This window comes from Artemia franciscana, chromosome 16, assembly GCF_032884065.1.
Source record: "Artemia franciscana chromosome 16, ASM3288406v1, whole genome shotgun sequence".
Lineage (NCBI taxonomy): Eukaryota > Metazoa > Arthropoda > Branchiopoda > Anostraca > Artemiidae > Artemia > Artemia franciscana.
The window spans coordinates 22,744,215-22,888,393 of record NC_088878.1 but is presented as its reverse complement, the minus strand read 5'-3'; the positions used below and the strand labels follow the sequence as shown (position 1 = coordinate 22,888,393).

The following is a 144,179-nucleotide window of genomic DNA, read 5'->3' as shown; positions in this document are numbered from 1 at the left end:
GACTCGAATGACAGCTAGGGGCAATCCAGCATGGATTAAAGCGAGCAGTGCAGATGCATGAGAAATGTTATCAAAGGCACCTTTGATATCAATCAAGAGGGCGTATAGCGGCTGACCAGCGATTCTCGCTTCTTCAATAACTTTGCTGAAAGATGCATGGGCGTGGTCACATCCCAAACTTCTCTAGAAACCAACTTGATTAGAACCAGCGTCAAGAATTTCAAGAAGATCCTTTAAACACAACTCAAACACTTTCCCAATCATAGAACCCCTAGTAATTGGGCTCCAGGAACTAAAAGATGACAAGTCTTTTTTTCGCTCTTAGGAATAGGCGTAACTATGCCAATATAGAATGACGAAGGTACTAAACCAGCAATAAGTAAAAGGTTGAAAAATGCCATTAGAGTAATAAGAAAAGAAGAAGGAGCAAGTTTAAGGTGATTAGCAAATACGCCATCATGATCCTTAGCCGACTGCGCCTTTAACGTTTTGATTGCTCTACGTAACATATCCTCAGAAATCCCGTAATCAGTTGAAAAATTCTTCAACCTTTCATCTAATTGCAACACAACACTGTTAGAATCGTGCGAAGTCGACAATTTAGAAGAATAATTTTCCCACTCTTTTAGCGATGGTGTGGAATTAGTATCAGGCATGTTAGTCCGTCTATTGCCTCGGAGAATATTCCAAAGGAGATTCTTGTCCTTGTCGTTATCAATGTTTGAAGAAGCTTCTTCTATGATCAGGTTATTATGAGGACTAATTAAATTAAATTAATTAGTCCATGTTGTCTTTTGTTAGTTTGTTTTTTTTCTTCGCTGTTTATTGTTTATTTATAATACTCCGTACTTTGTGTTTTTTATACTTTTACGGGTAATAAAGTTCATTCATTCATTCATAATCCGTTCATACAGTTATATAAATTTAGTCACACTAAAGTAGACCGGTTTTACTCACAGTTCATAAATATCCAATTCAAACCAAATACTTTTACTTTGAACTCTGAACCAATATAATCCAGTAATTTGAGATGTTCTCACTTCGAAAGCTAGTTCAGTACTAGTTCAGTAATTGTATGGGTGAACTAGCAGTTGTAAGTTAGCATTTTGAATATTCTTTTATTTACGAAAGTCAAAGTTTTAACTGGAAGGCCCTAAATAACAAATTTACTAATTTTATATTACATTTGAACCTAAAAGGAAGAATGAAATAATCATTTTGTTTCAAATTATATCGAAATTTAGGTCTATTTTGAATAATTAATTAGCCAGGTTTGTCTAGAAAGAGCCTAAGATTTGTCTGGTTTCTGTATAGTTTTATGATAAAACCGACTTTCCCTTTCACAGAAATTGTAATAATTTAAAGAATAGTAATAATTTGCAATTATAATTAAAGGGTAATTATAATTAAAGAATAGTAATAATTTCCCTTTTAAAGAATAGTAATAATTTAGCGGTTAGTTTGAATGGTTGTCCTTAACTGGAGTTTCATCATTTGTTGCATATTTAAGATATTTTTATGGACGGCCTTACCTGTAGTCATAACCAAAGAGTATGGGTAGCTTATAAGAGCAAAAATTAGTGCTAGTTTCAACAAAAAAACTACCTAGGCTGTCTAGCGTTTAGTGACATGGTATTTTTCAATCTTTGTGGGTTTTTTATTATTATTATTATTTTTTGTCGGGAACTGAGCTCAGATACTTACTGCTACCCTAATTTTACCAATTATATTAATTAAATAAATTTTATTATAATGGATATAATTAAAAGTTTAACTAAATGTTATATGGTGTTGATAGTATCTTTTTGCTGACGCTAGAGCCAGTTCCCATTCTTATAATTTATCCTTACTCTTTGGTCATAAGGGTAAAAAAAAAGTTTGAGCTTAAAAAGATTTTTTTTTAATTTGTTACGGTAAATGAATGAACGGATGAAAATGGATAAATGTTTTATGAATAAGTTTGTAACGGCATTATGTTTTCAATCCTGTCAACGTGGCTGAATCAAAAGACGAAAAAGTTCAAGCATACCAAGTGCAAATTTTACACTTTGGGATGGCTTCATTGTGCCTGGGTCGGAGAACTATTTTACTGTCATTGGCTGAATTCTGTCACACTAGTTTATGAACCTCATTTATTCCTTCATTTATGATTATATCATATATATCCATTACATCTATGTATATATTATATATTAATTATTAGTTTTGTATTTAAAAAAGAAAATGTGCTATTCTTTGGTAGGAGCGTGAAGAAAAGCCACCAAGAGACACGACAAATCATTAAACAAAATATTTAACCCATGGAGTCAAGGCCATGTCCAGGGGGATCCAGGTTCAACCCTCCCCCCTCGAATTTTTGTCTGACTGGTAAAAATGCATAGAAAGAAATTTTTGATACGTTTTTTATTTTTTGTTGTTTAACATCCAAAGCACAAATCCTGGATACGTCCTTGCATGTGGCTCTAGAAGGTTGCCTAAACTGAGCCGCACTGGTTTACATTTCCAAAAACCTATTTTAAGTTTTCTTATATAAACGGTTTGGAATTAAGGAACTTAGCCTTATTAATAATATCGATATCCTTATTAATATGGCCTTCTTCCGTTATAGAGATGTTTTTCGTTAGTTTTGTGTTTTAGCTTGGGGTAGAAAAACATATGTGAAATTATATTTAATATTTAGTTTTTGAATCTTTGAGTTTTTTTAAGTTGTGGTTCCTTATCAATCATTGATTTTAAAGTGGAAAATATGTTCCTCTGTTCAGGTGATAGTGATTTTAATATCTAATGTGAATAAAGTGTTGCTGTAAATATACTATAAAAAATGTACATGTTAATAAAATGTATATCCATAAATAAAAAAAGTTGCTTTATATTAAATTACAATTATTGTAATTAAGTCTTGAAAAAAATCAGTCTTGGAAAAATCTGTCCTCAAAAAGAAATAAAAGATCATAAAATTTATAGCTTTCAATTATTAGAAAGTTTCAATTTCAAAAATCATATTTTGAAATGCAATTTTTTTTTGGAAGGGATTTTTGAAGGAAATTTTTAAATGTTCAGAATCGAAAATAAATCGGATTTTCCTCAGGGAGTTAGTCTTAGAAACCTCTCGAAAGCCTTGTTTGTGCACTCAATAGGTTTGAATATTGCTCTTTACTTTCCCTTGGAGGTTTAAGCTCATGATAATCTACGGATTTAATTCGCAATTCATTCCCAGTCCTACTCCCGAAAGTTCAATCTCGATAACCCCAATCAATGCTAGGATATTAATTATCGACTTTTCCTAATATCTATAATCCTTCTTGACCTGGGGGGGGGGAATATAATCCTTTTGACCTGGGAATCGTGAATATATGGTTCAAGTGAGAGTTCATTGATTTTTTCTTCAGAATGTCCTTGGAAAGGTGCCAATTATGAGGTGACATAGAAGTATATCTCTTTATACTGTTAACGTCTTCGGAAAAAATGCAAATTTTTACCTGAATATCGTTATCTCATTTATAAAATATCATTAATGTCATTTGACAGCCTTCATTATGCCTTATAACTATCGTCATCACACTGCTTTAAGATCATGAACGTCATCACTCTTTAAGATCATGAACGTCATCACTCTTAAAGATCATGGACCGGCATTTGCTTCAGTCAATCAATGCACTTCAGCAAAGGAGCTATCCTAGTATATGAGATGAGTATATTAAAGTGATTAGCGCCTGTATGCGAGAACAAAATTGCTGCAATTAAGGTAGTTGTGCAGGGTTATGTCGTTTCCCCGACTGTGTAAATTATTTCGATGGTCATTCCTCTAAGGAACACGCTAAAGGCTATGGGAAAGTAACTAAATGGGGAGATAAAATCCTCCTAGACTTAGAGGGTTTTAGATTATTCATATTATGCGAGAAGATCGATCAAATGGACTTCACATCAAATGGACCTCTCGATCAAATGGACATTTTCCTCGGCGGTTTGTGGATGTAGTGAAGATGTAAAAGTAGAATAGCAGGGCCATGGGTTTTTTTCTGAGTTGAAAAGGCTTTGGAACAAGGGAAAGATAAGCCTGCGAACCAAAACTGGATGGCTAGAATCTGATGTAATGGTAGTGGTAATTATCTGAAGTATGGGGCTTCAAAATGCAGAGGAATGATTTTTATTTTCCATGGGTGTTGTCTACGAGTAGTTTTAAATACAAGTTTACCTATCTTTATCTCAGAAATAAGCTGTACTAAAAATGTATTTTTATCTTACTTTCTAGAGCTGTAATGAAAGAAAGGTTGAAATAATTAGGACAAGTTTTGCTACTGAGAATGACATATTGCCAAACATCATTCTTCTTGACCATCCATCTGATGTTAATTACCTGAATGTTAATCGGTATATATACCAAAAGAGTAATACCCCTCATTTTCTACCATTTCTACCAAAAATCCTGAATATTTAGCCCAAACAATAATCTACAAAAGTTTCGAGTTAATCGAAACTTTGTAAATAATTTTGGTAGAAATGGTTGGAATCTGGTAAAAATTACCAATATCCATAGACACGGGTAATTTCTACACAGAATCTACAGTACATGTAATCTGTATAGTTATCTATAGGTAATTGTTCTTCTTGGTCATCCATCTGGTGTCTAACAAAAAGCAGGTCCTCCTCAAATGGGAAGGAGAGGTCATAATGAAAGATTTTAAGGGAATTGGCAAAGGGGAAGCCTTGAATAGATTGGGGTGGAGGAGAAGCGTGCACAGTAAAGCCCACATTTTTTGTAAAGCGGCCACCAGTAGCCGCTGCAACTAAGACCGCGGTAGCTGCCCAAGGGTAGTGTGAATATTACGGATATTGCTGAAATTATATATTTAACATTTTCATAAGAAAAATACTTTCATTCTTTAGTGTTTGATGAATTTATTCCCAAAATATTTTTCTCAAATTAAATGGAGTAGGGCTAACGCCCCTAAGCTTTTTGAGTGGCATTTGTAAACAATTTGTAAAAATTTTTTTGTTGAGTAGTGTGTTCACATTTGTGCAAACATCAACAAAAAAGAAACAAAATCACCATAAGACAAGATTAAAGTAAAGAACCAATGACAGTAGACTGATTCTTTAATATACAATGGTAGATTTTATTAATATTATTGTAGAAAAACGTTTAAAATGTGTATTCTTTAAAATTAAATTGTAATATGACAATTTTTGACCAAAGTTAAATGTTTTGGCTGCACAGTCACTATTTGGCTTACTGGTTCCCTCTTTACTAGGTTGCAGCTTTTTTTCCGGGATATTGTTGATAGGCATCAATGGTTCAGTGGTAAAATACTCGCCTACCATATGGGTGGCCCTAATTCTATTTGCGGTCAATTTAATCGTTCTGCTAGTTATAAAATATTGTGGTGATCATGTGGAAATTCTAGGTCATATTGCACGATATTGCATAACAGTTTTTGCTTTGTTGAGTACCTCAGCTCAGTATATAGGATACTGAGCTATGATACTTTGTAGGATGAAAACGTAGTACCAAAAGGCATGCCGTGGAATTTTTGTCTAAATATGATGTTCCCAAAAACAGATATATCCTTCTGTCCGCCATAGTCAGATTGATTCCAAATCACTAATTAATTCCTATGTTTTTCAATCCAGATGCCCAGAAACACCATATTCAATTAATAAATCGAAAACAAAGGCTAATTTTTCAAACTATGGGTGTTTTTGGCCCCTCCTTCTATCTATATTTTAAGGGTTGCAGAACAATTCACGTAAGGTCAATTCGCATATAAAAAAAATAAGTAAAAAGTAGGTATGAAGGCACTAGACCCTCATGGTCCAAACCGGTGGTGCTGATCTCCGTTTCCTGGCCCTTTAGCCAGGAAGTGCGTGGGGGGTTGGGGGCAAGCCATCCTGAGCAAATCGCATATTCTTGACCTGATATTTATTTAACTACAGAAATACCATTTCTTATCTATTTTTTATTATTATTATTATTATTATTATTATTATTAACATCAATCCATCTCTAGAATATTGGTTAAAACAAATATAATGCAAAGAAGCATGGAATTCTTCAACAGTCTACTTTTACTTCTGCTGAAAGTCTGTTCCAGACTTCACGGCCTGTATACCTAATGGAAAACTTAAACTTGGTATTAATAGGAACAAATGTTCCAATCAATTCAACATTTCTAGTTTTATAGCTACTAGCTACGTTCCATTTTCTTATAATAGGTCCAAAAAACATACTGATAATTGAAAAGAATTTATGTATAAACAGATTTACACAAAATTTATACAGAGTGAAAAACGGTAGAATTTTGGTTTTCCACATTGAATGGTTTTCGACAACAAGACTGAACTTGTTTTCTTCTTTTGTTTTCTTCTTCTTTTTCATCGACACATTTTCTTTTTGCTTTTATATTTCCTTTTAGGTGTCCACACACGTTTGTCTTTTTCCTTGTTGGGATTAGAAGCAGCAAAAGTATTCGAATTTTCTGAAACATTTTTCTCGATTTCTTCTTCGTCTTTTTTGACTTGAGAAGTTTCTATCGTTTTGCAAAGATCTGGTCTTCTTTTTATGTCGTTTTCTCCTTTTTTCGAAGCTTGAGTTACAGTGCCACTTTGAGAAATAGGTCTTTCTTCCTTCTCAGTAGCCTTCTGAGGCTTCTCTCCGTCCTCTTTCTTCTTCAACTCTTCGTTACTTAATTCGACAGTACTCTTCATGCCAGAATGAGAAATCGACTCTCCTTCCCTCTCATCAGGAACCTCTTTTACTGGAATCAACTTTTCTTTACTAGTCTCAGTCTTAATTGCTGTTTCACTCCTTGTACTTGACTGAGCGTTACGCTCTTCTTTATCTTGTCCTAGGCATTCCTCCGTTTCAGGTTGTCTATATTTCTTTACGACCCACCAGAGTGATATTGCGGCACAGGAAACTGGGATTACAATGGCAAGGCCTCTGAATATGATGCTCATTGTACACTTTATACTTCGTTACTGTATAAGATTCACTGAGTTAATGATGACTACAGCGTGAAAAATCCGAAATATATGGGCAAAATGATGTCATCATTTTTACACTGCCATGTTTACATAATGTCGTCATCTACAAATACAAAAGACTTCATGCAGATAAACAACCATAGTGACGTTAAATTAAAAATCACATCTTAACATTTTGATGACGTCATGTAATAATCATAGGCCTAGGTAAACAGCGAAGTTGGTGCTATGTATTATTTCTTTTATTTTTTATTTTTTAAGGCACATCCTATAACTAAAATAAAGTTCAATTCTTATTGCTTTATATATTCAGTTCCAGGGGAGGGTAATACACCTATTTGGATCCAGCCTTTCTTTCTCTTATACATAATATTGACTTCTGGCTTTCTAGTGTGACCTTTTCAGAGTAAATATCCGTCTTGTATCTTGTAATACCTGGAGGAACTACCAAGCTAAGTACATTATTTGAAAATAGCTTACAGCTTTCCTTTTTTAAGATGCTTTAAAATATTTCGGGTTGCAAAGTTAGCTAGCTGCTGCCCCGAATTTAAATCCAAACATACCTTGTGCAGTAAAGAGCCGATTCTAGCTTTACCAACCATTTTTTCTTAATCCTTTGGAGCCATCTTTGGTCAATTAATACCTGAAAACCCTGACTTTCTTACATTTTTTTCCCTTTGTTTCATAACTTTGAAGCTTTTAGGGAAGTACGATACGTCCGTAAGTGCTGCCACAATGAACCTCGGCCATAAATAAGAAAGCTTAACCAATGAAATTTACCAGCATTTATCAGTCCTTAAAAATTTTCGCCTTTTCTCGACTTCTAATTGGTGTTTGCACCCAACTAATCATATCATCAAAGCTTTGACTCTTCTCTGACTTTTAAGGTATTGTTTTTATAGCCGACCAATTGTAGAATTTAAAACTTTTGACTATTTCTTTCTAATCATCGATGTGAACGACCTTCAGCCTCTCTGCAGCAAGTATGAGCCAAAATGTTTGGATGTGCGAAAATGGATTTTACTGACTTCCTGGCTATTTTTACAGACCGGTTCGAGTAATATTACTATTGATATTCCCTCATTTTTTGTTTTAACGCAATAGATTCGTCTTTCATCTGTTTAACCTCAATTATTTCCATCGGCCTATTTACCTAATAAAAAGAAGATTTGTGCCAGATAAATAGTGGTGATTCGTGCGACTATTTTACCGACTGGCTGTAAACATTAGGAGCGCCCTTCCTACCCCCTTATGTGACGCCCACGCACTGAGAAGCCTTCTCATTTTCAAAAATCTATTCTTGAAGCATAATGAAAAACTGTAGAGCAACGTGGAATGGACAGCTTCTATGGTGTCAATAAGGTAAATGCAACTGTCCATAATGTTAATAAACCGGCTTTCCCATAATGTTAATAAACTGGCTTTCTTTATTGCATTCAGAAAAAGTTCAAAAAAATAAGATTAAGAAAGTCAGCTAATTTTTGGCTAGAATATTATATATATAGAATATTGGTTAGAATTTTGCAGCTAATTTTGTCCAATCGCGCAAGTAGCTAATATTTGGCAGCTAATATTGTCCAATCGCACAAGTAGCATAAATCTTCTGAGACAGACTGGTAAAAATAGTTGTGAATCAGATGAATTTTATTTACAGTTACAGGATCAAATGTAAAGGATCCGAGGTAAATATGTGGTATTTTTGTTACTGTATTATATTGCCAGGACAGAAATAATAGGTGTAAGTGACATTCTAGCTTAGAAAAAAATTTAGTGTAGTACAGGAAAATAGCAACGATAACTGCTGCAATATTATAAGCATAACAATCTGGTCATTACCAATACAGCATTGTCGCGTAAAGGCCGATAAGCTAAGATGGTACTCACATGCTGATAAAAACAGCCAACTGGCTTGCTTTTTATTGAAACTGAAGATTAGCAGAATCGGCACAGAATACTAGGGCATATAGGCTTGCTTTTACTGATATTGAAAGCAAAGATTTCATTACTTTACAGAACTAATAGAGTTTCGAGTCTTTTCAAAGCAGAAAGTTATAAGGGGTATCTATCTTTCAGGAAGTTATAGCGTTGGCAGACTCCATAATGATAATTTCCAGGACCATGCGAATATTTTTTTTCATTAAGGAATACTTTTTTTGAATTGCAAATATTTGATATTCTTTTTCTTCTTGGAGAATTCTTTTTCTTGCATTCAATCTTCTTGATGTATTCATTGCTATCTAAATTCCGTTTTTTAGAGTTTTAATTATTATTGAGTTGATTCATTGCTTACTTACAAGATTATTACAATATACAGTTGAATCTAGCTTTCTAAATTAGCTAGAATTTTTTAGTCTTATAGCTAGTTAAGGTGTGGGGTAGCTGCTGATGAAAATCTTCCAAAGCATTAATTAGATTGAGAAAGCTTTCCTAAAATTTTTAATCACCGATACAACTAGATCTGATATGTTGTTGTACCTTTGAAATTGCTGTAACTCAGAGGAGTTATCTAACATTAAGATTAAATTGGATGTTACTTACGTCTGGAGGTGCATGTCCAAATGGATGAATATGGATGTGAAATAAAACAGTGAAAATAATGACATTCAAATTAAAATTAGACTATTTAAATCGGTAATTTAGTAACAATGTGTCTTAAAAATTAAACAATTTAGGGATTAAATTTTTATTTTAAAAAATCTTAAAAAAAGGTTTGAAAAATCCGCAAAAATTTATTGGCACTAGGTGGCTTAAGAAACCATAGGTTTATTTTGAAAGTTTAGTCGGCTTTGGTAGTCAAGAGAAAGTTAACATTTAAATTTTTACAGACAAAAACCACTTCTAAATTTAATTAATCACTGTGGGTCCGTGACAGCACCTGCAGAAATCTAGTGCTGAAATTTAGAAATCTAGCGAAAATCCTATGAAATCGTGAGTTTCAGGTTTTGAATAGACTATTAAAAAGCTTATATCAGCCTACTTTTAAAAAGATCACACACTAAATACATCCTCCATAGAAGCCTATTATGAAGCCTATTATATTTTTAGCTTCGCAGCTCAAGAATCATATCATCGATCTCATCTTCAAATCCAAGGACATAAGAGAAAAACTCAAATTCTTAAACAACGCGTTGGATAATACCAGTCATTTGCAGCAAAAGAGATAAAGACTGTCTATTTAATGTTCTGCTTGTCCCTGACTTACAATAAAGATGCTAATTAGACCGAAGAAAAGTAAATGTGACAGAAAATCAAAGAAAACCAAAAAAAAAATATAAGGGAAATAATACAAAGAAATTACTATAGGAAACCATGTCTATCTTAGAGGGGAAATAGACACCTGCATTCTTTTTCCTGATTAAATAAAAAAACAAGTTTTTTTTTAACTGAAAGTAAGGAGCGACATTAAAACTTAAAACGCACAGAAATTACTTCGTATATGAAAGAGGCTGCTTCCTCATCAGCGCCCCGTTCTTTACGCTAAAGTTTGACTCTTTCTCTCAATTCTTCTTTTTAAAACAGTAAACAACTTTAGCGTAAAGAGCGGGCCGTTGATGAGGAAGCAGCCTCTTTCATATACGAAGTAATTTCTGTGCGTTTTAAGTTTTAATGTCGCTCCTTACTTTCAGTTAAAAAAGCTTGTTTTTTTATTTAATTTCTGAACGTTTTTGAATCAATGCATGTTTTGATTTTGGCTCTCCGCAGAGGAATAATCAAAACGAAATTTGCATATTTTATTTTTTTTTTTGGCTAAATGGCTAAAGAGCGGGGGACGAAGCCTAGTTGCCCTCCGATTTTTTGGTTAATTAAAAAGGCAACTAGAACTTTTAATTTTTTACGAATCTTTTTATTGGTAAAAGATTTACGTAACTTATAAATTAGCTTACGTAAAGAACTTTTGTATTCTCATGTTTTTATTACATATATGAGGGGATTCGCCCCATCGTCAGTACCTCGCTCTTTACACTAAAGCTTAAATTTTATCCCAGTTCATTAAGAATGACCCCTGAATCACAAAAGCCGTAGAATAGATAGTTGAAATTACTAAAATACTTTAGCGTAAAGAGCGAGGTATTAGAAGGAGGTGAGCCCCTCATATGGGTAATAATTTCTGTTTGTTTTAAGTTTTATTGCTGTTCCTTACTTCCAGCTGAAAAAGCTTTTTCACATTTATTTTTTAATTGTTTTTTTTAAATAATGCTAGTAAATCCTACTCTCCCTTCACAGAAATTTTCTTCTCCCATGACAAATTCTCGATGGAAAGTTCCCCCAGCATATCTCCCTCTTCTTAACCCTTCCTCCCAACCAAAAAAATCCTCCTGAAAACGCCTGTATACTTCCCAATAACCATTACTATATGTAAGCACAGGTCAAAGTTTGTAACTTGTTGCCCTCCCACGGGGACTGTGGGGGAGTAAGTCGTCCCCAAAGACATGGTTATAAGGTTTTTCGACTACGTTGAATAAAATGGCTATCTCAGAATTTTGATCCGTTGACTTTGGGAAAATAATTAGCGTGGGAGGGGGCCTAGGTGCCCTCCAATTTTTTTGGTCACTTAAAAAGGGCACTAGAACTTTTCATTTCCGTTAGAATGAGCCCTCGTGCAATATTCTAGGACAACTGGGTCGATACGATCACCCCTGGGGAAAAAAACAAAAAAATCAAAAAAACAAAAAAAAACAAATAAACACGCATCCGTGATCTGCCTTCTGGCAAAAAATGCAAAATTCCACATTTTTGTAGATAGGAGCTTGAAACTTCTACAGTAGGGTTCTCTGATACGCTGAATCAGATGGTGTGATTTTTGTTAAGATTCTATGACTTTTAGGGGGTGTTTCCCCCTATTTTCCAAAATAACACAAATTTTCTCAGGCTCGTAACTTTTGATGGGTAAGACTAAACTTGATGAAACTTATATATTTAAAACCAGCATTAAAATGCGATTCTTATGATGTAGCTATTGGTATCAAAATTCCATTTTTTAGAGTTTTGGTTACTATTGAGCCGGGTCGCTCCTTACTACAGTTCGTTACCACGAACTGTTTGAAAGAAAAAATTAGATAGGTTACAAATTAGGGAAAATTCATTTAGAGTCTTAATTTAAGATAATAATATTTCGTACCAATGTAGTAACATTTATATGCATTTAATGATCAACTTTCATCATTTTTGCCAGGGATGAGCGTATCGTGTTTGGTATCTATGGTGGACGCAAAATTATATACAATAACTAATGAAGTCCAACATCGAAAGCAAATAACATTGAAAAAATGCCTGAAGTAATAATAAATTAAAATTTAAAAAACTGTTGCCAGAGAATGAGTCACGACAAGGACTGCAACTAATCACAAATGAGATCGCAAGGAAGAAATCTGCGGCTCGAATACAAGCGAGAATCACAATTAAGCGCAAACAAAACGATGCACAAAGACATCTGCTGTTGTGTTAGAACACAACAGCGAGAATCACAGCAACTTGCAAACAAAATAATTCACAACAAAAATTGCACTTAGAAGACTTATGACAACGAGTGTCACAACGAATCAGGAACAAAATGATGCTTAACGAATTCTATGGTTAGAAGAGAGGCTACATCTCTAATAATACCGGATTGCAAGCGAAAATGAGCCAAAGCAAAATCTCGGGTAAAACAAAATTGCAGCAGCGAACAATGATCGATCAAATTGGAAGCACTCACATAGTAATCAAAATTACAACGGAGGGAAGAAACAGATTATTCTAGTGCAGCTCCAAAAAACTGCATGTAATAATTTTATATTTCACTGTCAATAAAAAGGAATCATCCCTATTTTGAACTGTTTTACTTACTGCATGTAAAACTAACGTTTTAAATTTCAATTATCTCCCAGGATAATACAAATCTTATAGAAGTTATAATTCTCTGAATGATAAACAGGAATGATTGAATTTGCGCAATAATTTCTTAATTTTATTGAAATTGCTGATTTGCTATCTCAAGACTAAAAACTAAAGAATAATACGATTAGTAAGCTAAAGGGTAATTTGAAAATCACATATATATATATATATATATATATATATATATATATATATATATATATATATATATATATATATATATATATATATATATATATATATATATATATATATAACCCTGCCGCATACCATATACTATACATATACTACTATACATATATGGTAAAAACTCTAAGGGTGCGAAAGCTACCATATTGCTGGCTCATTTTTGATTTTAGTTGTCATTTTTGGGGGGATGGTAGATCTGTTAGGTTTTTCTAGTAGATCTCTTGGATTTAAAGTAATAGTGTTGAGGTTTACTTCTATTTGAATAACTATTTTGTATTTAATGGTATCAATGAATCAATGATTATTTTATTTTTGGATCCTCAATCGGATAAACCTTTTTCCTTCAACAGCAATACCAAATAAGTAGTTAAAATAGCTCCAACAGACAGGAACTAAAAATTGTATGAAAACTTTTACCTAGAATGTTTTAAGATGAAAAGATAGAAAGACACGTCAATGGCAAAATATGAGCTACTTTTTGGATTTTGAAGCCAAGTTTGGAGTTATTATTTTTTTTTTTTTAGTATGTGTTACAGGGAAAAATATTTACAATTTATTGCAATTAATTATAACTCATAAATCGAAATTCTGAACTGAAAACTCTTTACCAAAATATTATTCTATTTGACTAATTAGTTTCCTAAAAATCTAATAAGACCAACTATAAAATTTCCGTCAGTTAAAGCCGTGTTCAGCGTTGCCACGGGTTACACCTTCGTGCCACTTTTGGAATATTTTTAAAGAGGCACTTTTCAAGAAAGGTGATACTATTGTGACACTTCTTAACAAAATTTTCATTTTTTTTCAAACTAGCACTGTTTCACAAAGAAGAAAGTTTTTCAAAAAGAAAATGGAAAGGAAAAGTGTCAATGTAGAAAAGGATCGATACCCTTTTTCCTCTCAATTTTTCTTCCTTCTGTTTTCAGCTTCAGAAATGCAAGTTCCGAATCGAGTTCCCAAATGATTAGTGTCTGTTCGGCTTTTAGTTGTATCAAACCCGTTCGTGGTAACGAACTGTAGTAAGGAGTGACCCGGCTCAATAGTAACCAAAACTCTAAAAAACGGAATGTTGTTAGCAATAGCTACATCAAAAGAATCGCATTTTAATGCTGATTTTAAATATATAAGTTTAATCAAGTTTAGTCTTACCCATCAAAAGTTACGAGCCTGAGAAAATTTACCTTATTCTAGAAAATAGAGAACACCCCCTAAAAGTCATAGAATCTTAACGAAAATCACACCATCAGATTCAGCGTATCAGAGAACCATACTGTAGAAGTTTCAAGCTCCTATCTACAAAAATGTGGAATTTTGTATTTTTTGCCAGAAGGCAGATCACGGATGCGTGTTTATTTGTTTGTTTGTTTTTTTTTTTCCCAGGGGTGATCGTATAGACCCAGTGGTCCTAGAATGTTGCAAGGGGGCTCACTCTAACGGAAATAAAAAGTTCTAGAGCCCTTTTTAAGTGACCAAAAAATTGGAGGGCACCTAGGCCCCCTCCCACGCTAAATATTTTCCCAAAGTCATCGGATCAAAATTCTGAGATAGCCATTTTATTCAGCATAGTTGAACAACCTTATAACTATGTCTTTGAGGACGACTTACTCCCCCACAGTCCCTGTGGGTGGGGATACAAGCTAAAAACTTTGACCTGTGCTTACATATAGTAATGGTTATTGGGAAGTGTACAGACGTTTTCAGGGGGATTTTTTTTTTGGTTTGGAGGTGGGGTTAACTTTTTGGGGGCTATGTGGGAGGATCTTTCCTTGGAGGAATACGTCATGGGGGACGAGAAATTCAATGAAAAGAGCGTGGGGTTTTCTAGCATTACTATAAAAAAAAACAATTAAAAAATAAACATGAAAAAGTTTTTTAATTGAAAGTAAGGAGTAGCATTAAAATTTAAAACGAACAGAGATTATTACGCATATGAGGGGTTCTAAAAATACTTTAGCATAAAGAGCGAGGTATTTAGGAGGAGATAAATACCTCGCTCTTTATGCTAAAGTATTTTTAGTAATTTCAACTATTTATTCTACGGCCTTTCTGATTCAGGGGTCATTCTTAAGGAATTGGGACAAAACTTACGATTTAGTGTAAAGAGCGAGGTATTAACGAGGGGACAAACCCCCTCATATACATAATAAAAAATAAGAATATAAAAGTTTGTTACGCAAGTTAATTCTTAAGTTACGTATATTTTTTACTAATAAAAACGTTCGCTAAAAATTAAAAGTTCTAGTTGCCTTTTTAAGTAACCGAAAAATTTGAGGGCAACTAGGCCTCCTCCCCCACCCCTTATGTCTCAAAATCGTCTGATCAAAACTAAGAGAAAGCCATTTAGCCAAAAAAAGAATTAATATGCAAATTTCATTTTTCATATTCAAAGATGCATTTTGAATATGCAAAATAAAATCATGCATTAATTCAAAAACGTTCAGAAATTAAATAAAAAAACTAGTTTTTTTAACTGAAAGTAAGGAGCGACATTAAAACTTAAAACGAACAGAAATTACTCCGTATATGAAATGGATTGTCCCCTCCGTAATCCCTCGCTCTTTACAATAAAGTTTGGCTCTTTGCCACAATTCTACTTTTTAAAACAATTAAAAACTTTAGCGTAAACAGCGATGAAAAACTGGATGAAAAACTCTCAATGTAGACGAGCATTGCTGCTCCTTTCTTCCGTTTTCTCAAAAGAAAAAATGTTTGGATGGGGGTTTCTCTTTTCTTTTGTCGTTCCTTTTTTCGCTCTATGAGCAAAGACTACTCAGAAGAAAACTAGAAAAGAGTACTCTGTGGGAAGAATTCCCATTTTATAAACTAAGTGCCATTTGCGTTTTAGTTGGTTATAAAAGGGGGGAGGTTGACAAGAGTAGAAGTGCTGCGCAAAGCGGAGAATCAACACCATCTAAGTAAGATCAATACTACTTTTTATTGCTTACAATTTTATTACAGTATTCTTTACAGTTGATGAATGGGATTGGAGCCTTCCTTTCATGTTGGAAAATTTAAAGATGCGGAAAACCACGTGGAGGTCATCCCAAGCGGATTGGTCCATATTTTCATGGTTCATTTACAGATTGTGGAAATTCATGCAGGAATCGGTACGTATCTTTTCGAACGATGGGCCAGAAAACACTACGTTTTAATGCAAAGCTTTCAAATAAATGACTCAGCGTGACCTAAGTTTTCAAGATGAGGACAAGTTCTAAGAGAAGAATATTGGCTAATTGGCTAAAATTGATTGGAATTAGCAGCACTGCCTGTGGCTATCATCAAAACATCAAAAGAGATATAATGTTCTTACTCTCCCCCTTCCTTGAAGGCTGTTGAGCAATAGAGAGCCAAATGACACCATTTTTCAGGGTTTTCTTATAGCCTGGAAGAGTAGTAGTATGCAAGCTGGGGTAGCCTTGAACCAATGTCATAAGATCATGAAGTTTTTCACGATATGTAGTCATGGTTTGATATATTTAAAAACCTTGCCAAGAATCTGTCCTGATTTAACCAATCGTTGCGGAAAGTAAGAGAGTTTTTCAAGCAAGAAAACGGGCAGAATATTCGCACGGATTGCTAAATCTGGACGGATTTTCGCAATTTGTGAATGCATTATCAATTTGAAAAGCATGTTGGTACCAGCGCGAGTGACACAAAGCGTTCCCAGTGGCATATTTTTGGAATATGACACTCTTTATAGGAAAGTGATACTATTTTCCCACCTAAAGTGGTACCAAATAAACCTGCCAAATGGCAACGCTGCCTGCATTGCCACACTTAATAAAAATTTACTAAATGTGGTAAAAATGGGCCCAAATTAGTAAATTTAGTGAATCGAGGTCGAATTTAGCATATTTTTAAATTTAGTAAATTTTAGTAAATTTGCCAGAAATATGAGAAAAATATTTAATGATTTTTATGCCAAGTTTCATTCTGTTGAACCAAATTTGAACATTTCATCTCTTTATCAACATCAGTATATCGTGTGAAGCTTTGAAAACCTGAAGTGGTGATACAACCAACAAATTTTGTTTTTACTGAGGAATCAATTATTCAGTTAGCAATTTATTTTTAATGACATTTTTGAATACAATGATATGTGTTTTCAAAGCACAAGTATAAGTGGTCAGTTTTTGCTCAAAATTGGAGAAAAACTGAACAAAAAAGGATATACATCACCCATTGGTGTGGTAAGTCCTCATGGGGGAGGAAAAACTGACCCATGAAGTGTTTTGTGTTTTTACTGGGTTGACAGAAACCGCAAACTATTGAGTCCTCCAGAAAAATTTTGACTGATTTTTCTAATGGCTATTTTCTTCCAATGTATATAAAACATACACTAGGCATGTTATTGTGATGTGCATGAATTTTTTTAAAAAAAAATAGGGAATCAAGATACCCTATAGTCCAGGTACCAATTGACAGAAATACGCTTATTTTCAGGTCCCCTGTCGTCAGGAAACGTCTGTTTTATGCAATCTGAAAACAGTTTCCAGTCATATTAAACCTGCTGATTGCGATTATACCCAGGAATAGGTAGCTCTAAGGGGTGCTTAACCCGTAAAAATGACTTGAAAGGCTAGAAAATACTGCCTGGAGAGTTTTCTATACAGTTTTTTTCAAGCTTGCAGCGCTACCTGTTACATGGCTCCTGTAAGGCATGCAATTTTAAGAAGAAAAAGAAATTATTGGCAATGAACAATAAGTTTTTAACTTATTGCCGAAAATTCGTATTGGAAACAATTATTATATACAAAAAGAAGAGGCGCCTTACCTATTTACCTTAGGCTGTTCTAGTCACTCATTGGCACTGTGCTCTTCTCGCGCTTCAAAACTCTTACCTGAAAGCGAGGAAAATTTTATTAGAGACCTAGTCAACTATATTGGTTTTAGTCCAGCACCACTGAAGGAGTATGAACAGTTTTGAGAATTTACAAATATTGCCAAACATCAGCAGTTCACAGAATTTTCGAACAGAGTAGTGCCTTGGTTCTGTTCCCGAGTGATCAATCTAACAACACCGACACTGATAGGGCTAGTCGGTAGAAGTCAAAGCTGAATTACGGTTTCATGAACGATCGCTTCTACAAAGCATATCTATATTTTCTATTTTTCAAAGACATTCAATGTGCTCAATCTGGATTTTCAGAAGAGAGCAGTTCGCGTTCACAATATTCTTAATAGCATCAGAACTACATTTACCTCGATTTTGAAGTGCTTTGTGAAGCCCATTGTGATATAAAGGCTGCACATGAGGAAATTTTGAAACTCTCCCTGGAGGATCAGACATTCCAGACTGTAATTCTTCCTCTGAGTGAATTGAACCATGGGCCAAGTACTGGGTGTCATTTGTTACAGTCGTTTTCTGCTTAAGCTTACAGAATTCCAAAAAAAAACTGCAGGTAATATTATGTAGAACCTCGAGTGCATCGATCCCGCCACTGCTTTGAGTAGTTCAGTCAGAAAACTAGTACCACTCATGGTTTGGTTTCTACATTGATTGGGGAATGCTGACCGGGAAATAGAGGGATAAAGAGACATCCTTGATGTACAGTAGTGGAGTCTAGGACAGACTTTTCGAAAAATAGACTTAGTGAAATTTTTAAACCTGATACGTTCTGGAAAAATCATCAGTTGGTGAAAGATGGTTGGGAGGAACCGATGACTGATGATCTAAGCAAATTTATCTTGCAGCTGCGGAGTCTCCCCCATTCGTCTGTTGATTCATAACGGTAGTTTTCAGCTTTGTCAAACATAAAGACAAAGCTTCAGAATAGGCTAAAGACGGAACATGTTGCTGCAATGATGCACGCGAAACAAATGATGTGCAGAAAAAATAAAAATGACGGAGTAGCGACTTGGTTTATACGTCCGCAGTTGGTGTCGAGAATCGCAATGTGAAGACAAGTTTTGTCTTGACGGCAATTATTTGTCAAGCACCAAAAAGTGCCAATAGCAATTATCAAAAGGCTACTCAGATTGTAGTTTACTATATAATTTACAGAGCTGCACAAAACAACAGAAGGATCGATGCATTCGAAGATCTTGAGTGCTTCTTTGGTGCCAGGACAGTATCCCGTAAAGAGGTGGCAAGAAAAAGCAGTCATGTACAGACAAGAATTACTAGGCGGGATGTTGCTCACAATCCATTTCCGGTAGAATATTTTTTCTCAACAAGATGCAGTAAGAGTGGTGAGTCAACTGTTGCCCTTTTGAATTCACTTCTTGCAGGCGCAAACGGACGACTGTTGTTCGACTTGGTCAAGTCTGCAAAAAGTGATTTAAACAAACAAGACAGAAGTTTACCGACTGGTGAAAATTCGATGCAGGTTGTTGTTTCCCCTTCTCCAACTGTCGTGACCAATCCCAATCAAACGAAAATATTCCAGTAATAGACTTATGAAGGAGTCATAAAAAACAGACCCTTAAAGGTGGAGTTTGCTTCTGTACTATGCAAACCTGGTCCTACCCTCAACCAATCAGAAGTAGCTCCACGCTTTTCAGGGAAAAGAAATATTAACTGAGTTAAACAAACGTTCAGATATGTTTTGAATGCATTTTCAATTCTTGAAGGGCTTAATCTCTTCACTGAACCCTTAAATTAAGTAACAAACAAATACTCAGTGTTACCACCACGAATTGCAATGTTACCATAAACAAACTATAAAAAGGGTAGCTTTGGCCCCTCAGGATTCCTACTGAGAGGTATTTCTTTAATTTGTAGCTAGTATTTCTTTAAGTTTCTTTAAGTTTTGTGGCCCATGTATCTCAGCAGAAGGACATCCTGCAGTTTTGTCAAATGAACTATTTGAAAAAGTATCTGATCAACTATTAGTTGTAGTTATCATAGGTTCGTCAATAGTTGCAACTAACGTTTGCGACATTCTGTTCAGTAATTTCAGAGAAAAGAAAACTTACAAGTATCTGAACATACTGTAATAATCCGGACAGTTTATTTTATGGAACAACTCAAAGAAAGACTCTCGATGCAGATGAGCAGTGATGTCCCTTTTTTCCTTTTTCTAAAAAAAAAAAGTCAAGCTTGGACGGCTTTTTCTATTTTCGTCTCTTTTTGGCGCAAGATTAAAATGCTATGTGGGGCGAATTTCCATTTTATATGGTAAGCGCCATTTGCATTTTATCGAGTTTTAAAGGGGAATCTGGAAAGTTGTCAAGAGGCGGAAGTGCTGCACAAAGCCATGTATCATTACTGCCTAAGAAAAATAAAAACTACATTTTCACAGTTTTCAGTACATTTTCACGCGTTGGTAAATTTAAGATACGAAAATCAGTGCGGAGGAAATCCCACACTTTCCATTACGGATTGGACAATATATTCAATTTGAAAAGCATGTTGGTACCATCGTGAGTGACGCGAAACGTTGTGAGTGGCAAATTTTTGGAAAGTAGCAATTTTTATGCGAAAGTACCACTATTTTGCCACCCATAGGAGCACTAAAAACATGCCATGTGGTAATGCTGATTCGCTTGCATTGAAACAATCTTGAATGTGTTTTGTTAAGCCCTAAGGTTTTGTGACACTCCTGTTCCCTTTATTAATTAGCTTGCTAAAAGAATATTTTTTAAGCAATTGATAATATAGTATTAGTATAAAACTCCTTGAGAACCGAATGGTAAAAATATTAATGAATCTAACGAATTCTATTTACAATTATGGGAATAGAGAGAGAGGACCTCAGGTAAATATATGGTATTTTTGTTAGGGTATTCTAATTCCTAGATCAGTAGTGATTAGTGTTGGGGGATAATTTGATTAACCAATGTTTCGGATCCGGTTTTGGCATAGATTAACTCTTAGTAACAATAAGAATTATAATTAAAAAGTATTTTGAGCAATTTTTTTCGAAATTTTAGTAATCTAAAATAAAGAAATAAACCAATAAAAGAAAAGCAATAGCAGGAGTGACAACGAGTTGCAAAGAAAATAACTTGAACCTAAAATTATGCTTAGAATACTTACAACAACGAGTATAACAACGAATCGCAAACAAAATCGCATATTTATTTATTTATACATATATATATATATATATATATATATATATATATATATATATATATATATATAACCTGCCACATGCCGAGATGATCAGTCTCCTGATCATCTCAGGAATGATCCTGATACATATATGGAAAAACTCTCAGTGAAAATTCTGATGGGGCGAAAGCTACCCTCTTACTAGTTCACTGTTTCTTTTAGTTGTCTATTTTTAAGGGGATGGTAGATCTATTAGTATCTCTTCGATGAAATCTGTGAGCCATATTTTACGCAGAAATGTTAGTCGTAAACATACTATAGATGTGCACAAAAGTTATGCGTAAAAGCTTTTTTTGATTTTTTAAATATTATGCAAAATCAAAGAAGGTTCTATGAGCTACAGTTTGATTGACATTGAGCCATATTTTGTACACAACTGTTAGGGGTAAGAGCTACGGTAGTGCACAAAAGTTATTAACAAAAGCTTCATTTTGAATTTGAAATATTATAGCCCTTTGAAAAAGCTCTACAGCAATAATATTGAGCTATATTTTATGCAGAAATATTAGTCGCAAAAATACTATAGTTGGGCATGAAAGTTCTGCGTAAACCTTTTTCATTTTTTTGAATATTATGCCCATTCAAAGAAGGTTCTATGAGCTACAGTTTGAATACCATTGAGACTTATTTTGTGCAGACCTGTTAGGCGTAAAACCTATAGTTGTGTATAGAAGTTATTCACAAAAGCTTTTTTTATTATTTTTTGAAATATTATGTCCCTTCACAAAAGGTTCTATAGGATACAGTTTGAATTACATTGAGCCATATTTTGTGCAAACCTATGCCCCTTCACAAAAGGTTCTACAGGCTAGAGTCAAAACGACATTGAACCACGTTATATGCAGGCCTATTAGGCGCAAAAGCTATAGCTGTGCACGAAAGTTATACGCAAAAGCTTCATTTAAATTTGAAATATTATATCCCTTCACGAAAATCTCTACAAGAATAACATTGAGCCATATTATTTGCAGAAATGTTAGTCACAAAATCTATAGTTATGCACAAAAGCTTCTTTTTTAATATTATGTCCCTTCACAAAAGGTTCTATAGACTACAGTTTGATTAACATTGAGCCATATTCTGTGCAGATCTGTTGGGCGTAAAAACTATAGTTGTGCATAAAAGTTATGCACAAAAGTTTCATTTTATAATTCCTTTGTAACTTTTTTTTGCTCAAATACAATTAGTCAAAAATGGTTTGACTAGGCTGACGTCACAATGACACAGCGCTGATACAATGACGCTTCACTGACACGCTTGATGCCTGATATTTTGATACAGGGATAGAATATCCCTGTCCGCCATGCTTCCACCTATCTTCGTCACAGCATTTAGGATGCATGGTCTCGGAGCATTATTGCCTACGTTGTGACTCGGCCTTCGTCACAGCATTCACTTTTCAAAATATTATGCTCCTTTACAAATGGCTCTACGGGCTACAGTGGAAATGACAGTATACAACATTTTATGCAAACCTGTTCAAAAACTATAGTAGAAATATTTAAACAAAAATGTAATCAACGTTAAAATACAGCTATATTTAACATTTCACCAATATAACAAGTGTTCGACATATATTTAAATCACGCAAAAAAGAAGAAAACAAAAAATTGAGCAGAGCAGTAAAATCACACAATAAGATTGTCATAAATAAAAAGTTCAAATACTTTAAAGTCGCTTTAAAAAAAAGACAAAATAAAACGTATAATCATATTCACAGTTTTCATCCTAGGCCTAAGCTTCGAATTTTTTTTCCATCTCGATAGAGGGAGATACAAAGTCTAAGGTTTATGGAATGATCAGATTATGTAATGTAATTAGTTTCGAAGAAAGATAAACCCTAAATATATCAGTCCCCCAGTTAAAACATATTTAATTTTAAACAAACAGCGCAATGTTTGTGACCACTTAATATACAACAACGTCTATCTTATAATAAACTCAATTTGAACTAGACTTGTGGTAAAATATCGGCTATAACGCCAAAGTATAACTCACATATAATATGCTTGACTTCTCAAGCTATGTCAGCAACAATGATATAGGCAGATAAAAAAAGATGTTCCAAATAAAATTTTGAAAATACAATTTTAAGACTGAAATTTGCCATATAGAATTCCACAATGGCAAGTTTAGATGCACTGGAAAAGCAATCTCGGAGCCTATGAGCAAAATCGGATTTAAGGCCTGGAAAAATATTAATGCATCCCTTTTTTCAAGTAGAAAATCTGACAATTTTACATCCTGATATCATATGAATCCGGACGATCCTCATTTGTCAATGAATTCTATTGTCTACAGACCAACCCAAGTACCAGTTTATTATCGAACAGACTGAAAACCACAATTAAACTGTAAGCACTACGCAGGAGGTCCGTGTTAACAAGTGTGCTTTGATTTCACTGATATTATTACGTATTTTCCTAATAAATATGAACTTAGTTTTAATAAAAATAATATACAAATTACTGTGGTATACGCTATTTTCGAACCTTGATTACATGTCAAATACTGATTCATTTGAAACAACGCATGACATGATTGGTTCTTTTGTATGAAATGTTAAGCCAATAGACAGGGTTTTCAGATCGCTAGATTTCTACAAGTAATATTTATTTCTTTGTGGCTGAACATTATATTCTTTTGCAAGGGTGCCATTTGCATTTCAAATATCCAATCATTATAGTGCGAATACAACAGGGTTTTACAGACTGAGATTGTCTTATCCACATGTCTTAGGGTACGCTCCTGAAGATATTTATAATTAACAATATTTGTCATTATTTCCATTCTAATGACCGATTAAAATCTATCTTGTTAATTCTTAGTATTATAATCACAGAAAGAGGTAAAGAGCCACTATTGCTTATTATGAGCATATAATGGGTTGAATTTGATGGTTCCAGTCGTTTTAGGACGAAGGTAATAACGAATGATTAATTACCATTAATGATAATTGGCTTCTGGAACACAACCAAAACTTATTATAAAACGTCATATTAGCTATTTCTGTTCGTCATATCTACTATCTGTACTTAATATCTTATTTGTCATAAGTGGTCTATTAGAAGACAAACCTACATAAATTATAACAAGGGAGATTTGAAACTGATAATAAAAAGACATAAATAACAGTAAAATTGGCGAATTTCTTCTTAAAACTTAAATAGAGCACCATTGCTTCAAAGTAAAGAGAGACGCCAAGAAATATATACTTCAATTAAACGAAAGTTGATCACGTTTGCGAATCAATTTCTGTACATTTCATACATTCTGCATGTCCGTCATATTCGTAAGGTACTAAAAATATTTTTAATCTAAATAATAATAATTTTTATTTAATCTGCATCAATGGACAATTGTTTATAGTTTGTTCTTTTAAAGATCGCGGAAAATGGAATGTATCGCTTACTGATTTTTAGACAGATGTTTATCACTAAGACAGATTTTATCACTAAGATTTTATCACAGACTTTCGCATAATCAGCAGCAGGTTTCCGAATACACTTATCTCGATAAAATCTTTAAAGGAAAAATCGACGAGAGCTCAGAAAACAATAGATTCTTATGCAGGGTTGTATCCAGGATTTTTGTACTGGGGGAGAAGGGTATTTTTTCAGAGATGGGTTACAATTATTTTTAGAGCATTGTCGTTTTTTTATTATCTATTTTATCATTATTTTATATGCATTGTCGTTACGTTTTTACAAGTTGGACAAACATTTCGTGGGGGGAGGGCAAATACCCTACGGCTGGCTTAGCATACTTTATTCCATGTGTTGAATTTGAATAAATGAATGAATTTTGCTCGAACGTTATTTCAATTTCAACGAACCTCAACGTAAAGGCTTTATACCCATTAAATGTTCCATTCATGATGATCTGAAGCATGAACTCGTAACAGCTATGCAATATCAAAAGACATATATTCCATAGTTCTGATTTTGATACGCATTTAAAACATTTATGGTTTGAGACTCGGTTGATGCTTAGAAGGGAAATATATACGAGTGAGGATGTTTATTAAATTCGAATTACAAAATTCAAAGTATCCTCTTAGCTCTCATTCTCAGAAAAAGAAACCAAGTCTGATAAAGATTCGATAATATTGAATCTTTTATTTACGATTATAATTATTTATAATTATAATTAAATTATAATTTCTAATTAGAAATTAGCTTTATTATTTTTAAATTTTGGACAGTTGATAGGAACTTCCTCACCAAGCGCTGCTGTCTCTGCGGAATTATGGTCTGTTTTGTGAACTAGCCCCTCCCCCTAATGTCAAATTACGAAGACTTTAAGGAATAGCACTAAATTGTTTTTAACAAATGTAATTTAAAGTCACTAAATTGAAAATAAATAAATAATAAATCTTTTTCATTTAGCGGCTGCAAGCTATCTACCACAAATGAGTATCTATATTAACTAAAGTATATATTCTATTAAACCGGGATCGTTCTACGAGAAGTGCATTACTTTAAATACTTAAAATCGAAATCCTTAAGCTTTTAATATTAAATCATAAATCGGTACATTTAAAATACGCTCGTATGCAACGGACGGACTTCTTTGCAATAGCTGAACATCAGTTGACTATTGTCAAGACAGTTATGGCGTAATTAATCCTTTGAAACTAACAATACTTGGGCTGTATACATCTGGAGGTTCTATAATACATTAAAAAATTCGCAAATTATATTCTGACTATGTTTTAACCCTCTATCTCCCTGTTACGACTTCATTTCTACTTAAATTAGGTTTTAATTGAGGGACTGTTACATATAAACAAGAGTCAGATTTAAGCCATTTTCTGTTGTCGTAAGAAAAACTGCTGCCTAACGGTCTTTCTAAAAATAGCGTTTCTGCGAGCTAATAAGAGATTGTTAAATACCACTGTTAGCAAATTGTGCTAACGAATCAAGTCAACGCTGGAGAATTTAAAGCACAATATTTAAAAACTGATCATGCAGCAAAGCAGTTTCTATGCTAAAAACATTGGTAAAATCCATTACTGAAAATATTTCTTACAGTTACAATTTTTTTAATTGATTTCCTAAAAATATTTTCAAAAGATAGACTAGCTTAATAGCCTACGCTGAATTTTTTCACAAGATTGCATTTTTTTTAATTCACCCAGTCCCCCCCCCTCACCAAATAATACGTTTTTTAAAAGTTTTTAGAAAACACTTTGATTTCCAGAGATTACAGACAAAATGTCAGGCAAATGGACGGCAAAACAAGACCATTAAAAAATGTCGAATGGATAGCCTGCTTTGAAAACACTCGGACGATTATCGAAAAAAAAAGAGAAAAATCATAGAAGGCAAGGTAACCTGAGATATATCTGCAAAAAAAAACTGAAACTGAAAAATTGGAGATTCACTGAATAACATATGGTAGCTACAATATAAAACCGAAAATCTCTGTTCTGATTTCCCGTATCTTTTGACAGTCGCGGTGACCAATCAACTGCCTTAGTCCAATTAACAGTCCAAATGTTTGTCTCCGTGATCCCCCAAGACACTGGAGTCCCTGGTGTCATATAGAAAATGTATCCTGTCCTTCAGGGACACCAGACACCGAAATCAAACGTCAAGCTTAAAGCAAGAACATAAACTTCCACATGATTTTAAGCTTTTTTCACTAAGAGAGCTGGGACTCGACCTTGTCCTGCACTAAAAAATTTCAGCGACTTATGTTAACCTAGTTATTGAAATTAGTTAGAACAATCATCAAAGCCCTTTGGTGTCAGAAAAGGCAAAATAAGGTGTAATGAATTCTGGCAAGTTTGGCTGTATCATCTAGCAAATCTATGCAAGAAGGCTTTTTTTTAATTTTGTCATTTTTTCCCCATTAGCGGGCTCTGGAGCTATGATTTCATCTTTTCTGGCGCCAGAGGTATTTTTGGTGGTCGATAAAGTACCAAAACCCTTTGGTGTCAGAAAATCAAGTCCCATAATTTCTGCGCAATTAGTTTTCTTTTTCTTTCTAACTGAATGTTTCTCCTATACAAATCTTGTACAACTATAGATTTACCCTGGACTTCAAGACAAAGATCACTGGAAAACCATGGAGAATCACCTTATACAAAACAATAATGTAAAATAAGCAAAAAAACTTCACGGTTTTACCTAGATATAGCTACAACTAACACTTAATAGTAAAAACACTTTACGGTTTATTAGCACTTAACCTTAAGTAGTTCACGCATTGGACGGATTACGTCTAGTCACAGTTCGTTCATTAAAGGCACTACAAAAGAGCACATTCTTATTTTTGAAATAAAAAATTATTACTTTCACAAACTTTTATCGATAACTGAAGTCTTCAGTGCTGATGTGCACTAGACCGAAAAATTGGTTGAGGAGGAAGGAGCTCTCAAAGCTAAATAATTATAGTTGATTACAGGACCATATGCGGGATTTTTTTTTTTGGTAGAGAGGGGGGAGTTTGGTGTTACAAAAAAACTTTTAAAAAACGCATCAAAATTTCTTTATATGGGATTTAGTTACGTTTTTACGAGTCGGACAGAAATTTGACGGGGGGGGGGGGGGGGAGGGGTCAAACCCCATCCCCCCGGATATGGTCTCTGTTGAGTAGTTCAAAAGCTAAACCATATAAGTCCACTTCTTTAGATTTTTGTGCCAAAGCACTTATAAACTCAAATTTTTTGTCTTCATAGTGAGGCAATATTTCCAAAAATATAAGGATTAATACCGAAAAGGGATATTTAATAAACATAGATATATTAAAGAGCAAAATACGCAAAGATTAATAGAGCTCATTTCTATCCTTTCAGACACCCAATAATTTCAGCAATCAACAACTTAGTTAACAGTATCGATACCTGAAAATTCTTTGATGTCAGAAATGATGACATTAAGTTCCAAAACCCGCTAACGAGGAAAAGTAAGTTCTGGCCCACTGCTTATTTAATATCTTTATGATTCAATATTAGATAATCTTTTAAAGGTAAATTTAACCAAGTTGTTACTAAAATAAACTTAAGCCCGTTTAGTACACTCATAGGACTTATGGGAACACCCAACCGCTTAAAAAAGTTATTCTATCAGATTATCAAAACTTCCGTTTTACTTTTTACCTTTTTACTTTTACTATTTGTTAAATGGACTTCATCAATTTTGCTTCTCAGTTAAAAAAGTACATCAATTTGGCTTCTCAGTAAATCAATTTGGCTTCTACCGCTTAAAAAAGCTATTCTACCAGATTATCAAAATCTCCGTTTTACTTTTTACCATTGTTTGTTACAAGGACTTCGTCAATTTGGCTTCTCAGTTAAAGCTCCTACTACTTATATCATTTACAAACACTTTGACAGAACTCTGGCCTTATATTAAAATCTACATTAATATTAAATAAAAATCTTCATACTAAAGACTTCTGTAGTAAAAAAAAACCTGACTTGACAGGCTAAAATACTGAGCCTTTAGCGGTCAATTATCTTTTAAAAGAAAAAGAAAACAAAAGATAAAGGTGAAATAACTAAATTCGAAGAAATATTAGAACTTTCCAAATACTGTCCAAAATTTATGAAGAACTCAGACAAGCTCGAAAAGCAGTTTCATGGTCTATAAAATCTATAATAGTTCCTTTGCGAGTAAAACCCTTTGTTCTTTTTTTCTTTTATTTCCTTTTTTTATCCATTAAAAAAATAGTTTCTCCTTAAAATCTACACAATCATATTAACCATTCTATAATCTTTTTCACTGTACCTCCCCCTTACTAACCCCGGCAGGAGAGCCCCGCTTGCATAGCTTCAAAACGGGTCATTTATGAGTTTGCCTAAACAAAATCGTAGCAGCGAACAGTCCTGCACGATGACCTTGAAGAGAGGCACTCATCGAGGAGATTATAGCCCAGTGAACTAAATAGCTGTTACTTTTTTTTGAGTGGCCTCGCACGGCTTGATGGTGCATGCCTTCTTAGTAGTAGTTTTTAAAAGCTGAGAGACGATTTTACCGTTATACCATTACGATTTGTGCCGTTATAAACAAAATCGTTATCTGGCAAATTACTAATTATGGAAGATGGGTTCATGAAAGAACAAAATAAAAAGAGCTGCCGCATATTACACCTAACAAAAATAAAGAAAGTCTAATTTTTCTTTAAAAATCTTCTGTATCTGATTTACTTCAAATTGGCAGTGAATCTAGATTTAAAAAAAAAGTTCGAAATATAATTATCAAACCGCCCTAAACAATCATCATTGCCTCGCTAAAATAAGAGAGAAAAAAACGAGTAACTTTAAGAAGGTGTCATTAAATATGACAAGCTTTAGGGTGGTAACCAGAAGACAATTATCATTAATTTAACTTTATAATTTTAATTCTTTTAAAATATATAATAAGGACATATTTTGATCTGTTCTTTATTTTAAACACTTAAGAGATTTCAATTGAACGTAAACATGACTGTATTTTTTGGCTATCTACCATATTAGGAATAAGGAAAATAAAACAAAATCAATAATCATTAATGATAGTTGACTTCTGGAACGCTTCACTAGTTTAAAAAAAATATTTCGTTTCTTTCTTCAAAGTATCTTCTATGTCATTCCAATTCAAGTCATGATTTACCATTTCAAATAGCCTTGAACATTACTATCTCTTATAGTCTACGGTTACAAAACGAAAATATTTGCATAAACCTAAAACACACTCTCCACAAGAGACAATTCATAGCTTAATTTCAAACTCTTCACACATACTACTTTCAACAGTGCTAATACCTGTTACATTCGATTTCATCTCAACACTTTCACCGTCTTTGTCTTCAGAGTATCCACTTTCATCACTAACACTATCAGTCTCATCCCGAACTCGAAACCCGTATTTCGGTGTTCTCTCAGGGCTGGCAGACACTGAACCAGTCATGGAATAGTTGTCAAAATCATTCACCGCCTGTCTTCTGGCAAATTCAGGCTCTTCTGCTATTCTGTGAAAGCTTTTCGTTCGGCGCCATTTAACAGGACTGTTCAGTCCACTTGATCCATATGCACTGTCGTTGAAGTTCTTCAACGAGAAGCGATCAGCAGCCGACAATGACATAGACCGATTTCTAGAAAATACAATAATAGTATAAAAATATAGGACATAAAACTTATTTTTATTCCAAAGGTAGCGCAATAGTGCTGCCTAAGTAGGGAGCGATGTGGCCACTTTTTTGTTCTGTTTTAGACCAGGACACTTCGTATCGAAGGAATTGTCATAAAAACTTCGAAAAGAGCTTATTTGATTGCTAACTGAAAAGGATAAAGCCCTTTATAATAGTTGAAAGTGATTAGAGGGCAACTAATCCCTTTTCCTACGTCCACCATTTCCCAAACCCAACCAGTCAAAATTTTGATAGCTATTTCGTTCAAAGTAGTTGAAAGGTCAGGCTAATATGTCTTTGAGGTTGACAACTCTCCACAGTTCTCAGGGCCAAGAGTTGCAAGTTATGCATATATATATATATATATATATATATATATATATATATATATATATATATATATATATATATATATATATATATATATATATGCTCCCACGGCATTAATTGCAACTCTTGGTCCTGAGCACTGTGGAGGGTTATTACCCTGCACAGTGTGACAATATATAGGCTTAGGTCTTTCTCAAGACCAGGACATAATTTGCGCTTTACTGAAAACAAAATATATTTTTAAATGTTTTTACTTTTCTTACTTTCATAAATAAAAAAATTATCCAAACCTTTAGGAATAAATATTAGCATATATTAAAGAAACTGACAATCCATGATTGTTTTGTTTTTTTAGTAAAGCATAAATTATGTTCTGATCTTGAGAGGGCATAGGGGATATCACCCCTACTCATGTTAATTATTGCTCGTTTAAATTTGAATCGGCTATTTATTTTAATTTCTGGCGGTTTTGCGTTTCATTCATTTATTGATAGTGATATGAGGTAGTTTTACGCTTGGAACATTATTTGACTTTATTTTCGCTCATTCTTGGCTTAATAGAGCTCTTTACTGTTTTTTGAAAAACTTTTTTTGTGGAAAAAGTTTTTTTAAACTGATCTTTTAATAATGCAAAAAGTTTCATGACTGAAGATGGAAGAATTTAGGATTTTTTTTTTTTCACTTACAGCTGTTGCAACTATCAGTAGCAAAGCCCAGCAATTTTTTTACCTTGTCTGCTAAGGACCAATGTGAAAAAACCTTCTTATATTTGTTTTTTTTTTTCTTCAATATGCTTAAGCGCAATTATTTAGACTTAGCTATTGACTTGCAGTAACTTGTAAAAACTATGTAGAGAGGAGCTGGCCTACGCTAAGTTAGCTAAATGAGAAAGTATTACTCTGCCAGATACTGGGAGGCTTAAATAGAGATCCTTGTATTAAATAAAACAAAAAATTCACATACATTATCATAAAATAATACGAATTAGTCTTTGTTTTCCCAGCTAGTTAGTGTATTATCTTGTTGTTTCAATTAGATCTCAATTAACTCCTTAAAAAGGAAGTGAAGAAGAAACTCAAAAAGGAAGTGAAGAAGAAGGAAGTGAAGGAAGTGAAATATTTTGAAATTGTCATGGTTGCAGAAGGCTGCAGTCTATTAACTGACGAACTCTAACCCCGTAGTAGCCGAAAATTTAAAAGCACGTTTTCAAAAACCTGTTTAGTGAGAAAGAATTGTCAATTGACTTTGATTTCAGAATGGCAACAGTTATTTTGATTAATCTTGGCGGAAAAGTTTATTAACAAAACAAGTTTACGGGAATTTCGGAAAACCCCTAGAAAAATGAAGTCGGATTGAAATGAAAATTGTACCATTGGAATCAAAATAGCTGCCAGCTTTTCCTCCCTACCCCCCCCCCCAAAAAAAAAAAATATCAACAGCTGTCCCCTGTCTTGAGCAGAAGGAAAAATCGTTTTCGTATGGGAAGCAGTGATAAGTGCTGTTTTTGTCACTGCTAGTGGGGCTCTTGAAAACCATAGATGTTTGAGGACTCATTTGAAAGTTAATTCTTTATAGCGACGTACAATTTGTAAGTAATAAAACATTACATTAAAATTAAATGTATTTTTGACAAAAATCAAATAAAAGCTCGAGACACTTTGCCACTTCATTGCATCAAAAATAATATTAGTTATAAATTGGACCAAAATAACTTTTTTTTTTCCTTGCATTCACTTATTTTTCCAAATGAAATCTCAATATTACCTAACTGCGTGCGGCCAATGCTTTTGAGTTTTATATTATGTAATCAAGTACTATCATGCAAACTGTACAAATGATAACATCAGTTTTTTTCATTAACGAGCTTACTGACAAATTTTGGTGTAAATTCCATTCAGATCAGTATATTGCGAGAAAATTTCGTAAATTCAATACCGAGGCCATAATTTTTGCCTTACTAAGGATTAAATGCAAATTATCCTATCTGACTTTATTTGTTAGTTTTCTCAGAAGTGGAAAACCCATGAAATGAATATAGACAACTTCCTGATGATAAGAAGCATACGCAAAAGCCAGATTAGACAATGCATAGAGTTAGACAATGGAGATAGTTAATATATCCCCGTAGATCCATCGGCATAGAAACACATCCACAATCCGGTGGTATTACAGGTCAATTCCATTATATAATAAAACACTGAACTATATTCAAAATTAAATGGATAAACACAACTGGATTCTTTCCTCTTTTTTTTTTTTTTTTTTTTTTTTTTTTTTTTTTTTTTTTTTTTTTTTTTTTTTTTTTTTTTTTTTTAATATAAAATTCCTAAAGAGAATTGAGACAAGATATTGCAAAACTTTTTGTGAGATTTTTCCCTTACCCCCGAATTAGAGTGAAATGAGGGGTAGGAAAAAGAGATTATACTGCAATCTCGTTGACTGGAGTTAACCAGCTTCAAAAGTAAAAAAAAATATATATATATTTTATATATAAAATATATTTCATATATTTTATATAATAAAAATATAAATATAAAATATATATATATATATATATATATATATATATATATATATATATATATATATATATATATATATATATACAGTTCAATGTTTGTAAGAAGATTAACTTAAATTAATTCTCAGAAAATCTTTTAGATTCTATTGCTCATTTCCGGAATAAAAGGAGAGAAAAAAAAAGGCGTGTTACAAATTTATTTTTCGTCTTCCGGCAAGCTGTCCTCTCTATTTTGAGGTCAATTTCTTTTTTCTTTGCACAATGATTTATCAATTATATCCAAAGAGCAGTTGCTATCGAACAAAACGCTTCATATAAAATCCCGTTCCTTATTAATTGAAGTCAGTAGAACAACGCAGTGTTAAATCTTTTTCTTACATCTTTAAAAACTTTTCCCTTCGTTCATCCTAATTCTCAGTCCTGGTTAAACAGGCTTCTGTAGATATAAGAAGAAATGGACGTACCTTTTTGTAATTGGTTTTATTTCCCGTGTATACGCGATGGTGCTACCGAGATTTAGACTTTCCAGCATTATATCAAGAAGACTTGTCGCATGATCACCCAATTTCTCCTGTGAAGAATAGGGAGAAAGATTCTCGCCAGCTAAACTTAATTTGTCTGATTCTACCGTCGAAAAAGCATCAGATGTATCCCCTAAAATTAAATAATGAAAAATGTGAACATATCCCTCTAACCAAACGTATGCGCCTCAGAATTGGGGAAACATCCTTTGGTTCAATTCAAGAGCTCCTGCTCAAAAGAATTTGGTTCTAATCTGTTTCTTTATGTTAATAATAATTTAAAGTAATAACTTTAAAATGATAGCTAACTACATTAATTATAAACAATAATTAATAGCTAATAATAACATGATAACTAATAATAATAGCTAATTAATAAATAATGAGAGCTAAGAGCTCATATAGCACTTGTGACGAGGCTGGAAGAGCCAAGAGCAGAGAGCTCATATGGTATGAGCTCTAGCAAGATTCTAAGAATCAATAGATTGATTTAAAAGGAAAATCAGAGGCTTAATGCCGGTCGAGATTTAAAATAAGAGCTCTGAGTCCTGAGGTCCTTCTAAATATCAAAATTCATTAAGATCCGATCACCCACTCGTAAGTTAAAAATACCTCATTTTTCTAATTTTTCCTCTCCCTTCAGCCTCCCAGATGGTCGGATCGGGGAAAATGACTTTATCAAGTCAATCTGTGCAGCTCCCTGACACCCCTACCAATTTTCAACGTCCTAGCACGTCCAGAAGCACCAAACTCGCCAAAGCACTGAACCCCATCCCCTAGCTTCCCCAAAGAGAGCAGATCCAGCCCGGTTACGTCAATCACGTATCTACAACATTTGCTTATTCTACACACCAAGTTTCATCCCGATCTCTCCACTCTAAGCGTTTTCCAAGATTTCCGGTTTCCCCCTCCAACTCCCTCACATGTCAACAGATCTGGTTGTGATTTGAAATAAGAGCTCTGAGACATGAGTTCCTTCTAAATATCAAATTTCATTAAGATCCAGTCACCCGTTCTTAAGTTAAAAATACCTCAATTTTTGTAATTTTTCCAAATTAACACTCCCCAGCTCCCCCAAAGAGAACGGATCCATTCCAATTATGTCAATCACGTGTTTGTAACTTTTGCTTATTCTTCCCATCAAGTTTCATCCTGATCTCTCCACTCTAAGCGTTTTCCAAGATTTCCGGTTTCCACGATTTTTGTTTCCCCCCTCCAACTCCCTATGTCCGCGGATCCGATTCAAATTGAAAATGAAGCATCTGAGACATAAGCTCCTTCTATATATATTAACTTTCATTAAGATCCGATCATCCATTCGTAAGATAAAGATATCTCAATTTTCACGTTTTCCAAGAATTCCTGTTTCCCCCTCCAGCTCCCTCAATGTCACCAGATCCGGTCGGGATTTAAAATGAGAGCTCTAAAGCACAAGATATTTTAAATATCAAATTTCATTAAAATACGATCACCCGTTCGTCAGGTACAAATACCTCATTTTTTTTTCTAATTTTTCCGAATTACTCCCCCCCCCCTAACTCCACCAAAGAGAGAAGATCTGTTCCGGTTATATCAGTCACGTATCTTGGACTTGTGCTTATTCTTCCCACCACGTTGCATCCTAATCTCTCCGCTTTAAGCTTTTTCCAAGATTTCCGGTTCCCCCCAACTCCCCCCCCCCAAATGACATTGGATCCGGTCAGGATTTAAAATAGGAGATCTGAGTTACGAGGTCCTTCTAAATATGAAATTTCATTGGGATCCGATCACTCCGTCGTAAGTCAAAAATACCTAATTTTTTCTAATTTTTCCGAATTACTCCCCCCCCCCCAACTCCACCAAAGAGAACGGATCCATTCCAATTGTGTCAATCACGTGTTTATAACTTTTGCTTATTCTTCCCATCAAGTTTCATCCTGATCTCTCCACTCTAAGCGTTTTCCAAGATTTCCGGTTTCCAAGATTTCTGTTTCCCCCTCCAACTCCCTATGTCCGTGGATCCGATTCAAATTGAAAATGAAGCATCTGAGACATAAGCTCCTTCTATATATATTAACTTTCATTAAGATCCGATCATCCATTCGTAAGATAAAGATACCTCAATTTTCACGTTTTCCAAGAATTCCGGTTTCCCCCTCCAGCTCCCCCAATGTCACCAGATCCGGTCGGGATTTAAAATGAGAGCTCTAAAGCACAAGATATTTTAAATATCAAATTTCATTAAAATACTATCACCCGTTCGTCAGGTACAAATACCTCATTTTTTTCTAATTTTTCCGAATTACCCCCCCCCCTAACTCCACCAAAGAGAGAAGATCTGTTCCGGTTATATCAGTCACGTATCTTGGACTTGTGCTTATTCTTCCCACCACGTTGCATCCTAATCTCTCCGCTTTAAGCTTTTTCCAAGATTTCCGGTTCCCCCCAACTCCCCCCCCCCAAATGACATTGGATCCGGTCAGGATTTAAAATAAGAGATCTGAGTTACGAGATCCTTCTAAATATGAAATTTCATTGGGATCCGATCACTCCGTCGTAAGTCAAAAATACCTAATTTTTTCTAATTTTTCCGAATTACTCCCCCCCCCCAACTCCACCAAAGAGAGCGGATCCGGTCCGGTTATGTCAGTCACGTATCTTGGACTTGTGCTTATTCTTCCCACCAAGTTTCATCCTGATCTCTCCACTTTAAGCGTTTTCCAAGATTTTAGGTTCCCCCCCTCAACTCCCCCAATGTCACCGGATTCAGTCGGGATTTAAAATAAGAGCTCTGAGACACGATATTCTTCCAAATATCAAATTTCATTCAGATCCGATAACCCGTTCGTGAGTTAAAAATACCTCATTTTTTCTAATTTTTCCGATTTAACCGTCCCCCACGACAATTTCTAATTTAACCTGGTCTGGTTCCTGATACGCCTGCCAAATTTCATCTTCCTAGCTTACCTAGAAGTGCTTAAACTAGCAAAACCGGGACAGACAGACAGACCCACAGAATATGCGATCGCTATATGTCACTTGGTAGATACCAAGTGCCATAAAAAATAATATCCTGATAACATTAAAATAATTTAAAGTATCAAGTTCTTCATATTTGTGAATTTTTCCGGTTCCCCTAAAGGTTGAAACTTGTCTATGGTGAAACTACAAGTCGTTATTGCGGAATATTAATTTTCAGAAAAATCCACCGATGGGTTTTGGTTTTCAGATAGCGATTGGTGACACAATTATCTTTAAAGGGATCTTTTTGTTCTGTTAGTTTGTTTAATTTTCTTCCAAGATGTAACGAAACAAAATTTTGAAAAGAAAAACTTCAATATCCAAATCTTTCTAAGAGCGATAAAACGAACGATCTTGGAATACTTTAAAATACTAGCATATAATATTTAGATTAGATTAACTACGGAGTTTATTCAAAAACAACAACAAAATAGAACACTTGATTCTCCTCGAGCTTTTTCTTGTTCGGAGTATATCAACCAATTAAACATTATAATATCACTAATTAAGAGGAAAAAATTAGGAAAGAAAAAAGAATGAAAGAGAAAAATAGTGTATTTACCCGGTCGCAACAACCCTTCCTACCAACATATCATTCCGTTTACCAGCACACCCCAAACCCTTGGTTCCACCCGACAACAAAAAGGAAGCTATTCTTTCATTTTGCATGGAAAACTTGAGAGTAAATTAATTTTAGGTTAAATACATTTGAAAAAATCATAAAACCGGAGACAAATTGTTTTTTTAAGCATCTCTACAGAAATCACACACACACGTTGACTTTTTTTAAAGATTCAGGCAAATTATTCCGAACATTTAGCCCAAATTGACATATTGAAAATAAAGATCTAGTATTACCAACCTGACGTGCTATTAGCCACTGAGGCAAGTTGAAAACTAAATAGTCCAGGGGAACTAAGATTCAACCTGTCGACCAAGCAAGGTGGATTCATTCTGATAGACTATTAGATAAAAAAAAGTTTTTTTTAACGGAAAATAAGGAGCAACATTAAAACTTGGAATGAACAGAAAATATTCCGTATATGAAAGGGACTGTCCCCTCCTCAACGCCCCGAATTTTTTTATTGTTTTAAAAAGTAGATTTAAGAGAAAGAGGGGGGGGGGGGGAGAGAACGGTTCATTAAACAACTTTCGTAGCTCTTGGCTAATTTGCAGTTGCAAAAACATTAAAAACAAGTTATGCATTGTTATACATTGACGCAAAAAAGGGCAGAGTCAAACTTTAGCGTAAAGAGCGGAGCATGGAGGACGGGAGAGTCCCTTTCATATACAGAATGATTTCTGTTCGTTTTAAGTTTTAATGTCGCTCCCTACCTTTAGTTAAAAAAAACTTGTTTTTTTACTTAATTTATAAACGTTTGTCAACTAATGCAGGTGTTGATATTACATCATCGTACATGAATAATTCAAGTTTCAGATTTTTTTTTTATTGCAATTACAGGGATTTGTGATTTTTAAGACTCGAAGAAAAGAACATATCTCTAACCATGCGTATGCAAATCGGAACCAAGAAAATCCTCTTTGATTGAACCCAAGAACTCCTACCCAAAAGAATTTGGGTCTTCCTAATAATTTTAGATGATCAAGTTCTTCATGTATGTGAATTTTTTCAGTCCCCTTAAAGGTTGCAATTTGTCTATGATGAGTTCAAAAGTCGTTAGTACGCGAAATTCATTTTTGCAGAAAAATCAACCAATAGGTTTCGGGTTTTCAGATAGCGATTGGTGGCACAATATTTTTTGAAAGGATCTCTTTTGTTTGATTAGTTTGTTTATTATTCTTCCAAGATGCAACGAAACAAATTTGATGAGAAAATCTTTTATTTCCAAATCTCTCTAAGAGCGAGAAACAACTATTTTGGAATACTTCATTAATACTTCATTAATATTAAATACGGGGCTTATTCCTAAACAATAACAAAATAAAACACTTCAATCTCGTTCATATTCAGTTTCCTATTCAATCTTGTGCACATCAGCAGTTTAACAGGCAGATTCGTCTAAGAAAAATTCACCTTGAATTTTCTAAGTAGTTGGTATCACAATTTGCTAGAAAATAGGGCCATATAACCCGACGGACTTATCTCAAGAAATGTACAATGTCTGGATGTGATAAATTCAAGACTGATACAAGACTTCTAAGACACAAGCTGTGGCCGAATTCCCACAAAAAAGGGGAACGATGAAAATACGTCAGCTGAAAAGAACTAGTGACACATGTTAAATCTGAATAATAGAGCTGGAAATTGTTTTGGCTGGTCCAGTGGATTGTTTTTTGTTTTTTTTTAGAGAAAGATGGGTTTATTAATATAAATAACAAAACAAAACAAGCAAATGGCCCGAAGCAAAGCTTGTTTGGGCTTACAACCCCAATACACATACAAATAAAACAATACGAAAAAGAAGAAAAAATAAAAAGAAAAGAAAAGGAAAAGAAAAAAGAAAGAAAGAAGAAGAAAAAATCAATTACCCTGCATTTCAATCGAAACGGATTTACACTTCAAAAGAGACAAAACAAAAAGAAACTAAAACCACTTTACCAGTATCGCCAAAATCAAAACCAACATCTTGGCTCCACTTGAGGTCCACTCAACTATCAAAACCATAAATATTAAGGCAAAATAGCTTTAATTCCCGCCGAAATTCAAAAAAAACTATCCATGTTTCTCAAAGTCGTAGGTAAACAATTCCATGCATGGGGTCCTAGATGCCGAATAGAAAATTGAGATCTACGGGTAATAGCAAGCGGACGACGAATTATATCGGACTGTTTGACATTCTGCAGTATTGTTTGACATGCTGTCCAGGTATTGCTGTCCAGTATTGTTTGTCATGCTGTCATTTTTTATGACAAAAAAACCAACCATCACAACTGGCCTGAGAAGCTAACAGCAGCTGAAAGTTGGGGTGTAACAACGCAATGAAGAGAGCCAGTACCAGAAATATATTCACAAAATTTGAGGTCCAAAATTGCAGAAAACTCTAAAGCTCGTAAAGGTCCATGCTATCTTAGACAAAGCAGTTTTACAGATGTCCCAATACGATTTATGTTTTCAAGATTTATGGAGAGTTGTTCATACATAAAAATCAATTGGAACTTTCCACCTTTAGCAAACCTCTGAAAAACAGCTGCCATTTTTTTAAGCCCTAGAAGTATCATCAAGAAGAAGAATACACGTAAATGGCATTCAAAATACAAAGTTAAGGACCTTAGAATACCTTAGATACCAGAAAATGCAATATTTAGCGATCTCTATACGTATTTTCTTTCTAGGCAGACTGTGCCTTGTCCTATTATACCAAGAGGCATGCACTTTGAAAGACAAAGCTCTAATTATAGCAGGTGACAAACCTTTTCTTTCGTATAGGTATCTCTCCAGCTGTTTGGAAGAAAGCTTACGTTAGAGTAATTCCAAAGGTTACCAGCCCTAAGAGCTGTGACGAACTTAGACCTATTTCGCAAACAGCATGCCTGGCAAAAGTGGCCGAGACCTTTATCATGAGGGTCTTACTTGATCAAATCAAGGAATCTATCGACCAGAGACAATACGGCGGACTGAAAGACTGTAATACCTCAGTGTACCTAGTGCGGATGTACGATAGTCTCCTCAAGTGGATCGACAAGGGTCACAGTTTTGTCAACCTTGGTGCCCTAGACTTCCGAAAGGCATTTAATCACTCACACGGTAGCTGCCCTTAATCTGAAGCTAATAGGGGCTAAGAAAAAGACTCTTACGCTCTTGTTGGACTTTCTTAGTCAGAGGATGCAGCGTGTGTTTGCTCTCTATGAAGGTGATAGTAATTCCGAATGGTCTTCATCCACCTGTGGAGCCCCTCAAGGCACAGAGCTTGTAGCTATTGTATTCTTGTCTGTAATTAACTTCCTCATAGCTGACTATGACGACCGCTACAAGTTCGTGAACGACCTGTCATTTATCCTGAAATATTTAGTACAAAACTGAGTTGTGACGCCAAAATTCAGTTCAAATTTTTTCAGTGTTTTCATAAAAGAGTGCGCGGAGCTAAATCTTGAGATTAATAGGAACAAGTCGAAGATATTACGCTTCAACCCGCTAAAAAGCGATATTATGGAGCCAAATGTTCCATTTCCTCTAACAAACAGTATCGAGATCCTTGGAGCTACTTTCTTTAATGACTGCTAGGAATACCGTCACTCCAAAACCGGTGCGAAAATTTGATAATGAGTTTTGGAAACTTCTTGATTTCTAAATCTCAGTACCGTGACAATCTACCTGATCAAGCACTATCATCAAGAACAAGAAAGTAAGATAAATTAGTTCCCGTTAGAGCAAGAACAAACCAATATGGTAATTCTTTCGTCGCGGTTTTCGTCGATATTTACAATAAGATTTAATGTTTATAGTTTGATTTATATTTACAAGTGTAGTTTGATTTTGAATATGTTGTAAAGAAATACAAATCAGCGATAGCTATAAAGGTTTTGCTATTAAACCTGTCTACTGCTGCTACTATTACAACTACTCAAGGGGCCTTGTCGGCTGTCAAAGTTGTTAAGCGTATTTACATTTAGCCCAGGACAAATCCAATTTAACGCAATTTTTTCAACATGATTTTATTGAAATTTGTAGTCTAGTTAATAAAATGTCTTTGGCTTTAATAGACCAAACATGAACTTATGTCTACATTTTATTACATTGTCGTTTCACATTAATACTTAAGTTAATCACCTTGCGTTACAGACCATGTAACGAATAATAACCAATCGGAACTAGGTGAAAATTCATTTAGGCCTAACGTAAACCAGCGCGATAAGCCTATGAAGCCTAAATATCTATCGACCCAAAAATACACAAATGTATAGATGTCGTTGAGAAGGGTATGACAAAAACTGTCATCTAGGTAAGTCGGTTTTTCGGTATAGTTTAAAGCTCTTAATTTGGCTGAACTACAACTTAATTTCCCTTTAATTGTATTTAAGATATATGGAGAAATGTTTCATTTGTTTCGGGCAAAATTACGGACTTGCAGTCATGTTTAGTATGGAACCGCATAGCCCATGGCATTTCCTTAAAAATCATTCTAATATTTATGCTCTTAGAAGCACCAATTCTTCATCAGGTAAATATCGCACAGACCGTGGATTACACACTATCCCGGATTTATGGAAATCCTAACTTTTATTGAATGCATCTTTATTCAATGCATATTTCAAGAGAAGCGTTCAAGTAATACAACCCTTTGTGCTTATGTAATTTTCGGAATAGGCACGGTCACCTGAATCAGAATTTAAGTCTAAAGGAGAGGAGCTAGATTTGAAAGGAAATCCTGTTGACGACAGTCCTTATGATTGTGAAAGTGACTGAATGTTCCGCTCTTACGATAAAGGGCTTAGTTAATCAAAGTCATCAAAGTGTTACAAACTCTTTTTTTTTACTCTTTTTCATTGTATTCGGTGCTTTTATAAATTAATGAAAAATAATTATGGTACGAGGAAAAATTCAGCCTTCGAAAACCGATCTGTCCTTGCCTTCTTTCTCCTTTTCGGTCTCAAGGTATTTAATTGACCCTTGAAGTTATATAGCCAAAGAATTGCAGCATCTCCTAAAAACTTTTGCACAAAAAAAAAGAAAAATCTTATCTTACATTTGGAACTTACCTGAGGGAGATAAGGTGACTAGATTCTCTCCAATTTCAACAACTGATTCTGTGTCAATTGCATCTGCCGTTTCTGGTAATCGAGGCAGAGGTACCCAGTCAAAACTCCTAGGTGGCTCTTCAATCTCCAGAGCGTCTGATTGCACTTCACCGTCTTCTGCAATAGATGTCAATTTCGGTGCGGCCTTTGATTTTTCTAAAGGTGGTTTGTAACTGAACAATTCTAAACGTGACAAAGCCGGATCTTGAGTCGTTCCATCAACTGGCTGACCTAAACGAATTTGCTGATTCCGAAGTTTTTGAGCACGAAAGGCAGAAAACGCTATTTCTAACCGAATGCGTAACTGCTCAGCTAAGTACTTAGCCTGGAAAAAATAAATAAATAATCAGTCCTTTATATCCTCAGGTCATATAACATGGTTTTGTATAAGCTGGGAAAATTGAAAAATAACGTTCAGATGAACAAAGACTATTAATTAAAAAGCAAGCTTAAAAAACATTAAGAAAGTAACTACCTCCAGATTCTAATTCTGCGATGCATTCTAACTTTATCGCTGAGTAGCTTTTTAGTCTTCAATGGATAAAAGTTAACAGGCGACTAAACAGCCCTCGGACAGTATACCAGGCAAAGTAAGAAAAAACAAAAAAAAAACTTTATAACATTCTAACCAATGGTCTGCGTAGCACAGTTATCGATATCCTGAATTGCTGCATTTGGCCAGGATCGCAATGCGTGGTTGGGGACAAATCATTTCCCCCAATCCAGGCCAAGTAGACGCAAATAAACTGATAAGCATATTTATCATGCATCCTATCATGACCATCCTGTCTTAAAAAAAAACTTGGATGTTAGAATTTCTTCCATTTTAAACTCTTTCTATAGTGTAATCTATAGAACGATAGATAGAAGGATATATCTATGGGATATATCCCATAAGAACATAGATCTATAAGATATAGTGCAATCTATACTCCGTCCTAAAGTGCAATCTGGTTGCTTGAAGTTTTTTGACCCAAGAGTTGTCTTATTCTCATCCCCTTTTGTTTTACCTCAAGTTTCTTTAAGTCAAGTTCCAAAATTCTATGTTCTTTTAAATTAGGGCACATCCACAATGAGATGTTACTAATGTCAAGATTTAGTAAGCGCCAATTTGGATCAATCTGATTTTTCACAGAATTTCCTGATTGGCTGAAAAATTACATGGACTATTTTGACTGTGGCCACAGTAGTGAGTGTACTACTGAGGTTAGAGAAACATTCACGCGTCCATAAGCCCCCTTTTCGAGAGCGAGGTCAACTAACATACCTAATTAGTATTTATTCCATTAGTAATTCTCAATCTTTCCAAGCTAAGGAGCGGCTGAAAACACATCTCAAAAACCACAGCTTATTTTAAAACCATCTGTGAAAGATCTTCATGAAGTAGTTTATTCAAGACGGTCGCTCTGCAAACTTAACGATTTGCCACAGTTGACTTGTAATCATTTAAGATCGATCAATTTCTTTTTTTAATACGTGCTATAAATGTAAGGTTTTTGAATACTAAATCCATGATTTAGAATCCATCCACAGTTACCTTCAAATGATACTGATAGCATTGGAAAGTCTGTAAGTTATAATTCTATTGTTAAGTTGTAGCTGATATTGTTTCCCTAAGAGCAACTAGTTTTCACTTTTTAAATTAGTTTTGATTTTTTACTTCGTATTAGTAAGTCTATAATTTATAACCCCATTGTTAAGTTGTAGCAGATATTGTGTCCTTAAGAGCAATTAGTTTTCACTTTTTTACTTAGTTTTGATTTTTTACTTCATATTGATAGGTCTGTAAGTTATAACATTTTGGTTTCTTCAACCACATTGGTATGTTTCTGTCGTTTACTACATAGGGGTAATTATGACCTGCAAAAAGTACAGCGAGGTGGCTCAAGCTCCCAAGGTCTATCACAGATCGACCACGCGATGAAGATCTTGCACATAATAGTTCTCATCCGCTTCAAAGACTCCCTAAATAAATTTAAAAGACCAGAACAAGCAGATTTCAGGCTTGGTAGAGGTTGCCGAAATATATTATGCACATAATTTATATAAGGTGTTCAATTTTCATCGAAGCTGGTAGAGTCCGTGTTCCGCATAATATGTGCGCTTTGTCGCGGTAAATACTACTTAGATAACTTAGTTAACAGTGTGAAGTGTCACGATGAAAATTGGTAGGCGTGTCAGGGAGCTGCACAAATTGACTTGATGAAGTCGTTTTCACCGATTCGACCATCTGGGGGGCTGAAGGGAGAGAAAAAGTTTGAAAAATTGAGGTATTTTTAACTTACGAGTGGGTGATCGGATATTAATGAGTTTTTATATTTAGAAGGACCTTGTGTCTCAGAGCTCTTATTTTAAATCCCGACCGGCATTAAGCTTCTGATTTTCCTTTTAAATCAATCTATTGATTCTTAGATTTTTGCTAGAGCTCATGCCATATGAGCTCTCGGCTGTTCGCTCTTCCAACCTCATCACAATTGCTCTGAGCTCTTGTCTATTTATGAAATGTTTGTATTCGGACAGAAAGTAGATAATTCAATAGCCCTTACAAACCGTGACTTAGCAAACGATCGAAGAGAGCTTCATTGCTCCAATGGCACTCGTTTCGGGCGTTAAAAATAAATGTCCCGATCTTTTCCCTTGATTTTTGAATGATCGACTTCATGAAAGTGATGAAAGATTTGAGAGCCAAGCCATGGCTAATTAGAGTCAAGCCAACACAGATAGTCTCTGTGAGAGGCAAAGCTGACATCGCTTTTTCAAAGTTGAATAAAAATGATAATTTCACTTCTTGATGATCACGTCTATCATCCATCCTAAACTCCACACGGGTGTGGGGGGGGGGGGGGCAAAGCTATCAATAGTATGGTGTAGCTCTACTACCTCGGCTCTATCCTAACTCCAAATAGCGATGCATATACTGAATATGCAGCAAGAATAGCAAAAGAGTGCACATTCACAATTATGAAGAGGTCTTTCGGAAGAAGGCGCGAGGTCAGCTTAATAACTAAGATGAACGTATATAAGGCAACCGTTCGACCAATCCTGTTGACTGCACATCCATGGAACTCAGCTACTAAAGGAAAAGAAACTCGCTCCCTAGAAGTATTCGGTTATCGTTGCATAATACATATTCTGCGTTTCAGTTGAAGATCTAGCTATCAAACAATGAAGTTCCACGCCCCCTCTGCCTTGACAAATAAAAAAAACACCTGATATTCCTTGACATACGCTAAAACAGACAACTGCACCATACTCGGTAAACCCCCTTCAACCTTTTCCAACTTAGAAACGGGGAAGTGGCGGACAGGGAAAGGATCTCTGGCAGACATTCAACAATGACCTGAATCCTTAGGCTGGCTTCCTGCAACACGGGCATCACAGAGATAAGTTATTGCTGGACATCAGAGAAGAGGCTGTAGCTGACGGATCATTTTTGGACATCAGTGATCCCGTCGGTCATTGGTGCCAGGCAGAATGGATATTCGTTTGATTCCTGCCAAAAGAGTTGTTGTCTATTCCACAAAGGTAACCGCTGGTTCATTCAGTGTTCTTTATCAGTTTGAGTGATTCATCGTACCTCTGTGTCAGTAGCTTCCAGTCATTTTGGCAGGTTCTTTTACTGACCAGTTAGGACGTTTTTTCAAGGCATTCTAGTTTTTAAATGAACTTTTTAAGCTCAAAAGATAAGAAAACTATAATTCATACTCCTTGCAAAAGAAAAAAGCCAAATATTCCAGTGAAAAACTACAGAAAAAAGAAAGTTTATTTTGTTGTTTCGAAGAAAAAACTAAACTGAAGACATTAATTTTGTGTTTGACCTTTTATTTTGTCCTCTAGACACATTTTTGGATGATTTTTTGAGTCATTTCTTTTTTTAGACAATTACCAGCTCTGGTCCAGCACGTCTGGTTGCACCACTTTCCCTAGTGATCTAGTAAATCCCTAAACATTTTATATTAGTCTAGTTCTTTACCCCTTGCTTATGTTTATTATATAACTGTTTGTTTTTATTTTACACATGTAGTTCAAGAAATTTTATATATAACTTAATGGTTCCCAAATTTTTATAATCACTTTTACTGGCAAAAGTATTTTCCAGACAAAACAGAAGTGTCCAATTTCCGCTATTAAATCGAAATTTTTTTATTATTTTATTGTGTTTAAATGGTAAGTAGTTCATGTAGGAACGATAAAACACTAGGATAGTGCAATATAATAACTAAAACGCAATTAGTAATACAAATTCACTAACCATATCGAGATAAACCAACGATTTTCCATTTTACCTCAATGTTTTATCGGCTATTTACTTTATGAAAATGAAGAAAAACAAACTTAGTAGACTTGCAAACTACGAAATTTCCAAATATACATCACAGGATTTAGCAATTCGATTTCATTTCCAAATGTCATGGAATCCCAATTTCCTAAGTGTTCTTTTAAATCACTCTTACTTGAATTAGGATTGTCATAAAAAACAATGAATAAGTCGAATAAGGTCAATCAATGAATGAGGTCGCGCTGTACTTCCGAACAATTTAATATTTCAAATATTTTTTTAAATTTTACTTTTCAGGCATCTTAGTCGACAATACATAAAATTTCATCCGTAGCCTGGACTACATTCTTAGAAACTGCACTTTTAGAGGCGAAATATAACGTGCTACAGAAATTTTTTCCAAAAATTTAAAAATGTAGGGAGTGGTCTACAAACTCTTGAGAAATATTTAAAGAAGATATCTGAAAGCTCTTAACCATCCCTTACTTGATCAAATAATGATAAATAAATATTTATAAATAAAGCTTCTAACGGACGTTTTTTAAGGCCACTCTCCTTTAGAAAATTCAACATTTGAAAACATTTCAGGCACCAATTGTGATCGCAAGTAGAGAGCAATATGCATTTTAATAGTGTTTGGACACAGGGTGATTTAAATATCTCATATGAAAGAGAGATGTCATTCAATTTGTTTAAGATGTGAGAGATTTCAAATTTTTTGAGGGGAGGACAAGGTTGAAAATAAATCCTTATCCAGCCTCAATAACTGATAAAGAAGGTGTTAATAATAGATAGGCAGAACTTTTTGAGAATAAACTAAACCGTGATAAAATTGTAGGACATGATTTAAAAAAGAATATTGTGCTTGAAAGGATGTCTTTGAATATCTTGAAAGTTGCGTTTAAAAGCATGGTCTTGGGGCCTGCTACATCAGTATATGACGGCTATGAAATCGCTAGATGTCTCCTTTTTGAATTACTTTTCCTCAAAGAATTACCAAGTAACTTCAAAATTAATTTCCCAAAATTATTTTTTGGAAGGGAATGTATTTTGGTCGGTCAAGCGCTCTTCCTAGATCATTTGGATACTGCATATTATATAAGCACAAACACTTCAGTTTCCGACGGATATTAAAAAAAAGTTACACAAAATGAAAATTTATAGTTCATCATGACGAACTGATTAAACAAAGACATAGGTCTTTAAATGATTATTTATTCCATGTCCACTCGCTATTTTAGTTAACTCTTTTTATTTACTAAACTGAAGGATATTTAGCTGAAAGGTGTGTAGCCCCCACATCTGCAATACTATCGCCAATTAGAAATTTCGTTAGCTCTTTTTTTCTTAATATAAGGCAATCATTTAAGGGCCTTATTTAAGTGCATGTGTGTTTTGAGATGAATAAAACAAACAATTCTCTTTTTTGGGGGGGTTTTTCTTCCAAAAAATAAAAAGAAATAGTAGGTTGACTGCACGTCGTATCTTTTGAGTCACTATATATAAAAAAAAGTCATTTACTACAGCATCAACTACCTTTCTTAAAGTATATAAGCTTTGCCCTATACCAAGAAATCATGCCTAACAACTTTACGGTCTTTTACAATTCGGGTCAGATTTTGGCAGAATTAGACGCTTGTTAATTCTGGAATTTGTTTTAACAGCCAATAAAGTAAGGTTTTCTCTTATTTCATTTCATTGATTTTTTCTACTTAATTATTCTTATTAGTTTTATATCATTTTTAAATTCATAAAACCTAACAGATTTATCACATATGCATATTTACCCTATACAACCTTAATTCATTTCCCAGCAAGAAATTTCTTATCTATATTACTTGAAACCACTAATCTTTGAAATCTGACATAAAATGGAATAAGCATATTTCAAGTTCAAATGCCATCAGAAAACGGATTAAAAGGTCAACAAGGTCAGCTTTACCCATCAAAGCCATGTTCTTCCTACTGTATGGGAGTCCCTTCCTTATGATATAGGTCAAGATACTGATAGGCTGACTTTTCGTGGGTTGCTCAGGGACCATTGTTTTGGTATTTACTATTTATGATATTATTTTTTTTTTTATATAGATAAAGTAGGGAAATAGTGAATAATAGTGGTGTTATATTAGGTTTGTGTAGTACAGAGTCTCAAGTGGTGACTTTTCTTGCTTGTTTTGTTTGTTTTTTTGGTTTTTAGGGGAATCCATTGATAAGCGATTTGTTTTATAGTTTCGAGAATGGCCGCAGAAGTCATAAGGCTTTTTGGCAAATTTTTCTTTTTTTGTATTTTTTGAGTTTTTAAAGAAATAAATTGTCTCTTTCTCTCTCTCTCATCTAAATCTCTTTAAAAAGCTTCTCATAAGCTATATCTCACCTGGGCATTGCTCCTACATAAAACAGCATGACATCGAAGTTCCTGTTTTAATCGAGTAGTTTCGTGTCGATAAACCCAAGCAAATATATGAGGATAATGAGAAGGAGCCGAGCAAGTAGTCACTCTATGGCCCCAGTATTCTGTGAGTCCATGCTCCTTGGTAGTTGCTTTTAAGCCACCAGGAGACAGTCTTAGAACCATTTTTACGTCTAGGCGATTACTTTGGACATAATTTCTCCATAAGGTGGATAAAGGTTTTTCTAAACAACCCTCGCCTATAATTAAAATAAAGTGGTTAATTAATTCCTTAATAGCTTTCAGAATCCCCTTTGCAAGTTTATGGGGACGTGTTTTTCTGCAGCCCTGCAGCTTTAAAGTTTCAATCCTAGATGAAAATTCATACTATCATATTTGAAATTCAGCTTTATCCATCACAGAATTGCATTTTTTTTTAAACGACTATATTAAAAGATGTTTCTGTTTTTTAAACAAATTTAAATCACTCTCTGGTGAAAAATTGTAAATCATACCAATATTCGGCCTGTCTTTACTCGATGATGATATATTTTTCTTCAGCCCTACGGCTTTAATGTTTCAAAGCTAGATGACAATTTATACTATCATATCTGAAATTCAGCTTCATCCATCACAGAAATACATTTTTTTTTAATGATTATATTAAAAAGATATTGTTATTCTTTAACGAAATTTAAGTCATTCTCTGATGAAAAATTGTAAATCATGCCAATATTCTGGCCCATCTTTTAATATCCCCTGTGCAAGTCTATGGTGACGTATTTTTCTGCAGCCCAACTGCTTTAATGGTTCAAAGCTAGACGACAATTTATTCTACCATATCTGAAATTCAGCTTTATCCATCACAGAATTGCATTTTTTTTTTTTTTAAGACTATATTAAAAGATATTTCTATTTTTTAAACAAATTTAAATCACTCTCTGATGAAAAATTGCAAATCATACCAATATTCTGGCCTATCTTTAATCGATGATGGCATATTTTTCTGCAGCCCTACGGTTTTAATGTTTCAAAGCTAGGCGACAATTTATACTATCATTTAAAAAAATTCAGCTTTATCCATCAGAATTGTATTTTTTTTTTTAATGACTATATTAAAAAGATATTTCTATTTTTTAAACAAATTTAAATCATTCTCTGATGAAAAATTGTAAATCATACCAATATTCTGGCCTATCTTTAGTCGATGATGAGATATTTTTCTGCAGCCCTACGGCATTAATGTTTCAAAGCTAGGCGACAATTTTTACTTTCATTTTAAAAAAATAGGCTTTATCCATCACAGAATTACATTTTTTTTAGACTATTTAAATCACTAATTTAAACCATTCTCTGATGAAAAATTCTAAATCATACCATAATTCTTGCCCATCTTTTAATATCCCCTGTGCAACTTGATTATGACATATATCTCTATAGCCCTGCGGCTTTAATATTTCAAAGCTAGGCGACAATTTACCCCATCATATCTGAAATTCAGCTTTCGAAAATTACTATAATTTCATTTTTCGTTTTAGGTAAACCTAAAGAGCTACTGAAATACAAAAAGGAAAAAACCTAATAATTTGGGTAAAAAATTATTACCAAAAAGGGGTTCGTTTGTGGTTCGCAAAAAAACAAGAGGTTGTTTCTGTCATCTAGAAGCATGCATCAGACATCCTCATTAATAATGATATTAGATTGATCAGTCAAAGCGATGCCCTATAATTTTGGCAATAACCGATTTTTAACGTCACTACTAGAAGCGATAATATGCTGAGTTTAAAACAGGATCCCAGCAGCCACTAATTAAATTTAAACTTCCATTCCTGGTTTCCTAAGGATGTGTCCAAGACAAGATTTCATTTTTTACGTGGATTTAAAAATACGCAAGATTTATCAAAATCAGAATTACAAGTTTTTGTTGTTTTTTTTAAGGTTTTTTTTAGCAAGAACATCAAAAGTAACCTATATGCGACCAGTGAGTAAGTCTTTTACTCAGTCTCAAAACCAGGTTTTTTACAGCTGTCAAAATAAAAAATTAACATGACAACTGAACATTCCCCTCGGGAAGACGATTCAAGATAGGTGTGTACGGCTGAACAAGGCTATTTTTAAGCACTCTTTCTTGGACATTTCCAATCAGAACGAGTGGAGGCATTCTAACTGCCTAGTAGAATTAAAAAATGGTACCCCAGTCAAAGAGAGCTCTTCAGGAGGGTATGATTCAGTTTACTAGTCCGCCGCATTAAAATATGTATTATGTTATCTGGATATAATGAAAAAAAAATCAGGAACAGCAGACATACATTTCATTGCTCATTTAAAAACCTCTCACCGTGTTACTCTTGACTCGCAACTTCTATATCTGATCGGTGATTATTACTAGTCCAGCCAAGTATTCAAAGCTCTGGTAGAGTTTTCCATAGCACCATTAGTTCAAAAGCCGCTTAGATAAAGAAAGAAAAAGAGCAGGAGAGAGAGAGAGAGAGAGAGAGAAAGGAGGGGAAGGGTGTATATAAATAGAAAGGGATGGATGGGAGAGGTACAGAAAGCACTAAAGAGAGTGAAAAAAAAAATACCTCTGGCAAACCCGGTTAGGACATTTCCAAGGTAGATTACTTTGAAGTGAGCATCTTCACTATCTTGAGATTTTCTTCTGAATAATCTTCTAAATAGAGAAGTTTCTACAGGCATAACGCAAGACCTTTACTTCATTGTATCACAGTTGAGTTACTTAAACTTATCAAAATCAAACTGATCTGAAATTACAAAGAAAAGTTAGAGCCAAAAATTTTCAGTCACTTGTTACTGGTACCCTTGTTGAAGAAATTCAATAATAAAAACTTCACTGGAAGGGTCATGCCCTTTCGAAAATCTTGTCACACACCAGGTGACAAGTACCCAGTGTCACACAAAGACTGCAATGTTTATTGCGGAGAGCCGGAAGTGCGTCACGTGGGGCGGAACTAGTATTATTACGAGATGATACTATCTGGCAGAGTGGGCAACTCCACGCATTCTCCACTTTTAATTTGAAGACAAGAAAATTGTTTATATAGCACTCAAGGTAGATAACTTGACCCAGGCAACTGGACATACCAATAATTCAATCCATCTTATTTAACAAAGTGCAGATCAAAACATAGAAAGCTTTACACATCAAAAAGTCCATCCAGTCAGCTCAGTACTTAGAACTCGATACAGCACAACTCAACACTCCAAAGCAACTCAATTCGCCAAAAAATTAATCAAGGTAACTCAACCAAGAACAACTATACGCAAGTACAATCTGAAACATACGGGTCTCTCCCATCATCTAAGAAGCAAATATGCGTCTTCAAATCCATCAAGTGGATGAAGATCTACTCAGGAAATTTCACTCACTCTATCACACTACATAGAACACTTGAAATTAGTTGATAATAAAGTCAGAGCCTGAAGCTCCGATTTTTAAATTTTTCAATGTTTCAGAAAGCTCAGAAGCATTGATTGGCTTCAAATATGCTGAAACATCACTTGTATTTGATAAATATTTCTTAAAACTACCTTCATGCTCAGAAATAACTATACTTCGAACCAAATGCTTCCCCACATCAGCAAAATGAACGCACATTCTATCAGCAATTGTATTATCATCATGTATACCGTCAGGTAATATACCATCATTATTAGGACTTACGGCGGATTTTATAATTTGCCATGTTTTTCTAGGGTTACCTTCACAAGATTTAAATTTATTACGATAGTAATCAGCTTTGGCTTTAAGAAGTAGTGGATTTAACTTGGAAGGCTCCAAAGCCTTCCAAAGTTGGTTGGAACGACCAAGTGAGTTTTATTGAAAGCCAGACAAAATTTACAATATGCTATTATTGAAGCAACATAGTCCAATGTTCTAAATTGTGAAATCACAGTCATTGCTTGGACTACTAATAGGAAAAAACTAAACCAAAACAACACGTTGCAACACACAGAAACACAAGAGAAAAAGAAGAAATTCAAGTTACTTGAATAATTAAGCAAAACATTACTTGCAAGATGCGTAAAAGCTTAAATATACAAGTTTTTTAATTCTTAATATGTTTCGGAGTAATACACAATGTTTTCGTAATATTTTTTTCTTGTTTGTTATAACCACTTGCACAGAAACGGTAAGCAATTAAAAACCGGAACACTTTCCAGAAATGGGAACAGGGAACGGAGATGAAAAGTTCCTCCGAAATTTTCAGTTTCCAGAGATTTTCCACAAAAGAAACCTTTTTTCTAGCCAACTAATAGAATAAAGGAACCAACACGAAACTGTTCTAGCTCTGAAAGCAAACATCTTAGGGATTATATAATACCGGACACTTTAGAATATGGCACTATTCCATCTAGAACATATAATCATAAATCTGTATCACTTCCATATTTCCCAGAAATAATTCTAGAAAAGTCGGCCTCAAAATCCCGTATTCTGTTATGAAACGTTCTACTCGGATTAATTTTTCTTAAATTCCGCAGGCACATAAAGCTTTGGCCTTGACCGGGCAGAAACAAGTCTGTCTACGACTTGTCCCAGAGATGGGGAGGCAGGGGGGTGGTCAGAAATCATATCATCAGCGCGTGTATCAGAAGATGTTGTTGAGCCTCAGCTAAACTTGATGGGAGGTATCTACATACAAGAGCTAAAACTAGATACAATCAGATATCCACAGGAGGAGGTTGAGGGTTCAGGATTAGTTGAAAAATCTAAAAATCAAATATGATGGATGCTAGTGATCCATCTAAAGCCACAGATAGTGTCTTAGTTACACCGTTTGAAGTTCAGCATTCGACCAGAATTCGATGGGGGAGGAAAATCCGAAGTTCATAGAGATGTCCTTAAATTGTTGTGTCAGGACATTTACCAGGATAATTTTTCGGATCTCAAAACAAACCTGTTCAGACGTTACAAAAAACTGTTACTGTTCCTCTTGGGTACCAACAATTCAACCTCAGAGCGAGAAGTAAGTCTCCTCGTCAAAAACATCTACTAAACTGTTCGTCCAATATACCCCAAATTTAATCAAACGTAACGGTTAGATGAGGTAAGATTTATTCTACGAATTGAACTAATAAACAGACCCTAGATATCACATAGGCCCTAGTTGTCAGATTCTATCTTTTTTAGTCTAAGAAAAGGCTACAAAATTATATATGGCAACGTCAAATTAGATAATAACGATATAAAACAAAAATTATACAAATATAATTAGGCAAAAATAAATAGCCCAAGCCCAGGCAGAGTGAAATCAGACTTTTGGAAATAACCAGTATTGAAAGAAAAATTAAAACCAGACCACAAGTAAAAAAAAAAAAAAGAAAGGTCAAAGTGGCAACGTCAAATCTGACAAAAAGGATATAGAACAAGAATTATAACAACAAATTCATTAACGTCAAAAAATAAATAAATAATGCATAAAATTTCAAGAATAAACACGGAAAGTGGAAGGAGAACAAGAAACATTTGGTGACGGGCGATTAGTCTTTTCAATTATGAAGGGAATAAATGTTTTTCGTTTCTTGATGTAAACCTAAAGCAACATATGGGTACAAAAACGAAGCCTGAGAAACACAGGAGGGGCAGGTATTGAGGAGGGAGAGACCATCTTTAGGAGACGATATTTTTGGAGCGAGGGTTCAGCACTAGATTTTTTATTGCAAAACAGAGACACGACCTAATATTTTTGCACTCCTGTTTCTAACCTGAGTTGTTGTTTTTTAGGAGGAAGTACGAGACATTGCCCTCTTTAAACACGATTCAAAGGGTTTTTTTGGATGGATTAAATATCATCCAAGTGCTCACTTGAAATGCCGGGACAGCCATATTCAAGTAGAAGTCGAGCAAAGGAGATATAAACATTTAAATAAAGAGAAGGGTGACAGCCAGGCCAAGATTTACCAATAGGCCCACTAGGCCCGGGCCTAGGGGCGCACAATAGATTTTCACTGAGCAATTTATCGTCACAGTGGCAGGTGTACTCAGCCGCCGCGCTGCGTATTTATAGAAAGGCGATTTTAAAGCAACACATCAACTTTGTGGCCGCTTATAAACTGCCAGATGTCTCCCAAGAATGGCAGCTGAGAGTTCGGTATCACCTCTCTGTTTCATTACTTTTGGCTCATCAGTTGCGTTCTGTTCAGTGCTTCCACTATCCCCATATTTTCGGGGATTTCCCCGAAAACCTCGCCAAAACGGAGCACCAAAACTCTTGAGCCTAGAAGCATCAAAGCTTTAAATCCGGCCCTTGTGACAGCTAAACTCAATAAGGACCTTTAGGAAAAGGAATAGATTTGAGGAAAATATTCTTGAAATGGATTTACAACATCTGATAAGTAAAAATTGCGACACACAGTAGTTTCAAGGAAACTGCAGAAATATTAGGAGAGAAAAATGAAGGAGGGTTTAAAGGAATCAATTGTAATTATTGTGGTTTTGTTCAAGTGTCATTTGGTGTGGTTTTTAGGATGGTCACAGGGTTGTTTAATAAGTTTATGCAACATGTTTCTAGTACCAATAAGTTATCGATAAATTTCTATTTAATGGTAAAATCTTTGGGAATGATGTCAATCACGGAGTTGCCACTCGTTTGGTATCATTAGAAGTATGTTATAGAATATCTTGTTAATAACCAAGTTTTCCCCGGTTTTCCTCGGAGTTGACACCGGATTCGATTTGTTGTTTATTTAATTTGGTGGATTCATATACTACTCCCCTGCCTAGCTTATGATTTGTGGGATTGTTTTGGTTGGCGAAGTGAATGCACAATGTTAAACATGTTTATTGGATGTATTTGCTTCAATTATGTTTCCCCTTGTTTTTTCTTGACCACAGAGCCTTATGGGGGAGACCAAGCTGAAGTGTTTCTTGTAACTTAATCATGAATAAAACTCCGAAAACTGTGAAACTCAGTGAAAAAAGTTCAGACCTATTGAAGTTCCTTGGGGATGTTCTGGCCGACTTCATCGACAGTCAGCGAGAATGGAATTATCCGGGGAGTTTTTTGGTGTGTATGTGTGTAGGGGAAGAGGGGGGACTACGTGGGACGAACCTTCTATGGAGGAATTTTTCGTTGGAGGAGGAAATTTTCCATAGAGGAACCGGTTTTCCCGGCAGAATTTAAAAAACGATCAGAAATTAAACAAAAAAAAACGAGTTTTTTCAACTGAAAATAAGGAGCAACAATAAAACTTAAAATTAACAGAATATTTTACGTATATGTGGGGGTTGCCCCTTCCTCAATACCTCGCTGTTTACGCTAAAGTTTTTTTTAGTACTTTTAAAAAAGCTTCTTATTGTTCTAATTGAACGGGCCATGATTTTCAGGAGTCGTTCTTAAACAGTTGGGACAAAAAGTCAACGAGGGGACAATCTCACTCGTATACGTAATAATTTACGTTCGTTCTAAGTTTTAAGGTTGCTCCTTTCTTTCAGTAGAAAAAACTTGGTTTTTAGGTTAATTTCTTATCGTTTTTAAATAACGTAGGAAATCCGGCTCCCGCTCTATGGATAATTCCCTTCTCCCACGAAAAATTCCCCCTAGACAATTCCATTCTCGCTATATTCCCCGGAAAATTCCGCCTGAAAAATTCTTCTAAGCAGACTTTCATTTAAAAGACTTTATTTTCCGATTGTTTTCCAAATCATGCCAGAGATCCCCTCGTGGAAAACGTTCCCCCACCCCCCAAATGAAAAGTAGCTCCCGTAGAAAATTCCGCATAGAGAATTTTCCCGAAGAAAATGTCTCCCATGGAAGACCCCCCCCCCGGAAAAATTCTCTAGACATTTCTAACCAGGTGAAAATTTGGAATCATTGGTTTGATATAATCACCCCTGGGAAAAAATAAATAATAAACAAAAACGCATCCATGATCTTTCTTCTGGCAAAAATAAAAATAAAAATCCCACATTTTGTTGATGGGAGCTTGAAACCTTCACAGTGGGGTTCTCTGATACGCTCAATCTGATGGTGTGATTTTCATTAAGATTCTGTGACTTTCAGGGGATGTTTTCCCCTTTTTTCGAAAATAAGGCAAGTTTTCTGAGGCTCGTAGCTTTTGATGGGTAACACTAAACTTAATGAATCTTATATTTTTAGAATCAGCATAATAAGCCAATTCTTTTGATGTATCTACTGGTATCAAAGAGTTTCAGAATTTCAGATTTTTTAGAGTTTCAGTTACTATTGAGGCGAGTAGCTCCTTACTTACAGTTCGTTGCCACGAGCTGACTGATAGAGCATTTTCTGCAAGAAACAAGCGCCATATGAGCCTTATTCTCTTTTTTTAACCTGTCTTCACACCCACAAGTCAGATATTTTACGAGCTGAATTAAACGGAGGAAAGTGCGTATTCGCATGCACAAGCAAATCTTTTTACGGACAGACCATAGCCGCAGGAAATTTTCCAGGGTTCGCCACACAGGTAATTGTGGATACAGAAAATGCATAAAACGCAGTGCGGTGTTTCCGTTTGGATTACATTTGTTACTCCATGACTGTGACAGACGAGGCACAGTTGCTTCAACACTTCAAAAAGTCTTCTCCCAGGAGGTCTAGCTTCGGCCGGTGTTAGGAACTAACCAATAAAAGCCGTAAGAACTTAGCCTTAGGGGTAGTTAAAATAATGTAATATGATCATGTAAGTTACATTACAGCAAGGTAAAGTGAAAATACTATTCGTTTTATGATGATAGCCGCTTACCCTTGTCTTGTCCATTCAAACTCGACAAACTTTCTTCAATTTACTGTTCCTATATCCTATGCCTCGCAAAAACTCAAACGAAAATAAAAATAATTTTTTTTATTCTCGAACATAAGTATTATCTTTATTTTTTCATTGTAGTCCATAAACTAATAAGCTCGGCAAACTATACTGAAAAATTTACACAATTCATTCTAGATCATTATCACTTGGTTATGCGATGCATAATAATTGTTTTCCTACTTGGCATTATATTGGCATCAAATAAACCTTAAAAACGATGCAAGTATCCATTTTTCTTACAAAACTAGCAATAAAAAAAAATCCCAGCAGTCACTAAAATTAAGACCATTAAGATAATAATAATAAAAAATAATTTTAGAAGTCTGATGCTAGAAAAAAAAGAAAAAAGTTTTTAGCGCCGATTTTTTGTGTTTTTCATTATTTTAGCGTGTTCTTCGCAAAAAATAAAATAAATAAATCCGGAATTCCCTCGAAAAAAGTTAAGTGGACTATTTCCATGGTCTACCCCAGGTATAGAAATGATTGCAGGCATAAGCATGAACAATCTGATCTTCCGAGGGACTAGAAAAATTTTTCTCGTTGATACCTCACAATGAGTGTTAAAAAGCCAGAATTTCTAGTTGCCCCTGCAAAACAGTTTGACATAACAGGACGACAGATATCTTCAATCTATCGTCCCCTTAAATGTAGGTATGCTGTCATCGTATTTCTACGCCTACGAAATTGAAACAAACAAAAAAAAAACGGACTTTTTGTCGTTTTTTAGATCAGCTATGAATTACTTTTCAAAAAAAATTGCATTTACTTCATAAAAGAATATCCTGTTGCTTAAATTGTACTTTCAGAAACATAAATCAATAATACTAAATCAAACGGTTGGTGGTAACGAATTGTAAGTAAGGAGCAACGCGGCTCAATAGTAACCGAAACTCTAAAAAACGGGATTTTAATACCTATAGATATGTGAAAAAAAATGGTTTATTATGTTGATTCCAAATATTTAAGTTTAGTATAACTCATCAAAGGCTAAGAGCCTGAGAAAATTTTCCTTTTTTTCGAAAAAGGGCAAAAGACTTAAAAGTCAAAGAATCTTGATGAAAATAACACCACCAGATTCAGCGAATCTACGCCTTTTCTTTTTTTCTATGCCTACGAAATTGAAACAAACAAAAAAAACAGATGTTTTGTCGTTTTTTTAGATAAGCTATGAATTAATTTTCAAAAGAAAAATTGCATTTACTTTATAAAAGAATATCCTGTTGCTTAAATTGTACTTTCAGAAACATAAATCAATAATACCAAATCCAACAGTTAGTGGTAACGAATTGTAAGTAAGGAGCAACGCGGCTCAGTAGTAACCGAAACTCTAAAAAATGGGATTTTAATGCCTATAGATTTATGAAAAAAAATTATTATGTTGATTCCAAATATATAAGTTTAGTATAACTCATCAAAGGCTACGAACCTGAGAAAATTTTCCTTGTTTTCGAAAAAGGGCGAAAGACTTAAAAGTCAAAGAATCTTAATGTAAATAACATCATCAGATTCAGTGAATCAGCGAATCTTATTGCAGAGATTTCAACCTCCTATCTGCAAAAATGTGAAATTTCCTTTTTTCCACAAGAAAGATCAAGAGTGGGTGTTTATTAGCTGTTTTTTTTTTCCAGGGGTGATCGTATCGACCCAGTGGCCCTAAAATATTTGGAGAGGGCTCATTAGAACATAAATTATAAGTTCTAGTACCCTTTTTAAGTGACCAAAAAGATCCGACGGAAACTGGGCCCCTCCCCCACTCATTTCCCCCCAAAACCGTCCAATCAAAATTGTGAGATAGCAATTTTGTGTACCATAGTTGAAAGTCCCAATAACTATGCCTTTGGATAAAACATGACCTCCCAGGCACCAGGGGAAAGGTCCTGAAGTTATAAAGTTTGTCCATAGTTTACGTTCAGTATTTCTCATTGGGAAGTATGCATACATTTCGAGGGGGGGACAGATTTTCTTCTGGAGGGTCTTACGGGGTAATTTTTCACAGGGAAGGAAGTTTCCAGGGAGTGAACTTTTCAAGGGAAATTTTCCAGTGGGGGAATTTGCCATATTTCCTATACAAAATTGTTTTTGTCTTGCTTTCTCTTTTCGGTCTCAATTTTACGTGTGGAGATGTTAAGGGTAAAGGTCCGGGATAAATTTTCACTGGGATTGAATTGTCTGGAGGATAATTCAATAGAGAGGGGTATTTCTCCATGGACGCGAATAGTATCCCCATAGGCACTTTAAGAAGGCCCAAAGTCGCTACTCTTTTCTTCTAGAGAGTTAATCATGAATAAGTTTAACGGCGATCCCCTCGAGGAACATGTGCTATTATTTATTTATTAATATATAAACGGTAAGCAATAATGCTTGTCGCTAATATTATATAGGTATTATATAGTCATATTATATAGAAGTTTATATTACAGATATTTCTTTAAGATGCAAATGTTACGTAATAGTTTCTTTAGTGGTTCAAAAACCCAAGGAAGTCAGAAAAAACCCTCAGGGTCCCACCAATTCATAATTTCTTTGGCGTTACATCATAGGGAGTGTTTTCTTCAAGACATTTTCAAGACGTTTCAAGACATTTCAAGACATTTCAAGGCATTCTTAAGGCATTTTTCTTCGAGGCGTTTTTCAGGACATTTTTCTTCAAGGCGTTTCAAGACATTTCAAGACGTTTTTAAGACATTTTTCTTCAAGGCGTGTTTCAGAACGTTTCAAGACATTTCAAGACGTTTTTAAAGACATTTTTCTTCCAGACGTTTTGCAAGAGATTTCAGGAAATTTCAAGACGTTTTTAAACATTTTTTTCAAGACATTTTTCTTCATTATTTCATCAGTTCTTATGCAATAAGGGAAAGTTTACATATGATAAGGATGACGCATTCTCGCGTGACTTGTTAGAGGTGTTTTATATATAGGCGTTTATTCCGAGATTTCATTTTCTTTCAAGTCGTTTTTTCTACAGGAAACCCTTATAATTTAAATATTTTTAACACTTCTTGAATCGAAAGACATTACCCCTCAACGGAACTGTGTGCTAGACAGCTGGAGCAAGAAGCAATTGATTTTATTTTGATTCGGGGAATACTTTCTAATGGAAATGTTTAGAAAAATCTATGGATCGCGTGTTTTCTATGTCTGGAACAATTGACATGCGGGAAAAAATTTATTACTTGAAATTGGTTACATTTGATGAAAAACTGCTTCTTACATTGTTATTTATTTTCTAATGTGACCTAGACATGTTTAGTTAGGTACTGGATCAGTGACATGTTTCATAGCATTGGCTTCAGATATTTTATTGTGTAAATGATTACGCATTGAATATTCATCCTGAAACAAGAAATATAAGAGATAGAAACTTTTGGGAGGGTGAGGGTTGTTATTAGAGGTAAATTTACGTCATATTAAGAGGTATTTTTGAAAGGAATTGATGAAAATGCCTCGTTTTTATTGCTCTAATAGACTCACATGCATGTTACATTCTATTAATTTAAATCTTGGTATTAGCAAAATCATCTTTTAAATGAGCTGTAAGAATTACGCTTTATGCAGCAGAAGCTTCATTACTTGCAAAAGTAATAACGAGAAAAATTTCGACTTCACAATACGCTTTCCTGCTAGTAAATGAAACATGCAAACGAACGAAAAAGAGATACTTTTTTGCATTCGGTCATTTCTGAGAGGTTTCGATGAAAATGCCATGTTTTTTTACCCAAGACTATGCATATTCAGGCCACCGTGAAAATATGTGGCTATCCCCTAGCTATCTATTCTGGAGGGGGGGGGGTCATTAGAGGTAAATTTAAGCCGCATTAAGAAACATTTCAAGGGGGTCTTAATGAAAATGCCTCGTTTCTATTGCTCTATTCACACCTGCATATTATATTCTATTAATTTCAATCTTGATATTACCAAAATCACATTTTGAACGCGATATTACGCTTTATGCAGCAGAAGCCTCATTACTTACGATAATAATAATAACAAAAGAGCCAACTTCATAATACATTTTCTCGCTAGTAAATGAAACACGCAAACATAGAAAAAAGAGACACTTTTTTGCATTCGGTTTTTTCTGAGAGGTTTTAATGAAAATGCCACGTTTCTTCAAGCCAAGACAATGCATATTCACACCACTCCTAAAAAGTTCACCCCCTGAAAACCTACTTCCCCATGGAAAATTGCCCCGTAAAAACCCCCCAGCAGAAAACATGTCCTCCCATCCATTTGACTGAACCCCCCTTTAACTGGGCCCCGCGCAACTCAGCCCCTGTGCAACTCAACCCCATTTAACAGAATCCTCCTTTGACATGCTCTTGTACAACTCAACTCCGTTTAACTAATTCCTCGTTCAACTGGACCCCCATTTATCTCAACCCTCTTTTGACTTAACCCTTATGTAACCGACCGACATTTAAATTAAGCCTTGCTTCACTTAACTCAACCCAAAGCCAAAGAATAAATTTGAACTAGTATTGAAAAGAAGCTCAAAATAAGCTTCTTGCTTCGTTCGGAGTTTCTAACTTATATCAACCATTTGAGCAAGCATTAATAGGCACCAAAGGCCAAGTTAAATGCCTTTTGGTGCCAGCTTTTTATTCAAATGATTTGTTTTTTACTTGGTATTTCTTCGAATTTTTTTAAGTTATAAAATTCTTTAAACTTTTTGTTGTTATAAAGATGCCGTAGTAAGTCTATCAGAGAAGCTACGCAGCACAGCGGAGTAGTTTTTTTTTTGTCAGTAGTTTTTTACTCCATTCAAGTAGGATTTTATACACTTTCCATCTAAATACCCGATTTTGATTTCTTTCCCCGTACTTGGTCAATATTATAATTACTTTTTTTATCTGTAAATGAGGATGAGGGAGGATTATTGAATTTGCGCCTCAGTTCCAAGATTAACTGGGTAGGGGAGTATTCAAGGAGGGGAGGGTTAAACACCAGTATAAGGATTTTCGATCATGGAGATTTTATTGGTAGAGCATTTGTAGTCTAAAGCCTTTACACTCCAGAAATGATACGAAAATTGGATTTTGTAGCCATACGGTATGTTATAATGGTTGTTATGAGGATATTTTAAAAAGCGGCTAATTGTGGATAATAGATTCGGAATAACATTAAAAAACTCTCTACGATATTAGGGTGCCCTATCAGCACTGAGTAAATAAAACAGAAAAAAGGAGAACTATCATTGTTTCCAGTTCTTTTTAAAAGTTCCCAGAAATTTTTCCAAAAAGAAATTTTTACTATCAATTTAAATTGAACAGGAAGGGTATACGAAAGCACAGGTTGGCTAGCGCCCAGCCTCTCTCCTATTACATTTTCTGACTGAAGGGCCATAAAACAGAGATCAGCACCACCAGTAGGGACTGTAAAGTGCAAGAAGTATTCTTTTTTATTGATTTAAATAATAGCTATTGTTCATGACTCAGAATTAACAGGAAGTTTTTCTTATGATTTAGCGTTCTTTAAATGTGTCTTTAAGATTCTGCTAAGATTGTGTTTTTAGATGGGGCAAAATATAATCACATCAAAGGGGTCTAAAAGAAAAGACAAAAAAAAATGAACCCGCAAATAAACGCATTTTCATTCGAGTTAGATTAGTCTCCTAGAATAAAACGAGCTGAATTACATTTGTAGTTATATTATTGATTTGAGGAGGGTTGAACTGAATGTTGCGGATTTAAAGCTGGTTTGAGTTGACAGGTTTGGGCAAAATAAGTTGTTGAGTTGAATTGGGATTGAGTTAAATTAGGGTTAAATTGCACAGAGGTGAGTAGAAGGGGGTTGAGTTGCATGAGGATCAAATTACACAAAAATTGAGTTGAATGAAGTATTAGCTGAATGTGGGTAAAGTTACATGATGATTAAGTTTTATGGGGTTTAGTTAAACGGGTGCTCGGTTGCACGGGGCTTCAGATGCACGAGGGATCAGTTACACGGGGGTTCAGATGTTGTGGAACCTATAAAGTGTGGCGTTCAGACAATATTTTTCATTAGTTTAAAAAAGCCTTGAGGACGATCCAAAAATGGATATACCAAGTTAAATGCCTTTTAAGCTTCCTTTGGATGAATATACATACAATTTTTAATAAAAAATTTATATACCACAAGAGTGGCATCATAATTTTAGAAATGTCCGGCTCTACATTTATTGTCAACTATGTTGGCTAACAAGAAAGCCTCAACAACAGTTTAAATACCTTATTTCACTTCAAATACTAATAGAACAGTTTACTTGTAAATCCTAACCCTAATAATACACTAACTTTCATTAACCCCTCAGAGAAGTTATGAAATTCTTAAAACTTTTTGTTGTTTTAAAGGAGCCATCTGTAACTCTATCAGAGAAGTTATGCTGCACAGCGGAAAGTAGTTTTTTTGTCAGAGTTTTTATCTACTTAGTAGTTTCACGAAATGAACACATTGATTGTCAACCTGCATGATTCTCAACGCGGGGCACATGCTCCAAACTGACTACAATGTCTAAAAGAAATTCTTATTCTGGTTTAACGGCCCTTGTTATTTTTCAGTTGTTTTGAAAAATCTTTAGATAAATACAGAATTAGCTCTAAGGAATATACGATGGGAGGGTGGAAGTAGAACATTATATATAATCCTCAGGGCTGTATCCAGGACTTGTGTTTGGGGAGGGGGGCTTCAGAACAGGCATGGTCACATGAATCAGAATCTAATTCTAAGGAGAGGAGCTAGATTTGAAAGGAAATCCTGTTGAAGTCAGTCTTAGTGAATGTGAAAGTGACTGAATGTTCTGCTCTTATGATCCAGTGCTTAGTTAATTAAAGTCATCAAAGTGTTAAAAACCTCTTTTTTATTTGTATTCAGTACTTTTATAAATGAAGAAAAAATAACAAGAGCTAAGAGCTCATATGGCACTTGTAACGAGGCATGAAGAGCTAAGAGCCAAGAGATCATATGGTATGAGCTCTAACAAAATTCTATGAATCAATAGATTGATTTAAAAGGAAAATAAGAGGCTTAATGCCGGTCAGGATTTAAAATAAGAGCTCTGAGTCACGATATCCTTCTAAATATCAAAATTCATTAAGATCCGATCTCCCACTCGTATGTTATAAATACCTAATTTTTTCTAATTTTTCCTCTCCCTTTAGCCCCCCCAGATGGTCGAATCTGGGAAAACGACTTTATCAAGTCAATTTGTGCAGCTCCCTGACACGCCTACAAATTTTCACCGTCCTAGCACGTCCAGAAGCACCAAACTCGCCAAATCACTGAACCCCTCCCCCCCAACTCCCCCAAAGAGAGCGAATACAGTACGGTTCCGTCAATCACGTATCAAGGACATTTGCTTATTCTATCAACCAAGCTTCATCCCGATTCCTCCACTCAAAGTGTTTTCCAAGATTTCCCCCTCTAACTCCCCCCAATGTCAAAAGATCTGGTCGGGATTTGAAATAAGAGCTCTGAGACATGAATTCCTTCTAAAAATCAAATTTCATTAAGATCCGATCATCTATTCGTAAGATAAAAATACCCCAATTTTCACGTTTTCCAAGAATTCCGGTTTCCCCCTCCAATCCCCCCAATGTCACAGGATCTGGTCAGAATTTAAAATTAGAGCTTTAAAGCACAAGATCCTTCTAAATATCAAATTTCATTAAGATCTGGTTACCCTGTCGTAAGTTACAAATGCCTTAATTTTCAAAACTACCCCCCCCCCACCAACGCCACCAAAGAGAGCAGATCCGGTCCGGTTATGTCAGTCACGTATCTTAGACAGGTTTTTATTCTTCCCATCCAGTTTCATCCTGATTTCACCGCTTTAAGTATTTTCAAAGATTTCCGGTACCCCCAACTGCCCCCCCAATTACGCTGGACCCGGTTGAGATTTAAAATAAGAGATCTGAGTTACGAGGTCCTTCTAAATATGAAATTTCATTAAGATCTGATAACTCCTTCGTAAGTTGAAAATACGTAATTTTTTCTAATTTTTCAGAATTACCCCCCCCCCCAATAGAGCAGATCCGTTCCAATTATGTAAATCACGTATCTAAGACTTCTGCTTATTTTTCCCACCAAGTTTCATCCCGATCCCTCCAATCTAAGCGTTTTCCATCATTTTAGGTTCCCCCACCCTAAACTCCCCCCAATGTCACCAGATTCGGTCGCTACTTCAAATAAGAGCTTTGAGACACGATATCCTTCTAAATATCAAATTTCATTGAGATCCGATCACCCGTTCGTAAATTAAAAATACCTCATTTTATCTAATTTTTCAAAATTAACCCCCCCCCCCCCAACTACAACAAAGAGAGCGGATCCATTCCGGTTATGTCAATCATGTATCTATGACTTGTGCTTATTTTCCCCACCAAGTTTCATCCCGATCCCTCCACTCTAAGTGTTTTCCAAGTTTTAGGTTTTCCCCTCAAAACCCCAACCCCCCAATGTCACCAGATCCGGTCGGGATTTAAAATAAGAGCTCTGAGACACGATATCCTTCTAAATATCAAATTTTATTGAGATCCGATCACCCGTTCGTAAGTTAAAAATACTTCATTTTTTCTAATTTTTCAGAATTAATCCCCCCGAACTACCCCAAAGAGAGCAGATCCGTTTCGGTTATATCAATCATGTATCTAGGACTTGTGCTTATTTTTCCCACCAAGTTTCATCCCGATCCCTCCACTCTAAGTGTTTTCCAAGTTTTAAGTTTCCCCCTCCCAACCCCCCCCCCCCCAATGTCACCAGATCTGGTCGGAATTTAAAATAAGAGCTCTGAGACACGATATCCTTCTAAACATCAAATTTCATTGAGATCCGATCATCCGTTCGTAAGTTAAAAATACCTCATTTTTTTCAGTTTTTCAGAATTAACCCCCCCCCCCCCAACTACCCAAAAGAGAGCAGATCCGGTCTGGTTATGTCAGTCATGTATCTTAGACAGGTTTTTATTCTTCCCATCCAGTTTCATCCTAATCTCACCGCTTTAAGTATTTTATAAGATTTCCGGTTCGACCCAACTGCCCCCCCCCCAATTACGCTGGATCCGGTTGACATTTAAAATAAGAGATCTGAGTTATGAGGTCCTTCTAAATATCAAATTTCATTGAGATCCAATCACCCGTTCGTAAGTTAAAAATACCTCATTTTTTTAATTTTTCAGAATTACCCCCCCCCCAACGACCCCAAAGAGAGCGGATCCGTTCCGGTTATATCAATCATGTATCTTGGACTTGTGCTTATTTTTCCCACCAAGTTTCATTCTGATCCCTCCACTCTAAGTGTTTTCCAAGATTTTAGGTTCCCCCTCCCAACTCCCCCCCAATATCACCAGATCCGGTCGGGATTTAAAATAACAGCTCTGAGACACGATATCCATCCAAACATCAAATTTCATTAAGATCTGATCAACCGTTCGTAAGTTAAAAATACTTCAATTCTTCTATTTTTTCCGAATTAACGGGCCCCCCAATCCCCCCCAGATGGTCAAATCGGGAAAACGACTATTTCTAATTTAATCTGGTCCGGTCCCTGATACGCCTGCCAAATTTCATTGTCCTAGCTTACCTAGAAGTGCCTAAAGTATCAAAACCAGGACCGACAGACAGACCGACAGAATTTGCAATTGCTATATGTCACTTGGTTAATACCAAGTGCCATAAAAAGTATGTGAAACAAGGAATGTGGTTGAATACGGCTATTCAAATATGCAAGGTAGTTAGGGTAACATTTCTTAGGTTTAAATGTAGAAAAAAAATAACTAATGTGATTTTACACACATATCAGAGAAAATAATCAGATAATGTCTCTGAAAAAAAACAGGCTATCTTCTAATTTGGTGAAAAAAAAGCTAATTTAAAGCAAATAAGAATTTATTTCTCTAGTTCAAAATTATAATTATAATTCAATCATTTTTGGGAGTGCCATAGAAAACCCTTTGGGGAGAGGAAAGGACTTCCTCTGCCCATCCCTAGATTTTCAGCCCTACCTCATACAATTTGAAAATGCATTTTAGAGGATTTCCATAGAAAAACACAATTTTTAGTATTTACAATTATTAGTATTTTAGAAGTGCCTAAAGTATCAAAACCAGGACCGACAGACAGACCGACAGAATTTGCAATTGCTATATGTCACTTGGTTAATACCAAGTGCCATAAAAAGTATGTGAAACAAGGAATGTGGTTGAATATGGCTATTCAAATATGCAAGGTAGTTAGGGTAACATTTTTTAGGTTTAAATGTAGAAAAGAAATAACTAATGTGATTTTACTCCCAAATAATGGTAAATTTAATTTAATTTTTTATTTTTTTAATTTAATTTTTTAGTTTTTTTAGTTTCTTTCGACAAAATGGATGGTCAACATCAGGCACTGTCCAACTGCTGAGGTATTACCCTAGGCACAAGATTACCAGAGGGATAAACCAGACACTTAATTAAATTGATGGAACTCTATATGAAGGGATTTTAGCTTTTTTAGGCTCAGGAAAATCTGAATCATTAAAAAATTTCATTAAAAGCTGTAAGTGATCCTTAAAAAGAAATGCTCAACTGGTTTTGTAGCTGCAGGGCAACTCTAGTTTTCCTGGACAGATTATAATTTTTTTTTAACCAAATTATTTTTTCTTGTTCAAAAATTTTTTTATGAGACACCACCATTTTCAAAATTTTGATCAGTACAACAGCACATCTCAGAGAAAATAATCAGATAATGTCTCTTGGTGAAAAAAAAGCTAATTTAAAGCAAATAAGAATTTAATTCTCTAGTCCAAATTATAATTATAATTCGATCATTTTTGGGAGTGCCATAGAAAACCCTTTGGGGGGAGGAAAGGACTTCCTCTGCCCATCCCTAGATTTTCAGCCCTACCTCATATAATTTGAAAATGTATTTTAGAGGATTTCCATAGAAAAACACAATTTTTAGTATTTCCATTGCAGGAATTGCTTCCCAAGAGATATTAAAATTTGCACACACACCCCCCAATATTTTTGTACATTAATAGCATGGCTCATATTCTGATTTTTTGGGGGATCACATGGCACCTTATGATATCATTATCAAAGTCAAATTTATAAAAAGCACATAGGTACAAACTACTTTTTGAATGGGCCCTTAAAAGGCACTATTATTTTTCAGTGTCCCACATCCTAGCAGCATCCTTGTTATTCTAGCTGGGGACTATATTTCTGTTGCAGGGGTGTAATCTGCTATAAGGCAAGAGGGGGCAACTTCTACCCGCCCCCCTGCTGCTGAAATTTAGTATATTCAAAAACCTTGTCAGAACTAAGAAAAGCCTGTCTAATTCAAGCATCTACAGCAACAGGTGAGTTTTGCTAAGTATGTCTTTGCCTTTATGGTATCATATGACTCATTTTTCACTTGACTTGGAAGAATTAGCTTGAACTTTGCCACCCTCCAACACTTTGACAAAATTATACAACTCAATAGGGGAAAAGGACGGACTTTTTAATTTTTGAATAGGTTTGACTTGTTTCTGAATTTTTAAGGCAGATACTTCTTTGTTTTTGGCAGTAGTGGGATTCCACAGCAGGCAAGTCTTTTATGCCCTTTCTTGCATTCTTATAAACAGACCTTTGTGTCTGATTCAGAGGGTCTGATTTCTTATTCTTTTTGCGGGGAAATCCTAAGCTGCATTTCTTGCAGCAAACAAGATCTAGGGTTGCACAAAATTTTTGGGACAAAGCTCCCTCTTATTTCCATCATCATGGAACATATAATATTGTACAGTTTTCTTTCTTCTTATTTCTGCTTTCAAAGTTTGCTCTAAAAAGTTTTGGAACGAGAGTGGGCATACAACCAATATTTCTGTTGGATCTTATTGCTGAACCCCCAATTGTAATAAAAGATCCTTTTTCTTTGTGTGTCTGAGATGGTTTTGCAAAACTTACACCCTGATTTTTCCGAAAGACAAGGGTTTAGCCTGATTAATAATTTTCCTTGCTCCACCTTTCCCATTACCTGCTTTAACTATATGTATACCTTGACAGCTACCAGTCCTTTTAAGATGCTTTCAATTGACAAATAAACAGTTTTGAGAGAATTCGGCTATTTGTACAAGATTTGGACAAATATTCTCTTTAAGATGAAGAGAAAAGGAGCAATTAAAAAATTGCCCACAAGGACAAAGGATAACAACTTAAAAGTAAATTTTCACATAGCAGCATTGAAACTCAATGAGCTTCTGTAACATCCTCCTGCTTGCTATGTTGTGCATATGCTTTAGCTTATGTTTTGCTACGCTACGCTTGTGCTCATATTATGCTTTACTTTGCAGATTGTTGTAACCTGGGTTTCTAATATACTGCTTAACAATTGACGAGACGGAAATTTCTACATGGTGTCAGAAAAATGGAATCCACTGTCCCATACCCTGAACTCAATTGGGAAGCAGACAACCTCAGGGAAGCTTGGAATAGATTCAAACGCCATGCAACACTCATGTTTGCAGGCCCCTTGAGTGGAAAGACAAAGACTGTTCAATGTGCATTTTCACTAATATGGCTTGGTGAGAAAGGACGGGACATCTTCAGCACCTGGTCTCTCACCGAGGCTGAAAAAAACCGTATTGCAGTGTATACGCAAAAGTTCGATGAATACTTAAGTCCATCTGCAAATCCAATCTTCTGACGTTATGTTTTCCACAAACGGGATCAGAACGACATTGAAACTGTGGAACAGTATGTGACAGATCCAAAACTTTTGGTTCGTGATTGCGAGTACAGTGCTGCAATCCATGATGAAATGGTACGAGATAGACTTATCTGTGGAGTTAAGTCACCAAAGATACGTGAAAAACTACTGCAGATGGGACCAACACTAACTCTTCCCCAAGCAATCACTACTGCTCGAGCCCACACAGAAACCCAGGCACAACTAAAGTCGATGTCAACAGCAGCGACATCCAACCACGAAATACAAATCAAGCAGGAAATCGACTTCGTCCAGTATAACAAACAATCCAAAGGACCTGCCAGACCCAACATGGCGAGAAGACAAGATTGCTATTTGTGTGGTGGGGATTAATCACCCATGCACAAATGTCCTGCAAAAGGGAAAATTTGCAACAAGTGCAACAAAATGAACCATTTCGCAAAAGTATGCAGAAGTGGAAAGAAATCTATCAACGCGATCGAGTCAAACAGAGCAGACCCAAATGATGTAAGGTGCAGTGATGATGAACTCTTTATTCACGAGGTGTCGATAGAAAATGCAGATGACCAACCCTACTCAGTCCTGTGCATCGACCAACAAATCAGCGTCAGATTCAAGGTAGATACTGGGGCTCAAGCCAACATCCTCACAAAATCTCTACTGAACAACATCAAGCCTAGCCCACAGATCCACCCTACCCGCCAAATCCTTACCAGTTTCTGTGGACAGAAGATCCCAGTACTTGGTACTTGCCAGCTCTTTTGCTCCCACAGCAATGGTAACAGTGAGCTGCTTACCTTTTTCATAGTAGAAAAAAGCACCCACGCCAATCTTGGGGTTCGTTGCTAGTCGTAAGTTGCAGCTGATAAAATGCATCTTTACTCTCAACGAGTCATCAGACGACCTGTTTACTGAATTTGCAGATCTCTTTGATTGAATTGGGAAATTGAGAGGTGAATGCAAGATTGTTCTGAATGAAGGAGCACAACCAACAGTCCAACCAACAAAACGCATCCCTGTTGCAGTCCTACCAAGGTTCAAGGAAGAACTAGAGCGTATGGAACGCCTAGGTGTCATCAAAAAGGTCACTCACCCTACAGACTGGGTTAATTCTGTTGCGATTGTCGAGAAACCAGACAAGTCACTTCGGATCTGTATTGACCCGCATGACCTGAATAAAGCTATAAAAAGGCCACACCATCTTATGCCAACCTTTGATGAGGCTATTCAAAAGCATGAAGGAGCAAAATTCTTCACAAAACTTGATGCAAGGCATGGGTACTGGTCTCTAGTTCTTGATGAAGAATCATCAGAGCCCACAACATTTGCGACACCATTCGGGAGATTTAAATTCAGGAGGATGCCCTTTGGCCTGATTTCCGCTCAAGATGAATTCCAGAGGCGAATGGAAGAAGCGTTTGAGGAGGTACCCAGATTCTCAGTCATAGTTGACGATATCATAATTTCAGGAAAATCCGAAACTGAACATGATGTGAACACACGAGCTGCACTCACCAGAGCCAGAAAACGGACCGTAAAATTGAATAAAGCAAAATGCATACTCAAGTCCAAATCAATACCTTACTTTGGTCATGTGATCTCTAAGGATGGCATCCATCCTGATCTGAACAAAGTTAACGCACTGAAGGAAATGCCCCAACCACGCAACCGCGAGGAACTTCAGACATTATTAGGGATGCTAAACTACCTGTCCTGTTACATCCCAAATCTATCATCCCAGAACGAACCACTACGAACTCTATCAAAGCAGCAGAAGTTTGTATGGGAAGAAGTACATGACAACGCGTTCGATACCATCAAAAAATCAATATGTAGCACCATATCCCCTTTTAATCCCTCAGTTGGTAACCTAGAGCTACAAGTTGATGCTTCCAAATCAGGCATTGGAGCAGTCCTTATTCAGAACGAGAACATCATTTCGTTTTCCTCCCGCTCATTGAATACAACAGAGCAGAAATACTCTCAGATCGAAAAGGAACTTTACGCCATCGTTTTGGAATTTGTCACTTCCATCAGTACCTGTATGGCCATAGCTTTGTTGTAGTCACTGACCACAAACCACTTGAAACACTTATCATTTGACCAATGCAAAAATCATCTCCTCGTCTCCAAAGAATGTTGCTCCAGATTCAGCCATATGATCTTACAGTCATTTTCCGGCCTGGTAAAGAGATCCCAGTCCCAGACACACTGTCCCGCCTATACCTTCAAAGCCAAGATGAAAGTCTACAAAAAGAAATTGAATCATATGTCCACTCTGTCATGAGCCTCATTCCCATCAGTCCTGCAAGGCTATTGCAATTGAAGAAAGAAACACTCTTAGACCCTATCCTAGAATGTCTTGCAGACACAATCAAATCAGGATGGCCATCAACAAAAGCTCAAACACCTTCCCTCATCGCACAATACCTCAGTTCTAAGCATGAACTCACTGTGATTGATGGAATCATTCTAAAAGGAGATTGCTTAGTAATCCCCAAAATCCTCCACCCTGATATCTTGCACAGCATGCATGCTTCCCATCTCGGTATTGAAAAAACGAAGCAAAGGGCTAGAACAATCGTTTATTGGCCAGGGATGACTGAAAGTATCAAAGAATATATCAAATGTTGCCCAGCATGCCAAGCGTACCAAAGGAACAACCAGAAAGAATCTCTCAAGCCTCATGGTATACCTAACAACCCATGGGAATATGTTGGAATAGACATGTTCTATCTGGAAGGAAGTCACTTCCTTGTTACGGTTGACTATTACAGTCGATTTTTCGAAGTTGATCGAATAGGGCCTTGCGAATAGACCATTTCGCAAGGCATGGGATCCCTCGCATCATTACTTCAGACAATGGTCCACATTTCAACTCCCTTATATTTCAAGACTTTACCAACAGGTGGTCCATTGAGCACAGAGCGTCGAGTCCCTATCATGCCCAGTCAAACGGATTGGCAGAGAAAGCCGTTGGTATAGCAAAAAACATGATAAAGAAGACCCGATTTTGCAGAAGCGAAATGAGCAATGCCCTTCTTGAGTACAGAAATACCACAGTAGATGGAATGGTGTCTCCTGCCCAGCTATTAATGAGTAGGAACTTGCGATCAACAATGCCCTGTACCCTTGAGCATCTCACTCCCAAAATATTTCCCAAATGTGAATTTGTTGAAAATTGCCTGGAGCGCCAACTAAGGCAGCAAAAGTACTACAATTGTCACTCAAAGGACCTTCAAGAACTGAAACAAGGGCAATCTGTGGAAGCACAGATCCAAGGAAAATCTTGGGAACCAGCTGTCGTGTTGCACAAACACGAACTGCCAAGATCGTACGTCGTGCAAACTCAAGATATGAAAGCATATCGTCGAAACCGAAAATACCTGAGAATGTCCCCAGATGACACAGATCTAGAACAATATCAGCATACCAACTCAAATGGGGTACTGCAGATGAGTTCCACATCATCTCCAAACGCGTTCTCAACCCCGTCAAAAAGCCCACCCCCAACTGTCCTTATTCAAGCCCCAGGGTCAGGCCCAAAAGTCAGTAGCCACATTCAGGACGAAGTACCGCCACCCATCATGACACGTCTTGGGAGAATAATCAAACCTCCAAAAAGGCTTAATTTATAAGTTGTTGTTGTTGTTTTTTTTTGGGGGGGGAAGAAAGGGTGGAAACACGTAAATGGAAGATTTTTGTTAAGTTTTGTTGTCATGTTAAAGTGTCCAGAAGAAAGGAGATGTAACATGCTCCTGCTTGCTATGTTGTGCATATGCTTTAGCTTACGTTTTGCTATGCTACGCTTGTGCTTATATTATGCTTTACTTTGCAGATTGTTGTAACCTGGGTTTCTAATATACTGCTTAACAATTGACGAGACGGAAATTTCTACACTTCTAGTTTGGAAAAGTTTTAAAAAGCAGCAGCATGAAAAGAGATGCATCTCTTTTTGCAGAAGAAAGAGACACATACATCTTGTGAGAAGAGATATTTCAGAAGATCCTACCCCTGATGTGCAAATATATAAACCCAATTATATAATTCCAATGTATTCTGTCACCCACTACTTGTTTTCCAATGAGTGCAAGCTGATTGTTTTTTAATACAGACAGATAAAATGGGTTTGTTTTTTTAGTTTTAGACAGTTTCAACTTGAGTGTTGGTGGTATAATGCACAAGTACCCTTTAATCTATCACACATTCATTTATTATGTATTTAAGATTAATATATAATGCCCAAAACCCAGAGTAAAAGATAATAAGACTCAAACTAAATTGCAGAAAATAATAGAAAAAGGTATCCTCTTAAAGGGTCCATTTAGTTTCTGAGTAAAATGACAGTTATATTTTGAAAGAGCATAAAAAAGGTCTGGAGTGGTATTTTCATGTAATTTATAGCTTGATAATAAAAATGTCTCTAAGTTTTTCACGAAATCCCCTCCCCCCTCTCTGAAAAGGTACCATGCTTCCCCTTTTCATTTTAGAATAATTTTTTAATCTAACTCTCTTGTATTTTCAGACCTTGGAAAATTAAACCGAATAGCAGAAGAAAACAAAATTTAAACTCACAGTCCAGCTGTCTAAAATAACCCTATTTGCATCCATGCTCAGAATTACAATGAATATAAACACATTCACATGAAATTCTTTACAACAAGTCACAAAAGAATCTTTGATGAAATGATATAGTCTTATAAACATTATGCTTTTGCTAGCATAGGAAGAAAGGTCAGTAATTCAATGATCTATGTCTGATTTTTGATGTCTAGTAAATAATTGAAACAAAAACTTTGGAAAGAAGTGAACAAATTTTGTCAAGTTAAGTGAAAGCAATAGTTACTAGGGATGGGTTGTCACTATAAATAAATCACTAGGGATGGCCACCCTGAACCAAAGGGGATTTTTGGGGAACCAATTTTTTTTCAAGAAGACAGATTTTGGGAGAAATCTGAAAAAATTTGGGGAGAGTGGAGGCACTGATTTTTTCAGACAAAATATGCCAACAAATTTTACTAGGCAATGAAAACTTCCAAGTAGCATTGCTACTATCTTAACCCATTTTTTACAGGGTAGAACACAATTTGTGCTTAGACAGCTTTTCCTTGAGCAAAAATTATTTTTATATGCAAAAATGATATTTTCATACCAAATCTGCCAACAAATTTTAAAACTGTCGAGTAGCATTGCTAATTTGCTACCCTGCATTTTGCATGGTGGATGGTTCCCTTTTTCTTGCAGAAATTGGTAGTTTGAATCGAAACATGGCTTTAATGATTGTCAAGCAGCATTAGGACAGGACTTCCAAAAGTTATATTGCCTTGCTTCTGAAAATGTTGAAAGGACAAGTAAGAATTTGATACTTGTTAATTATAGCAACCACACCAATATTTGGACAGCATGAAGTTAGAAAACACTTCATAATATGCAGAATGATATAGCTAATCCATTTTGCATGTAGACTTGCTATATTTTACCACCCCCTAACTAGCAAATATATACTCCAAATTATATAAGTCAATGCATTCAGTCACCCATCATTTGTTTTTCCAGTTCTTGTTTTGTGACAGTGATTCAATTTACAGGCACACATGTTGAGGCAAGAGAGCTGCATTGGGAGAATAGATAGGAAATATAATCTGGGCTATAAATTTGCAAACTAGGGGGGTTAGAGGTAAAGTATAGCAGGTGTTTGGTAGAATTGCTCCTCATATTATGAAGTAAGAATTGTTTTCTAACTTCATTTATTGAGTGTGGTTACTAAAATCAGAAAGTACCAAAAATTCTCCACTGCCATAAAACTACTTTGACAGGCAAGACCAACACATCCAGGGGGCTGTCTCAAAATACCCTTTCAGGCAAACCATCTTAGTATTTAGTGCTAACTTTTAAGCAGCAGCAGATAAAACAAACAACATGCCGACTTATAAATCATCACTTTATTTGTTCAGTGAGGGGTGAAACTGAATGCTTGCAATTTGTTCAGAATAGCCTGAAGATTATTGTTTGGAGTCACCTCAGATGGACAAAGGAAAAATAAACAGCAACTGTGGTATAGCTGGTTAGTCTATGACCATAAGAATAATTCCACAAAGGATACAAATAGAACCCTATACACTGACAAAAATACAGAATTATATAGATGTTTCAACTAATGTAAATAAATGTTACCAACATACTATGGTCTAATTTTTAGCAAGAGCTAAAAACTTTAGAGGTTGTTATAAGTTATATGGCTTTTCAAACTGATTTAAAACTTATGCCTACTCAGCATTATACATCTACTCATACATTATTTCATGTAACAAACTGAGTGTAAGATGGCTCAAAAGATTTAAATTTGCCCCCCCCCCTCCATAACCTATATGTATGTGGTATCTAAAATAAGAGAAATAATTATCATCTCTGAGGGTCTGTAAAGGGTTTAAAATTGAATTTCAGAATAAATAAAATTATTACTTTTGGAAATACCATTAAAAAAAGGCATCAAGTGGTATGTTCACCTTATTCATAGGTCAGTAATATCAACTGCCTTAAATTTACCATAATTTCAAAGTGTAGTCATGTCAGGGCTACTTTTATCAGTAATTTGAAAAGCAAAAATTGAATTACATATTGTATAGTTGCCTTTTTTGCCTATAAAGTTAGCATGTTGTTGTTAATTTTGTGCATTGTTCTTTTTTCAGTTAGTCTACTTCTTTTTTTCTGTATAATGTGTTATAGAAAAACTATTATTATTATATTTGTGAATTATGAAATAAATATCAAGTAGTAAAAGTGACATTTTTGGAATAAGAAGAAGTATAGCTTTTTGTTAATATGTGAATAAAACAGAAACACTAAAGGATAAATACATCAAAATAAGATAGCGTAATTGGTTTCTGTTGAGGAAGAAAGTGACTCTGGTGAAAATAACAACAGACAAACCATACTGGACAGAAGCCAACCAGAACCAGCAACCGTAAGTTCTGACTTTAGTGTATGTGTTACTAATGTTGACCAGTTGCCCAACAAAATTGATGAACTAAAAACCCTAATTGACTCAAAAAAGTTCGATGTGATCTTACTGACTGAAGTCTGCCCTAAAAACAGTAGTAACAAACTTCACAATTCCCATGTGAAAATCCCGGGTTACCAAGTTCTCTCAAATCTCTCGTCCCAGGGTTGCAAAAGAGGAACACTAGCCCTCGCTAAAGCAGGATACAATACAAAGATAATTGATGTTCCTCTCCTTTGCCCCTTTGTTGAGGCAGTTTGCTTTGATCTATGTGTGCCAGGGAGCCATGTGTCAGAGACAGTCAGAATCGGATGCATCTACAGAAGTCCCTCAGCCCCATCCCAAGTTGTAACCGAACAAGCAATAGCAGAAATAATATGCACACTAAATTCGAACCTCAAAGGACATCTGCTTATTACCGGCGATTTCAACCTTCCATCTATAAACTGGATAAACGGTTTTGGATATGGTGCCACTCCAACCAAACAAGACAAGCAACAGCCTTTCCTAAATTGCCTCAGTGAATTGTCCCTACACCAGATAGTTGACCAACCAACTAGATACAGATTGTTTCAGCGCCCAACAATACTTGACCTGGTTATCTTGAATGACAAAAGCTTAGTTCAAAGTATTGATTACTCACCACCCCTTGGTAAAAGCGATCACCTAACTATAGAGCTCATGCTGAAAGTGAAGGTACTTAAGAACAAGCTAGTCAAAAAAGTGTTTGTCGACTACATTGCTATTCGAAATGAATTATCCACTACAGACTGGCCGAATGTACTAAGTGGCACAGTTGACAAACAATGGACCAAATTCAAGGGTGTTTTACTGAAAGCTCAGGATGCCCACACAAAGACCAGTTTCAAACCAAAACCTAGATCCCTCCCCTACATGACAAAAGACATCAAAAGAGAAATAAACAGGAAAAAGAGGTCATGGAAAAAGTTCAGGCAGTCAGGAGACCTGCAGCAACACACAAAATTCACCAAGGCACGAAACAAGCTGAGAAACCTCACCAGAAAACTCTACGAAAATCTGGAGTCCAATCTTGCCAAAGAAAGTAAGACAAATCCTAAAAAATTCTGGAATTATGTCTCTAGCAAGAACCACTCCCGTCGAACTATCTCCAGACTGGTGAAACCCTGTAGCACTACCGTAACCAACATAACTGATGTAGCAAACGAACTAAATAGGCACTTTGCTTCAGTTTTCACCTGTGAACCGGAAGGCCCCCTGCCAAACTGCCCAGGCTATGAAGCCCCCACAACGATGGAGCAAGTCAGCATCAACCCCTCCAACATCCTCAAACGGCTTCAAAATCTTGACACGAATAAATCAGCTGGACCAGATCACTTACACCCAAGACTGCTGAAGGAACTGGCAACCATCATCGCAGGACCACTGTCTGACCTATTCCAAAAGTCTATTAATGCCAAATCTGTCCCATCTGATTGGAAAACTGCTTTTGTGACCCCAATATTCAAAAAAGGCAGCAGACTTAAAGCAGAAAACTACAGACCTATAAGTCTCACATCAGTAGTCGCAAAAATCCTTGAAAGAGTGGTCAATGATACAATACTGGAACATCTGAAAGTCAACAATATCCTATCCCCTAATCAGCATGGGTTTCAACCAGGAAAGTCAGTTGAAACAAATTTACTGGAAACATATGACATCATTACAGATTTGCTTGACAAAGGATTGCCAGTGGACCTAGTTTTACTAGACTTTGCTAAGGCCTTTGATAAAGTCCCACACAAAAGGCTAAGAGAAAAGCTTACTGCTGCCCAGTTACACCCCAACCTGGTTAATTGGCTTATGGACTTCCTGTCAGGACGAACCCAGAGAGTCAGGCTATTTGGTGCTGGAGGTGAAAAGGTCTTTTCCGAGCCCTGTGATGTCATCAGTGGAGTGCCGCAGGGAACTGTTCTTGGTCCTACACTGTTCAACATCTACATCAATGATATATTCAGCAAGGTGGAAAACAAATTGTCTCTCTATGCTGACGACTCAAAGCTATTTGGAGCAGTGAATGTAAAATCCCTGCAAACAGACGTCCAGAAAATCCAGCTGTGGGCAGACAAATGGCTCTTATCGTTCAATATAAGCAAGTGCAGCATGCTACACTTTGGATCCTCAAACCCATGCGCCCAATACCATATGCATGAACATGCCTCCAACTCCAATCCACCCATCAAGACCAGCACAGAGGAACGCGACCTTGGGGTCATCGTTGACAGCCTTCTCAAGTTCCATGCCAACACCATCAAGAGCGTGTCCCAGGCCAACACAAACTTAGGCCTGATCAAAAGAACAGTTACCAGCAGATCCCCACTAGTTTTCCTGAAACTTTACAAGGCACTAGTCAGACCCGTTTTGGATTTTGGCATGTGCGCTGCCTTCCCAACATACAAAGGAGATGTCAGGCTAATTGAGGGAGTCCAGAGGAGAGCAACCAAGGCCATCACAAACCTTGGAGACAAACCTTATCAAGATCGTTTACGGGCTCTCAACCTCCCTACCCTCGTGTACAGGCGCAACCGTAGCAATATGATGATGACCCGCAAATTGCTGAACTCATCATATGCCAAGATCCTGCCCATCCACCCAGGCCCCCCACAGTGCACCAGAGGACACTCAAAGAAGCTGTTCAAGCAGTCAGTCAGAACCAGGGCCAGAAAAAGTTTCTTCACCAACAGAGTCGTCAACCCCTGGAATGAACTGTGTGAAGCAACAGTCTCAGCCCCCACCCCCAAAGCATTCAAGAAGGCACTGGATAAAGAGTGGGCCACAAAAGACTGGAAGTATGAGTGGGACATTCCGTCCTGCTCATACCTGCTATGAGACATCACCGACTCAACTCAGGAGCATTCAACAGATCTACAGATCTTAATTTGCTCTGAAGTGCAAATTAAGGTAATTAAGGTAATTAAGGTATCTTCTAAAAGATGTCACTTTAAGTAAGTCAACTAACTGATAATTTCAAATGTTTAATCTTCAATAATTTGATAATAACCATATTGATACATAGCTTGATATATACAATTCTCTGATACATACAATCCATATTGATATATACAATTCTCCTCAATTTCTCTTTAGTAACAAGATGTGAGGGTTATAGTTTTACGTAATTTTGCTCAATCACCTAGGCTACTGATTTTTAGCCCTATTAGTCTAATTTAAAAATGTTTAATGGGGAGTCAAATAGGCTAGTTTGTTTAGCCTACTTTTTTGTTCTTTTTCCAACTAGATTCAAAGGGAATTGTTTCACAAGCCCATCAATAACTCCAAACAACTTTATTCAATCATTGAAAAGCCAACATTCTGCACTCCTCTCAAAATAACCAAAAAATGAACAAAAACAATCACAAAATCTGTCAATTTTTGAATTAAAATGAAGTTTCCATCAAGCCATGGCTAAATGAAGATAAATAATAGACAGATAATCTGAGCAAGAGGAAAAGTTGGCACAAGCCTTTTTTGGGAGTGTATAATAATATGTTGTTGTTTTTTTTTTACACATTTCACATGAGGAAAAAAAATCTTCATTTTCACTTCTTTCCTTGTATTTCCAGTTTTTGTATTACATTTCTAAATATTTGTGTCTATTCTCTAAGTCTTGAAAAATGTATGCCCATAGGCCATCTAACCTAACCTAATTTATCATTATTTGTCTACAGACATGTGATGTGAAAATGTAATTAGATGGCACTGATGGTCTTTAATTACATACATAGAGTATTTGAAAATGGAAAAAAAAAGTCAATTCCATGTTCATTTTTTCAGAAACTTGTTTAAAAAAAGACTGTACAACAATAAAAAAAAAGTGATGATAAAGGGTCTCCCAATGCAAAATGTGGTAACTCCAATTATTCTGCATATTATAAAGTAAGAATTATTTTGTTAATACGTTGACCTAGTGTCCTAGACTAATACCATGAAACTTTCAGGGATGGATCTATAGACTAAAATATGGATAGGAAGATATTTGGAGCACCTACTTCTAATCCTTCTCTCCCTAGAAGGCACTGGCCTTTGATAGTCTTCAAAATATTTGTGCTATGAAAGTTAAATCTTAAAAAAAAATAGATCTTCTGCTTAAATGAAGTGAAAGAAAGGAAATTCTAACTTCACAACTTTGCTTAATTCCAATTTAAGAGGTTTCAAACACCTGTAAACATATTTCCGAAATATCAAAAAAACAGGGGCATAATTTGTAATGGGGCAGGGGGGCAACTGCCCCCTGTATACCTCAGTCAGCCCCCCCCCCACCAGCTGAAATTTAGTGTGTTCAAAAATCTTGTCAAAATCAAGATAAGCCTGCATAATTCAAGTATCCAGAGAGGATCAGTTTTCTTTAGTAGCCTATATCTTTGTCTTTATGGTAGTATATGGATCATTTTTCAGTATTTACCGTAATTTTTGATTGATTTGGGAAAACTGGCTCCATGATTGCCCCCCCCCCCAGGATTTTGAGAAAATTATCTCCTGGAAAACCCCATGGATATGGCTTAAAAATTTTCTCAAATAGCCTAACAGGAATTACATTTTCAAAAGGAAAAGAAACTGAAAATTAAGGTGGATCTATATTAGTAGGTTAGGCACATTTCTAAGACTGAAAAATCAGAAGAAGGGGTAAAATTCTAGTTTAACAACTTCTTGCTATCTTGGTCAGGGGTTAGGTTAGGAAAAATGAAACTTTTGGCAATGGGTCTACAGGCTAAAGTATCTCCTGGGAAAATGTTTTGAAGTGCCTACCTCTACTCCTTCTCCCTCTAGAGGGCCCTGAAATTCACCTACATGACAAGTCTATACCTATGGAAATTTTGAAAAAACAACATTTTGTCTTAATTTTCAGTTACCAGTTGTTTCTCTGCCTTTAGTTCTGAAAATGCAATTCCTGTTATTTGAGTAAAATTCTGAGCTCAAATAACTGTGATAAATGGCTCTGTGCAACATGTCTAGGAATGAGTACAGCTGAACACAACATTTTCTGTAAAATGAACAAAAGACTTGGAAGTATTTGGACATGCCCATTATGTAAAACGGGTTCAAGTAAACCTGATGTTCCAAATATAGTGAAAAGCACTCTCAACTCCCATTGTAGTGAAATGTGTGACATGTTTGCTGGTTTCAGATCTGATATGCAGACTTCTTTAGACACTATGAGGGCTCAGGTGGAAATGCTCAAGACGGCTATACAATTGAAGGTTTCTGTAGATGATGTGCAGAAACTTGTGGAAAATTCTACAACCACCCGTCTTGAAACAGATGTCCGCAAAATAGTGAGACAAGAGCAAGACAGAAACAGAAGATGACTTAATCTGATTGCCTATGGCATTCCTGTGCAAACCAACAATGCTCAATTCATCCCAACTTACTTAAAAGATGAATTCTCAATTAATGTTGGGGCTTTTACTAACTTGAAACATCTACCTAATGGTAAGAATACAAGTACCTTAGATAGACCAAACCCAATCCTTTTTTCTATAAATGATTACAAAATAAAACTGGAAATATTGAAGGCCTTGAGAGCAAGGGGGGGAGTATCTCCTTCTTTGCAGATGCATCCGATGAAGACCACCAGAGAAGGAAAGAACTAGTTGAAGAGATAAAGAAGCATGCAGCAGCTGGTGAAAAAAACCTTGTCATCCATGATGGCACCATTGTGTCAAAAACATGATCCCCTGGGGGGAGGGAGTCCTCCCCCCTCCCTCTCTCAGTGGTTCACTAGACTTACCCATATCCCTTGTAAATAGTGCATCAAGCTGAGCCAGAACAACTTCTATAAGTTCAACCTTTGTTTCCGTGGCTTCAGTTTTGAGGTCTGTCTCTCTATCAAGTGTTGCATCTGATTTGTCTGAAACCAACTACATCACTACTAGCTTGGGTGACAAAAATCCATTTCAGAGTTGCAAAGCCAGAACTAGCAACAGCCTAGCCAGCCAAAGAAAATGGACATACTACAAATATTATGCACAAACATTGATTCTTTAGTGCCAAAACTTTCAGAACTAAAAGTGTTACTTTATGAAAAGGGTGTAGATGTTTTCTGTGTTTGTGAGGTGTGTCCTAAGAACTTGTTGACTAAATTGGATGACACAGATATTCAAATCCCTGGATACTTACTCCTGAGCAACCTAGACAGTAACTTGTGTCAAAGAGGAGTGGCTATTAACACTAGACTTGTAATTAAGGTAGATAAAATCGATTTTTCTATTTCTCAACCTACTAATGCTTGGGGGAACATGTATTGGTTAGACTTCTGATGGGATTCAAAACTGTGAATATTGGTGTGCTTTACCATAGCCCATCAGCTCCAAACCAACTAGTATTGCACCAAACAGTTTCTAACCTAATACAGATGTTATGCAATCTAAATTCATCACTTGTGCTTTATGATGATTTTAATATGCCAGAAGTTTGTTGGTTTGAAGGTATTGGGTACTCACCCCCTAATAGCCCCTCCTACACAACCACCCAAACCCTTGCTGACAACTTCCTAACTCAGATAATAATGCAACCCACTAGATTTAGACATTCACAACAACCATCATTACTAGACCTTATTACAAATGATCCTGAGAAGATTACTTCCACTTGTTACCTTCAAGCTATTGGTGCAAGTGACCACATATGCATAATGAATGGCATTAATATTAACCATGGTCATGATGGTAAACTTAAGAGAACTTTTACCAATTACACTTTGATCCCTGAAGAACTAGCTAATATAAATTGGGATGAGGAATTATCAGATGAGACAGATGTTGAATCTAGTAAGAATCATTTTAAGTCTACTTTACTAGGTGCATGTAGGAAGCATACAAAGGTTTATTGGTCAGATAAACCAAAGACTCATCCATACCTTCCCAGGAATATTAAGAAAATTATCAGAAAGAAAAATAGAGCATGGAATAAATATCTAAAATGCAAGTGTGACAACCATCACAACAAATACACCATGCTCCAAAACAAGCTGAGAAACATGACAAGAAAAGTTATCCGAGACCATGAAGAATCTATTGCAAATGACTCAAAGAAAAACCCCAAAAAATTCTGGTGTTATGTTAAAGCCAACAACCCTTCCCATCAATGCACCAACCAGCTAAAAAATCAGATGGCTCCAGTACTACTGACCAAAAAGAAATTGCTGATTACATGAATGCCAGCTTTTGCACAAGCTTCACCTCAAAGCCACTTGGTATTACACTCCCAACCATACCTCCTGTAACAGTACATAAGACAATGCCTCCTGTAATAATTACTCAAGAAGATGTATTTAAAATACTAAAAAGTTTAAACTCCAACAAAGCTGCTGGACCTGATATTAACCATGCTCTAATAAACTATTTAGAAGAAAATACTCTTATTAGCAATAGACAACATGGATTTCACAGGGGCAGGTCAATCAACACCAACTTTATTCAGTCATATGATCATGCAACTAAGATTTTGGATATGGGTAAACTAGTTGACATCATATTACTCAACCAAGCTAAAGCCTTTGACAAAGTTGAACACTCATACCTGATGCTGAAGCTTAAAGCTTACCAGGTGCATGAGGATGTGATTGATTGGATTGGAGCATTCCTAACTGGAAGATCTCAATGTGTCATCATCTACACTGATAATGGCAATCCAGTTTTCTCCTCCACTTCCCTGGTTATAAGGGGTGTCCCACAGGGAACCATCCTTGGGCCAACATTGTTCAGCATATATTAATGACTGTACAACCTATCTATGCAACCTTTTAACATTATATGCTGACAACTGTAAGCTCATTGGGCCTGCTGAAACTGAAGAAGAAAGAGCCTGCATTAAGTTGGACCTTGACAGGCTATCCTCCTGGTCATCAGCTTAGGCCCTACAATTCAATGCAACTAAATACAAGGTACTGCACTTAAGGCGCAATAACCCCCACCATCCCTACCATATAGGGTGTGATCAGTTGGAAGCAGTTGCTGAGGAGAGAGACTTAGGTGTCATGGTGGACAAAGATTTAAAATTCCATAGCCACACTCAGGTTGCAAAAGCTAATCAAGCCCTTGGACTCATTAAGTGCTCTTTTGTAACCAGAAAGTCATGTGTGGTTACAAAACTGTATAAATCCCTTGTCTGTCCCCACCTTGAGTTTGGCTTGACTTTGGCCTTTCCCCAAAATAAAATGGACACAAGAGCCCTTGAAAGTGTCTAAAGGAGAGCAACCAAACTAGTCCATGGCTTAAATAATATCCTTTACCAGGATTGCCTAAGGTCTCTGAGACTTCCAACCCTCATGTATCAAAGATATAGAGGAGATGTGATCATGGCATGCAAAATTTTCAAATACAGTCACCTGAACCAGATCTTCACCCCCTCCCTGGCTAACAATTCAAGAGGTCATAGTCTAAAGCTTCACCTGCCTGGATGTTGGAGAAGGGAACAACATGGCTTCTTTTCCATTCAGGTGGTCCCCCTCTGGAATAGCCTATCTGAGTCTACCATCCAAGCTGAGACTCCCCACTCCTTCAAGGCTGGAGTCAACAGGGACTGGGAAAGGGCTGAGTGAAGGCTGGACTGGGAAGCTAAGCTAACATAATTACATCACTCACCACCAGCAAGAACTACAGGAGGGTCTACCACCTTATCTTGCTGGCAAATGCAATTTAAGGTAAGGTAATATCAATGTTTTCTTTTCAAAATTTAGGAAATATATTTGTATATCTTTAAAACCTTATAAATTGGGATTGAGCAAAGTTCTGAAGCTGAAAACAATTTTTTTTTTTTTACTTCATTCAAGCAGAAGACCTATTTTGCAAGGTTTCACTTTAATAACACACATATTTTTAAAGGTCATCAAAGGTTAGGGCCCTCTAGGTGGAGGTAGGTAGGACTTCAAAGCACCTTCCTGGGACATACTTTAGCCTGTAGACCCATCCCTGAAAGTTTCATTTTCCTAGCCTAGCCCCTTTCCAAGATAGCAAGAAGTCACTAAACTAGAATTTTACCAAAGTTTCATTTTTCTGATGTAGCCTAGCCTCTTTTAAAGACAGCCTACACAAAAGCAGCTTGTCTAAAATTATACCAAAGTGGTTTTAAAAAGTAAGTATCAAATGAAAGAAAGGCAACCTAGCCTAATCTATTTAGAAAAACAGGCACAAAAGTCTTGGCCTGAAGCTTTTGATTCCTTAATTGCCCACTGCCTATTTATTGAAGGCTCAAAGAAATTGCCTAGGCTAGCTCTTTAATTACTTTCTTAATAAAAAGCTCATTTTGAAGTGATCTAGGCTAGCTTAATTTCTGGATGTCAATTGGCACTAGGGAAATAAAACCTACCATCACTCAATGTTTAAAGATAGCCTATCCAAAAGCAGCTTGTCTAAAATTATACCAAAGTGGTTTTAAAAAGTAAATATCAAATGAAAGAAATGTAACATAGCATAATCTGATTAGAAAAACAGGCACAAAAGGCTAGGCTTGAAGCTTTTGATTCCTTCATTGCCAACTGCCTATTTATTGAAGGCTCAAAGAAATTGCCTAGGCTAGCTCTTTAATTACTTTCTTTATAGAAAGCTCATTTTGAAGTGATCCTAATTCTGGATGTCGATTGGCACAAGAGAAATAAAACCTACCATTACTCAGTACATAGGAATATAGCCTATTGAGATTCTCAAATTTCTAAAATTAGAATAAATAATAATGAAAATGGAAATTATAGCCATGGTTGCCGTCTAAAGCAGAATTAATAATCTTTTTTCGAAAAATCTCATCGTTGCCTTTCCCATGGATTCGGTGGCCTTTTATTTTTCAGTTTTGCAGGATCTTGAATCATGTGCAAAAAGCTATACTAGACAAGCGAAGATTTTACTTCTGATGTATATTGCAGACCATTGTACTGTTTTGAGGAAGGATTCATTGAAACTTGCCATTGCTCACATAGAGAATACATACAATACACATACTTACAAAGTTTGTCATTATAAGTTGTCCGAAGCATTAGGGTGAGTTAATGCAGGCTTATATGCAAACCTGTATGCATCAGTATGTTTAATCAACACTTTAACACATAAAATGTTGCTTAAAATGTTTAAAATTAAAATATGTTCTAAGATACCTAGCTTAAATATGCCTCTGATAAATGTTTCCCTTTAAATTTTAATTTATAAATTAAACGAGAACTCAACATGTTGGGAATTTGGTTGTAATACTACTCCAAAGATAGAGTGCCTGTGAGACAGAGAGCTCAACTGAGAAAAACGCCCGTAATCGCTTGGATGAACTAACAATCACAAGGATGTTTTAAATTACATATGCTGTATGTGATGGTTAAGCTCAGGGTAAAGCACTGAAAGTTCAGCGAGAAGGAAATTGGTAGGACTGTTGAATTTTCAGTTATGGAGGTGCTACGTCTTTGACCGAAATTCATGCTTGACAAGTTTTTTTTAAGTTCTACTCCAAGGCGTAGGATCGTAGTTTTGTCTTGAAGTTCATAGGACTTTTTTAATCTAGCTTGAATTAAGTTAATATACATGATAACTGATACCTTTGCTGTTAACTGTTTAGAATTTTTAGACTTTTAGAAATTTAGAATGTGATACAAGATTTCAGATGCAGTTTAGGTTTTATCATTCAGACTGCCGACTTGTGCAGCTCGTGATTAATTGATTTGTTGTAGAGCTTCGCAAACTTCTTTAAATTAGCCCTGTGGTTGTTTTCCACAGTGTGATCCACATCAATTGCTCTCGCATTAAGATGGGAAGTCGACTCAGGTCTGTTGTTATGAACGCCATAACTAGTAAGGTCTATGCCACATAAGTAAAAAGATCAAATAATAAAGTTTCTGTGATCTATCTGCAAATAGACGGCTTAGAAATAGCTTTATGAGGTGCACAATAATTAAGAGAAAGGTGTTTTCTGTATTTGCAAATCATGTCATTCTAATATGGTGAGTCAATGTGTTACTGCGCACAATGAAGACTTTTAAAGTGGTCAAATTTAGGGGCTGATTTGTCGGTACCTATTTTATTGTTTTTAACAAAATATTAATTTGAAATTTTTCATCTTCATTGTCATATTATTGGTATTATATTAATAAGTGGCGAAATTTGTCAATAGTTAAACCTTTTAACAAACAGACAGTATCCATAAAACTGCCAACTTTTGTTATTCGGCGAATATTATTGGGCATTACTAAAATCTACGCATGCTATGTCAGTAATTCGACGCAGCAGCTTTGTCTCAAACGTGGCGAGTCACCTGGAGTCTTCTACTCTGACAGTCCATGTTTCACAACCGTAAATAGCTATAGAAATAATGATGGAGAAGAATAGTTTAAGTCTTAGCTTCACAGAGATTTGATTTTGCTTCCATATTCCATATGCAGAGATTTGATTTTTTCCTCAACTGTTTGTACTTGGGTTCTAAGCCGCTCAGACATGTTACGAATATGTGATTCGATATTTAACAGGACACCATAATACAGTAGTATATGCCAAAGCCCCTCTCTCCAAATTAAGTCGAAAGCTTGTTTGACGTCAATGAAGAGTTAATAGAGGTCCTAACCGTATTCAAGGTATTTTTCCATTACTTGACGGATGACGAAAATCTGTTCTATCGTGAAGAAGTTCGCTCGGAAACCCGCCTGCTACTCAGGGATAATGTGACTGGTTAATGCTTTTATTCCGTCCAGTAGTATCTTGGTCAACGCTTTGGCAGGTTGGCTTGTCAGGCTGATTGGACGGTAATTCTAACATTCGTATTTGGACCCTTTCTTATGCAGAGGAATTATAGTAGCGGAACATTACGTTTTCGAGAATTGTTCCCTGTGCCAGGCAGCTGTGGCAATTGTGGTTGAGGTCTGTTACGACTTTTGAGTCAACTTTCAGGAATTCTGCTTGCAATCCATCTGGTCCTGGCTATTTGTTTGATTTGAATGACTTCAAGGTAGCTTCAGCCTCGCTTCTGAGTGTCGGTGGGCTGGGTTCCAGTGGGGAGATGGGTGAGTTCCTAAGAACGGCAGGGTTAGGATTGATTGGGGGGTTTAACTTTTCATGAAAATGTTGTTTCCACCTCTCTCTTATCTCTGTTGCTTCGTTGATGGAAGTCTCGTCCTTATCCAGGAGTACATTTGTTAGTACCTTTTTGTACATCGAAAGCTCTCGTATTCTTTTGTACACGACATGTGTATTGCCTTTTCGGAAATCGAGCTCGCATTGGGTACATTTGTTATGAATGTAAGCGGTTAGAGCGCCTATGATCTTCCTTTCTGTTATTCACTTAAGATGCTTATTAATGTCTCTGCTTTCTGGGTCTCGCCTATTAGCGACAACACGGTTGTCTTTACATAGTTGAATGATCTCATCGGAGATCCATGGCTTTTTGGAGCCATTATTTCTTCCAAGGACTGTCTTGGCTGTCTGTATGAAGAGGAAGTTGTGTGTCCTGATATTTTTGCATAAATTGAGAGCTCATCACCTATTAGTGAGTTGTTTTTGTACCAGTGCGAATATTGAGGAATATCTTATAGCTAGGTCGTCTAGGAATGATGTTAAATGGGTGATTTCTTGTATAGGTAATCATTTGCCACTTGGGGAAAGAAGATGATATTTAGTAAAGGGTTAGAACAAAAAATCATCCTTACAGCTGTATAATGTATGGAGAATGGAGGGAAAATACACTGTATTTTACGGAGAAGGATAGGGTTTAAGAGATTTGAGAAATCATTTTTTTTAGAGAGGGTGAGGTTGAAAAGTTTTCGGTGCCCAAATTGTTGAAGAACGGGCGTTTTTCAGCATCCAGAATTTGGCGCAGTTTGTTTGAATGGGCACGACCCAATGGGAGGGAATTATTTGATTGACATGTCTATGTTAGTTTTTTTCTTTTAATTGGTATCGTATGTTGTTTTCTTTTTTTTCTTTGTTCTTTGTGAACATGGCTGTGTGGAGCATTTTGCGTCAAATCTACATGCACACACACTCAGACATATATATATATATATATATATAAATTCATATAAGAAGCTCAAATTTAGTTCAGAAATATGAAATGTTGATCTATGCTTCTTGAATCATGATTTTGGGCTGAAGTCATCATAAGTGTATCACACGATTATACTTTGATTTTTTGAATTTGTTGCGAGTGTAGACTTCTATATGCACCTCAAATTTCCACCCTAGTTTTCCAGAAAACGCCGAGTGTAGCCGCAGCTTTACTGTAGAGGAGAATTTATAATTTGTAGGCTAGATTGGCAGCATTTTCACCGACATTTAAGGTTTATAATATCTTACATTGCATAGTCCTCTGTATGCTTAATAAATGAGGAGAAATTCTGCTTACTCCACTAGATTTATCACTGTAAATGTGCATACATTACCCTACATACTTAATAGTTAGAATTTGTACATAGAATGGAATCTATTTTCAGGATCACAAGCAAATTTTTAACTGAAAGTATCAGTCGTAAATCTTCACCGTATAGTGGATTTATCTTTCATTATTTTTACAATAGATTAATAGGTAAAATCACTTGTAGTTCTCTTCTCTGGTCGCCTATTTTAATAAGAAATAATTTGCCATCCATTGCTTAATGGATTCTATTTTATTAGCTTTGTCATCCCAATTTTCAGAATTTGCAGCTCCAATAAAATATAACAAGTAATTTTATGAACCAGACTTTCAATTATAATCATTAAACGCAAACAATTGCATGATTTTCTGATAAATAATCAACGCCAGCAATCCTGATTTTTACATAATGGTCCATTAAACGAAAAAAATACGGAACAAACTGAATTTCTTCGCCATCTAGAATCAAACCTCGCCACTCCTACCTCAAGAAGAAAGGAAGAAAAAGTTTTACATGGTATTTAGAGTTTAGACTATTCTGTAGTTAAAATGACGTCCCCTCCTTGATATAATTTGATTTGTAAGGTTTTCTATCTAAAACTTCTATCCAGGGCGTTTTGCATCCGAGAAAGTTATTGAGATAGGTAAATGCATCCTAATGGAAACCGCCTGTAGACCACAGTAAGTTGTCCTGAAGTAGCCTACTGATAGCCATTAATAGTGACAAATCAATGCTTGCAATTATGTGACCATAAGAAAATCAATTCGATAATCAAATTGTATGTTTGAAACCAACAAACTATAGAAATTATCATTTCTTGTGGTCCAAAGAAGGCTTAAAACTGAATTTACAAGACAAGTAATTAGGCTATTATATTTGAAAGAGAATAATAAAGATAAAATTCTAGTTGAGTGACTTGTTGCTATCTCAGAAAGGGGTTAGGTTAGGAAAATGAAACTTTCATGGATGGGTCTGCAGGCTAAAGTATATCCCAGGAAGGTATTCTAAAGTACCCACCTCCACTCCTTCTCCCTCTAGAGGGCCCTGAACTTTGCCTACATGACAGGTCTATACCTATTGAAATTCTATCAAAACAACATTTTACCTTAATTTTCAGTTACCAGTTGCTTTTTCTCTGTCTTTAGTTTGGAAAAATGTGATTCCTGTTATTTGACTAGAATTCTGAGCCATATCAATGTTTTTTTTTTCAAAATTTAGGAAATGTATTTGCATATCTTTATAACCTTATAAATTGGGATTGAGCAAAGTTGTGAAGCTGAAAACAATTTTGATGTACTTCATTCAAGCAGAAGATTTCACTTTTGTAAGACACATATTTTTGAAGGTAATCAAAGGTCAGTGCCTTCTAGAGGGAGAAGGAATAGAGGTAGGTACTTCAAAATACCTTCTTGGGACATACTTTAGCCTGTAGAACCCTCCCTGAAAGTTTCTGCAAATCCTTATTTTCCTAACCTAACCCTTTTCTGAGATAGCAAGAAGTCAATCAACTAGAATTTTACCATAATTTTAATCTGTATGTTATTTTCACTATTATTATGCTTCTATTTCCCCCATAAGTTCAGAAATGTAAAATTATAGTTTAGCTACTTGTTACTATCTTGGAAAGGGGTTAGTTTAAGGAAATGAAACTTTCAGGTATAGGTCCACAGAGTAAAGTATATCCCAGGAGGGTATTTTGAAGTACCTACCTCCACTCCTCCCTCTAGAGGACAGTGACTTCTGATGACCTTTAAAAAAAATTTGTTATAAAAGTGAAACCTTGCTGAATACATGTTTTTAAATGAAGTAGGCTTCAAAAAACTGTTTTCAGCTTTACAACTTTGCTCAATCCCAATTTATGAAATTTCAGAGAAATGCAAATACATTTCCTAAACTTTGAAAAAAAAGACATTGATATTGGTTAAAATTCTACTCAAACAGCAGGAATTGTATTTATAGAAATAAAACCAGAGAGAAAGAAACTAATAACTAAAATTTAAGGCAAAATGTTGCTTTGTCAAAATTTTAAAAGGTAATAGATCTGTCAATTAGGCAAATTTCTAAGACTAGCAAATCTGAAGAGGGTTTACATAGAAGCTTGGCTTGCCTTCCCAGAGTATGCTTTTGACCCTGGATTCTTTCCTGAAAGTTTCTTTTCCCTAACCTAACCTCTTCCAAAGATAGCAAAAAGTAGCTCAACCAGAATTTTACAGTATAAAAAACAGTAGTTTGTTTCTTTTGTGAAACAAACTACAATGCAGGTACATGTTAATTAAATATTTTATATATATAGAGATGGTTAGTTTAGGTTAATTTGGGTATTTGATATAATGGACCCCATCCCTACCCCACTAATGTGCAAATATATAGCCTAAACTTTTGATAAAGCTAATGAAATAAAAACAAAATACAATAAAAATATAATACTTTATTAGAAAAATTGTAAAATTACAACTTAGAATTCAAACCTAACCTTTTGTCTTTGTGGCTATGAAACCAGGTTTTCTCATAAAATCAACCTGCATATTAGTTTGTTTGATAAAAGAAAATTAACTTTGCTTATCAAGTGTGTTCTGAATAATACATAAGTACGGTACCTATAAAAATTGAGGAGTAGTAGGCTTCCTAAGAGAGAGAAGAATTCTAGTCAGATCATCATAGGTGATAGACTCAAAACAAATGGGCTATAATAAATCATAAGAAGTAGGCCTAGAATGATGTTTCTTGAAATTCCATTTTTTTTTTTGAAAAGAAGGAAAAGATTCCAGAAAAGGGCTATTGAGAAGGAAACATGTTCACCCTTTAAGTCCAGATGTCCTTTTAAAAGGACAATCACATTTGATTGGTAGCAATGACTTGTGTATGGTTTCAATTGGCATATACCATCTCTTATATGATTCAGCAGTTCAAGACATGTCAAACAAGATGTTGCACAAGGCAGTGTGACACTTGGTTCAGTGTAGGCCAAGATTGGTGAGAGAGGTCCAGAAAGGGGTGAAAGGTGGGTACTGATTAAAATATTATTAAAATTATTAAATGACTTTCAAAAATTCTAGAAAAAAATCAGAGTGTAGTTAGATAGTGTTAAATTAGAATTTGATAAGAGGCTAGGATCCAACAGTAACAATGCTGGTGTATGAACTAGTTTCTGACAAGCTGTCCTTTTGAAAGGACATCCATCCATAAGGGTCAACAACTTGACAGCTATTGCATGAAAGAACATTGAGGGAAAATAATAAGCATATTTCATATATTTGATTGTTTTAACAAATTTATATCCAAAGTATATTTCAAGATGGGTGACAAGTTTGAGAAGGCATTGAAGAAGTCACAAAACTTGCATGCTCAGTGAAATTTTGAACCAGAACAAGCCCTAGAAATGTTTATGGAACTACAAGATGGAGATGTTTCTGAGATGTTGTATCTTTCAGATTCTGGTGAGGACAAGAGTGATAGCCAGTACTTACTGCTGAACCCTGAACTAACCAACTTCTATGAGTTAATGCAGCTGGAACTGATGTGAGACAGCCTCCCTCCCAATAAATTTCTTGAGCCCCATGATCTTGAAGAACCTGGGCCCTCTACTAGCTCTGACAGGGCAACTGAAGATCAGCAACCTTCAGCCAAAAAGGTAAACCGACAAAAAAAAGGCAAATACAAGTGGTGTTACAAGGACTTTGAACCTTATATTGAAAATCAGCAGGTTATATGTGCATATACTCCCCCACCAACAGAGTCCATGTCCCCAGCCAAATATTTTCTAGGTTTTTCTCTGATGAAATGACTGAAAAGATATTGTTAGAGATGAATTGCTATGCAATGACAAAGGATAACAAATTTATTGATGTCACAAAACAAGAGATTTACTCTTACCTTTCAATAACTCTCTACATGGGAATAATAAGATTGCCTAGCTACAAGCTCTACTGGGAGAAGGAGCTGAACTATACTCTTGTCTCTGGAAAGATGTCCTGAGACTGTTTCACATTGATATGAAGGTACTTGCACTTCAATGACAACAGTAAGTACAAGCCAAAAACCAATCCTGGACATGATTGTTTGTTCAAGGTGAGGCCCATAGTTGACCTGCTGCAAGAAGATTTGATGAGAACTGAGCCTGAAGAAAGACAGAGTATCAATGAGCAGATTATCCCATTCATGCAAAGACTGTTATGCAGCTGTATCTCCCAAACAAGCTGCACAAGTGGGGTTCAAAGTATTTACTTGAGCTGGAAGTAGTGGGAGCATGCATGACATCAAAATTTACCAAGGCCAAGGAACTGTGGAAGCTGGGCCCTTTGGTCTTGGTGGAGATGTTGTTATGAGCTCTCAAGATCCCTGGAACCCAAAGCAGGGCCCAATATATTTTTTGACAATTGGTTTCTAAGTGTAGACCTTGTCATTCATCTGAAGGAGATTGGATATGATTGCTTTGGAACTATTTGTCAGAACCATCTTTCAGGATGCAAACTGATGGAAGAAAAGAAAATGAAATGGTTTTGTATGGGACACGTCAACTGAAGAGTTGAAAAATCAACAGAAGTTTGCTTTGTGTGCTGGTATGATAACAAAGCAGTCATGCTTGTGTCTTACTACATTGCAGTTGAGCCCAAGGATACCTGTAGACGTTGGGACTCCTCCAAGAAGAAATACATGGAAATCAAAAGGCCTGCTGTGATCAAAGAGTACAACAAGTACATAGATGGTATGGACTAGGCTGATATGCTTATTGAGCTGTATTGCTCAAACCTGAAGGCAAGAAAGTGGTATATGCACATATTCTACTACGTTCTTGACAGTGTAGTAGTCAAGGCCTGGCTAATTTATCATTGTCACTGCTGTCAGTCCAATGACAAACCAATGCCTCTACTGAAGTTCAAAACCTTCGTTGCATGCTCTCTTGGATACTCCAACACACCCTGAAGGTGCCCTGGTAGACCATTATCTCTGGAAGCTGAAGATACTCCTCCATGAAAAATACCTACACAGCCTACCCCCCCCCCCCTACAGATGGGCATCATGATGGCTACAACCATTTTCCTGAATTCGGAAAAGATCAAAAACGCTGCCGAATTTGTCAGAGGAATACAAAAATCCTGTATAGCAAGTGCCTTGGAATTGCACTGTGCCTTGTTCCCAAGAGGAACTGTTTTCTGTCCTACCACAGGAGGTGAACTCTTTTTTACTTTTGTAGTAGTTACTAGTTTTGTCTGATACAAAAATTACATGGCATTATTTGAAAAAAATACTCCACTAAGGATGGATGTCCTTTTAAAAGGATATGATAGATCTCAAACCCTGAACAAGATACCGAAAATGTGACTCCATATTCAAGTTCAGTGATTTTTTTTTCATCTAGAAATATCCTTCAAATATTTTTTTTCATATTGATTTCATAATTCAGTACTTAAAGGGTTAAGAAAGCAATTCTTACTTCATAGCCTAGCCAGATATGAGGGATAATTGTAGACTAGTAGATCACTAAAGAAAACATATTTTACTATAGCCCCCCTATACCTTACTCCCAATCACCTCTCCCTAATGTGTAAATATATATATATGCACTGCATTTTTTTTAACTACAAGTAAAGAGCAGCATTAAAACTTAAAACAAACAGAAATTATTCTGTATATAAAAGGGGTTGTCCCCTCCTCAATACCTTGCTCTTTATGCTAAAGTTTGACTGTCACAACTCTAGTTTTTAAAACAATTAAAAAAAATATTAGTGTAAAGAGTCAGGCATTGAGGGGAGGACAACCCCTTTCATATATGGAATAATTTCTGTTTCTTTTATGTTTTAATGTCAATCCTTACTTGCAGTTAAAAAACTTGTTTTTTTACTTAATTTCTGAATGTTTTTGAATTAATGCATAATTTGATAGTGGCTCACCACATATGAATAAATAAAACAACATTTGTATATTAATTTGTTTTATAAAGGGGTTCCTCATAGTCTTCATTGGATGATTTTGATAAAAAAAGGGGTGGGGGAGGAGGCCTAGTTGCCCTCCAATTTTTGGTTACTTAAAAATGCAACTAGATTTTTTTTACAAACATTTTTATTAGTAATAAACATACATACCTTACAAATTAACTTGCATAACGAACTTTTATATTTGTGTATTTTTATTATGTATATGAGGGCTTTGTCCCCTTGTCAATACCTCACTCTTTACACTGATGCTCGGATTTTGTACAAAATCTTTGAGAATGACCCCTGAATCACAAAGGCTGTAGAATAAATAGTTGAAATTACTAAAAATACTTAAGCATAAGGAGCAAGGTATTGTGGAGGACACAACCCCCCTTATATACATAATATTTTAAGTTTGTTTTAAGTTTTAATGCTGCTCATTACTTCCAGTTGAATTTTTTTTTACTTTCTCATTTTTTTAAATAACAGGCCTACTGGAAAATCCGGCACCCTTTTTGTGGATATTCTCTTCCCTCATGAAAAATTCCTCAATGGAAAGATCTTCCCGTGTAACCCCCAACCCACCTCCACCCTGATGCAAAATTTCCCTCTAAACACGTCTGTTCACCTCATAATAACCATTACTATATGTAAACAATGGTCAAAGTTTGTAACTTGCAGCCCCTCCCACAGGGACTGTGGGGTATTAAGTTGTCCCCAAAGACTTAGTTATTTGGTTTTGACTAAGCTGAACAGAATGGCTAGCTCAAAATTTTGATCCAGTGACTTTGGGGAAAAAATGTGTGGGGGAGGGGGCCTAGACTTCAATTTATGGTCACTTAAAAAGGGCACTAGAACTTTTAATTTCCATTAGAATGAGCCCTCTTGCAACATTCAAGGACCACTGGGTTGATACAATCACCCCTGGAAAAAAACAAACAAATAAACTGTGATCTGTCTTCTGGGAAAAAATACGAAATTCCACATTTTGTAAATAGGAGCTTGAAACTTCTACAGTAGGATTCTCTTATATGCTTAATCTGATTGTGTGATTTTTGTTAAGATTCTATGACTTCTAGGGTTTCTCAGGCTTGCAACTTTTGATGGATAAGACTAAACTTGATGAAACTTGTATATTTAAAATCAGCATTAAAGTGTAATTCTTTTGATGTAACTATTGGTATCAAACTTCGTTTTTTCGAATTTTGGCTACTATTGAGCCAGGTCGCTCCTTACTACAGTTTGTTACCATGAACTATTTGATTACAAGTGCTTAGAGTAAAACCAATTAATAATTTGAGGTTTCTGAACTATACCACATTAATTTGAGAAGAAAAAGAATGCCAAAAATATGTCCAAATTGCTGCTGGAAAATTACCCAAAGGGATAACTATCAAATGATAAAGCTTAGCTAATTTTTCTTTTCTCAAACAACCACAGAGATGAATAAGAGAACCAATTTTTTTTTTGTATCTTAACTTTTAGACTAAATCACTTATTAAATGAGGCAAAACTCTTATAGTGGGAGAATATAGAACACCTAGGTTTATCACCAAGTCCAAAGTATAGAATGCCCAACCATTACCAAAATCCTGAGGGGAAGAGTCATGGGAATCATTTATTACAAATAATGGCATTTTGCATCATTGATTTCCAGACCTTTAACTCATTCACTAAAAATTAATGCTGCTTTAGGCCAACTTAGCAAAGTAATGCCATCAATATATGTCAACTAACTAGTTTCAACTGCAAAATAAATAAGGGAAATTTTTAAAGAAGCAAAACAATCTTTCAAACATAAACTAAAAATTACAGGTGATAAAATTCCTCCCTGTCTAACCCCTCTTTTAACTGAGGCTTCATTCAAAAAAATCTGAGATCCCAAAGAAATATAGATATTAAGATCAGAACATCATGAACAAAGAATTTTAATCTGGCTATGTGGTAAACTGCATTTTAACAAGCTAAGTAATGTGGAAGTAAGCAAAAATAATCGAATGCCTCTTAAATGTTAATAGAAAAACAAATTAATGGGCCTCCTTTGACCCAAGAACAGCTTGTAATCATAGAAAAGGCAGTGTGTATATGATCACAACCTTTACCTCTAGTGAAACTCAACTAGTTGTAACAAAAATCAAGCAAACAAATAGAGATCATACACTAAGCTCAAACAAATTGCTTAGTTGAGAGCCTTTAGTATTGGTCTGGAAAGAATGACATTTGATACTTTCTTTTTCTGTGCTTTGGAACTTTTTTCTGTTGCTTTACCTGTTTCACAAGAATTTCTGGTAAATATAGAGACCTTTCCATTACTGAGCTATGAATTAGGTAAACACACAACTTGATGCCTTTTTATGCCTTTCTGAATATGGCTATACTTGGAAACTAAATTTTAAGCCCTTTACAGACTTTTATAGATGATACCCTTTTTGCCTTATTTTAGCTAGAAAAGGGTTATTCTTACTTCATAATATTCAGAATAATTGTAGTTAACACATTCCAGCTACAGGTGGAAGGTGGATACTACCCCCCCCCCCCTCCGCCAATATGCATTTTTAAGAGCATATTTCATTAAAACCGCATTTTTTTAAGGGTTTATAAAGGGCTTAAAAGTGTATTTCAAAGTAAAGCAATTATTATGTTTGGAAAGAGCAAAAAATAGCATTAAGTGGTTTGTTTATCTAATTGATAGCTCAGTAATGGAAAGTTCTCTATATTTACCAAAGTTTGTACTTGCCCAGCTAAAAAACCAAAGAAGTTAAGCAAAAAAAGAATCTGGGACAAGATTTAAAGGGTTAGGAAATAATCCATCATGATCTGAATATTTTTAAATCACAAATCCAAACCCAAAACTAGAAATAGAAAACTAAAGTTCCTAATGGCATCAATAAGCTTTCATCAAGCTCCTGAACCTATGAAGGATAATCATTTGAAACAGTCATTAAACTTGAAAAATGTTTCACTTGCATCGTTTCTGTTGGAGCCTTATTGAATGAAATAACAAAAAAAAAGTTTTTTTCAATTAAAAGTAAGGAGCAATATTAAAACTTATAATAAACAGAAATAATTATATATAGGAAGGGGGTTGCCTCCTCCTCAACACCTTGCTCTTTATGCTAAAGTTCTCTAAAGTAAAAAGCCTCTCATTATTCCAATTAAACAAACATTGTGTTTCAGAAGTTGTTCTTAAAGAATTGTGACAAAATTCAAACTTTTATCATAAAGAGCAAGATGTTGAGGAGGAGGCAACACCATTCAAATATGTAATAATTTCTTTTCGTTTTAATTTTTAATGGTGCTCCTTATTGTCAGTTGAATTTTTTTTATAAATTAATTTCTGATTGTTTTTTAAATAGTCCCAGGAAATCCACAGAAAAATGCCCTCCCCACAGATATATCCTCTGGACAGTTCAACCCCAGTGAATATTGACTGAGGACAATTACCCTTAGCAACTCAATGAGTAAAATTGATGCAGAAAAGAGAAAGCAAGAAATATAAAAGCATTTTATATAGGAATTCAGACAAATTCCCCCAGTGTATAATTTCATTTGACAAGTTCACCTCCTGGAAACTTCCCTCCCCATCGAAAGTTCCCCTGTGGAAAACCCCCCTGCAGAAAATTTGTCTTCCCACTCTAAATGTATGCATGCTCCTAATAACAAATACTATGCATAAACAATGGATAATTTTTATAACTTAGACCTTTCCGCTAGGGCTGGGGGGGGGTCATGTTATACCTAAAGCCATAGTTATTTGGCCTTTCAAGTATGAAGATCAAAATGGCTATTTCAAAATTTTAATTGGACAATTTTGGGGAAAAAGGGGGTGGGGGAGGAGGCCTAGTTGCCCTCTAATCGTTATGGTTGCTTAAAAGGGCTAGACCATATTAATGTCCATTTGAATAAGTCTTCTTGCAATATTCTAGAACCAATAGGTTGATACAATCACTCCTGGGAAAAAACGAATAAACATGCATCTGTGTTCTTTCTTGTGGCAAAAATACTAAATTCCACGTTTTTACATAGAATCTTACAATTCTACAACAGGGTTATCTGATATTTTGAATCTGATGGTTTGATTCTTGTTAAGATTCTATCACTTTTAGGGGCTGTTCATCCTTTTTTTTTTTAAATTAGGCAAATTTTCTCAGGCTTGTATTGTTTTCCTAGGCTAATGATGTCATACATTGTCCATTGCTAATTCTCTCCATATGCCTTGCAGGCTATAGTTCCCAAGCAGTTTTGCTATCTGGTTTGTTCTTTGTGCCTTTCTTCACTGGTAGCCTAAGTATTGTTCCCTGTAAAATTCTAAATGAGGGGCCTTTTTCTATCTTCGAAATCCCTGTGAAGGTAATTTGCAGTACCTATCTTACTCCATTTCCTTCTCCAAAGGACATTGACCTTTTACAGTCTTTTTGTTGCAGAAGTGAAACCTTGGGAAATATATATCATCAGTCAGGTATTGAAAGGACATATCTCCAACTTTGTAAATTTTCAGAAGAGCAAAAAAAACCTAACAAACTTTTTATTTTCCTTCTGATAACTGTAAAACAAAACAGATTGATATGTAAAATCAATACATATCATTCCATTTTTGTTTTATGGTTATTGGAGGGAAAATAAAAAAGTTGTGAGGATTTTTTCTGTTCCTCTGAAAATATACAATCATGAAGATGTGTCCTTTTGATACCCAACTGACAATATACCACCTAGAGAAGGTGTAGCACCAGAGGGGAGCGGCTCTCCTGAAGGATCCACTATAAAACAAAAGAGTAGAACTATAAAAAGTTCCAATTTTATGATTTTTGTGATGTTTGTAGTCATGTGAGATTCCCCCTAATAGATCCAGGTACAGCCCTAGGCTATATACAAACTAAAGTTTTGACCCTATCAGGCAGGAATTATGAAATCGTCATAAAATTTCGCTTTTTTGTGTTTCCCGAGTCCCTGGGCTTAGAAACTGACAAAAATTTATTCCAGCTATGAAATGAAATATAAGGTGGTGTCTGGCAGAGATCACTTTGACACATATGCAGAAAGAACCTCACTTCTGGTGAAAAGAACTAAGGCAGTTCTTTGTGTAGTTCATGCACAATGGAACTTTGCAAACTTAACACTGCCAGTTTGTGGGATGAAGCTCAATCTTTGTACTACATTGAGCACATCTTCTTGAAGTATCCTGGACAGGTCAGTGCTTTGATTGATCCAATCTCTTGAGGAACATAAGGCTTGAATTTGGGAATAGCTTCTGAAAATCAGTCACAATGCAACATCTAAAGTCCCTGAATGTCATCTTGTTAACATCTGGTGTAGTGGACAGCTTGAACAAGACAAAGGCATTTACCATTGGTGTTGACAAAGTGCCACAGAAGGTTGTGTCACTGCTTTTTCTATGGCATAGAGAGACTTCAACATATCAGCTTTGCCAACACAGTCCATAAACTTGTTGTGCTCAACAACCATGTTTGGGCATATAAAATGGCTAACAGATCCATCTTTCTCCTTCCCACCAATCTGTGTCACTTCTCCTTTATGAATCATTAAAAGAAGTTGTATACATTGTTTGTCCTTCCAGCATACAGAGTGGATTCCATCTGACCTCACAGAGTAGTTGAAATCACTTCATCCGAGGTCTTTTGGCTTTGAGTTTGGATAGACCTTTACAGTTTGCATGAACTACACCACAGCAGTAGAGCTTTTTACCTTACCTTAATTACCTTAATCCATCTGAGAGCTTTAAGGTCTTCCAGACCTGTAGTGCTCTTGAGTTGATGACTGCCAGTCGAACCTCCACTGCTTCTTCTCCCACTCTTTGTCAAGTTGGTTTTTGAAGGACTGGATGGAGGGAGCACTGACAGTTGAATCTTTTAGTTTATTCCAATGATTTATGACTCTTCTCAAAAAGAATGTTTGGCGAGTTTTAGATCGGGAACTTGACTTTGGTAGCTTCTTGGAGTGTCCTCTTGTGTTGTGCTGGCTGGTACTGAGATTGCCACCAAAGATTGCTGACTTTTCGTTCTGTAGCTTGTAAGTAAGCATCATATAGCTGCACGAGCGTCGGTAAACCAGAATGGGTAGTTTAAGGTACTTGAGGCGGTCCTCATATGAGGTTGATGCTAGACTTCTTATGCATTTTGTTGCTCGTCTCTGTACGTTTTTGATGAGCCTCGCATCTTGTTGATAAGAAGGACCAGCAAGACGCATGCCAAAATCGAGATGAGGTCTGATGAGAGCCTTGTATAATTTTATAAATATAGATCCCTTTCTGCTGTTGATGGTTCGTTTTAGTAGTCCAAGACTGGAGCTTGCACAGGAAACAACATGCTGGACATGGCTGTGAAATTTAAGTTTATCATCAATAATGACACCTAGATCCCTTTCTTCTGTTCTGTCCTTTAGATGCTCTCTTACTTTGGTGGTCAGGTTGTAGATTGTGTAGTTTGCCATTGGGTTATTGGGTCCAAGGTGTAATACACAGCACTTTGCTACATTAAATTGGAGAAGCCAGTCATGGGTCCAAACTTGTAGCTCATCTATGTTGCGCTGGATACTCTGAGGGCATGCAATACCAATGAGTTTGACATCATCAGCAAACAGGTGCATACCATTCTCAATATGGTTAAATATGTCATTGATGTAAATCAGAAAGAGAGTTGGACCCAGTACAGTTCCCTGTGGTACTCCGCTCATTACTTCATCCTCGTCCGAGTATATTGGTTTGCCATCTGTAGCAAATAAGTGAACTTTCTGCTTGCGCTTTGTAAGGAAATTCAACAGCCTGATTAATGCCGATAGCGGATATTTTGTAGTACAGTCGACTATGAGGAAACTTGTCAAAGGCCTTAGCAAAGTCCAGCAGGAGCAGGTCAACCAGATGTCTGTGGTCAGTTAGGTCTGTGATTTCCTTGTATGATTCCAAGAGGTTTGTTTCAGTTGATTTCTCTGACTGGAAGTCATGCTGCTTGGGGGACAAGATCCTGTTGGTTGTCAAATGCTTAAGGATTGAATCATTGACTATGCGCTCAAGTAATTTGACGACGACTTAGGTCAGGCTAATTGGCCAATAGTTTTCAGGCTTGGAACGATTACCTTTCTTGAAAACCGGTGTAATGTTGCCTATTTTCCAATCTGCTGGCAGCTCTCTAGAGGTAAGTGATGTCTGGAAAATTCTCCTAAGTGGATCTGCTATGATAGCTGCAGTCTCTTTTAGTAGCCTGGGATGTAGGTTATCTGGTCCTGGCGATATGTTAGTATCTAATTTCTGTAAGCGTCTGAGAACCTCTGTATAGGATAGAGTGATGCTTTCCATTGGGGATGTTACAATGTATTCAGGTGAAGAGGATAAAGGACCATCGGGTTCAATGGTGAAAACAGAAACGAATTGCTGATTTAGTGAGTTTGCAAGCTTGTTGATATTGGATATTTCTTCACCTTCCTCAGTTACTAGTTTCCTGATGCCTCGTCTATTATGGTCTTGGCTAGAGAAATATTGCCAAAATTTCTTTGGATTCGTCTTAGCTTCGTCTGCAAGTTTAGATTCGAAGCTCGTGTATAAATCGCGTGTTAAATTTTTAAGTCTGTTCCTGCTCTTTGAAAATTTTTCTTTGTTTTCCAGGGATAGATGCTTTTTGTACTTCTTCCATTGTCTGTTTTTTCGGTTAATTTCCTTCTTAATATCTTTTGTCATTGTCGGTGGAGTTCGCGGTTTTGGGATGAGCTTGCTCGAAGTGTACTATTCAGCTTTGTTTAGCAGTAATTCTTTGAAGTATTGCCATTGTTGTTCTAAAGAACCAATAGCCGATTTTTGTTCTTCATTTTTTCCATGACGTTTACTGAACCAAAGAAATTGTCAAAATAAACAATGTAATTTTTGTTTTCTAATCCTGTCATAAGATTTATGACTCCTTGTTCTCCAAGTCCAAACTTGGTAGTGTCAGCTAACTTCCCAGTGTAGACCTGAAAATCATGCATGTCTGCTCTGACCCAGATATTGTCTTGTTTTATGGTAGCCTTGTTATGTACTGTTTGAAAACAATGTGTCTTTTGAATTTGACCATATTTTTGTTGATGGCCTGCTATTTGGTAGTCTTGTAAGTCCTTAGAATGTTTGAGTTTAGCTTGTCAATCAGAGGTCTGATCTTGTAGAGTTTGTCATAGCTTTTACTTCCTTTCTGGGGTAAGATCAAATTGTCATTGAGATGAACATGGTCAAGGAGCCAGCTGAAACAGCTTATATTCATCAGTCCAGAGATATAATTATCTCTAAGTTCATTGTGACTTGACCAGAAATCTCAATAAGATAGTACTGTCATGACACCCATAAGAATGGGCGTAATAATAAGAATTTATTGCTAAAAAAAAACTTATTTCATCTCGAGTAGTTGGGGTGGATGAAACACCTTTCTGAGTAGCATACAAGTTTGTTTGAAATGTGATCAAACAGATCAAGATCAAACAGCTCAAGGAAAAAATCAACCAGATTATGTAAAGCTTTACCCAATGGGTCCTGTGGACTCAGTGGAGGGCTTGACATCTTTGACTTCAAATGTCTTATTCCACTTTTTCACTATGACTCCCAGGGGAAGAGAATCTTCATCATTACTTGCTTCTGGCTTGCTGTTTGTTTCTGTTACTCTGTTTGCTCGATTATGGGTTTTGTTGTCACTTGATGACAACTCTCCAGCCAGCAAGTTTCTCTGTGATTCAGCATTTAAAACTGGAAGGTCTGGCAGCCAATCATTATCACGACCCTCTGATGACATGTTAAGTTCGAATTATGAATCTGAAGGTATGTCATTAAATAACTTTGGGATATCATGTGCCCACAAAGGATGGCATGCCATAATGATTTAGCTAAAAAAGAGCAAATTTAATTTGAAATTTTAGATGCTAGACGTAGTTTTGTGGAAATTGCTTGAGCTTCAATTTTTTGTTGAGCTGCTGAAGTGGTCTCAAGCTCAAACTACAAAAAACAAGCAACAGCCTTTATGGCACTTGGTATTAACCAAGTGACAAATAGCAAATTCTGTCAGTCTGTTGGTCTGTCCTGATTTTGCTACTTTCAGCACTTCCAGGTAAGCTAGGACGATGACATTAGGCAGGCGCATCAGGGACCGGACCAGATTAACTTAAAAATAGCCGTTTTCCCGATTTGACCATCTGGGGGGGGGGGAGTGAGGGGCCAGTTAATTCAGAAAAAATGAAGTATTTTTAACTTACAAATGGGTGATGGGATCTTAATGAAATTTTATGTTTGGAATTATATTGTATCTCAGAGCTCTTATTTTAAATCCCGACCAGATCTGGTGACATTGGGGGGAGTTCGAGGGGGGGGGGCCTAAAATTTTGGAAAATGCTTAGAGTGGAGAGATAAGGATGAAACTTGGTGGTAAAAACAAGCAGAAGTCCTAGATACATGATTGACATAACGGGAACGAATCTGCTCTGTTTAGGGGAGTTGGGGGGGGGGGGGTTAATTCTGAAAAATTAGAAAAATGATGTATTTTTAACTTACGGAGGAGTAATTGGATCTTAATGAAATTTGAAGTTTGGAAGGATATCATGTCTCAGAGCTCTTATTTTAAATCTCGACTGGATCAGGTGACATTGGGGGAAATCGAGGGGGGGACCTAAAATCTTGGAAAATGCTTAGAGTGGAGGGATCGGGATGAAACTTGGTGGGAAAAATAAGAACAAGTCCTAGATATGGGATTGACATAATCGGAATGGATCCGCTCTCTTTGGGGGAGCTGGGGGAGGATTAATTCTGAAAAATTAAAAAAAATTAGGCATTTTTAACTTACGAAGGAGTGATCGGATCTTAATGAAATTTGAAGTTTGGAAGGATATCGTGCCTCAGAGCTCTTATTTTAAATCTCGACCGGATCCGGTGACATTGGGGGAGTTGGGGGAACCTAAAATCTTGGAAAACGCTTAGAGTGGAAGGATCGGAATGAAACTTGGTGGTAAAAATAATCATAAGTCCTAGATACGTGATTGACATAACCGGAATGGATCCAATCTCTTCGGGGGAGTTGACGGGAGGAGGGTTAATTCTGAAAAATTAAAAAAATGAGGTATTTTTAACTTACGAAGGAGTGATCGGATCTTAATGAAATTTGATGTTTGGAAGGATATCGTGTCTCAGAGCTCTTATTCTAAATCCCGACCGGATCCCGTGACATTGGGGGGAGTTTGGAGGGGGACCTAAAATCTTGGAAAACGCTTAGAGTGGAGGGATCGGGATGAAACTTGATGGGAAAAATAATCATAAGTCCTAGATACGTGATTGACGTAACCAGGACGGATGCGCTCTCTCTGGGGGAGTGGGGGGAGGGTTAAATCTGAAAAAATAAAAAAAAATGAGATATTTTTAAATTACGAAGGAGTGATCGGATCTTAATGAAATTTGATTTTTGGAAGGATATAATGTCTCGGAGCTCTTATTTTAAATCCCGACCGGATCTGGTTAAGGGAAAGTCTGGGGGGGAGTGGAACTTAAAATCTTGGAAAACGCTTAGAGTGGAGGGATTGGGATGAAACTTGGTGGGAAAAATAAGTACAAGTCCTAGATACGGTATTCACATAATCGGAACGGATCTGCTCTCTTTGGGGGAGTTGGGGGGAGGGTTAATTCTAAAGAATTAGAAAAAATGAGGTATTTTTAACTTACGAAAGAGTGATCGTATCTTAGTGAAATTTCATATTTAGGAGGACCTCGAAACTCAGATTTCTTATTTGAAATCCCGACCGGATCCAGTGTCATTAGGGGGGATGGGACCGGAAATCTTGGAAAAGGCTTAAAGCCGAGAGGTCAGGATGAAACTTGGTGGAAAGAATAAGCACAAGTCCAAGATAGGTGACTGAAATAACCGGACTGGATCCGCTCTCTTTGGTTGAGTTGGGGGGGGGGAGTAATTTGGAAAAATTAGGAAAAATGAAGTATTTGTAACTTACGAACGGGTGATCAGATCTTAATGAAATATGATATCTAGAAGGATCTTGTGCTTTACAACTCTCATTTTAAATCCCGACCAGATTCGGTGACATTGAAGGGAGTTGGAAGGGGAAACCAGAATTCTTGGAAAGTGTGAAAATCGAGGTATCTTACGAATGGGTGATCGGATCTTAATGAAACTCGCTATATTGAAGGATCTTATGTCTCAGATGCTCCATTTTCAATTCAAATCGGATCCGGGGACTTAGGGGGTTGGAGGGGGGAAACATAAATCTTGGAAAACGCTTAGAGTTGAGAGATCGGGATGAAACTTGAATAAGAATAAGACTGAATAGAATAAGCACAAGTTTTAGATACGAAATTGACATAATTGGTACGGAACCGTCCCCTTTGAGGGAGTTGGGGGTTGTTAATTTGAAAAAAATTAGAAAAATTAAGGTATTTTTAACTGACCGGATCTTAATAAAATTTGATATTTAGAAGAAACTCATTTCTCAGATCTCTTATTTCAAATCACGACAAGATCTGTTGACTTTCGGGGGAGTTAAAGGGGGAAAACAGAAATCTTGGAAAATGCTTATAAATTTCGTAGATACGTGATTGATGTGACCGGACTGGATCCGCTCTCTTTCAGGGAGTTAGATCGTGGGGTTCGGTGCTTTGGCAAGTTTGGTGCTTCTGGATGTGCTAGGACGATGAAAATTATTAGGTGTGTCAGGGAGCTGCACAAATTGACTTGATTAAGTCGTTTCCCCCGATTTGACCATCTGGGGGGCTGAAGGGAGAGGAAAAATTGAGGTATTTTTAACTTAGAGTTGGTGATCTGATCTTAATGAATTTTGATATTTTGAAGGACCTCGTGACTCAGAGCTCTTATTTTAAATCCCGACCGGCATTAAGCCTCTGATTTGCCTTTTAAAGCAATCTTTTGATTCTTAGAATTTTGCTAAAGCTCATACCATATGAGCTCTTGGCTCTTCCGACCTCGTCATAAGTGTCATATGAGCTCTTAGCTCTTGTTTAGCATATGATGCAAGGTGGTCACTGGGGATGACCAGCCTCTCATGTCCAATATCTCCTTATTGTGTTTCATATCTGAAACTGTGATGCTACTAACTTGTACTCTACTACGCAAAGAACTAATTGGCAGGAAAACAATATTAAAGATATTACAGTTACCAAGTTTTTTAAATTTTCTTACTTTTCTTTTAAAAAACAGCATGTGGTCCCATTAAAATACTGTGCTATGCCTCACTAGGTGTCAATTAGGCTTCCCATAAATTTTCGCCTATCAGATAGCGTTGCTAGACATATGGTAGACTGGTGGTTTCTTATTTTAATCAACTATGGTTCATGGGGAAAAAAAAAGAAAAGGTGGGTTCACTGAGGAAACACTTCGTTGGAAAGGGTTAAATTGATGAAATTCCTGCTTTATAATGTGTAGCAAGTTTCATTTAATTGCGAACATCTTTCTTTTGATTTTCATAAATGTTTATAAATCCTTTTTTAATATTATATTTTCAGTTGTTCCATATGAAGGACAAATATCAGATTTGAAAAATGTTGCTATTTGACATCTTATATGCAATGTATATTTACAAACATTTCAGAATGGTGTTTTCATGGGTTGGTAAAAATTTTGTAGAGTTAAGATTTTGGAAATATCACACTTCTGCTGTTATTAATAGTGTAACCTTTCTAATATGATTGCTGTGTTTCATATGAATTAAAGTGAAATTGTGTTGAAAAATTACTTAAATGCATGAATGAGAATGAAAAGAAAGATGAAAAATGCGATCAATTGAAAATTACTACTATTATTAACAACTCACCACAGCACCAGACACCTGAGGCCAACACAGCCACGCCTCCCTCTTTACATTCTCTCAGGAAGTTCGCATTTCCTTTAAATCTTTCTTTATGACATCCTCGGGTATTACACGTAATAAGATCTTCTTTTAGATATCTTCATCTTACTGTCGGAGAAAAATTATATAGGATCACTTTGCACCTTTTGTGGCCTGCTCTTTCTATTCTTTTAATTTTTGATATGATAGAAGCTAGTTCCGTGCTAGTGCTCCTGATTCGTTGTGCATTAATTTCAACTACAAACACTAATTTGGCCAGAAAGACTTATAGCCAGGCTTTGGAAATCTTTCAATAAATTATCAACTTTAAGAGACATAGGATTAAGAGATTTTAATTTTTCTTCTAACACTTTCCAACTTTGCCAATGTTAATTGGGTTGCCTCAATTGATCGTTCATAATTCTATTTCAGCTTGCCTACTAAAATTGCAAAGGCCTACCTTAGAATCTGCTAGCCATATGCTCTGGCACCAGAGTTATTAAGTGGGTCCTGATTCAGACAAATCAGTGCTCAGGATGCAACATGTTAACACAAGTGGTGGTATGAAGTGAGCAATCCATCACAACTAAATCAGCTGGGTTTTCTCACAAAAAGTCAATTGCATAATCCAACACAGTACAAAAGATAATCCAATTAGGTTCAAAATCTTGTTCTTTATACTTCAGAGACTAAACTCATACTCTTACTTTGAAATATTTCCATTATAATATTTAAATTTTTCTATTCTTTCCATTCTTGCTATGCTAGAAGCTAGTTCCCTATTAACTAATAAATATGGGATGCTATAGAATAGAGTTTCTATTCTGGTTACAATAGAAAATAATCATGTGAGACTGTACAAAGGGTACCTGAAACCAGGTATGGAAAAAGTCCTAAAGCTGTCAGTAGTAGAGTTCGGTAGAATTCCAAAAGCTACCAATACTTTAGCAACACAACTTGTGTTTTGACAGCTTTTCTTTGAGCAAAAAGTATTTTTATATGTAAAAATGGTATTTTCAGACAAAATCTGCCAAAAATTTGAAAACTGCCAAATAGTATTGCTACTTTGCTACCCCACTTTTTGCACGGCGGCCTGAAACTTTTCCATTGACACCACTGGGACCTTAAGTGCTAGTAGGTTCCCAATCTTCACGAGAGAGTAAACCTTATTTTCTTGTTTGTGTCTGAAGACAAGCATATATATCTAACAGTTCGTGGTAACGAACTGTAGTAAGGAGCGACCCGGCTCAATAGTAAACGAAACTCTAAAAATCGGAATTTTGATGCTAAAAGATACATCAAAAGAATCGAATTTTTACGCTGATTTTAAATATATAGGTTTCATCTTAAAGTAACGAGCCTGAGAAAATTTACCTTATTTTGGAAAATAGGGGGAAACACCCCCTAAAAGTCATAGAATCTTAACGAAAATCACACCATCACATTCAGCGTATCAGAGAACCCTATAGCAAAATTTGAAGCTCCTATCTACAAAAATGTAGAATTTCGTATTTTTTGCCAGAAGACAGATCACGGGTGCGTGTTCATTTGTTTGTTTGTTTTTTTTTGTTTTTTTTTCTTTTTCCCAGGGGTCATCGTATCGACCAAGTGGTCCTAGAATGTCGCAAGAGGGTACATTCTAATGGAAATGAAAACTTTTAATGCCCTTTTTAAGTGACCAAAAAAATTGGAGGGCACCTAGGTCCCCTCCCAGGCTCATTTTTTCCCCAAAGTCAACGGATCAAAATTTTGAGATAGCCATTTTGTTCCGCATAGTCGAAAACCATAATAACTATGTCTTTAGGGATGACTTACTCCCCCACAGTCCCTGGGGGAGGGGCTGCAAGTTACAAACTTTGACCAGTGTTTACATACAGTAATGGTTATTGGGAAGTGTTCAGACGTTTTCAGGGGGATTCTTTTGGTTTGGGGGGTTGAGGGGAGGGGGCTATGTGGGAGGATCTTTCCTTGGAGGAATATTTCATGGGGGAAGAGAAACTCAATGAAAAGGGCGCAGGATTTTGTAGCATTACTATAAAAAAGAAACAATGAAAAATATACATGAAAAGTTTTTTCAGTTGAAAGTAAGGAGTAGCATTAAAACTTAAAGCGAACAGAGATTATTAAGCATATGAGGGGTTCTAAAAATACTTTAGCATAAAGAGCGAGATATTTAGGAGGAGATAAATACATCGCTCTTTATGCTAAAGTATTTTTAGTAATTTCAACTACTTATTCTACGGCCTTTCTGATTCAGGGGTCATTCTTAAAACCCCCTCATATACATAATAAAAATATAAGAACATAAAAGTTTGTTACGTAAGTTAATTCTTAAGTTACGTACTAAATTAATATATAGTACGTAACTCAATAAAGTAAGTACGTAACTCAATTGGGACAAAACTTAAGATTTAGTGTAAAGAGCGAGGTATTAACGAGGGGATAAACCCCCTCATATACATAATAAAAATATAAGAATATAAAAGTTTGTTACGTAAGTTAATTCTTAAGTTACGTAATAAATTAATATTTAGTACGTAACTCAATAAAGTAAGTCAATAAAATAATATAATAGTCACGTAATAAATAAATTACGTATTTTTTACTAATAAAAACGTTCGTTAAAAATTAAAAGTTCTAGTTACCTTTTTAAGTAACCGAAAAATTGGAGGGCAACTACGCGTCCTTCCCCACCCCTTATTTCTCAAAATCGTCTGATCAAAATTAAGAGAAAGCCATTTAGCCAAAAAAAAAATTAGTATGCACATTTCATTTTAATAATTTATGTGCGGAGAACAAAAATCAAACATGCATTAATTCAAAAACGTTCAGAAATTAAATAAAAAAACTAGTTTTTTTTTTAACTGAAAGTAAAGAGCAACATTAAAACTTAAAACGAACAGAAATTACTCCGTATATGAAATGGGTTTTCCCCTCCGCAATCCCTTGCTCTTTACGCTAAAGTTTGACTCTTTGCCACAATTCTACTTTTTAAAACAATTAAAAGCTTTAGCGTAAAGATCGAGGGATTGCGGAGAGGACAACCCATTTCATATACGGAGTAATTTCTGTTCGTTTTAAGTTTTAATGTCGCTCCTTACTTTCAGTTAAAAAAAACTAGTTCTTTTTTATTTAATCTCCTTATAGAGATTGTATACAGTCAGTAGGTTTCGCTAAAAAGTGATGAATCTCAACTGTAATTTTGTTATACTCAATTTTGTCTCATGGTTGGGTGATCAAGTTAAAGCTTTTAGGGTTCTTTTTTTTTGGGGGGGGGGGGTAAGGGTATTATTTTGTGTTTTGGGGAATAGGTCAAGAATGTGCGGTGCAATTTTCCTTTTGCCTATCATTGATACATTCCTTGGCTAGTTTTGAAATAAACTTTTTCTTTTTTAACATATGAAATAGGGGATTTTGCTATGCGTCATTTGACATGCTCTTTGGGTAGTGTTGAAATAAATTTATGCTTTTTCAGGCAAAAAGTATGTCATCTGGAAGGCCTATAAAATGTGTAGTTGTTGGTGATGGAACAGTTGGAAAAACGTGCATGCTTATATCATATACTACAGATAGTTTCCCTGGTGAATATGTACCTACAGTGTAAGTAGTTTTGATTTAAGTGAATTATTCAATAAATTATTTAACCAAAACCCCCTTCAGCCAATGATTGATTGTGCTAAAGGATAACAAATGAGAAACTGAACAATATCAAATAAACATGTTATATAAGACTTTTGGCGAAATCTTCAATATTTATACTTCGTTTTACTTTTTTTAGTAGCACAATGGTAAAGAGTGACAAAACTTATTGGCTACAAAATTATATATTTTTCCAAGTATTTATATTATTATAGTAATTGCTGAGTAGGATTGGCACTGAAATTTAGTCTCAGAAATCCTGAACTTTTTGGTTTGAAGATTGAAATCGAATATGAAATTTGAATTACCTTCTCTTGATTACTTAAGTTAAGGGTTAGCACTTGAAGTATGTAATATTGTATCTCTTGTAAGAAATTTTCAAAATTATGTTAACCGTCACACTAAGTGTAGAAGTTTCATCTAGAGCAGGACTTCTTAAACTATGGGTCGCGACCCCATTTGGGGTCGCGTAGCAAAATTATGGGGTCGCGAGTGATAAAAATACAATTTAACAAAAAATGTTTTTTAACTTGTAAAATTATTGTTATAAAGAAAAATAACAATCATCATAGACAAATATATCATAAAATCTTCTGGTTCGGAAAGACTGTTAATACCAGCATTTCTATTCCGATCATTATAATATCTTGTATAAATTTACAATGAATCAGAAGATGTTATAGAAATTTATAAAAAATGTAGATTTATTTTTGTCAATCTCTTAAAGCCGAAATAATCCTGATAAATATTATCAACAAAATTTCTAAGCGGTATTTCGAAGAAACTAAATAAACATTACGTATTATTTTCATTTAGCCATTGTATGATTGTGAACGAAGTGCATGTTGTTCCGAATTAACCCTTAGTTTAAATCTTAGTTTTCCGAGTTTAACCCTTTCGCGACTGACAGGACCTTACAGTCCCGGCATGTAAAAATCCTTTGGACGCTTCTTAACTGATTGATAGCACCAGAATTGAACGGTGTGCTTCAGGATGCTGTTAAGGTCATAAATTTTATTAAGAGCCATGCCTTTAACAGTCGCTTATTTTCAAATCTCTGTAAGGATACAATTTCCAACTACACAACTTTGTTATTACATGCAAAAGTAAGATGGCTGTCAAGAGGTCGAAGTTTAAAAAGATTATTTTTATTAAAGGACGAGATCGAAATAGTTTTAACTGAACGAAATTGTGAATTTTCTGCTTTTTTTTTCAAAATGACTTGTGGCTATCCAAGCTGTGTTATTTGTCAGATATTTTTGCGAAGTTAAACGATCTTAACTTGTCTATTCAAGGAAAAAATTTCGATGTATTTACTTCAAGCGATAAAATTGGAAGTTTTATTGAAAAGATCAGCATTTGAAAAAGTATGGTCGAAAAAAATTCGTTTGAAATATTCTCCAGTGTTGACAATTTTGTAATTGAGGAAATTCTTCGTAAAACTTTTATCGCAAAAACTATTGTAGATCACTTAAAAGCGCTAGAAATACAGTTCCAGACATATTTTATATTAAATATTGATTTACAAAAAATAGTTTGGATTTAAAAGCCGTTTTGGATTGGTTTAAGCGAGATCGATCTTCTGCCACTTAAAGCTCAAGAGGAATTTGCTGAGCTTTCGTGTGACTCAAACTTAAAACTATAATTCCAAAAAAAAAAACCCTTGACCGAATTCAGGATCGGAACTAGAACTGAATTTCCCACAATCGCCGATATGGCGTTAAATGTACTTCTGCCATTAAACACCACATATTTATGTGAAGTTACTATCTCAGACTTAACACACATTAAATCCCAATATAATTCAGCGATAAAAAAATGTTGAAGAGGTCTTACGTCCTGCAGTTTCAAACATTACACCAAGATTTGGTTTGTTATGCAATAAAAAACAGGCACATCCATCTCATTAAATGTTTAACGTAAGCTTTAATTTAATATTTACCACGTAACTACTTGGATATATTCAAGAAAATTAAGACGGTCAGAATCCATTTTTTTTTTGAAACTATAATAAAAACATTTCTGTAACATTTTGTACAAATTTCAATTTTAGATTTTTATGTTTCAAAACGAATTCTAAAGTTATGTATTTTCATATGCGTATGTATATTGTTACCTAATAAATATATCATCAAAAATATTAATTTATTTTTCTTTTATATTTGTTGAGGTCGTTAAGAAACTCGCAATCATAAATGGGGTCGGGAATTACAAAAGTTTAAGAAGCCCTGATCTAGAGTAATATATTTATATTCATTTTTTTTCCATCCTAAAACTTTAAGGAATCAATACAGTTCTTTTATGGATAGAAAGGCATCCCATAATTCATATGATAGTAATCTGAAACTTCTTAAGAAATAAGTTGCTACTACACTATTGAAATGAGCGCAGTTGATGGCTTGCTTAGAATACTCATTCTAAAAGCTATGGTTCTTGAAAAGGTATTTTAAACCTGGGAGGGTAGCCAAGGGGCTGATCAACATGGTGTCAGTAAGATGCTGAACACATGACGTGTTTATTTCTTGAGCTTTTTATTTGGGGGGGGGGGTAATTTACTTATAAAAGAGATTCTTTGAATATCAAATCAAGCACCAATTTATAGCAAATTGTTTTATTTTTTCTCATTATCTATTATTTGTGCTTTTATTTCACCAACAGGTCATTTGCAAATGAAGAAAGTAACGATTACAAGGTATATATTTATACTATATATTTATATACAACTGCATATTGATAGTCATAAGTTTTGTAGAAAACAAATCTGTTTTTCCATAGAAGTGATCAATTGCTACCAATTCAATTAATAGCAATGGTTCTAAGTTCGCCAAAAAACATCTCTCCTAGAAACAACCTTGAATTATTCACAATTTAAGACAAATCTTATGTAGAAATGTGTAGTAAATGATGTCATTAAAATGCTCTATACTTAAATTACTTGTGTCATGGGAGAGGTATTTTCTTCTTGATGTAGCAGTTTAGTCCTTGGAGGTTCTTGTGTTAAAGCCACTTAAGCCAACTAGATAATAAGATTCATTTTTGCTGCTAAAACAGATTCTTTGTGTTAAAAGACAATTTCTAACTTGCAATTATTTTTATTTCTTAGTTAACTTTCTTATGTGCTCTAATGTTAGCAACAAGGTAAAAGTGAAAGGGTCAAGAGTCTAGTACACTTCTGTGTAGACCTAATAAAATGGGACAAAACAAATCTTCTAATGTGAACAAAGCTAGCTGATTCAGTCCATATATTTGTTCAAATTACTAACATTTTCATAAACATAGATGGCTCCTATGTAAGGCAAAATTAATTTAAAATACTCGCTCTAGGTGGCTCTCTTAATAGAATGTTTTTTATTGTGCAGGCTCCTCTGATTGAGTCAACTTTTTAACCTTTTCTATTTCCAAATTCTCGTCTTTTTCAATCTTCCTAAGATCTAATCTTTGTTTTTCTTGTACTTGTATTTCTAATTTTTTTCTAAACAAATAAACTAAACTGAAGATTACAATCTTTTATTGCGATAAACTAAGAAAATATCGAAAATAAAGAAATAGCTTATTTAGAATTACTTTTGGGTAGTTTTGTAAGAATTAAGCTCTTAATTTGAAATCAAAATTCTGATTTGCTTAGAGAATGCCTTAACAGTAAATATCAGGGTTAGAAATGAAATGTACTTGTATGTCAAACAAAAACATAAGATAATACACTTATTAATTCAAAAAGGCCATTTTTGTTTCTTGTATTTCTATAGTGCTGCGCGTATATTATCTCCAGACTAAGGGGATTCCCCCTAAGGCTAATTTAAAGAACCCTCCATAGAAAGGAACAAAAATTGGTTGATTAGTTCCAAGCTAAGAATCAACTAAACATATTGGAACCATTTATATGTCTTTTTACATACATTGCAAGATTAAAAATAGTCTTATAATTTTTCGCGTTTTGGGAGTAAGGCCGTAGCAAGACGCGTAGATTCGAGTCCTAAAAAGTTCACTGAAGCAGTTTTAATATTATTGGATGAATATGTTTATGGCTTTGTGTTACTAAATAGGCAAGGTATTATAGCCAAGGAACAAGTTTATTTTTTAGTATTTTGCTGGGTCTTCCCAAGGAGCTAAATTAGGCTTTTTATCAGTAGTATCGCCACAAGGCTTTTAAAATGACACATACCCACTATTCCTTTCTTCCTTTAATGATTTAAGTTGAACGGCAACCCCCTCAAGACACAGGCTATATTAGTTTTATAAGAGATGCAGGTGTCTATTACATCATGGGGAATGTTTACTTTTGCGTGTTTGGTAATAGGACTTGTTAGAGTGCCATAATAGTTCATAATAGGGCTTGTTTACTTTGGTTGTTGCATAATAGAACTTGTTAGAAAGCCAGGGAAAAAATTGTTAGGGTTTGTTTACTTTTAGTCGATAACTAATGGGGCTTGTTAGAGGCCAGGAAAAAAGATATTACGTAATAGAGTTTGTTTACTTTTGGTTGTTACGTTATAGGCTTTGTTTACTTTTGGTTGTTAGGTAATAGGGTCCACTAGTCAAGCGGGGGACTTTTATTAAAACAGTTTTCTTCAATATTTTTCAAGACGTTTCAAGCCATTTCAAGATGTTTTTCAAGACGTTTTTAAGACATTTTTCTTCAGGATGTTTTTCTTCATGATTTCTTTAGTTCTTACCTAATAGTTTCTCTGATTCTTAAAAAAACCTACGAATGCAAGGTGAGAAAGACCTTTAGGGCCCCTCCCAAGTAGGAAACCATCAAGACGCCGGACCCCTAGAGAGCAACTCCACCAGGCTCATAGCATTCAATTCAACCGGGGCCCTAGCAACGAATTCCAATGGGGGCTGTAGCATACATTTTCATTGTGGAAGGGACCTAGCATCCAATTTCACTGGGTGGGCCTTAGCATCCAATTCCATCGGGGCTCTAGCATCCAATTTCGTCGGGGCCCTAACCTAACCATGGGGGGAGGTCCTAGCAACCAATTCTAATGGGCCCCCTAGCATCCGTTTTCACTGGTGGTTCCTAGCATCCACATGATTTTATAACTTTTTTCTATTAATAAAATTTTTCAGTATTTTTTTTCAGTATAAAACTACAATCTGTAATTATTTACGTTATGAAAATCTAACGCCATTGCTGTGTAACTTAACCTGTCTAGATTACGATAAAACATTAGTAGAATGTAGCAAAGCAGATGCATCTAATATAGCAAAAATCAATCGCTTTGCTGGATAGTTATACGGCTCGGAGATAATGGTTATAAAACACGCGAACCATAGATTTTTTTCGATGCGTTTCCTCTATAAAGCATTTCCCAAATAATAATAATAGAATTGCTTGTTGGTCCAGATGTCAGAGGCACGAATCCTAATGCAGACAAAATCATTAGAATATAAAGGTCCCTTGAGAAAAAAAGAAAAACGTATTGAAAGAAAAATAAATCTCTTAAAGTATTAAGTAACATCCCACGCGTGCGCTGTCATTACATAACATCTCACATGTGCCCTGTGCTCAGTTACAAGTGGCGATCCTTTAACGGGCCCCTGAAGTCAAGCATGTCACTTTAGGGCATCGTCCTTAACATAAGTAAACATTCTTTTATAATTGGTTGCTAGGGGCCTCTGATTAAATTGGATGCTAGTCCCCCAAGTGAAATTGGATGCTAGGGTCTCGATGGAATTGGATGCTAGGGGGCCCATTAGAATATGTTGCTAGGGGCCCTCCGGTGGTTACGTTAGGGGTCTGATGAAATTGGATGCTAGGGCCCGATGGAATTGGATGCTATGGCGCCGGTGGAGTTGGATGCTAGGGTCCCGATGGAATCGGATGCTAGGACCCCCCAGTGAAATTGGATGCTAGGGCTCCCCCAAATGGAATTGGATGCCAGGGTCCCCATTGGAATGGGTTGCTAAGGCCCCGGTTGAATTGAACGCTAGGGGCCCGGTGGAATTGCTCCCTAGGGGCTCTTAAAACACTAAATTCTTACTTAACACACTAAAATTCAATCCGTACAAAGTGAAGCTTGTTTTGAATAGTTTCTCATGAATGAATTACAAATATCTAAATTAATTAAATACGCTCGTTTTTCTCAATTAAAAAGGTTTCTGATTGCCAGGATTGATTCAAAAACTTGAAATTTTTATTAAATCCCTACTGAATAGTAGACAGCACATTTATTCTTACGCTTAGCAGGATTTCCAAACATTGATACTTATATCAGTATAAAGGTTTATACGAAGGTTTGTTTAAACATGATGGTTATAAGAGAGTTTATATCAGCTTTATCTAACTTCTTTCGAAATGAGACAACATAAGGATATAATGGATTTTAGGTGGAAATGTGTTCTATATGACTTTCTTCACATTCTTCATCCTTTCCAAGTCAATTTACAAACTCAGTGCGATACTAGAAGGATTAAATAAATAAAAAAATGAGTTTTTTTAACTGAAAGTAAGGAGCGACATTAAAACTTAAAACGAACAGAAATTACTCCGTCTATGAAAGGGGCTGTCCCCTCTTCAACGTATTACTCTTTACTCTAAGGTTTGACTCTATGTCACGACTCTACTTTTTAAAACAATAAAAACTTTAGCGTAAAGAGCGAGGCGTTGAGGAGGGAATTGTACCTTTCATATACGGAATAATTTCTGTTTGTTTTAAGTTTCAATGTAGCTCCTTACTTTCAATTGAAAAAACTTATTTTTCCTAATTAATTTCTGAACGTTTTTCAACTAATTTAGCTTCGAATTTGGCCCACCGTACCTGAAAAGTTAAAAAAAAAATTGTATATTAATTTTGGCAGATTTATTCCGTGTATGAAGGGGTGCCCCCTCCTCAATACCTTGTTCTTTACAGTAATGCTGTTATCACTTTTAAAAAAGCTTCCCATTCTTATTAAACGGCCCCCATGTTTCAGTAGACGCTCTTAAAAAAAATGGGACAAACAGTCAAACTTTAGCGTAAAGAGCAAGGTATTGAGGAGGGGAAACCCTTCATATTTGGCATAATTTCTTTCTTTTTTTCAAATAATACCGGTAAATCTGGCTCTCCCTCTATGTTCCATCCTTTGCCTGAAAATCCACCCTCCCTGTAAAATTGCTTAGGACGATTCAGCCTGAAAAACACTCCTTAGCATTTTTTTTCATTTGAATAAGACTATAATCTCTAATCGGTTTCTCGATCACTCAGGAATGCCCTCTCCCGTGGAATGTATTTCTGAGAAATCAAAACACAGGGAAAAAAGGCCCTCGATAATTCCCTCGGAACATCTCCACATGAAACATTTGGTAAAGAGACACTTAAAAAAAATTTCGTATAGTAATTCTCTCAAATCCCTTCAGTGTAACATTTTCCCTGGAATGTTCACCCCACCCCAGAAATATCCCTCCCCAAGGAGGATTATCCCTATAGAAATCCACCCCAAGCACACACACACACACATCCCACAATATAAAATGTCTGTGTACTTTCCAATAACAAATACTATCCGTAAACAAGTGGACAATTTCATAACTTACAGGCCTCTCAGACTGTGGGGGGGGGTCATTTTACAACTAAAGACATAATTGTTTAGTCTTTCAACTATACTGAACAAAATGGCTATCTTAAAAATTTTTGATCAGATCATTTTGGGAAAAAAGGGCATGGGAGGGGGACCAAATAGCTTCCAATCTTTTTGGTCACTAGAACTTTCAATTTCTGTTCGGATGCACCATCTCTTGATCTTCTAGGACCATCATTTCGATACTATCACTTCTGGGAAAAACAAACAAATAAACACGCATCCGTGATCTGTCCTCCCAAAAATAGCAAACTTCCACATTTTTGCAGATAGGAGCTTGAAACTGCAACAGTAGGGTTCTCTGGTACGCTGAATCTGACGGTGTGATTTTCAATAAGATTCCTTTAATTTTAGGGGTGTTTCCCCTCTATTTCAACAATCAGGCAAGTTTTCTCAGGCTCGTAATTTGATGGGTAACACTAAACTTGATGAATTTTATATATTTGGAATCAGCTTAATGAGGTGATTCTTTTGATGTTTTTATTGATATTTAAATTCCGTTTTTTAAAGTTTAGGTTAGTATTGAGCCGAGTCGCTCCCTACTTACAGTTGGTTACCAGGAACTGTTTGATAAGTCAGAATGCAGAAGGCTATTACATCACGAATAATCCACCCCTGAAATGGAAGGGTACCATAATTCCTTTTGACATTACTTCATTCGTTATATTGATTCGAGATTGTGTTCATTGAAATTCCTTTTAATCTAAGTGGGTTGATATTGAAGTATCGCTTGCTGCTTTGGATTTCTGTTTTTGTTTCTTCGTGCATAATGACGAACAAACATATTTTTTTCTATATAACGGGGCTATTGTAGCCCATCCAAGAATAATAAAAGTTATTTTTTCTGAAAAATAGGTCATCAGTAAACTTCTAGCGACTTCGTATCTGAGCTAGGATAGGATTGAAAACAATCAAAAGACCAGAGGTCCTAATTTTGTCCTTTGAGGAACTTCGCACCATAAGTTTTTGGTATTTGGATATTTTATTCTGTATGAGTGAAACATACTGGATTCGATTGTGCAGGATATTTGCAACCATTCTCACAAGAAACTACCGAGCACCCATTTCTTTCGCTCGGCTAATAGCTATCAGGTGTTGGATGTTGTCAAACGTCTTCACTATATTGCTGGGTAGAATTTCTGTGTATGTCTCTTCTTTCTCGAGATGTTTCATCAGATCGTCAAGAAAACGTACAAGAGAGCGGGTAGTATGATGTCCAGACCAGAAACAAAATTGCCAAGAATCTAAAATAGCTTCGATGTCTTAATAGTAATGTGAATACTATTCCGTTTTTGCAGACTGTTTGATTTTACCAGTATCTCTGTTACCTTAAAAAAAGTGAACAGTAGCTATCCAAGACAAAGAAAGAAATATTTATATTTATTTATTTAATTTTCATTTTATTTAATATTTATTTACGATAAAAAAGATAGATTATTTCGTGTTTCTATTGCAGATTTGATAATTACTCAGCACCAATGGTATGTGACGGCGTTGCAGTGAGTTTAGGCCTTTGGGATACCGCAGGCCAGGAAGATTATGATAGATTACGGCCTCTTTCTTATCCACAAACAGACGTCTTCCTAATTTGCTTCAGTGTAATTAGTCCGTCATCTTATGAGAATGTAACATCTAAGTGGTATCCTGAGATTAAACACCATTGTCCAGATGCACCGATTATTTTGGTTGGAACTAAAATTGATTTGAGAGATGACAAGGATATGTTATCTTATTTGTCAGAACAAGGGATGAGTCCTATTAAACGAGAACAGGGTCAAAAACTGGCATCTAAAATTCGAGCAGTTAAATATTTAGAATGCTCTGCACTAACACAGCGTGGATTAAAACAGGTATTATTACTTTTAAATTAATCTCTTTTGATAAAATAGTAATAATTATTATAATAATTTTAATAAAATTAAAAGTAATAAAAATAAAATTATTATATAAAATAGTTGTTGTAAACATGCTTTGTTTGAACACATGCGTGTATAGAAATTGTTTCTTCAGTATTTAGTATAATCGAATTTATATCTTTTTTGGAAGTTTGTCAAAATTATTCATTAAGCATCATCTTGGTTAGTTCCCCCCCCCCTTCCCTAGGAAAGCCAGGGTTTCGCCTTGTCTGAAAAATAAACTCCATTTTTCGGTGCCAAGGCTGGCTACTCCTTTGGAGGAATATTCACTCTAAACTTTTCTTGTGTCTCTTGCTTGTTCTGTTCTGCTTTCTTTATTTTTGGATATCATTAAGAAATCAGGCGAGTAGAAAAAATTGCTAATATGAAATATGCAGTAAGCCATATAGCTCAAACAACAAAATGTAACCCCGTAATATGGAACATTGCATAAAAATACACAATTTTGGGTTATATAATGATAGCCACAATGGCCAGAAAATCTTCCTTTCGTTACTGTCCTCCTTATTTTTTTCTGCAAAATTTAGGCATAGTTTGAGTGGTTATATGTATGCTATAAACAAAATCCTGTTGGAATTTTTCCAACATTGCAACTAAAGACAGCCTAATTTTCTTAGTGTTACTAATTCATTACTAGTTTGCAATGAAAGAGTTCAAAACTTCGAAAAATCATGGTAATTGTCCACAATTGCTGAACAGTGGCGCCGACTCACAAAAACGGGGGAGGGCGGAATCGACCAGTTAGCCATTATAAAATAGAAAAAAGCTATGAAATAGAAATTAGAAAGCTTCTAGGATTCAAGGCTGGGGTTGAATTTCTTGGCCACATAGAATGCAATTAAGTCAAACTTGAAGCTGGTGAGTTTGACCTCACAGCAGCTAGGAATAATAACATTGTGAAAATGCGATATAGTTAAGGCTATTGTTCCTCTTGAAAGATACAATTTTGCGACAAGCCTACTGCTGTAACTTGCATTAAGGGGACATATTGTCTGATTCATTAGTGTCAAATCTACACATTCACCGAGACAGAACCAGAAGGTTACATATACTTTCTCTTAGAGAATGTTGTGAACTTGATGAAAGATAGGAAAATATAGGTCTACCTATTTTCACATATTTTCAACACATTTTTCCAAAAAAAAAACCTAAGCAAATTCAAAAATTGAAAGCGGACTCTCAGTTATCAAATAGTATCAAAACTGTCGTTCTACATCGAAGAATTAATGCCTCGGGACTGCTAAAAACTGACATACAAAACTTGAAGAGGGGGTTGAAGGGGGTTTAATTTTTTTTTTTTTATTCAAAACTTGAAGAGGGGGCATAAACTTTTGGAATTTTTTAAGTAAGTGATAGCCTTTGAAGCCACAGTCCACACTAAATCAGCTTAAAATAAATAGGGTTCAATCCCCTTCTAAAAGATACAAAACTGAGATAAAAAGATTCTGAATGTACAGATTGTTTTTTTTTTTTTTTCGTCCTTGTATTCAATCATGGGAGGATAAATCAGGATATTAGTTTTTAGAACGATTACAACAAAGCCGTCCTGGTCGAGTGGATTGGTGTGCTGGATTCAGGATCCTATGTCTGAGAGGGCGAGGGTTCGAATCCAAGTGTACCCAATTGTTTAGTTTGGGATTGTTTAGTTTTTGTTTAGTTTAGTTATTGGGTCAGTGGCATAACTCTGTAAGATTAGCCAGTGTCGACCCAGCTCTAAATGGGTACCTGGAGAAATCTGGGGAAGGTAAACAGGAAGGGTGTGCGAAAGCACAGGATGGTTTGGCCCCCATTGCACTTCCTGGCTGAAGGGCCAAGAAACGGAGATCAGCACCGCCGGTAGGGACTGTAAAGTCTACTGCCGTATTCTTTACCTTTTTACAACAAAGTGATTTTTCGGATTTTTGATTTGATCCTACTGCAGGCCTTGTAAATAATAATAAAAAAAAATGGGATCAAATCTGTCAAATTTATGATCAGCAATATTATTTTACCAGCTACTTTATTGTGAAAGTATATTATGACTTTATTATGAAAGTATATCATTTATTGTGAAATTATGACTTACGACATGTCACTTTGAATATCAAGAAAATGATTGCTATCTTTTGACATTGCTTGTTTTTATGGCACTTTGTATTAACCAAGGGACATATAGCAATCGCAAGTTCTGTCGGTCTGTCGGTCCTGGTTTTGCTACTTTAGGTTAAATTAGAAATAGTCGTTTTCCCGATTTGACCATCTGGGGGGGGGAGTGGGGGGCCCGTTGATTCGGAAAAAATAGAAAAATTGAAGTATTTTTAACTTACGAACGGTTGATCAGATCTTAATGAAATTTGATGTTTGGAAGGATATCGTGTCTCAGAGCTGTTATTTTAAATCCTGACCGGATCTGGTGACATTGGGGGGGGGGGGGGGTGTTGGGAGGTGAAACCTAAAATCTCGGAAAACACTTAGAGTGGAGGGATCGGGATGAAACTGGGTGGGGAAAAAGGCACAAGTCCTAGATACATGATTGGCATAACCGGAAAGGATCCGCTCTCTTTGGGGTAGTTGGGAGGGGGGAGGGGTTTAATTCTGAAAAATTAGAAAAAATGAGGTATTTGTAACTTACGAACGGGTGATCAGATCTCAATGAAATTTGATATTTAGAAGGATATCGTGTCTCAGAGCTCTTATTTTAAATCCCGAACAGATCTGGTGACATTGGGGGGGGGGGTTGGGAGGGGGAAACCTAAAACTTGGAAAACACTTAGAGTGGAGGGATCGGGATGAAACTTGGTGGGAAAAATAAGCACGAGTGCTAGATACATGATTGACATAACCGGAACGGATCCACTCTCTTTGGGGTAGTTGGGGGGGGGATTAATTCTGAAAAATTAGAAAAAATGAGGTATTTTTAACTTACGAACGGGTGATCGGATCTCAATGAATTTGATATTTAGAAGGATATTGTGTCTCAGAGCTCTTATTTTAGATCCCGACCGGATCTGGTTACATTTGGGGGGGGGGGGGTTGGGAGGGGGAAACCTAAAACTTTGAAAACACTTAAGAGTGGAGGGATCGGGATAAAACTTGGTAGGAAAAATAAGCACGAGTCCTAGATACATGATTGACATAACCGGAACGGATCTGCTCTCTTCGGGGTAGTGGGGGGGGGGGGGTCAGTTCTGAACAATTAGAAAAAATGAGGTATTTTTAACTTACGAAAGGGTGATGGGATCTCAATGAAATTTGATATTTAGAAGGATATCCTGTCTCAAAGCTCTTATTTTAAGTCCCGACCGGATCTGGTGACATTGCGGAAAGTTTGGGGTGGGGCAACCTAAAATCATGGAAAACGCTTAGATTGGAGGGATCGGGATGAAACTTGGTGGGAAAAGAAGCAGAAGTCTTAGATACTTGATCTAAATAATTGGAACGGATCCGCTCTATCGGGGGGGGGGGGTTAATTCTGAAAAATTAGAAAAAATGACGTATTTTGAACATACAAAGCAATGATCGGATCTTCATGAAACTTCATATTTAGAAAGACCTCGTGACTCTGATCTCTTATTTTAAATCTCAACCGGATCCAGCGTAATTGGGGGGGGGGGCAGTTGGGGGGAACCGGAAATCTTAGAAAATACTTAAAGCGGTGAGGTCAGGATGAAACTGGATGGGAAGAATAAAAACTTGTCTAAGACCCGTGACTGACATAACCTGGCCGTTTCTGCTCTCTTTGTTGGAGTTGGGAGGGGGGCTAATTTTGAAAATTTAGGTACTTTTAACTTACGAAAGGGTTACCAGATCTTAATGAAATTTGATATTTAGAAGGATCTTGCGCTTTAAACCTCTAATTTTAAATTCTGATCAGATCCTGTGACATTGGAAGGAGTTGGAGGGGGAAGCCGGAATTCTTGGAAAACGTGAAAATTGTGGTATTTTTATCTTACGAATAGGTGTTCGGATCTTAATGAAATTTGATACTTAGAAGGAATTCATGTCTCAGAGCTCTTATTTCAAATCCCGACTAGATCTTTTGACATTGGGGGGAGTTGGAGGGGGAAATCTTGGAAAACACTTGGAGTGGAGGAATCGGGATGAAGCTTGGTGGATAGAATAAGCAAATGTCCTTGATACGTGATTGACGGAACCGTACTGGATTCGCTCTCTTTGGGGGAGTTGGGGGGAGGGGTTCAGTGATTTGGCGAGTTTGGTGCTTCTGGACGTGCTAGGACGATGAAAATTGGTAGGCGTGTCAAGGAGCTGCACAAATTGACTTGATAAAGTCGTTTTCCCAGACTCGACCATCTGGGGGGCTAAAGGGGTAGGAAAAATTAGAAAAAATTAGGTATTTATAACATACGAGTGGGTGATCTGATCTTAATGAATTTTGATATTTAGAAGGACATCGTGACTCAGAGCTCTTGTTATAAATTCCGACCGGCATTAAGCCTGTTATTTTCCTTTTAAATCAATCTATTGATTCATAGAATTTTGCTAGAGCTCATGCTCATACCATATGATCTATTGGCTCTTCTTGCCTCGTCACAAGTGCCATATGAGCTCTTAGCTCTTGTTTATTGGTATGTTTTATATCACATTGTATTATCAAAATATTTTGATATTTCAAAAATAAGACTCAGTTGTATGTCTGAAAACTAAACCAATCTCTTTGTTCTAATATACTGTTTTGAAGATGATTTTGTTAAAAACATTTTCTTTCCTCAATTCATTAATGAAGCTAGGGTAAAGCTAGGGTACATGACACTGATCCTCAAAGGTCTTTTTCTTGGTTTACATGGTAACTATATAGCTTTCGGAAACTGCATGCGTTTATAAACAAAGAAAAAAGCTTTCCTTTTGTTATATCAAGATATCTTCAGTTATGTAGTAATATCTCTTTTAGTGTATTGTAGGTTTCTAACGTGTCTTGTGGCATACGGTCTATGAAGCAGGTTATTTGTCAAACACTTGGGAGTCATATATTATTTTCATGAACTTAGAAAAAGGCCATCGTCATCCCCTGAATACTTAATGCCGAGGGGTCATTAGCACAATACTAATTACTGAAAGGGATTCATAAGTGCAAATATTAACAATTTAATGACTAAAAATTAACAATTAAATGGATGAGATAGATTTATAAGGGCAAATATTAAAATCAAATTAAAAACTATTTTCTTTGAACTAATATACAGTTTTTGAAGATGATTTTTTTAAAGTGCTTCCCTTCCATAATCAAACAGTTCGTGGTAACGAACTGTAGTAAGGAGCGACCCGGCTCAATACTAACCAAAACTCTAAAAAATTGAATTTTGATATCAATAGCTACATCAAAAGAATCGCATTTTAATGCTGATTTTAAATATATAAGTTTTAACAAGTTTAGTGTTACCCATCAAAAGTTACGAGCCTGAGAAAATTTGCCTTATTTAGGAAAATAGGGGGAAACACCCCCTAAAAGTCGTAGGATCTTAACGAAAATGACACCATCAGATTCAGCGTATCAGAGAACCCTACTGTAGAAGTTTCAAGCTCTTATCTACAAAAATGTGGAATTTTCTATTTTTTGCCAAAAGACAAATCACGGGTGCGTGTTTATTTGTTTGTTTTTTTTTTTTTTTTTTTTTTTTTCTTTTCCCCAGGGGTCATCGTATCGACCAAGTGGTCCTAGAATGTTGCAAGAGGGCTCATTCTAACGGAAATGAAAAGTTCTAGTGCCCTTTTTAAGTGACCAAAAAAATTGGAGGGCATCTAGGCCCCCTCCCACGCTCATTTTTTTCCCAAAGTCAACGGATCAAAATTTTGAGATAGCCATTTTGTTCAACATAGTCGAAAACCATAAAAACTATGTCTTTGGGGATGACTTACTCCCCCACAATCCCTGGGGGAGGGGCTGCAAGTTACAAACTTTGACCAGTGTTTACATATAGTAATGGTTATTGGGAAGTGTACAGACGTTTTCAGGGGGATTTTATTTTGCTTGGGGGTGGGGCTGAGGAGAGGGGGCTATGTTGGAGGATCTTTCCTTGGAGGAATCTGTCATGGGGAAAGAAAAATTCAATGAAAAGGGCGCAGGATTCTCAAGCATTACTATAAGAAAACAATGAAAAATAAACATGAAAACGTTTTTTCAAATGAAAGGAAGAAGTAGCATTGAAACTTAAAACGAACAGAGATTATTCCGCATATGAGGGGTTCTAAAAATACTTTAGCATAAAGAGTGAGGTATTTAGGAGGAGATAAATACCTTGCTCTTTATGCTAAAGTATTTTTAGTAATTTAAACTATTTATTCTACGGCCTTTCTGATTCAGGGGTCATTCTTAAAGAATTGGGACAAAACTTACGATTTAGTGTAAAGAGCGAGGTATTAACGAGGGTACAAACCCCCTCGTATACATATTAAAAATATAAGGTTATGAAAGTTTGTTACGTAAGTTAATTGTTAAGTTACGTATATTTTTTACTAATAAAAACGTTCGTTAAATATTAAAAGTTCTAGTTGCCTTTTTAAGTAACCGAAAAATTGGAGGGCAACTAGGCCTCCTTCTCCACCCCTTATTTCTCAAAATCGTCTGATCAAAACTAAGAGAAAGCCATTTAGCAAAGAAAAAAGAATTATTATACAAATTTCATTTTAATAATTTATGTGCAGAGAGCCAAAACCAAACATGCATTAATTCAAAAACGTTCAGAAATTAAATAAAAAAAAAAATAATTTTTTTAGCTGAAAGTAAGGAGCGACATTAAAACTTAAAACGAACAGAAATTACTCCGTATATGAAATGAGTTGTCCCCTCCGCAATCCCTCGCTCTTTACGCTAAAGTTTGACTCTTTGCCACAATTCTACTTTTTAAAAAAAATTAAAAGCTTTAGCGTAAAGAGCGAGGGATTGCGGAGGGGACAACTCATTTCATATACGGAGTAATTTCTGTTCGTTTTAAGTTTTAATGTCGCTCCTTACTTTCAGCTAAAAAAATTATTTTTTTTTTATTTAATTCATTAATGGAGCTAGGGAAAATCTTCAGTTATGTAGTAATATCTCTTTTGGTGTATTGAATGTTTTTGACGTCTCTTGATCCCACCTTAGAAATGTTTTGATATATGTATAAATTTCTATAACAATAACCATACACGTTTATGATATTTATCTTGGAGGATGCAAACAATTAGGAGTGAAACGCAACTTTGGAAAATAGTGCATTATACAGAGAGCATAATGTGCTGAAGTGCAAAAACGACAAAAAACACCAAATGCCCTCTTTTGCCAAAAATGGGCAAAAGATATGGCTAATGTGATTTAATTTTGAGCTAATGTAAAAAATGTGATTTTGGGTTTCCTAGCTATAGGAATTTGAATCGGAATCGAGGCAGTGAGACGGAATCGTAAGCGCAAAAGTTTTTAAAATCGTCCCACCGCTACTTCTGTTCATCTGATAGTTTACAGGTAAATATCTTCGAGGCTCTTTCGAGTCCGGACCCTTACCTAACGTGAATATACTTTGGATATTTTGCGATATCTCCCTCTATTTTTTCTATCCTCCAGGAGTTTTATTAAATGACACTCCCATCCCCCTTTCGCTTAAATACATTCCTGCGGGAGTATCTAGTGTTGGCATTATATACATGCGTTTAGGCCGGAACTTCAACGCCTATTTCTAAAGAAATAAGAGGTTTTTATACCTTCAAATCATATTGCGAGCCTCAGCGTTGAGTGGCCGTCTCAAAGGCGAATGGTTCATTCCTCCTAGGGAACTAAATTTGATTGAAAAGAAAAGGAAATTTTTTGTCGCCTGTGTCGGCAAGGTTTGTCAATCAAAGCGGGTAGCACCACAACTCCCAAAACCTGCCAAATTGCTCAAAGGATGTATCCTTCGAACCGATTTTTGGTGTTTTCCTATCAGCTTTGCTAGAAAACTCTTAGGGACTAATATTTCCTGAACTTTAAACTGAAAATTTCCCCCCATCTAATTGAAAAAAAATTGAACTTTCTAATTATATAATTTGCATTAAAACTGAAAATCTCTCTTCGGTACAAAACAGGAGAAGTTAAATGTTTTTCGTTTTAAGGATTTCCGGGAAAGTGGTTGTTGGCTTTTAGTTTTCTATCGTTTATTTGAATCTCTTATCTGAGCGCTATAATTTATGGCAAGACCCCCCAATCAATTCTGAAGGGTTCGGCCGTACAACTAAAAACGTTTGTAATGGACAAGATACGGAGATCCTTTAAGGTATTGAATCCAGAGGCGCCATTTGGGCCAAATCTTGGGGTGGGCATGGGGCATTTGACAGAACTTGAGACTTTTATTATGAATCTAACCTACTTTCAAAGTTTACAATGATTAATAGCAAATAGCGTAATTACCCCAAGGGTTGTCAGGTAATTACGCTCTTTGGCTAATAGGTGTGCAGTTAGTTCAAATCATTTGAACAGAATGTATTATATTGGACATAATGGATAATTATGGCCAGAAAAGGGCCCTTTGTGGTGGAAGCTTGGGCCCCCTGGACAATCTGGGGTCGGCATTTGCCCACCCTTGACCCCCCCAGATGGCGTCTCTGATTGAATCCCCTTAAGGAATAAAGACTTGTGTGAATTCCAATTAATCATCCCATCATTAATCTCCAGTCTGTATTTTCAAGTTATTCCCTTCGACGTGTTAGTCGTTGTCACTCTTAACAAAGGTATTTTCCTCTTCTGCACATTGATCGTTCGTGATAAGAGCACGGATGATTTTGTTTACCGAACTTCCGTAATAAATTTTGTCTGCTGAAATCCAAATGGATTGCTAATTTAAAATCTCTTTCACTTCTCTCAAGCCTTATTGGTGCTTGAGTAAATAGAAGGATAATATCCCCCTGTGAAACATAAGGACGCCTCCTCCATTCCTTTGAGAAATTTGGTCAAATAGATTACGAGGCTACTCGTAATCTATTAATTTTATTAATTAATTAATTTTATTATTAATTAAATTTTATTAATTAATTATTTTATTAATAAAATAATTAATTAATTAATAAAAATTACTAATAATTATTTTTAATATTATTTTTTAATTATTAATTAATAACTTTTCATATTATTTTTAGTTTTAATTATTTAATAATTATTAAAATAATAATAATTAATAAAATAATTAATTATTAATTAGTTATTTTCTTAATTAACCATTAATAATGAAGCATTAATTGTGTAGTAATACTAAATTCTTGTAGCAATAAATTGATATGTAAGGAAGGAAGGAAGTCCAGTTGTGTCCCTTAACATACCAAAATCACGTAAAAATGGCCACTGTGGGGCTCAAGTTAAGCTCAGAAAAAGTTAAACGGTCTTATAGAATAGATGCAATAATGAGGGGACAATTTTGGCTAATTAACTTCAGTAGCTCTTGTACCGACATTTATTTTATTTTTTTACCTGATTTACTTTAATGCGGAATCCTCCATTCGCCAAATTAATGTTAATTACCACTTTTTTAAGGTATTTGAAGAAGCCGTGAGAGCCGTGATACGACCCGAGCCTGTGAAAAGAAAGCAAAGAAAGTGTGCAATATTGTAGCATCATTGACCTAATGACAATTAAGGGTCAGTGGAATGAACTTGTATAACTGCCTTAGAGATAATGTCAGTGTACTTTTAGACTAACCTATGCGTACCTGCATAGTAAAATTTGGTTAGTACTAAATCTAGTAGTGGATTTGAATGTGTGAATCTTGGCATCTATTTACAGTTGGATTTTTCAGGCTAGATTCGATGGGGAAATGCTTGTTTTTTTGTGTTTTTATGTTCTTTTTTTTAATCACGAGTGGGGATTGACGTATTACCTCTTGGATACTAAGAGGTCCCTTTTTTGGTATTTTTTAGCTGTAAGAAGCTTTTCATAAGCATTTTTATGTCAATGAAAGGCCAAAAAACGCAGATCGTCATCGCCAAATGATGTATTTCAATTTTTATCAAAGTTTGTGAAATAAGTTACCAAATGGAACTTTAAATATTTGTTACCTATGAAAAAGGACAAGTTGCTGTTGAGAGGTAGAAAAGCCTAGCCATAATCTAGAAGAAAAAAAAAATCTATCAGAACCTATAGTCTAGATACCATCTAACATAATCTTACATGTTATGAACCTATATGAAGCCGCACTACTCGAATGCATATTATAATTCTGTCTAACATAATCTTACATTTTATGAACCTATATGAAGCCGCACTACTCGAATGCACACTCTAATTTTGTCCAATATAATCTTACATGTTACGAACCTATATGAAGCCGCACTACTCGAATGCGTATTCTAATTTTGTCTAACATAATCTTACATGTTATGAACCTATATGAAGCCACACTACTCGAACGCATATTCTAATCCATGTCTGGGCCACATTATAGTCACAATTATTGATAAGGTCACAATTGCCCTCAACTACATCTGCTACATCTTAGACGCCTATTTTGCTGTGATTGACCAATCACAGATCAGATTTAAGGCGTAATATTTGGAATTAAAAAAAGGTGGAAACTTGGAAAAGCAGTTTTGCTAGTTGTTAAATAAATTTGCCAAAAGATACGCAGACATAGCATGAACAGGGAATACTTGGGAACACAATTAATGTTGATCAAGGCCGTATCCAGGATTTTTGTTTGAAGGGGGGGGGGCTCAAAAACGCATCACCAGTTTGTTTAAATGTATATTTGTTACTTTTTTACGGGGTGGAAAAATGTTTCGCGGGAGGGGCTTCAATCTCGGTAGCCCCCTCCTCTGAACATAGTCTTGGTGTGGATACAGGCTTTTCAAACAATTGTTTTGCATTTTCGATTTTCCGCTTCTGTAGTGACGTTAAAACTGTGACGTAAAAATCAAGGTTATAAAAGTGCCATTCTTGAATATTGGCTTTTTTATCAACAAATGTGGCTATGGTGTTGTATGCGCTCAAAGCTAGCAAACCTCAATGTCAAGTAAAATGAAAATAACTTGAGATGCACTGTTTGGTTTTGGACACTGTTCTTGTTATTGTATTGTCAATGATTCATTTAATACTGCTTTGCGAGTTACATAAATTAAAAGGTCTTTTTTTTTCAAAAGCTTGGATATTGTAAATAATGTTACAATATTTTAAACTACGAGACCAACCTTTTTTTTAAGGATTTTTAAGACGCAATGGATTTTTTTTATTGTAACATTACTATCTGACTCAAAATTGCTAAATTTTTCATTGCACAACTCTTTCTATTCTTGGAAGTCAAAATGAACCAGAGCGATTCCAACCTGGGGGTGGTAAATGTTTGTACACTGAAATTTACTTAAAGGCAGATGATTTTGAACGGTGTTTAGTAAACGAGGTAGAATTTTTATCTAAAATGGTATAGCGAATAACCCAATAAGAGAAGAAATGGAAAAACAGGTTCTCTCACTCTGTGTGTGTTAGAGCATTTACACAAAGATGAGTACAGGCGTTTACCTCAAGAATAGAATTGGAATATTCTTAATTTCAACTTTGTCGTTTTTAACTGTGTTCAACCTCTACCGCTTAGTGATGCGTCAATGTCTTCCCTGAATCCCTGCATCAAAAACCTGAGAAAGGGACTGGATCAGCGTCGGATCAGCTATCACTTGTCGGAATTCTAAGTAGAAATTGAATTATCGCCTCCTCCATCACGTTTCTGGTGTCATGCGTAAATCAAACATGAACGAAAAGAAATCTTGAAGAGAAAGTTTAGTGCTTGCTTAAAAAATGGAACTGTAATGTGGAAATAGAAGTTTTATATATATCATATATCATGAGTAGTTTCTGACATTGGCAGAATGTAGATAGGTTTAAAATTTATACTTTATCTCCCAAGATTGAAGAAAAATAGCTTCTTTATGGTATGTGAAGGCCTCGTACCTTTACGTTGCTGCCTATTTTGTAAGAGAAACCAGTTTAACTATTAACCTTTAAAGACTTTGTTATGGGATTAAAACTTAAAGACACAACAACAAAGTTTTGTCGTGGTAAGCCGTTAGAGACTGATACCCTGGCGTACATTTCAATCTCTTTATTAATCAGAGCGTAAACTAGGACGCTTTTTTGCTTCCCCCTAATGAGTGGATAAGGTATTGTAGGGAATACCTTATCAAGAAAAGGGATTTATGCCTCCTAGAGACATATCCAAGCCCTTACACCGTTCCCTCTTTATGTACGCAATGAGTGAGCTCAAACAACTTTGGTTGCGCGGGACGCATCGTTAGAATAATAAGTGGCGATATATCAGGAAGTATCAGTCGTGAATATGACAGAAAGAAACAAATACTAAACTTACGACAACGCTGGAAATATGTAGACTCCCCCCCCCCCAAAAAAAAAACCCTGAAAATAGAAAACTACGTTAAATTTTGTGCTTTTTGGCTATTTTGTTGACTGAAAAAGGGATTTATTTAAAAAAAAATGCTATAGTAATAACTAAGAGTGACAAAAAATTGCTCCCCAACGCTATCTTTTTTTTTGTAGTGCTCCTGGAAAAGTGACGTCTGGACTTACCATTTTCAAATATTTGTTGTATTTGCTATTTATAAGTTCGTTTTATTTGCTGTTCTCCTGTTTTTGTAAACCTGCACAAGATTTTAGCTATTGTTTTATGGCAGCTTTGTATTTAGATGACGTAAATATTTTAACAAAAACCCTAGTTTTGTATACAAATTTGCATCTGTTCTATTTTCTAATGTTTAGATCTAGTCATAATCTTAATAAACTAATGCTACCTTTTATTTGTATTAGACTTGGAGTATATTTTTGTATATTTAACTTTTGGATGTTCTTAATAGACCGACCATCCTTAATACAAGCATACCAAAAGTATTTCCATCATTTGTGCCTAGCTGCACACAACGCTGTAAGACGGAATACCCCATTTGAATGTTTTCTTGGATATGGTATAAAAAAACAACTTTATTTGACATTAGAATACGATAATGAATTCGAATTTAGCAATTATTGTTGTTGGTATCCATGAAGGCTCATTCACAATGAGATTTTTAGTAAAGCGGGGGTTTACCTAGTACTAATTTAAGCTAATCATATTTTTCGCAGAATTCTCTCTTTGGTTGAAAAATCTGATTGGCTCCAATAAGTGCTAACTAAATCTCGATGTTAGTAAAATCTCAATGTGAATGGGTATTCAGCAAGACCCTTTTCACAAATTTTGATTTGTGCAGGAGGCTTGTAAGAAGAAATTACTTAATCACTGATTTCAAAGAGGGTATCACCTGCTTCTTCAATAAACAAGTAAAAAAAGAATAAAAAACCAAAAGATTTTTGGTAGAATATTAAGTAAACTAGAATAAAGCATAAAATCTTCAATTGGCCCAAATGAGATCTGCGTATTTCGCTGATTCGTTTCCCTAATGTCCTCATTAGGGAAATTTGTATAAAACGTCTAAGTTCATAAACTTATATGAAATGTCTTTATTGCTACTCTTATATAATTTTACATGTAAAATTTGTTCTTATTCATGCAAATTAGCAATAAAATGTGTGCAACTTTGCTTATTTAGACTTGGGTCTTTTCGCGCATGGAGCAATAGAAGCTAGTGATGATTGACTACAATGATGTTCAGTGATGACTACAGTGAGTTCAATTAACCACAGCAAAGGCCCAAAGCTCATTCATGCGTAATGAAGTAAATTTTGATCAAATGCTCCTAATATTTTCATCTTCTTTTGGGGTTTTTGGTAACTACTGGGTGATTTATGTAATGTACATCCTAATCTGGGCGTTTAGCACTGTCCATCCACTGGATTGCTAGGATTTTTTTTAGCAATTGTTCTAGAGGCTAAGCATTGTTTGAAAGACTCTATGACTTTCATCCATTCATAACTGGAGAACTCCTTACTTTAACTTCTAAGTAAACAAGACCTTAACTTCTGGGATAAGCTTTCCACCACCGAACGTCTGGAAGAATGCTACTTCTGCATACTCCATGCGTAGCATGATTTCTCTGTCACAGCTTTGATCCCCGAGCCTCAGTACAATCAGGATGCTTTAAGGGGATTCGATACCTTAAAATCATCCAGGAGCCTAATCGTCGGCTGGCTGTTTCAAAAACAAAGGACTTATTAGCAAATTCTCCCCAAGGACTAGTCACCATCGAGAGCTATTGAGAATCTGTGGTTTGAGTATGAAATTTGATAGGAACGACAATGAAATTTTTCATCATCTGGGTCGACAAGCTTTTCGTTCAGTGCGGATAGCACCACAAGGAACTCCCAAAGCTGCTAAATCACTTAAATGATGTTTCCTTTCAGCTAATTCTTAGCGTTTTCTAAGCAAGTATGGTAGATCATTTTAAGGGACTGCTCTTTCCTGAACTTTAAAAATCAAGCTCTGTTCTATTTGACACAACAAAATTTCTAATTATATAAATTTCATTAAGACGAGCTAGTTAATGATACTGGGAAGAGGAATTACGATTTTGTCGTTGCTTCATTTTGGTAATAACACTCACTTTTTTTAAGAATTCGAACCAGCTTTCCTTTCTTCATTCTGGTGTAAGGTCTGGTGTCTTCATTTCTTCAGTCTGGTGTTCTAGTATCTGGTGTAATTTTCTTTGATCGTTTATCTGACTAGGTGACGTTCGTGTATCAATTAAAAATCCATAGTTATTTTGAAATTCTCGTATGTCGTATCCAACGTTTCGTCTTTTTCGTACAAGTGGAGTTGAAGTGTTTAACACGTTTTTATATATATATATTTTTTTCCGTAGTTACAATGGTTCATAAATCATTTTAGGAACTAGATGAAACAGAAAAAAATTAAACCCGAAACGAGAATGGACCACAAATACGCATCAGTCTGATTTGAAACATTGAAGATTTGCAAAACAAATCAAATAAATCATGTATTAAGAACCTATAAAAGACTATAAAAAGAAAATGGAACCATGCCTGTCTCTACATTCCAGTACAGAAATATGTTCAGTCATAAAAGTAACCTGAGCTGTTATACGCTGCAAACTGATCAGGGGGAATAATAGCACAAAAACTTACTTGCGACTAAAATGGCTCAATGTTGAATCAAGAAGCCAATGAAAGGTCTGGTGCAAATTTAGGGTGTTTTGGGATTAAAATGCATATTTTGAGGCATCTGCTTTACTCCCTGACTACAAAAGAATCAGAGAACCCTACTGCAGAGGTTTAAAGCTCTCACCTACATATGTTTAGAATTTTTTATCGAAGGAAGATCATGGATGCGTGATCACTTTCTAGTTGACATTGCAAGATTTAAACAGCATAAAACGTCTAGTGTTACAAGTGTGATACTTATCAAAGTAGATATGAATGTGACTGTGGTCAAAGTAGATACTATTTTGGCCAGCTCTTATATTTATATTCTAAAAGTACATAATAGATATAAAGTATTTTGGATGCACCACAGCCTAGCCTTTTATGATTTATTATCAGTAAGCGGTATACAACATACTTGTGAACTTAAATCTAGAATTCCAATCACTAAGGACATTGTATTTGAAACTTCTGATGCTTAGTAGAAGTGATAGATCTACGTTAGTCTCTGCCAATGTTTTCTGTTTGCTTGGAGTCTATGACCCCCGTGAAACATACGACTTGAACCAAAACTTGGACCGAAAGGACAATATACCTATATCATTGGATTCATTAGTTTCAAATTTGTCTATCGACAGAGCCAGAATTATGATATTACTTACTTTTCTCAGACAATGATCTAAACTTACTTAAAAAATCTTCCTATTTTCGCATATTTCCTAAAAACATTTTCGACATTAAAAAAAAAAAAAAATCTATTCAGAAAAATATAATATACCGAAAAGAGGCTGAGAGATCATAAGCCTTGAGAAGTTATTTTCGAATCAAAGCCTTGCTATATACTTTTTTTGTGAAAGCGGAAAATTAAAATCTTAATTTTTTGACGTGTTCTTTGAACTCAATCATTTCAACTTTTTCATGAAGGTATTGCCAGTTAACAGCAAATAAAAACCTCCCAAATTTGATAATGTGAGGCTCCCGTGGCGTCAAAAAAGTAAGTAAGTCAGTTTAGTAAGTAAGTAAGTTTGAATTTAAACAAAAAGGGAATAGGTATGAGAAAAGTCAAAGTCATGGCCAATTGTAGAAAAAAGCCAAGACAGATTGTTCAATTAAGTGGGCAGCCCAGTCAAGGGTTAATTTTATCCCTTTGATTGCCGTTGTTACTGTCTACCATTTATGCTACACCTTTCCTTGCTTGTGTGTCCCTTCACAAATGCCGAACTAGAGTCGTACCTGTTGGAGGTTCTCGCTGGGGAACACACGCAGGTTGACTACGGGTTGACTTACTTTCGCATATTTCCTAAAATCATTTTCGACATTAAAAAAAAAAAAATCTATTCAGAAAAATATAATATACCGAAAACCAGCAGAGAGATCATAAGCCTTGAGAAGTTATTTCCGAATCAAAGCCTTGCTATATACTTTTTTTGTGAAAGCGGAAAATTAAAATCTTAATTTTTTGACGTGTTCTTTGAACTCAATCATTTCAACTTTTTCATGAAGGTATTGCCAGTTAACAGCAAATAAAAACCTTCCAAATTTGATAATGTGAGGCTCCCGTGGCGTCAAAAAAGTTGATAAAACTGTCCAAAAAGTTAATAAACCGATCGCATAACTTAGTTGACTTTATTGCTGTCAGAAAAAAAGTTGGAACTTTTTTTTACAAGACAATCCGTGAAGTTCGTCCATAACCAGAAGACTTGTAGAAAAATTACAAAGAATAATATAATTGAAAAGAATAATATAGGTAAAAGATTAAGGGTTGGACAAAAACGTTTTTTTTTTTTATGTAAGTTTTGCTTTTTAAAAGGAAGAAATGCTTAAGAAGATGGCTTTTTCAACTCAACGTAAGATTAATCAAGTTATTTGTTAAGTTCAATTTATCTAGTTGAAATTCTTGTGCGAACAGGACAAACATTAGTGTGCACAATTTCAAGAAAAACTTTATTAACTTCGATGACGCCATGGGAGCCCTGCATAACAGTTAAGATACAAAATGTCAGTAGTCAATAACTTTAAACCTATGAAATGTCCATAAAAGTAAATTTTGAGCTAATATAGTTATTTTGCGTCCGACTATACGGGAGTTGTGTTTTTCTCCAGAAAAGGATACTCGTGGTTTCCTCAGTCCACTGGCGACACCATAAATAAAGAGTATCGAGACACGGACAATTCTTTTCTTTCATCAAGTTTTATCCTTAAATACTGAAATATTTAAGTTGTCATCAGGTTCTGTTCCCAAACTTTCGTTTCTGTGATAACGAAACGAGTATTCTCACTAAAAGAAAATAGTGGTTTTATTTGCTACTAATTCATGCCAATATTGCTGAGAAGTAAATATTTTATCATTGTTAGTTAAATATAATGTGAAGTCTGATCAAAGATAATATGAAACTAATGCTGAGCGATATTCAATACATCGGGTGAATTACCGATACCTAATCGAAAAAGATATTTGAAGTTTTACGTATGACGGTCAAAGTACTAATAAAGTACTTTACTTTCAGCTCAAAGAAAAAAAAAAGGTTTTTAAAGTTTATGATGCATTTATATTCTATTAGTAAACTCGTTCCTCCGACAGTAAGTAGAGATTTCTACAAAAAAGTTTTTCTATTCCTTTTTTTCCTGGGTGAAAATAGCACTAGAAATTCATATATTTGCAGGCTACCCTTCGGGTAGACTACCCAATGAATCACGCAAACCACTGTTTGGGCGATCACTATAGCATTATTCTGGGGTTACCACAGTAAAACGGTGAGGGCTATTCATTAAAAACGAAAGAAGTGAGATTAAGCTACTCGTTGGTGACGAGTTGTTAGTTGCCGCAGCACATTGGGTAAGAGACTCTTTCAGCCTTCAAGGATGTGGGTTCAAGCAAAGAGCGTCACACTGCTGGTCCTCTATGAATTTTCTTCGAATGACAGATCAAGGAAAAGGCTATTTGATTTTCAACAGAGAAAGCCTAGAGATGTGTTTTAAATCTTTGCTCACACTCTAAAGTTTGATTATGAGAAGTGTTCCCATCCAATCTGCAGAAGGGGGCAAACGGGGTATAAGCTGTAAAGGTTGTTGTGATTTTAATAAGGAAAGACTGAGTTATACCTTTGGCTTTACTCATAGCCTACTTGGAATTGTATTGTCAGAAGCGCTACCAACCAGATCTGCTGCAAGAGGTGCATGCTCTGTCACAGTCTCAGCAAAACAGCATCAACAGGCTTTAGCGAGTCTATGAAGCTGACATAAGAAATTGGTTTTTGCGAATGCAGGGAAACAATGCTGCTGAACCGATAATGGCTTTGAGGCCTTGAATCTGTAGTACTAAGAGATGCAAATCCCATTAAACGGCAAAAATTTCATTGTACAGACTCTCATCAGCTGTGTTCTTTGTCAAAGACGTACGATTTTCCACTATTCTTGAATGTCGAAAATAAGTAGTAGCTGCATTTATTTGTTTCATTTTAAAGCTAAAGCGGCCACATATCTGGACATGGAGATTTTTGTTTTGTTGTATATAATTAAAGCCGATATCCAGTCTTTGATCTTGTATTATACAAACATTTTAACAAAAGACCTAATGACGAGCTTGTTAAGAATATTTTATGTTATTTAGCCTTGTCAAAGGACAAAGTTGTCACAAGAAATAACAACACTGACATTTTGACAGAAAAAAACATACTTAACTGCCGGTTTTAGTACTATATTAACATAACAGAAAAGAAGCAATTTGTAAAGCAAAACTCCCAGCAAATACAAGCCTCTCTCTTTTCTTTTTGTTTAAATACTCTTTATGCTCAATCTGAATAATCTTTTATTAAAAATATTTGTAATTAAACCTTGCGATTTAATTAAGTGCCGTATGTCATTATTGAATGACACTACTAACATTATTAAAAGACACTATTAAAACCTGAGCTTTGAGTTTGAACAGTTCAGAAACAAAGCCGGAACGCTCTCAGGGAAATAAATCCAGTTTTTGGATCCTCTGTTTCTAAATCAAAATTTTCTTTCAATTTTGATACTTTCATCTCTGATAGCAAAGTATTTGTAACTAGCGAAGTATCTCTAAGCAACAACAATGATGTAATATTTGTAACGTATCCCAATGGGCCGTATTATTGTCTTCTCTATTTGTTTTTGTTAATAATGTAGATATAAACAATTTAGCATCTTGTTGCGTATAATCTTTAGTCCAAATGACAAGCAAGGCCCTTAAAATTAAATTTGGCGCAGCAGCTTAAGCGCCAATAAACTATTGAGCCTAAGCAGTGATAATGATTTACTTCGTAAACTCGATACTACAAAAAGTTCATACAAATAAGCACAATTAAAAATAATAGTATACAGTAAATCAGCCGTGAAACAAACATTATAATATTCACAATAAAAAGAATAAATATGGCGAAAAATTTAAAACAAGTTAAAAATTAAGCTAATCCATATCTTCATGCTGACTGGAAAAATAGGAGACCAATCCTCCAAATTCTCCATCTTTGCTTGCCTCTCTGCTGTCAGAGTTCTCACTTTCTTCTAGAGGTCTCTCGACGCGAAATATCTGGCGCTCCTCTTCTATTGCCTGATCTGCCACTTGTTGGGGACGAGAAACTCTTTCAACCTGGCTTATGGAATCTGACTGGGGATAATTATGCGCGAATGGATACAGACCTGGAGGAAGTAATTGATAATTTTGGTGAATTGCTAGAGGTGGGCGAACAGAGACAGAGTCAGTTGAACCTGAAGGCCTAGTATTTTCTTGATGTTGGAGAAAAAAAGGCACTTCACTTCTTGGGTTAGTTGGGTTGGCTAGCCTCATACTTTGGATATTTATAGGATAAGGAACACGGTTTTCTTCTCGAGAAGGTACAATGGGTCTTCCTGCTTCATTTTTTTGAAAGAAGGGAGGCTTAGAATAATCAAATGGCAATGAACGAATGTAGTCTGTCGGCAGAGTATACCTGATAGGTTCTTCAGGACGCCGAATTTGCCCTGGACCTGCGCTTTTCATAGGACTGCTCTCCCTTGGGGACGATCTTTGATTTTGAGCAATTTTAGATTCTTCATTTTGAATCGTTTGTCTCAAATCAGTAGGGCTATCAGTAAGCCTTCCAGATAGAATACTGCCACTTTGTTTATTTTCTAAAGCTTGTCCTCGAAGACTTAACGAAGTGGTCGTGGGTGGTGATTGATCTTTAGATGCAAAGGTAATCTCTTTTACCTCTTTGGGAGATTGGCAATCTTTCATTTTACTACGCGTTAAGTCTGACGGCGCAATCTGTTCACTTTCACCAGACGTTTTTCGTCTTTTATCAGGAATAGGACATCGAAAAGGGAGTCTTTCATACGGCGCCATTCCATGTTGTGGAAAAAAAGGGCGAGGATTGTCCTCGAATGGACGCAATCCCTGCCGTTGCTGCAAACTTAGAGGGGCGCCAAACGATCTTGCTGCATTAGGATAATATCCAGAATTATTTTTTGATAAGTTTGCACCCACCAATGAAGATGATGTAGGAGGACGTATGTCATTCGCTGGATCACGGGGTAAGTTGGAAAAAGTACTCCTAGGTGGTTCTGAAAACTCAGCTGATTGCAGTACATTCCCTTCTCGCACGTTTTCAGGCAGTCGTAAGTCAGTTGGATACAACGGTGTATTATCGGATTTCTGTGGCCCGATTCTCAGATCACTGGGACCCGAGTTAAAAGGATGATACTGTCGACTTTGAACAGACAAGGGTATCGCCCCTGACATGGATGAATTGGATTTTGCGGTAGAATCAATGTTCATTGGCAGTTTACTTTTTAACGCTGAATCAGTTGGGAAAAGTGTTTTGCTGTCTTTTACATCCAGAGACTCGCATTCTTCATGCGTTATTTCAGTGCCTTCAGATGCTTCTTTAACTTGTTTAACATCAGCATAAGATGTCAATTTTTGTCCTTCGTCCAGATTGATTTCAGATTCTTCTTTGCTAGTATTTGCTAGCAATGATTCTGACTTAACAAGATTCATCGACTCTTCTTGGAGAGTCCCTGCAATGCTTACTGGTTGTGCTGGTCTCTGGTCATCTTTGATGTCTGACGGGTTTTTTTCTAGGCCTACCGAAGGAGGGGGCTGTGACACAATCGGCTCTTCAGCTGTAACTTTAGTTGCAACGTCTGAAGATTTGTTTTGACTAGTAGTTGGCATTTCAAAAGCACCACGATATGGTTGTCCAAATTGAGCAGCTGGAACTCTTTCAAAAGGATTGCTTCCAATATGATAAGGTCTCAAAGGGCCTCTTTCCGGCCTTTCAAATTGAGTTCTTAGCCCTGAGCTAATCATTCGTTCTGTCGGGAATCCTCTTGGAAATCGAGAAAAACGTCCACCTGACTGTGGATCAAAAGGTTGTTGCATCGGCGTGAACGGTCTTACAGTCCTAAAAGGCTCAGGGAAAGGAGATCGTGAGTGTGAACCTTGAGTTACGCCCCCAAAGCGGGAGAACTGGGTATTAGATGGCTGCCCTAGAGTTAGAAGTTGACTCATCCCCTCCTTTGGATTTGCTTCTGGACTTCCCTTTTCATTACTCAGTTTATCGACCATC

At 35.8% G+C, this 144,179-nt stretch overlaps 3 protein-coding genes across 6 annotated transcripts in view; 1 reads left to right on the top strand and 2 right to left on the bottom strand.

Moving 5' to 3' along the window:
* Positions 1–29,296: 29,296 nt before the first annotated feature.
* Positions 29,297–87,121, bottom strand: LOC136037240 (protein FAM43A-like). 2 transcript variants are annotated; one of them, XM_065719853.1, is made up of 6 exons: positions 87,036–87,121; positions 51,546–51,725; positions 48,949–49,223; positions 42,257–42,620; positions 33,542–33,731; positions 29,297–30,190 (listed from the first exon to the last, which is right to left on the bottom strand). In XM_065719853.1, the coding sequence occupies exons 2-6, from the start codon at positions 51,658–51,660 to the stop codon at positions 29,809–29,811; spliced, it is 1,326 nt and encodes a 441-aa protein (XP_065575925.1). In that variant the 5' UTR covers positions 51,661–51,725; positions 87,036–87,121; the 3' UTR covers positions 29,297–29,808. The 2 variants fall into 2 exon arrangements, with proteins under 2 accessions (XP_065575925.1, XP_065575926.1); XM_065719854.1 differs by lacking the exon at positions 87,036–87,121 and adding an exon at positions 57,688–57,857.
* Positions 87,122–91,216: 4,095 nt separating this feature from the next.
* On the top strand, positions 91,217–135,314 carry LOC136037239 (ras-related C3 botulinum toxin substrate 1-like). 3 transcript variants are annotated; one of them, XM_065719850.1, is made up of 4 exons: positions 91,217–91,264; positions 112,943–113,067; positions 122,126–122,519; positions 132,052–135,314. In XM_065719850.1, the coding sequence occupies exons 1-4, from the start codon at positions 91,262–91,264 to the stop codon at positions 132,127–132,129; spliced, it is 600 nt and encodes a 199-aa protein (XP_065575922.1). In that variant the 5' UTR covers positions 91,217–91,261; the 3' UTR covers positions 132,130–135,314. The 3 variants fall into 3 exon arrangements, with proteins under 3 accessions (XP_065575922.1, XP_065575923.1, XP_065575924.1); XM_065719851.1 differs by lacking the exon at positions 91,217–91,264 and adding an exon at positions 91,271–91,428; XM_065719852.1 differs by lacking the exon at positions 91,217–91,264 and adding an exon at positions 91,308–91,327.
* Positions 135,315–141,870: 6,556 nt separating this feature from the next.
* Positions 141,871–144,179, bottom strand: part of LOC136037236 (treacle protein-like) — a gene marked incomplete in the record, with an annotated part of 44,718 nt that continues 42,409 nt past the window's right edge. The window contains 1 exon segment of the mRNA XM_065719846.1: positions 141,871–144,179. This exon segment is cut by the window's right edge and continues 258 nt beyond it. Within this exon segment, the coding sequence (XP_065575918.1) occupies positions 142,037–144,179 (2,143 nt within the window).

What these genes read in the sequence shown, in the direction of transcription:
- LOC136037240 (XM_065719853.1), bottom strand. Translation starts at nt 51,660, where the DNA reads ATGCCTGTAGAAACTTCTCTATTTAGAAGATTATTCAGAAGAAAATCT. An exon ending in CCTAACCGGGTTTGCCAGAG is followed by an intron (nt 49,224 to 51,545) that starts GTATTTTTTTTT and finishes TTTTAATTATAG; the next exon opens with GCGAGGGTTGTTTAGAAAAA. An exon ending in TATGTAGGAGCAATGCCCAG is followed by an intron (nt 42,621 to 48,948) that starts GTGAGATATAGC and finishes TATTTTTTCCAG; the next exon opens with GCTAAGTACTTAGCTGAGCA.
- LOC136037239 (XM_065719850.1), top strand. An exon ending in GGTGAATATGTACCTACAGT is followed by an intron (nt 113,068 to 122,125) that starts GTAAGTAGTTTT and finishes TTTCTATTGCAG; the next exon opens with ATTTGATAATTACTCAGCAC. An exon ending in CACAGCGTGGATTAAAACAG is followed by an intron (nt 122,520 to 132,051) that starts GTATTATTACTT and finishes CACTTTTTTAAG; the next exon opens with GTATTTGAAGAAGCCGTGAG.